The following is a 144,179-nucleotide window of genomic DNA, read 5'->3' as shown; positions in this document are numbered from 1 at the left end:
AAACAGGTACCGAATCATGGTCGATTGTTGGCTTGAGAACCCGGATGATCGTCCTTCCTTTGAACTTCTTCACGAAGAAACAACTGGATTATTGCAAGAAGAGGTAAAATAAAAATATTAATGAGAAGTGTTTCTCGGTTCGCATTCAAATTTTTTGTCAATCTTGTGTTAAAACGTCTGAAAGGTCTATTTTTGGCACTGGGGTGCATATATACACATCTAAACTGAATTTTGGCAAGGTTGTCGTGATATAAATGTTTACCAATTCATAATCGATATCGAAAAAATCAGACAGACGCTTTAGGATTTAGCCTTCATCTTTTGCCTAGGTTAAGGAACTTTGCTGCTGTTATACCATTTAACTGAAGTGCAGCTTTCTATTGGAGGAGAACGCATCACCTGACGCGCAACAAAACGTGTATAACTTCCTGGGGCGAACAAAACTCACTAACTCCTAAGCTTACGACAGCTTGAACTTTGCATTTGCACGTGATCACCACGTGTTGCTCGAAACCACTGTATGAACCCACGTACTACAAATATCAGCAATGTCTACAGCGTACTGTATGGGGATACAGAAGTAAAGATGGTAATTGTAAGCCAAGTGACTAGAGGTTTAGTTGTGGTATACTATTCAAATCTGTTATTAACCGATGTACCAGACAGTCCGATTTGGCTGTCAGTAATTTATTACATGTCGTCATTAGCAACTTTTTTCCCCTAGCATTATCTTGACTTGGACATGTCAAGGTACGAAGCACATCTATACACAGATGTGGAAGAACTCGAAGCTGCTATGGGCCATGAACATTCTTTGGAGACTCTAGGACCCGCTGAGGAAATTGACACCATGCCAGCAGAACGCTAGGACAGCAGACTGTACAACTGGTTTACAGCCATCTTCAAAACTGGTTTGTCGCAGGAATACTGCTGTTAAGAACGATAAGAAAAAAAGAACGAGAAATAATAAGACAGTTTAATTAGTTTTAAGAATAATAATTATTTACTGTGTTATATAGGTTACCTTAGTTTAGGAGCAATTTAAGAAAAAGTGGTATAATTTTAACACACAACTAACACTGGACGACAAATGCCACTTATAGCCGAATTTACTGTTTCGTCCTGAAAGGTGAAAGAAATAATGTTTAAATAATAAAAGTAACTAAACAACAGTTCAGTTAAATATAACATGCATTTCTGACGACCAAGCGACCTTAAGGACGTTCGCGCTAATTGTTTATGCGCATCCCTACTGCGCACGTAATTCATGTTGCCACGCCATACTTTCAGCGCGCGCGCTGAGTAAAATTTCTAAGAACATATAGGGCGAGTTGCCGTTCCATTAGCTTCGCTTGCAGTTTGCTCGCTTAAATGGTCGGTGACCCCTACTTTTTTCTTAACGGATCACTTTTGTTAATAAAAATCTAGGTTTTGCGAGAAAATGAAAAAAATCTATCGAGTGGAAGTTTGATTTTTTTCTCACACTGACGGTTTGAATTCCACTTTTTTGAGCTTTCCTTTTTGCCGTGCGACAGCTTCAAATGCGTTTTTTCAGGGTTAAAATTTACAAAAAGATGGCAAAACTAGGAATTATTTACTCAACAGACGCACTTCTACAAAATGTGACTAAGATCGTTAGCCTCCGTTTACTCATCTTTGATATATTTAACTTTAAACCATGTAAACCATGCTGACTTACGTGCGCCAATTTTTCAAAATCAGGGTAGTTTTCCGCACGCTTTTTCTCTGAAAAGAAGTCGGTGACCCCAATTATTTTTGCATTTCTGACACAAGTAACTCATAATCTGACCGCAGCAAAAAAAAAATAAAGAAATCTATCGAGTAAAATTTTTTGTCGCGAACGTCCTTAATTTAACGTCAGTAAATAACTTTCAGCCTTTTAGGCGCAGTAGCCTAATGGTTAGTTGCGCCGGACTCCGGATCGAGCGGTCCGAGTTCGAGCCCTGGCCGGGGTCACTTGTGTTGTGTTCTAGGGCAAGACAGTTTACTCTCAAAGTGCCTCTCTCAACCCAGAATGGTACCGGAAACATAATGCTGGGGGTACTCTGCGATGGGCTAGCATCCCATTCAGGGAGAGTAGAAATATTCCTTGCCGCTTAATGCTACGGAAACCGGGATAAGCTCCGGCAGTGTGGGCCGCTTGGCTCGTGGCTTCCCTTTTATCTTCAGTTTTCCCTTGCATGTTTGTACCTAAATGTGCCCGAAAAAAATAATTGCTCGAGTGCATTTGTCGATCGCTTGAACATAAGAAAATGTGCTTAGCGAGTTGATGAAGTAGATGATGTTTTGCCGTATCTAATGTTTTTATTTGTATTATTAAAAAAATACAAATAGATGAAAAAGTGTTCATATTACTAATTAGTTTTTCACGTGAACGATACTGATCTAGCGTCGAATTTAAATGAAATAATTAAAAATGTCATATTTCTTTCTTTTTCTCATATCTACTCTAGACAATGAAATAGTACACGTCCTTGCCAATTGCTGCCTTTATTACATGTCTAATATGGTGAGAAAGTAATCTATGTTTAAGCGTTTATTATAATGTACCAAAATACGACCAAAAATATATTTACTAAAACACAACTTTGGCCGATTTCTCCTTTTTGTTTTTGTATTCTGTTCTCGGTTTTTATAGTTTGTGATTCAACCCGGTACACAGTGTTGTGCATAATCACACAACCATTTCTGATAGTTGTGGATTTAATGCTGTCTTAAACAACCGCAGAAAAAAGTCCCAGAATGAATGCAAGAGCAATCGATTATTAATTAAAATAATGCAGGAAAAAGTAATTAAAATAACATGTCAAAACGTTACTGAAAAGAAATGTAAACAACTTGGAAGGTATATAATAAAATTTTAATTTGTTTTCTTTTTTATTATTTTTTTTTCAATGACTCAAAAGGTAGGGGGAAAAAGATTCGAATTTTTATGTATACAACCGAAATGTTATTGGACTTTTTTAATTAAAACAATCCAGTAAATTGGTATTTCAATAGCATTATACCAACCAAAGACATTATTATTCCAGACCACTGAAAAACGGTTAAGCCCGAAACGTATGGAATGGACATAAATATTTTGGCCTTTTCATGAAACTTTTGAGTTGTAACTTTTTCAGTCTTCTTACAAGTGCCATGCAGCCCATGAACACCTTCTCTGTTCAAATTTGTGTTATACTGACCACTATCAGGGAAATCAAATTAATTTCAAAGGCATATTATTAATCTTATATGAATGTCATAACTGAACGCAGAAAGACTACTTCTAAACAAATAAGCATCGAAAGTTATTAACTACACCTCCTTTCATTTTTAAATAAGAATTAACAGGGAACACATTTTTTTTAACTTTTTGGTCACAATCACTGCTTTTTGGTGTCATTTGCATTTGACTTGTAGTGTGATTCGCAGTGCAACGAAAGGGATGAATTTACCGATTCCCAAAACACTTATTTGCCAAGCATGTGACGTTTTTCCCTGCTATTGACAAGGCTCTGCTGGAGGTGTTGAAAAACATAGTTTATTAACTTCAGCTAAGGTAAATAATTGCATTTCTTCAACAGATCAAGGAGATAACAAACACGAAAACGGTCAAACTTATAACACAAAGAAAGTTTAAACCAGCCATGAAAATTAACTTCACTTCGACTTTCAATAGCTGTAGTTTTGTCAAGAATAATTCTGGTAAAGACCTTTTTCAACCCAATGGATATTCTGAGCAAGAACTGAATTGTCGGATCGCAATCTGCCTAATCAATTTTTTTTCTCGCCCTCGTGGCGCTGTTTGGGAACTCTACGATTCTACTAACAATTTGGAAGACGCGTTCTTTGCATTCGGTTGCGAATATCTTGCTGTCGAGTCTCGCTGTATCAGACCTTGCTGTTGGCTTGCTTGTACAACCGTTGTTTATAATTGGCCGGCTGAGCGGAAACATTGTCAGTAGAGAGATATATACTCTCCTCGTACTTGGTGACATTTTGGAAGTTCTTCTGTGCATAGTATCTTCCATGACCATTTCGGCCATTGCAATCGATCGTTTACTTACCCTTCTATTACATTTACGATATCATACAGTGGTGACACAGTTTCGTGTCACTGTGGTCGTTATTTTTATTTGGATCATCTCTGGTATTTCTGCAAGCGTCCGCAGTTGGAATTTAAGCCTGTTTTACAGTATTCCACCAGTTTCGTTTATCAGTCTTGTTGTTGTAAACTTTGTTGTTTACTTCAAAATCTATCTCATTGTTAGACGACATCAGAAGCAGATTCAACAGCAACAACAACAGCGAAATAACATTTTTAGGGTAAAACGATTTAAGAAAACTGCTCTCAATACATTTCTAGTGTGCATTTTACTTCTGTGTTGTTACATGCCTTATTCTATTGTTTGTAAAATGTCTCTTGCAGGCCTAAGCTTTTCGCCAAGTGTATATTTCACAGTCATTACTTTAATTTTTCTTAACTCTTCTCTAAACCCTTTATTGTACTGTTGGCGAGATCGCGCGATTCGAACAGCGATTAAACAAGTACTGTTATACCGTTAATTTTCGTGCATTACTCCGGGGAACTTGATCTTAGATTTTTTTTATAAGCCTATGGAATTACTAGACTGAATCTAAAAGAAAATTCAAAAAGTAAATTCACAACATTGAAAGAATATCTCTTTCATCTTGCTCGGCGTACAGTTTGTGTTTATAATCGAGAAAACTAATTTTATGCTTTCAGCGCCATTAATTGGGCAGGCTTATATATATGTAATGCCTGTATATGAGATTTTAGCTATCTTGAGGCTGGTACAAGTATATAATATGGAAATGAAAATACAATAAAAATGTCAATGTTTCTTTCTTTTTAAGAGATATCTTCTCTAGACAAGAAAAATGTTGCCTTTTTAAGCAAAAGACTGTCAAATCCTAGTGGCCCCCATTGTTTTTCGTAATAGGTCAAGCTGCGTCTGAGGTCTCTTCTTTCGGATAGTCATATGCTACGGACCGTGACATTTTTGTCGTTCCTTCACATTCTAGTTGTGTTTGATATCCACTGCACCATCAGGAAAACCATGCTGTCAACATAGCATTCGAAGAGGTGATTTATGTGATTAAGGACAGTGGGATCGATGGAAATTTTGTTTCGAGGTGAAAGGAAAGTGGAGCCTATAACTCCGTTTAAAACCCAAATTAAGTTCAATGGGTGACACACGACCGAAGTCAACTTAGCGGGAGACAAGGGGAGACCCACAAGGGATACAGGGTTTTTCATGAATATAAACAGTGTATATGAATGGCCCATTGACCCTATACACCCCAAATAATCATATTAAACTGAATAAATGGCTGGAAGAAAATTGACCCTGAGTGGGATTTGAATCGTGGAACCGGGCTCCTTTGTCTTTCGCTATGTTGACTTCGCTCATGCATCTTTAACTTTGATCCGAAATTATTTGCTTTATCACTTTTGTTTTTAACTAGTAGATATGCTAAATTGCTCTGCAACGAGAAAACGAAATAAATTTTATTACAAAGAAGCAAAAAATTGCAAAGTATTATTGAAATCTAGCTGACCACGACACACTTTCAGTTCTGAGCGCGAGCAAGAACGTTATTTGTGACCGGGTATTTGCAGGTGATATCCCTCAATCATTGCTCAAAAGGTAGGAAAAAGAGTCAAATGTTCATGTAAAGAACCAAAATGTAATTGCAACTTTTTAATTAAAATAACCCAATAAATTGATATTTATGTATACTGACCATATTATTCATTAGCCTTATATAGAATGTGAAACTGAACTTATGAAGACAATTGCTGAAAACAGTTTTGCGGAAACAAAAATGATTCCTTTCTGTTCAAGGAAAACAAATCAAAAAGCACTCTTTTTTGTCGCAATCTCTGCCATTTGATGTCGTTTGTATTCAATTTGTAGTGTGATTCTTAATACAAGCCAAAAAGGCAGCTGTAATTTCCAATTCAAACTTATTTACTGAAAGTGTAAAGAGCGCCTCTGCTATTGAAATAACGTTGCTGGCGGTAATAAAGAAATAATTAATTAACTTCAAGTAAGGCAAAAAGTTGCATTTCTAGGGAATGCAAGAAGACAACAAAAGCACGGAAACCTAATACAACGAGGGAAAGCTCGGACCAGCCATGCAAAATAATTTTACCTGGCCTTCGAATAATTTTGCAAAGAACAACCCTAGAAGAGACCTATCTGATCTTTACGGATATTTTGAACCAGAACTTAATTTCAAGATCGCAAACTTCTTAATCAATGTTATTCTTTCCATCACGGCGCTATTCGGAAACTCAGCGATTCTACTTACAATTTGGAAGACATCTTCATTGCATTCGGTGGCGAATATCTTACTGGCAAGTCTTGCTATATCAGACTTTGCTGTAGGCTTGGTTGTCCAGCCCTTGTTTATAGCAAACATGTTTAGCAAAGTACGTACTGTTGATTTAACTACGAACGTTTAAGGTCCTACCCTGGTTATGGTGTCTTTATTAACCATTACAGCAATTGCGGTCGATCGCTTACTTGCTCTGCAATTACATTTAAGGTACAAAGCATTGGTGACACCGTTTCGTGTGGTATGGGCAGTAATTTTCATTTGGGTATCCGCTACTATTTTTGCAAGTATGAAACTTTGGATTGCAAGCCTATCTAACGCTACCATAGCTCTTTTGACAATTTTCATTCTCGGTAGAATCTTTGCTATTTACTTGAAAATCTATCTTGTTGTTAGACGCTATCAGAGACAGATTCAAAATCAACAACGACATGCAAACAATGAAAACATTTTCAGGGTAAAAAGATTCAAGAAATCTGCTATGAACACATTTCTTGTGTATATTTTACTCCTGTGTTGCTACATGCCTTTTCGCTCAGCGCCCAAATGAAATTTGCAGGCGTAATCATTTCACCAAATGTTTATATGACAACTTTTACATTAATTTTTCTTCACTTCTCTCTAAACCCTTTATTAATTATTGCACTGTTGGCGAGATCGATAGATTAGAACAGCAATCAAACAAGTACTGTTTTGTTGTCGACTCTATGGATTTTTGTGTCAAGGAAATCTTTTGCAAGAATTTCCCTTATAGGAATAACGGTACTGTGTGGAAAAGTAATCCAGGCGATATTTCGTCCGATGTTCCTCCGAAATTTCGTCAAAATTGTGTCGGACAGATAATCACAGTTCCCTTAAATGTCACAATGCATGACGTCACGTCACATTTTGTGATGTAGAAATCAGGGAGAAGGCGTAAGATAGAGGATAACAATAAGGTATACACACACCAAAGAAAAAATGAAAAACTATAATGGAACGTGGATGGTTAGAATTGGGAAAGATTCACACGGATTACAAACACCGGAAAACATGATGAAAATGAAAGATCAGTGGAGTTTCCAAGAGGACATCTGACAAGTATAACTCTTATAAGCTTTGGAGTTATGAAGTTTTATGTAACTTCCCTGATCCAGATGTTGTGTTAGTAAAAATGAGGAGGACCCGATACCACTCGCTCATTAGTTCACTCACTTTTCTTCGCCCTTATCCCAAACTAACCAGATACTTGGAACAGGCTTATTAATTTAAGCTCTCTTGGATTAAATTCTTAATATTGCAGAAGTTCACTCTATATAACCCTGAACAAAACAAGTTGCCTTGAAAGGTGTGCTGATTCCAACGTGATCATCAATCCTGAAAGATTGATATTGTTCCTGACTTTTGTAATCAGTCAGTTAGAGTTTCTGCTATATACAGTACCAAATACATTAATATACGTGTTTTTGTGACACTTTTGCCTTGTCCGTACCACATCGCTATGAAATATCAATGTGAACATACTGGATGTAGTAAATATGAAAAAAATACTTTAAAAAAAGATTGATTAAACAGATATTCATTTATTATATAAACATTGACGGAATACTAAGAAATCTTTCGTGCGAAAAAACATATCTTCACACGTGAGAATAACATGTTGTCTTCACATGTGAAGATATCGATTTAAAACCATTTTCTGACGAGTTTGCCATATTTCAATGGTAAATGAACCAAAGTTTTTCGGATCTTCCTCAGCAATCTTCGGTAGTCTTCGGAAATTTTCGGAAAAAGTTCGTAAACATTTGTACGACCTCCTTACAACATTTTGAAAATCCTCGAAAACCCTCGGAAAATGGTCGGAAATATCGATTTGATCACTCGAAGATATATTGCATATCTCCGCGAAACCATGCATTATACTATATCAGAAACCCATAAGGGTTGAAACGTGTAACTCCCTATGATTCGCATTGTAAAAAGCGTTTGCACATTCGTTTCCATTAAGTACCATATTTGGAAAATCAGAAGAAAAAATTAACCAATCAAAATTGCAACATTTTGATTAAATTCACAGCGCGCGCTAGCTCGCACTCGATGGCGTAATCTTGTTTTTGAACAAGCTTGGTTGAATTAAGTTAAATTTGGTTAAATTCTTCTGTTTTGTCGTTGTTAAGTAGAATGGAGAACATCACTTGAAAACACTTGCCGCATAATTCCATCTAAAAATAGTGTTCGCCCCCTTTTTGAAGGCAGGACTGTATGTCTTATGCTTATGCACAAAATGCTCGCTCACAGTACGAAGGCCGAGGAGGGACTTCAGACTTCAAACTTCAGACTTCAGACTTCAGACTTCAGACTTCAGACTTCAGACTTCAGACTTCAGACTTCGGACTTCGGACTTCGGACTTCGGACTTCGGACTTCAGACTTCAGACTTTTTACTTCCAACGTCTCCCGACGACAGGCATCGAAATTCGGATTCTTCTTTATACTTTTTCTCACGCAAAACCAGTGAAATTACACAACAATTCTAATCTTAAATTTTGATCTTAAATAAAGGAGACTTCTTTGTAAACTGAAGCCCTTGAGGCTTTCTTTAGTCTTCCTCCCAAAGTTAATTAATTGTAACACACTGTATGAGTCTGTACTGTATAACATTATGGGAAATAAACATTCATTCGTTCGTTCGTTCGTTCGTTCGTTTTCGTTCGCTCGTTCATTCACTTTCCTTACATTCCAGCTAAGTATTTCGATAAATAAACATTACAAAGGACTTTGTTTACAAATTGTGCAATCTTATGTCACAAAATATATCCAATTCTCGTTACAAGTGTCATAACGTGACCCTAGTCGTACAATCTTTAATTAATATTTAATCATAAAATAATCGAGTCACGCTTGTTGGAGTTCTTCTCCTACAGTGCCACAGTTCAGTTCTTTTGAAAAACTTTATTGAAACCCGTCATTAAAACTGCACTACAAAAAATAATGGTAAAAGCTTTCAAATGCACCTCATTCTTTTACAAAGTTGGCCGAATGTGTACTAGTCCAGATGAATGATCCGTCAGGGACGAACTTGGGCAAAGAACATTAAATGTCTGATAATTCGTCTGTGTATAATACACAATGTTTAATACGGGTAAACCGAATGATTATCCGTCAAAACGAACTTCGTCTTGGCATTAACTAGTGTTGCGTGAGAACTGAAGTGAAAGCTTAAGAAGAATCCAAAGTTCTTAAGCTTATACTTTCTCCAGCAAAAACTAATAAAATTACACAACAATACTGACGGCTCAAAACAGGACTTAGTAGTCGCACAGAACATTTTGGCAGTCGTATGGATTTAGATTTAAAACGACATGGAAAACTACTTACATATTCTTTACCAAATCTTATTTTCAATTCTATAAAAAATAAATTCTCGAGTTCAATTGTCTACTTTAGTCAACAAGTACATCCACTGCTTTTCCCACTGGCTCCATTTACACTACCATCCGTTTAAAATAGGATTACGCGCGAATAATCGGTGTATCTAATAGTTCGTCTGCTTATAAATACAGGCAAACAGATGGCTCCACCCTCTTGCCGAATTATCCACTTTAAATCACTTGCCAAGATTAATACTGTTGTGTAATTTTACTGTTGTTGCGTGAGAAAGTGTTAAGTCTGAAGTCTGAAGTCTGAAGTCTGAAGTCTGAAGTCTGAAGTTTGAAGTCTGAAGTCTGAAGTCCCTCCTCGGCTTTCGTACTCACAGTGCTGTTGGCCAATATATATTTAATTTTTGATTGATTGCCTGACTGATTTTGTTGTTGTTGTTCTTGCTGTTGTTGCTATTGTTCTACATCGTTAACATAAACAAATAACAAAGCTTTATGTAACGACTTTCGCATAAAAAAAAAAAAAAACTTGGGAGCTCTGCTTTTAGGCCTGGCTAAATATATTTAGTACTGGAAAACACCCAAATAGAAATGACCAGCCAAGTGGCACAAAACGGTGTCACTACATTTGCAAGATGTACAATTCTAAAATTCAAAACTGAGAAAGAATAAATGTAAGTTTTCAAAACACGAATAGCATTAAGGTATCAGTGTACCCCAAATGACTATCATGCGTTGGAGCTGCCTTACCGTCTGGTTATTAACGCAAACCCCAATAAAGTATATATTTTCTGAAAGCTTAGGAATTGTAGATTACGGAGATATATTTATTTTAAGTAAAAATAATAATGTTATCCAAGGAGAGCGTGTTATTGCCAAAAGTACCGAGGCTCATAAATCGGGTTCGTTTCCGGACATGTTTGAGTGGGAAAAAGCGATTAACATTGCTATGTGTTCTTCACACATTTCTCTAAGAAACTGTGTCGGGGAATATTGATTACTTGTCTGGTTTGTTTTTGACAGGCAGATAAACTTTAAGAGTGTAAGGAAAAACTATTGTCTGCGTTTAAACAGCCATAACTTTTGAAAGATGAAAAAGGTTAAAATTCGCCGACACAGTTTTGTTGCTCAATTATCGGGCAACATTCTTGCCAAATTTCAGCGAAAATTGTTGAAATCCCATTGAAAACGAACTTAAAATGTGCGCCTCTCTCTTCGAAACTTTGTTTTCGAGATACGAAAGAAAATGTACTTTGGGGCGTGCTTCCGCTTTATGAGATTAATTACACAAGACGTGTGAAAATGATCACGCGTTGAGCGATAGAATGAAGGTTCATTTTACTTTAACAATAGAACTTGTTCAAAGCGGTGTCAAATGTTGCTTCCTGTCGGAAACAGTCTGTTGCATAATTTTATTTCTACCGCTCGCTTTATAACAATTTTCGTCTTAGTGCAACAGTTTTAGAAATGTTTAATCTTAAACAACAAAAACGTGGAGTCGCAAGTAAGCCGAGGAACTGGTTGTGATGCCGAGTAGTGGCGTTACCGTCGTTACCGCTTCAAGCGGCGAAAAATAATTCGCTGTCGCTATCTACTAGTGAATCAGCCAAATCTTTTGTCTTTTTCCGTTGTTGCAGCATTCTTTGAACATGAGAAAGGAATGGAAAAATGTTTCTTCTTTCACGTCTGAAAAACTATGCATTTTGTCAGCGAAAAACACCCAAAGCATCTCGTCGAAAACCAAGAACTGTGATATAAAATCACGCAACGGTAGATCGCCGCGCTTCTTTAGACAACCTGTTGACAGCTAAAATTATCAAATAATTAATGGCAAAAAAAGTTTTTCGTTCATAACTTTGTGTAGAGTCCATCTTTTTCCATGCTCTTTTTTTTTAATGAAAGGTCTTAATGAGATCTACCTGAAAATACCAAAATATATTTTTCTTAAAAATGGTCAATTTTGGGGTACACTGATACCTTAAGTGTGATCAGTGTGATGCTGATTATTTTGGTTATACCACACGACATCTACATCAACGCACAGAGGAGCATAAAACCTCAGTTATTGGCAAGCACATTAAAGAAATCCACGGTGTCGCAAGTCCTGACCTAGCAAAGATGTTTTCTGTGTTAAAGAAATGCCAAGGGAAACTAAATTGTTTAGTTAACGAAATGCTACTAATTCGTGAACTACACCTCTATTTGCATTTAAACTTAAACTCGACCGTTACTTTTATCTACTTGGTAATGAACTCATGATGAATGGCTTAATTTCGCCTCACGGCCTGCGGCCCACGGCCCACCTATAAGCTAAAATAAAATAAAATCTAAAGTCGAGTCTTCAGGAGTCTTCTTCATCGAAAATCGAACGAGAACTTACTTAAAAAATACCTAAGTCTTACCCACAATTTCAGCTCTTTCATATAATGAACACCAACTTTGAAATATGGTTGGTCTTGTTTTGGCATTTCTTGACAGATATTTCTTCATTAAACACGGTTTTACCGTGGATGTTCTGTGTGACAACAAGAACGTGCGTTTGCAGAGCGTTCGTGGCTTAGTAACCAGGCATTCGAAAGGACGTCAATATGAGACTGGGGCGAGAACGAAGAAGCAAAACAAGATGGAGGCGTTCGGGTTTCGTTGCTATCCTATCGATAAAAAGAGATTTGGGAGCCATCCGTTGGAGATAAACATGTTGCTTCAAGAGTTTCATGATCTGTTTGGCGAATTTGCCATCAAAGTGCAAAACGGGGAAGAAACATAGGCCATGATCCTCGTCTATCAAGCGAATACTTATACTTATGGTATTTCTCGCTCGTGTTGAAAATATAGGTCATTGTGGGCACTTCAAACAGCTTTTAGAAGTATATGTATATTTTGGTGGGCCGCAGGCCGTGAGGTGGGCCGCCGGGCCGCGGGCCTGCTTTTAGTAAAACCCGGACCAATAGAACACTGCAAATGCCATGATTAAACTTTCGATCGCGGTTTACATGTTCGACTTTCGCCGCACAAGGCCTGGTCATTAGCCGAGTAAGGCCTGGTCAGTCGCTTACATGACATGTCTGGTTTTCAAACAATAGATGGACAGCTATAGAGAGCAATGAAATGTTTGATGATAGATTAGTGACAGATGAGGCAGCCTCAGTGCGTAAACTCACAGCGTGACATAGCGAAATCATTCTTGTAACTCGAGTCTTCGTTCCTTACTGCGCAGGGAACAAAAACTCTGGGTACAGGGATGTAGCGACTGAAATATGAGCTTAATCCTACTCGATTCATGTAGCAACTGGCTTCTCTGTGAGATTCATGATCACGTAATGGAGTTCAAATATATCCAAGTGATCTTGTTTAGTTGCGTGTCAGCCCTCGCTTCTACACCAGGTGGGTAAATCCTTACTGCTTGGGCAATACGGAGAGGTCAAACTCCGACCGGTCAGGCTAGTATCAGCAGATGATATTTTTACACTCAGCTGATTCTAGCTGTTTGAAAATGGTATGAATCGTTATTTTATCGTCATGAAGTCGATTTCGTTTATAACGTATCCAGATAAAATAATTATGAACCATAAATTGTTTTGTTTTTACGAAATTGGCAAAGAATAATTGATACATGTTTAGATAAACAAGTCAATCTGGACTCTTGTGCTCACGATCGTGATTAAGGCATGTTGCCCTAGGTTCGGACACTTTTTACACTGACCGAAATATCTCACCTCAAAACAGCACGTATGAGCTGAAACTTACCCGCAATGTAGCTTCCACTGCTGGTAAGTAGGTCGTGAAGTTTTATCTTCTAAATCTATTTGGCTTCTCTGTAATCACGGAAAGACTTGGTCAAATTCGGTACTCTAATTCCGGACGAGTTGCCCTATTTCCGGACGATCGTTACGGGGAAACTATTCCCTTTAGTTCGGAAATATTATTCCCGATCATAGCAAAATATAAGAAATTAGGGCTAAATAAAGAATTATTACTTTGGAAAATTATCTTTCAAGCAAACTTTAAAGCAATTTTCTTCCAATTTTAGCGAGATAATCATCAGTGCAATGACATAAACAATGTTTCGGCCACTGAAGAATGCCAAGGGAGATTAATCAATAACAAAACCAGGTATTAAAGCTTAAATAGAGGACAGGCAATTCCAAAAATTCTTCTTTTTCAAAACCTATTTCATAAAATTGTTTTCAAATAGGTAAACAAGTTTGCTGTGGGTATGCGTCCGGAATTAGGCACACCTCGCCATTAATGCAACTAAACTCATTAGTGACCGTGCTCAGAATAAAAAGCGAAAACCGAAAATGTATTATATGCTGAAGAACCTAGTCCTTTTACCTTTACTTTGATATATTATAAATAAAATCTATCGCGCGCTTTGCGAGAGCAGAGCGCTTTATTGGAAAGATGAAGTTAAACGCACTGTAAAATCTCATTTAAAGGGTAGCAAAGAGAATGTCGTGATCCCGTTTCACGTAAAAAGTTTAACCAAATTCACGCGTCAGATATACTTGAAAAAGCAGAATTCGCGAATAACGTGTTTTTTAGCTATTTTCACGCGTCACGGAATAAATTGTGCCCTATTTTCAAGCGTCACGGACTAATTTTTGGCCTTTTTAAGTGTCACGCATAAACCCTTTGGTACCCTCATTTTGGAAGGAACAACATTTAGCTACCGCTACGAAAACTTGTTTTTTTTTTTTTTTTCGTCTAAACCGAGCGCAGCTTAGCCAAGAAAAGAGCAAAGAAAAGCAGACTTATCACTTAATCTTCTGAATGTTTTGTTTAAATTAATTTTGCTGTTATGACGATACACGAAATTGTAAAGTCGAAGTGTCCGGAAATAGGGGTGTCCGGGAAATAGGGCAACATACTGTATATCGCTTTGTACCTAATTTAGTCGTTCCATTGTTCCAATATCCAAAATCGACCTGTATCGATAAATGTGTATGTTTGAGCGTGCTTGTAAATGCTTAGAATATTCATTGTCAGAGTCGATTCAAGGTTCCAGTAGCGGCGAGATTTAAATAAACATTCGAGAGCGCGCTTGCTATAGAGACGCTGTAAACTTTTGCTAATTTGTAACAATTCATCGTTAATCGTTTACTATCATCAATTTTTATTTTTATTTTGGTTCTCAAATTGTAGTGACATTTCGTTTATAACCATCCCAGGCTTCGAAAGAAATAGTTTGCCTACTACGTCAAACAGTAGAGCTTGTGTGATATCTCATAATGCGTTGAGACATGAAATTTTTAATCAAAACAATTGTCTATTATCACCTCTATTGTTGACATAACTGGTCTTATATGTATTACTTAACTATTTCTTTATCCAATTGGCTATTTCAATTTTATTAATTAATTTCTTCTAAAATTGTATCTTATCTTTAATTGTACAATATAATTAACTCTGAATGCGTTATTAAGTTATTAAAACATTTTTAATCTCGATTAAAGTTGCGATGTCGTGTCTTTGGAAGATTTTTTTTTAGAATACAAACCAACCGGAAAAACAACAAGGCGGTAGTAAAGGAAAAACACGGCATCATGTATTCATTGATTGAGCACGTATATATAACTAGTGGTAACCACAGGTTAGAATTCGAAAGTGCGGGCCTAGATGCGCTTAAAGAGGCTCGTGTTAAAAGATTGCAAAATACATTCATGTCAAGGTTTTTGGGAAGTTTGCCATAAGTTATCATAACTGTAGTAGTTGAGATATATTTGTGTTTCGGGTGAGTGAGGAATAAGTCTCATAATTGTTTGATTTATTGAAAAGCAGCAATTTGTAGAAATGAACAGAAAAAATATAACCTAACTCAAGGGTATAATACACTTTTCCAGCATTTTACACTAACAAAACATTCTTCCGTTTAAATGGTTCGTTGTGGAAGAAAAACTTTCTGTTTGAACGACACGTACACATTTTCGGATCCTTTGTTACCCTTCATGATGGAAGAACAAATAACTTAAGTCAACTTATTTCCACGGCAATTATTCCAACAGGTCGCGAAAATGTCTCAGATCTAGACTACTAACTATAGTTAGGACGGCGTTAACTATAGATAGCTATTTCGGTAATGTGACCGCTACTCTGTTCGCCCTAACTATAGTTAGAAAATTTACGCCTCGCTGATCCAAAACAATACACACTAACTATAGTTATACCCAAGCAAGGTTCATGGGTTAGTCTTAAGTTTGCAAACGAAAAGCCAATCAGAATGCGACAATTCTTTTCGCACGTGCCGGATGAACATAAATATGCAAAACAAAGCGTCAAGGGAAGGAAAACAAGAAAAACAACATGCCAAGAAATTACATATCATCAATGTTAGCAAAAATAAAGCTTGAATTCTTCGGTTTCTAGCATCCTTACTTCATTTTATTTTCTTCAACGCGAAATGCCGTGCAAAAATAGAAAAAAATAGAGGAACAACTGGACACAAATAAACAACAAGGGCTGTCATGAACTAATTTAAATACCAAATTATTCACAACCTAATCAGAACTAACTACAGTTAACTGCATTGGTGTGACCGCAAAGACGACAGAAAGCACTAACTGTAGTTAGGTATGACGTCACGTAACTTGAGACTAACTATAGTTAAACTTAAGTTACGTCGTAGATGTGACCGCAGCCAGTGTCGATAACTCACTGGACAAAAGACAATTATTCCGAGTAACGCGTCACGCAAAGAATGCATGATTTTATCGTTTTCTACAGTCGCAAATCAGAGTTTGTTTTTTGATTGTCAGTTTAGCGAAGTGTAATCGAGCACGCGGCGTGAATTGATATGTGATTTTCTTCGGTCCGGGTCGGTGAACGCGCAATGTTGTCAGTGTTGTAACGACATTTTCGATATTGACGGTTGTTGGAATTATTTGTTTTGCCGTGGCTTATCTGTGATACAATAACAGCAAATCATCGCAAAAGCAACGCCTAAACAACGTCTGCGTGTTTGCAATCTTCCATGTGACAGAAGTCTCGATCTTATGCGACAAACTGTTGAGATTGACACATTTTTTGCATTTAAGAACGAGTTTGCCAGAGGACCAGGCAGGGGTGATACATGCCATCTCTCTGATTTGGATTAACTTGGCCAGATTGAAGGGCTCACCCAATAACTCTGAAAGACAAAGTGGGTCGGCTTTGCGATTTTTCCCTTGGGAGTTAAACCACCCCCCCCCCCCCCCCCTCCTGGTTTTTGACCCCAAATCCCCAAAATTCCACTAAAATAAGCAACAAATGTAGACACCGCTCCTGGCTACAGAATATAATGAAATTTATTGTTATTCCACACACATAAAGACTAGCCCATTGTTAGTTTACACTGCAAGTTTCATGTCATTTGGACTGACAGGTGCCAATCAAGAATTGCCAACTTCTACTCATGTCACGCAACATTTATCAGTTATGCAAATTAGCTCAAATTCTGATCCAAATATCGTCAAAGTCCAACTTCCTTTTTCCAAACAGTTCTTACCATGTTACAGGCTTAGCTTTGTTCTATTAAAATCCCAAATAAAATTTTTGGCATCTGTTAAAGTTTGGCGACAACAGCTGTTAAAATAACGTGACCAGAGACTGATTCTAACAAAGAGCCAAGTACCAAATTCAAGAAAATAAAGCACTATAGATCAGTTCAATGAACACAATTTCTAGGTAATTGCGATTAACAGTGTCTGTAAACACAATTTATAGCAGTTAACTCTAGCGGAAGGCAATATTCAGTGCAGTATCTATTTCAGTTATAATAAATATCTCATTCCTCGCGAAGCGAGGCCGAAGGCCGAACGTAGCGGGGTGTATAATTCTGTCCCTCAAAGGGCTCAGGCGGGATGAAATCTCGTGTGGAGTTTACGGTCATATATATATATTTATTTATTTGTGAGCTTGGTGTGTGGCGGAAATGACGTCACCCGGCCGCCGCGCGCTGGTGGCATAATGGTAAGGCGTCGAACTTGAAATCAGATCTTCGGGACTGAGGGCGCGGGTTCGAATCCGGCTAGGGTTTTTTTTTTTTTTTTTTTTTTTTTTTTTTCCTTATTTTTTTTGTGGGTTCGAATCCTGAGCCTTTCATTTTTATCGTTTTTCTTTTCGGATTAAAATAACACTGATTTCCACATAATACTCCCTGAAAAAGGTATTCAGGCTATAAACCTTTCATCGCCATCAGGGGCGCGCGGGCGGAGGGTTCGAATCCTCCTGCCGTTCGTTCTTCTTTTTTTAATGCCCTCAAATAAATGTCCAAAATGCGACTATCCAATAATTTGTCGACGATTTTGAAAATAGCCTGCGCTTCCCAACGCTTTATACCTCTTTACGAACCTGAAAGAGCCGCCATCTTCAAAGCGGAGTAGACCCTGGGAACGAGGGTGTCGCGGCCATGCCCGTTACTAATTTTTAACAAATATATCTTCCTGCCTACTGTGGAAAATTGAATATGTACAATGTTCAACTTCAAATAATCCACTCCTTATTTATAACACCACCCCCCCCCCCCCCCCCCGCCTCCCCAACCCAGAGCTTCGCGAGGCCCTGCGAGTCACGTATTACTAGTAAATTCTGTTCTTATTCATTGAGTGTAAGGAACGGATGCATGGTTTACAGGGTTTATTGCCAACGAGACAGCCGAGCCAAGAGGTGAGGCTGTCGAGGCGGCAAAATCATAGAGCCAAGTGCGTATGAGTGTATAGGCAGAGAAAATCTTAAGTTCTGCGTAAGGGACTTTTTTTTTTACCATATTTGGGTGTAAGTAAACCCCATATTTGGGTTGTATTGTTCTTCCCAACTGGTTCCCAGTCTCTCACTCCTTGCTAGAGAGCAAATGACCAAAATGGCGTCCACGCGGCTCGCTGTTAAAATTTTCATGTGGTCATTCATCCCTTTACCGATAAATACACCTTTAGGGAATTATAAATCGAAAGACAATACCCTACAGAATATTCGACCGCCGAAAAAATGAACATCAAGGTCTTCAAAGCGATGAAATAATCTTTCGACTTTGGAGTCCTTTGATTTACGCTCGAAGAGAGACATGAAAATCAAAAGCGGACTGTTGACTTCAAATAGAGTCTTCCTGACTCATGAGAATGCTGAAGCCGGGTAAATGCTTCCTTTTAGTGTTGATTGTGTTTATAGTAATTGTTTGACCGATGATTTATTCCAAATCAAATACCGTTAATATTTTATTTGGCACGCATTTTCGCTCCGCGTAGGAATAACATCAATTCAAAGCGACGCTCACTAAAATTACTGCATGTCATATACACACAAGAAAGTCAAACATTTTTTGCTTCTAACGGCAAATGTAATGTTAACTTGAATAAAAATTTTGTCTCCAAATAATCCTTGACCGTTCAAGTTTTGTTTTCTGTTCAAATTTTTCAAGTTTTGCGTAACTGAACATGACAATTCCCCGGGGGGGTACTCCCTATAATGGCCTATACGGGGAGGCTCCGCCCGAAAGGGGTACCTTTTTCAGGCTCCAGGTATATAAAAGGGTAGGGATTTCACAAATTTAGGTATATGAAAGGGTAGGGAAATCTTCCATAATGATATTTTAAAAGGCCTTTACATGAAATATTTCGAGCAGACGCACATTTTGGATGCATCGTCTTAATTTATTAAGCGCTACATAAAAATGACAAGAAAACATCCCGTTTTAGGTAAATGTGATGTCGTGTAGGTATATGAAAGGGGTGCCTTTTTGCAATAAAAGGTATACAAAAGGGGTACCTTTTCTATCAAAATGGTATATAAAAGGGTAAGGGGTTGGATCTTCGGGCGGAGCCTCCCCGTACAAAACTTTTTCGAGTACCCCCACCCCCCCCCCCCCGGGGACAATTCGCATGCGAAACTGAAATCTGACCCGTGCATTACTGTCTCTGATTACTGAAAATTATTTTTTAAAAAAGCACCTTAGCAGTTTTGATTTTGGGATTTGATTTATAAGAAGTTCTTGAAATGCAACTATCCCTTTTGTGGACGGAAACATTTTTACCATCGCGTGTTGTATTTAAAAAACAGTGAATAAACCTCATTTATTGCCTACATTTTGTGACATTTTAACGTTGAAAAGAATTTAAAGATTGGTCAAGAGTTATCAATCTGTCAAACCCGTAGCCTGCGTAGCAGACATCTGTGTACGTTTTTTTAGGGTGTTTAAAAGAGTGCGCGATCGCGAGAATACGCGCGCTGGAAACTACGGCGCCTGCTATGCAGGCTATCAAGCCTGTGTCATTTATGAACACCAGAGAAATAGCACTTTTTTCGCATATTACCTAAAATCAGTACAATTTACCATATCAGTGGCCATTTCAAATATAGTTCTATCAAAAACCATTCAATATCTGTTCTTATGAACAAACATGAGTATTTCGCTCGTTGGCACTTACCGATAGGTACAACTAGTTGTTAAAAATATCGAAATGAGTAAAGAGAGGCTAACGATCTTAATCACGTTTTGTAGAAGTGCGTCTGTTGCGTAAATAATTCCTAGTTTTGTCATCTTATTTGTAAAACTTAACCCTGGAAAAACGAGTTTGAAACTGTCCCACGGCAAAACGGAAAGCTCAAAAAGTGGAATTCAAACCGTCAGTGTGACAAAAAAACTATGGATGACATGACGACCGATGCTTTGCGATCGAATTGCACGTGCTTTGTTATGTTACATTGCTTCCTTTTCTCAATGTCACTAGCATTTCACACGCTAAGAAATTAAAGATTATATCTTTCACATCTGAAAATGTGAAAATCCGAAACATTCCTATGACCTTCCGTTCCGCTCCTACTATTTGATCATGCGGAATTTGAAAGTATAACACCTCTCTTCGAAAACAACAATATAATTTCATTCGAAATGCGGGGTTTACAAAGCGACCAGCACTTGGAAAGCAAATGTACCTGACTTTGCGACCGAAATTCTTTAAATCGTATGAAAGGAACACGCTGAAACTCGGCACAAACCTTTGCAATATCCTGTTCTAGCTGCAGCTTTAAAAAAATGCAAAACAAATCGACAAATTTTTCGCAATTTGAAATAACGTCATTTGTTTGATATTTTCAAAAATTCGGCTGAAACCCATCCATCTTTATTGACTGCTAGCATTTGATGTATATACACGATCTTTTTAACTTTAACACACAAGATTAAGGTGACATCAGCCTCAAAACTGGCTGGTACTGGGTAATTATAAGTATCACATTTATGCGACGGTCAAGTCAAACGCATAACACAACAGTTTTCAAAGGCAAAATATAGATGTCGCTCGTTCAGGAAATCTACGGAGTGGATTTTCCTGTAAGTTGTTGTGAGTAAACTTCAACTGTTTGGCAGCATTTTGGGGTAATTACAAAAAAAATCACCGTGGCATTTTAAAAATAATCGCATTTTATTAAAAACGAAGGCTTCTGAAAATCGCTCATAACTTAAACAAATCGCGTTTGATCGCTATAAAACTTATCATTTTTTATAATTTAAGGATTTTTCTTTCAGATTCTCGAAAAATCTAAGCAATCGCTTCACGTTTTCCCGTCTTAAAACGCGCTTAAAAAGGGAACTGTCAGCCTCATAAATACCCGCGGGCCACCTTAAATTATTGATGCCGATGAACTACACAATTAGGCTTCCTTTTTGTCTCGTGACGTCATGACGTTGTCATGACGACACGAGATATATGCTATAGAGGGAGGCCGCGGAATTTTCCCGCCATGTCAACATTTGCTTTGTGATCTGAGGCCGCCGGAATTTCATATCAAAGAACAGATAATGTTTCTTTACAAAGGTCGCAACTAACGCGCTGGTTTATCAAGCTGTAGGTTAGGAGTATTTATTGTAAAGGGCTTATTATGTAAAAATACAGGCACGCTTTACTGTTCTTAAAATTTATTTCTTTTTTTACGTTTATTGCTGTAGTTAGTTCACAGCCCTATACGGGTCTTCTCATCGGTGTCTAAAGCGCAACACATTCGGTGGACTCCCACGATGATATTAAGCGTTGACCTTATCTGTTAATAAAAGCGATCACACGAAATTCCCGCCATATAGTCTAGTCATATTAGTCAATCAGATAATAGCTAACCGTTCGTGACTATATCGGAGCAGAGTGTTTGGGATTTTGGTACAACAAAAGGGAAAAAGCATGTCTTAAACACGAAGGCGCGCTATAAAAGGAAGCTTCCCAGGGAAGCCAAGGGCTCATTTGTCAATCAACCTCGCCAGCGTACGGACGTGAAGGCATCTCACCGTAAGAGATAGCACTCGACAAACAAATTTATATGTACATTTTCTGTAAAGGCTCTTCATATATCCATAAAATTATTTAAGAACAAATTGGAAAATATTTAAGCTTGGTCAGTTCGATCTTTTTATTTGAATTCTACGAATTGTCAAATAAACGGCACGAAGTACGTAACTTGACTACCTCAGGCGAAAGCCATGTTCCACAGATATCGATCACCTTTGAACCTCAAATTCGAGGTAGCATCCGAATTTCAAGGCTAAGTTGTAGCGAATCTTTTATTTTACCCTCAGGAGTAAGCAAATTACTGGGATAAAGACCTAAACAGTATAACATCGTATAAATTGTGGAGCGATTTGCGGCTAGAACCTCCACCAGACATATTTATGAAGACATACAAAAATTTGAGAAACCCTTCAAAATGAAATCGAAGTGGTTTATGTTACTGCACCTTGATCGTGTGCCTAGAAATCCATCAAAATGAAACATCGCCTGTGTAATTCAGACTATAGACGGTCAATGAGGAGTTGCAAATGTTAGCCAAATAAAGTACACACACATAAAGTTCCATTACTTTTATTACGTTGCCACTGTATCGCGTCATGAGAGTCTCATTGTAGACCAAACAAAATAATGTACGAAGGTTTTGCTTGAATAACTGAGTTTAATATTTCCGGTTATCGTCTCTCCATTGGCCATATCACAACCAGGTCCACAAGTCAAATGGTATTCTCGCAAGAACTTCGCCCCGGAGCTTCGCATGGCGTTTATCATGTATACGTATGCGTGATGTACAACAAGGCATTTGTTCGAATCTTTCGGGTTTTTCTTTGAAGAATCAGCCGAAAAAAATATAAAGTATTAAAGCTGAATTGACGATCAACTTGAAAACTAAAAGGTAAGAACCAGCAATGTACGCAAAATGGTTCAATCCAACACAGAAGTGGACTTTCTAATATGGCGCAACATCCGCTATGAAGAAAACAGTCATCCTTTTTTCTGCTGTTATCGGAGTCCTATAACTGTTCAACGGCTACATGCTGGAATGTACTTTGAATTTAAGTCAAGCCTACTTTCGGCTGCTTGGAAAAATCGCTTTTGATAAGGTGTCGGAAACAAGTCGCGTGACAATTATAAGTACAAACATTATCCGCCTGACAGAAATAGCAACGATCAATTAGTATGAATCAAGATGGACGCTTAAATACCGTGATAGTGATCGGAATGGATACCATTAAGGCATCGATTTCAAAACTTTGTTTTTAAGCATGTAACCTTATATATATATATATATATGTCTGAATTTATCAAAACCAGGTCAAGGAAATTTTCACCGTTTAAAGCGATTAAATCTCCAAACTCCATGATATAAAAACTAAAGGGAATGTCAGTCTTTTCTTCTCTTCTCCTCTCTCTTCTCTACCTTTCAGCGCTGTATTTCTTTTTTTTTTTTCCCCTTTCTTGTGGCGTTGTAAGCCAATTCGCGCAGTAACGTACTTGTTCAAGAATACTGACGTCACTTTTCTTTGACCCGGTTTTGATAAATTCAGACATATATATATATATATATATATATTTAGTTGGATTTTGAGCCTTTCGCGTGAGAACCTTTTGTAATTGGAATAAACCTTTGTTTTTATCTTTAACTGTGAAATCGTGAAGTTCAGCGCAAGCATTCACGACAAAGGTTTCTGAATTGACAAGGGAATCAAGAGTTTCGTATATCGTGTTGTGAATGTCACAACTTTTATCGAGCGACAAAAGTAGCTTTAGTTGTAGTTCAAATTTTAGGGGTGAGGAGTCTAAATGTTTCTTTATGTTAGATGCACGCTTTTTAATTTTCAATATCTTTACAAGCAATAAATAGACGTGAAAAGCGGTCTATTTTCAAGAAAATTAAACTCAGAAAAGAGTCACGAGACACTAAGCCCAGAGGGCTTTTGATTTATTGTGCAATGTACGTCACTACATTGTTTGCTGCGGAATTTCTTGTTGTGTGACACCGTTGCATCCTAAAAAAATTCACAAGTTCAAGTCGAATATATTACCTAGCGGAAATAACACATTGTTCGTGGTGACAACACGCAAGCTTATTCCCGGGCTTATAACATTCAAAATGAGCTTACAATAATTTCCAGGGCATAAAGCCTAACAATTCCACGAGTAACAAAATATGGTAATATCAAAGGTTCGAGAAAACAAGTTTTGATCCTTATTCAACCACTCTTTAGATGAAAAAACTGACAGTTTTTTAGCGAAACGAATAACTTTGTAATGCACGACATAATTCACGCTTTTGTTTATTACTCGTCGTAAAATGTATGCAATTTTTCACTTGTTTTCACGACGTTCAGTCGCTGATTAAGATAAGAAACTCTTCGTCCCTGAATGATACGCCTATTATGCTTTCCATGTCATTTTTGGTATCGTTTCAATTTCAGGTACATGTTTTAGCTATTTCTTCAAGCAACAGATGTTTGTTGTGATCACAATGCGACGGCTGTTTTTATACTTTTCGGCACTGACTTCCGTTGCTCCTTAACGAGCGTCCTGGCAATTCTTTGCGAGCATTTGGGCAATCCTTTGCGAGCCGCTTTGATATACAAGACGAAGGACTTTATTGAAAGTCTACAACGATCCCAGAAATTGCATTTTTCTTATTCATTTTAATTTTTATTTCCCTTGACTACAAAACGAACCTCCAATACATCACAAACCTACAGTATGATAAGATAAATACATTAAATCATTATGAACTTCGTCATTTAGCAACAGAAAGGCCCAGGATTGATTTCCACACCTAGTCGATACTGAAGATTGTGTGACATTTCCGTATTGAAATGTTCTGAAATGTAATGAAATCAACACCGCTTACTAGAATCACTTACATGTATTTATGCATTCTTATCAAACAAAACATTTTAGATCAGCTAAATCAGCAATAGGGTAGAAGTTCTGTCTGAACTCTGGCTTCTCGTACAAATAGGAATACGGATACCGTCACTGTGTTATTTTTAATGGCTTGAGATAAATACCCGAATAAATATTATCAAAAGCAGTAAAAGGAAGATGGCGAGTCGCGAAGGGAAAAGAAAAGAAAATTAATTTAAAGTTAAATATTATCGACAACAATGCACGTCAAAGCAAACAATGATTTCAGATAGCTCACCTTTGCAATCTAATCAAGATACTGCTGCCATCTGTCTCCCTTTTGGAAAGGTTTTAAAAGTTATTACACTAACCGGCCTTCACTCGTCAAATTCAACATCAGTCAACTTAGTCTGCCATCACGTATCAGGGTCTTAAAGGGGGGGTCCCTGGAGCCCTGGAGCCCTGAAATTTCTGCTTTGGAGCCCGGAGCCCGATCATTTTACTGACTGGAGCCCTGATCCTTTTTTGGCTGTGGAGCCCGGAACCCATAGAAATTTTCTGCGGATCCCAGAGCCCAGCGTTTTGAAATTTGATCATTCGCGATCCCAGATTGCGGTTCTTGCATTTTGTTTGTTTGTAATTGAACCATTCGTCCTGTGTATTACACAAGAAGATTCCCCCATTCGGAAACTGTGGTCCCTTTGTGTGTCTATGAATTGCGATCGTAGTACTAAATTCCATTACGCCAAAAATTGTAGCCACCTTTTGGAAACCATGATTTAAGGTCAGATACTTCTTGAATTCCGCGATTGATAGCCGTTCGCTCACGTTTTAACATTACACTCCAACAATGGCAGGCCTTGTCTGCCCCCAGTTTATATAAACAGACGGTTGCATCAAGCAGATCAGCTTCTTTTAACCCGCTTGATGCACTCATCTCGGATTTAAACAAAACAACAGCAAGCCGAACTTCATCTTAGCTTTGACCAAAGATCAACGCCACGTGAAAGATGTCAAGATGATACCTCGGTCACATAGAGCATAGAAATCTGATACGTTCCATGGCCTTAGTGATATTCAAGTTTAGTAAATATTTAATCCACTTTTAATAGTTGGAGACATGAGAACAGGCTTCTTGGGTTTAAAAAACCTATGAAAACTGGTCGGAATTGCGGACGTTTTAATTTGCGGACTCGATTTTGCGGTGCAAAATAATTTTTAGTGCATGCATAGTGGAGCCCGGAGCCCGAAAGCAGATGACATGGAGCCCTGGAGCCCTGACAGTTTCGTCTTGGAGCCCTGGAGCCCTGCATTTTTTAGCCCGGAGCCCTGGAGCCCTAAACCCCTTTGAGACCCTGACGTATGCCGACCTCGAATACACGTACAACGGTAAAAAAGTTCTTTAAGCGAGCTCACAATTATCCAGTACATCATTCTCCCCTGACCCCAAGACTCCGTTTAACTGTACGTTAGAAATCAAACGCGTTTTGACGATGGATGCAGAAATGATAAAGATGTAGAAAAAAGCGGTTGAACAACCGTTAAAAGTAGCTTTGAAACATCAATTACCGACTAACGGTGTTTGCTTCTTTATCAGTTTTTGCGTTCAAAAAAGCTCAGACCAGATATTACAAATGTAAAGATAAAAAAAAAATGTAAACACGATTAATTACAAGCCGCATGGTTCTCGTTTTTTGTAATTAAATGTCTAACCCCCTTTGCGTGAGATGCCACAAACATCACGGCGCCGATGCGAGTTAATATAAATGTGAGTACAATTATCCGTTGTCAATATCTTTTAATTATTCCCTAAATATATTGTGATAATAAAAATACAAAGCACTGTGAGAGAAGGCGTGCGGACAGCCAGTTCAAATTAAAAAAATTATTAGTTTTTTTTAGGCTTGAGGGGTTTTCCTAGGGGTTGAGCTAATAAATTTGTCTTTGTGAATCTTTGTTTGGACATTTTTTTTTGAAGTTTGTTTATTTTTAAACAATTTGCAAATGGATGTGTTCATAATCAGCAGGGCATTCAAGGGCTTTCAACCCCACAGTAGAAACAAAATAGCAAAATTCGTCTTCAAATATTCTTGAATTTTTTTCGCGTGGGTTTTATTATCTTTATTTTCGTGTTTAGTTAAAGTTTTCGGAAAATTAGACCCCGCGAAAATTATGATTTTCGCAAATTCCAAATTAAAGTATCTTCTTCAAATTCAAAATTAAAGTATTGTTGTTGTTGTCGAAATGGCGAACGATTTTCCTAAAACACTTCCTTAAACAGCCGATGTTCCTAAAACACTTTCTTAAACAGCCGATGTTCTTAAAACACTTTCTTAAACAGCCGATGTTCCTAAAACACTTTCTGAAACAGCCGATGTTCCTAAAACACTTTCTTAAACAGCCGATGTTCCTAAAACACTTTCTTAAACAGCCGATGTTCCTAAAACACTTTCTTAAACAGCCGATGTTCCTAAAACACTTTCTGAAACAGCCGATGTTCCTAAAACACTTTCGTTACTGAAACGAAAACGTCGCCTATATTCCTTCTATTTCTCTCAGAACACGCTGATGTTGTCTGATCCTCGTGGGTGTTATATTCATTTGTATTTTATTTTTAGACCTCGCGCGCTTCGCTATTGCTTCCATCTTGGTTTCATTTATCGTACAACTGAAATTTGACTTTGATGATCATAATTATCAATTGGTAGAACACGTTCAGAGTTTGAAGCTATAGATCTTAAACAAAATGGTAAACTGTCAAATAAAAAAAATGATTTAAATTCAAATCGCATTTAAAAACAACAACCGTCAATTATTTAGCCACTTTCTGTCCAAATGCGATGTTTTGATCGGTTAACTGTCAAAGCCACACTTAATAAGATCCTCTTCCTTTAGTTAAAATAAGTTATTTTAAGATGCAACTGATCTTTTACAAGAACACACTACCACTAACCGTTCTGATGGTGCTACGTATATTTGAATCAAGTTTGATTCCAAGTTGTCTTTTTTAAGGTCACCAAGTTATTCCTACCATATTCATAAAAATCGTTTGGCAAATATTCAGTATGTCATACCATCTTGGGAATTTTTATTATTCTTCTTCGTAAACTCCTTGCGGTTTACTGTGGACGTTTTTTACCAAAGACGTTTTGTTTAAGATACTTCTGTTTTGGACTAAAAAATGCAGTAGCCTTTTTTAGTACAGGCTGTCTTTATGAAAAACACCCACTCAAAGTTGCGTCAAAAAAAATTTGCCTGAAACTCTGGCAACTGAGAGACTTTACCGATCAGTAGTGGTCATTATATCCTTGATTTCGCATTTCCAGATAAATCGAGGGAAAATTGGCTACTTTCTAAGAAAACTAAAAATGTTTATGAACAAATTGATATAAAAATTGTCGGTGTTCGATGCGAATGAAATATTTGACAGCGGCTCGAAAAATACCTATTTTTCTAATTTTCCAGACGTTGCGGCGGGCCCGAACCGAAGGGGCAAAATATTTAACGGCTCCTAACGCGTCCAGAAAATCATTTTGAATTAAACCAAATCGGTTTTAGCTCTAGCCTCGATAAAGTCTTTCCGTTGCCAGAGTTTCAGGCAAAATTATTTTTTACGCGAATTTGAGTGGGTGTTTTTCAGAAAGACGGCCACTTAAACCCCCCAAGAAGATTTTGCTGAACAGGCAGATCAAACGAGGAGCTCGATTGTCTCAAATAAACAGAGCGAAGTAGCGCAACTGATTTAAAATGTTGAATAGATTGCATTCACTGGAACATTCCTTTAATTTTATTCGTAAAAACTAGAAGGAGCCTTCTAACATTGAACAAATATGGCATTGTTTTCTGTCTTGCGCGCTTTTCATCACAAGGGTTTAAATCTTTTCACAGAAAGCGGAAGGTTGTGCGTTTTTAAAGCTGCCTCGTAAAGGAAACTAGTTTAGCGAGATCGGTAAGAAGAGTTGAGTCGACGTGATTGTATCAATTGTATTGATGGCTCTCTATATAATGAAAGCTTCGAAAATGTCTGACCTGAAGTAAATCAAAGTTCTAGCAGTATCTGAGAATGGAACCCCGATAAACGAACAAAGCTTGTGAAATTGGCCATTTCTGCGTCAAGTTTAATTGTCGCCTTTGAAATAACGCGCAATGGCTATCGAAACAAATACTGCATCTGAACAGTTAAACAGTCAAATCAGACAGCAGTAAGAATTGTGCATCGTTTTATTGTCCTCTTAGAAAATAAAATGCTCTAGATCCACAACGAGAAAGACTACCCGATTAAAAAAATGCTTTTTATAGGGACTATGTTAGGGGGATTTCGCAGATTTTTAGTCTAAACTGTTCCGAAATTAGTGGTAGGCAACTTAACCCTAAACAAACATTATCATTGAACATCTAAAGAAAAATGTAACCTTAATTTGCGGATAGAAATCAAGCTACAGCTATAAATATCGATATTTCGAAGACGCACGGAAAACTTGAAAAGTTTGCCTAACTTTTTCAAATTGCAATCCGTTTCCATTCGAGCCAACCGCAGCCAAATATGCTCGTTAACAGTTTCAGTGCTCTAATATAGCAATTTTTAATAAAAATGGACAATTATTTTTAGGTTTTTTACGACACAAATATAAATTTTGGTAGTTTAAAAATCTGGTAAAATCCGTAACATAGTCCCTTTAGGACAGAGTGAAAACGCTGCGAAATTGATGCATGGAAATTAAACAATTATTTCAGTACTCACCTTTTCGGTAAAAAGCAGACGGAGATCAGTGATTAGCTGAACGCTTAGGGACGGACCATTAGAAAAGTGATGGAGGGGGGGGGGGGGGTTGGGGAATTTTCGACTTGCACGATTTTTTTTTCTGTCCATTTCTTGTGTAGGAATTTTTTTTTCGGGTGAAACCCTCTGCTCGAATTTTTTTTTTAGACAAATGTTTTTTTTTAGATAAATGCCATGTATTGTTACTTTATACCATGTTTTTGACCAATGCTGCTTTTTTGATTATTTGCTTAATAGTTTAAATATTTTAAAAATGCTGTTGTTCATTGATTTCATCCTTTAGGGACTTTTTTAAAGTAAAGCCAGTGAGCAGCACGTCTGTGAACTACTTGAGTTGTAGAACTTTTTTATTTTCTCCTACGCGTTTCGTGTGACTAGCGCACACTTCTTCAGGGAGTTTAACAATACAATCAAGTATACCTGTATATATACCTATATGTGTCATAAAAACTGGAAAGTCGACTTTGCCGATATTTCGCAAAAAACAACACCTGTATATCGTACCATTCATGTTTGCAATCTGTTTGAGAAATGAGTTAACTGGGAAGCAATCTACGCAGGCTGGAGAGAGACGAGCTTAACGAATGTTATGATTACAATCCATCTAGGGGGGTCTGGAGGCATGCTCCCCCAGAAAATTTTGAAAAATCTCGGCTCGGAAATGCTATTTTTAGCGTTCTCGACCATATATTTCGTCGAATAATTGACCTCATCAAGTGTTAAATGATGACAGGTATTTTCAGTGCTTATAATAGGACCTTTCCTTCTGCACGAATTTTTTTCTTTGCCTTCCCCTTTGCACGAATTTTTTTTCTTGCCATTTTGGCTTGCATGATTTTTTTGTTTTTTCCCCACCCCCCCCCCCCCCCCCCCCCCATCACTTTTCTAATGGTCCATCCCTTAGAACTCACCGCACTCTTATAATTTGAACTGTACATCGCGGTGTATACATTGTTCCACCACTGGGAGTTGTATGCTTTTAATAAATGGGTCATATTTCTGCGATAGAAAAACGTTTTCGTGGCAACAGACCTAAATATATTTTAAAATGTTTTCTTACCGGAATGGTAAACAAACTAAACTACACGCTGTGTGGGTCTCGTTTTCGTTAATTAATCCCTTTTCTCTTGGCGCGAGGGAATGTAAATATCACAGAGACAGATCAGAATTGATATTTTGGGGTCAGACTAAATGGCGTGGGTGGGTGGGTCGTGGGTCGTGGGTCGTGGGTCGTGGGTCGTGGGTCGTGGGTCGTGGGTCGTGGGTCGTGGGTCGTGGGTCGTGCGTTTTGGGCCAAGGCAAGTTCGCCCCTGATGCAAAGGAGCATTCTCACCGATTTGTTATTTTTGGATACCGTTTTTCTTATTAACAAAAACATGTTTTTCTTTCATGTCGGGCCCACCGTTTCGCATTTTTTCTTCATGTCTGCCGGACAGTTTTACGGAAGTGGGCCGAAAATTGCAAGTATTTGCTTGACCTTGGCGTGCAGGCTGTTTGCCGACTGAGAATTTTCTGATCGGCAACGTTTTGGTAACAACCAATTTATTGAACGATTTCATGTAGGTAGCTTGGTGGTTCTTCATTCCATATCGACTAAATGATCATGTTATTCATTTATTTGTTTTTCCATTTTTATCAGGGAAGTCACGCTAGCCAATATATTTTATAATTTTTAAAGATTCGTGGCTTTTCTTGGTCATTTCAAGTGAAAAAGTTACAAAAGACTTTAAGGGGTTTCTACAGAACACCTAATGGATTTTTTTTTCCTGTGCATGGCCAACTTTTTATTCCTCTAATTGAAAAAAAAGAGTTTCTTTTCCGTTGATCGCTACTTACCAGTGATCCAATTAGTGGCGTGGGAACGCTCAAGTATGATTGGTTAAAAATAGGTGAAATGTACATGTTTGATGAAAGCATTTGCGGAAGCATTATCAAAACTTGCACTGTCTGGGACTATAGCGAAAGGAATTATTTATATTCTTGAAATGACTTGATAATTGTACGCCGGTTTTAAGTACTAGAGATTTGTTTCACACGACCAAATCGATGTTGCTGTTTCAGAATCCGAACTTGTAGGTTTGTCGTCGACCGCGGTCAAACGACAGAAATATGCCAAAAACAAGACAAGTACTTCAAAGATAAGGTTTTGATTTTCACAATTTAAAGTTTCATACATTACCGGTATCGTGACAATTTACGAAGCTTTTTGGGGCTTTATTAAAAATGTTTGAAAATGGCGATATGTGGACTTCTCTACGCCATTTTTTCAAAGCACTTTGGTTCAGATGTAAAACATTAAAAAGTAAAAACACTCTTATACCTGGAAAAACGGGAATGTTAAGGAAAGCGTGACTCTCGCGTGACTAAGTTATCGTGACGTTATGTTTTAGGTCAAAGTTTAAATGAGTGACAGATGTCAAACGAAAGGTGTCAAGGATTCGCGAGCGGTAGTTGTTGTACACTGTTGTTAACCTGCGATCAGGTAAAAATTGTGCTTATTGAGAAGCCTTTCCACCAACGCAACAGGAAATATGTTTATTTACACTCAGCAGCAATTTTTTGCTCTTACTAACACTGACATTAGATATGAACGAAATTCCCCGAAATAGGAAGAAAAGCTGCCTATAAAGACGTTTGAATGCGGTGAGGGTGCGTCGAGATTTGACCTTACGTTATCAATTGAAGCTTGAGGCTGCAGATGCACTATGGAAGGTTGCGGAAGGGAAATCAAAACTTGCAATGTCAAGCACTGTAGCGAAATGAACGTTTCATTTTGTTGAACTGACTAAAGTTATATTTTAGACCATTATTTTAAAATAAAAATGTTCATATTATTTGTGCATATATCCTGCGAAACCAAGAAACAAGAAACCCAGTGAAAATATTTCGACACTAGTTTGCCACTGATCCACACACTAGTCCCTGATTAAAATTCCGATTTTACACAGATGAAATGGCAGAAATAGAAGTAGCTGATCGGCTTATCAGCCAAACTGAAGGAGCTTGTCCTTGTCGATGCAATCGTTTTAAGGGTGTTCTTGTTTGTTTAAGATTTTTCAGTTTTTCTGCGAACTAGTAGCCTGCGTGGCTAACTGCGTGGCCGGCGTTCAAGGGGAAGGAGAGGGGAAGTTCTAGCGGTAGTCTGATGCAACGTATATTGAAACACCTCCATCCGAGGTCTTTGAATGAGTGAGTTCAAATTTTTGGCCTTGTTAAGCGTCACACATTTTTCGGTAAATTTAAAATCCAGAGATAGCTTGAAACCCGGCTTATACACGCACGACCCACGACCCACGACCCACGACCCACGACCCACGACGCACGCCAATTAGACAATCTCGATATTTTGAAATTTAAAGTTGCAATATAATGTGTTACCAAATTTAGGAAATAAAGTTTATCACACTATCTGCTCATTGTCTGTTATGGGAAGGCCTGCCTATTTTTCAAAAATGTCCGTAAAAAACGGTTCAGCATAAGAACTGAAACTGATATTTCCTAAATACATATTGAAAACTCGTCGTTTTTTTTTTTTTTTTTTTTTTTTTTTTTTTTTTCCCCGAAAAGCCTCCCTGGGGGGAGGACAATAAAATTTGTATTTGTATTTGTATTTGTATTTGTCGTGGGAAAAGGCGCATACAGCGAATTCAAAAGAGAAATTTAGCAAGATTAGGGGTCTCTCTGGGGATTTTTGTAACTCCTTTTGGATATTTTACTTGAAGGTTTTTAATTTTTTTAAACAATTTGTCGCATGGTTCTCGTTTTCTGTTGCAGTGGAATTCTGATTTCTCGACGCCAAACGTCGTTTTCCTTGGATTTGCTTCACTCCCTTCAATTTTGTCCCCGATTTCTCTTAACGAAAAATTGGACTTGCTTCACTCGGTCGAGCACTGCAATTTTACTCCTCCCCTCCCCCCCCCCCCCCGAATTTCCGAACTCCTTATTTCGCAAAACCAATATTCTTTTCCGCTAGCAGGTCAAAAAATCGAGATTCTGCATGTATTGGCAGTTTTAGCGTGAGAGAACTCAGTTAAATTAAACTAGAACGCTTCAAACGAATCACGAATGAAACATGTTTCATTGCGAAAAGTGTTCACATCAGGCAGTGCATTGCGCGAATCATGATTGAAACATGATTAGTCTGATCATGATTGAAACTACCTCACGAGGTAGTTTCAATCATGATCAGACTAAACAAGTTAAAAATGGCGGACATGCGGTGAGGAGGCGAGCGCCCAAAAGCTTCAAATTTGGGCTTTCCATGCGACCAACTGTTTATTTTAAATACTGATGGGCTAATAAAGCGATCCAATATGAATTATCGGTGATGGATAGGAAGCAGAATATTTGGCAGAATATCGCCACGAAAGTTTACGACGGCGGCTACAAGCGCGCAGCATTACAGCATTGCAATGGAAAAACAAATTTCACAAAATAAAAATCTTCTGTTACCGACTGATAGCGAAAATTCTGACAATACTGTCTTCTTGCTAAACGCTTGAAAGCCCTGCTTCATCGAAGGGCTTGAAAGTAGACAGAAAGACAAAGATTTAAGATACAGCACAACTGAAGTCAGGATTTTAGACAGGTTCAACAAACATTGAAGACTATGAATTTGGATTACAAGAAGCTGAAATTGACCGTTACATTTATCATGCCAACATCTTTCATTCATTAATTTTCGTCCGTTATGGCTTCAAAGAATTATCACCGTACATGATGAAGTTTGTAGATGTTGTCCCAAAACATCTGCGTAGCACCCCATTCAAGTCACTCATGCGGTAGCAACTGAGGGTGGAGAACGAACGCACTACATGCATATGTGTTTTTATTATCAGGTGTGTTACGCTAAGAGATTAATTGAATGTCTATGTTTAGAGTTACTAACTATAAACATTCAATTAATATTGTACAGTGGAACCTCAATTAAATGAACCTCTATATAGCGAAGTCCTCAATTTAATGAAACATATTCTTTGCCCCAGTAATAGTAAAATATATGGAAAAGAACCTTGTCATATTTTTCCACTCCCTTGACCCTTCATTATATTGAGGTTCCACTGTATACTGTTACAGGGTTGCAAATAATTTTGTTCACTTGAAATGACATATGTCCTACGAAGAGACCATCTTAGTCAGAGAAAACAAAATAATATTGTGGTCGGATAACACCAAAAACAGAAGGTTGAATTTATTCATTGTTTGTTTTGCAGCACTCAACTCGAGATGGTGGTTTTCAAAAACTCGACACAATCCTTACGCTGCTTTCCTGGTCATACCGGAACTTAAGAGAGAGTATTAATGACTGCCCTGAACAGATTCGAACTGATTACGAGAAGTATGCACAACAGCATGTTGCAGCGTATGCAATTCAGAAATGGTGAGTGTTCATCTTGTTTATCTTCAACTGCTAAGTATACACTGTATACTCTGTAAAGCATATATAAACCCTGCATCAGCCATAGAAGAAAATAATGACCCTCACCCTCCCCTCCCTCCGCCTCCCCCGAAAGGTAAAATTATTACCAGTAAATGTAGCTTGTCCTGCTTTACAGGTGGGAGACTGTCCATACCAGGTCAAATCCGCCGGAACCTGCTGTGCCTGAGGAGAGGGTAGCCCAACTGTTGCCACCAAAAAAGATGGACTTTGTTCTAGCAGGAAGAATGCCTGGTAGGTTCTTGAACCATGAAATGTAAACTTTCTTGAGTGTTAAAATGTATTTTTAAAAAAAAAAAACCAAAAAAACAAACAAAACAAACAAAGTAACACTGATACAAATAGTAAATTTTTAATTTCTAATTTTGTCTTGGAACTTTAAAGATAACACATAGGCTTGAAATATTATGTTTCAACCTCGGTTGTTTTTTTAAATTAAAAAGCTAGAGCAACTGAAATAAAAATTAAATGATTTTGTGTCAATTCATTACTGTGTTCGATTGCAGGAAGTACGCAAAAAAAAATTCACAGAGAAAGTTGAGCAAAATGGAGGAAGGGTGGTTTCGATGCCAAAAGAGCACCTGCCACACGACAGATGCTACCTGGTGTGTACACAGGAAGAGGTGAAACGAGATTCCTCGAAACTGAACAGTGATCTGGTGACAGCATGCAGAAGGGGCTGGATGGTAGTAAAACCAAGTTTTGTCGAGTTTGCTGCGAAGGAGAAACTTGAACCGAACATGGGAGACCGTCTAGTAGACTTGACGCCGCTTGCATCTATGTCTTCTGGTGTTTGTGGAGCAACCCAGCAATCAGTAGAGCAGTTGCAATTCAGGTAATGCTCTTGTTTCAGTGATTTTACAATAGAAACACGCAGCATTTAAGTTTTGTTTCTCTCAAAACCTTAAGCGTGCTCGCAGACTTGAATCCAGAGCGCACACGAAAACTGTGTTCAGCCACCTTAAGTCAGGAAGATTGTTTTATTTTTCAATTATTGAATTAAGGGGAAAGGTTCTTATTTCATTTTTTTATAAATTTCTGTAAACAAAATATAGTTCTTTAATCAAACATCAACGTCAAAACATAAGAAAGCTTGTAAGTAATGAGAATTAAGCAAATGATCAAAATATATTTTGTCATAATATCACTATAAGATTAGTAAATAGTGTCAATATGCTGATATTTGATTGAACATGTACTTAATTTTTTTAGAAAAGAGATATCTGGTTTTGCTGCCCTGAAGAGAACAATAAGAGAAGTTGAAAGGGGTCCAGTCAATGAGCATGGCAACAAATCACAGAAGAGAAATCACATGAAAAAAAGAGATGTAATGGTGTCTCCCAAAAAACCACCAAATGGTTGGACAGCATTTCTCAATGACAAGTTAAAGGAGGTTAGTTAAAATAAAATAAAACTCTTCATGTAAATATACAGACCAGTACATTTAAGTAAGGAGTATTTTGTGACTGAATAAATAGAGTTGGCAGCATTTGGGCTGTATGGACCGGTTAAATAAATCGAGAAGGAAAAATAACATGTCTTGTAAAATAATCTGATTATTTTGTCATTTGCTTCCAGACAGTACAAAATAATCAGAGTCCTGTACGAACAGAAAAGATAGCCTTCCTGAAGTCTATTCAGAACATGTCTGATGAATGGCGGCAACTATCTGACGAAGAGAAAAGAGAATATAAACAGAAAGCCATTGTTTCTTAGCTAACGTACATCTCTAAGCCATGCGTGTCTACGCAGCCCTACATTTCTGACAATTCGTAACTTTCTTCGCGAAATTCGCGAACTGCTCCAAATCTAATTACAAAGTCAAAAAAATACTCGTTCCCTGGGTTTATTGAAAGCAACTTAAGCGCTTTTGTTTTGTTTGTTTACGCGCAGCTGAACACGAAAATAGAAACAATCGATTAATCATCTTGCAAAACCAGTTATTCTCGAGCTCATGCATTTGACTAATTTCTTGTCTTCCGCATCAAAACCTGTTTTTCCTCAATTCCTCAAAATTTAACCCAACCTTGCCAAAACCGGTTTGCCCAACACCCAAGGGACCAATATATGATGCTGTTATTGGTTATTTCGGCTGTTAATCCAATTATCCTGACTCCCAAGGGAAATACACACGCACCCTGAAAACAACTAGGATGCCAAAAATATAGCACAGCACAAGCCACTCTGGGACTTTAATGATATGGAGAGTGAAGAAGAGTTTATTCTTGCTCGAGCTACGATTTTTTACACTCCTCAAAGTGTCGACGTAATGACTGCTAGACAAGATAGGATTATCCTCTCTTAGCTTGCTGCTAGACCCATGGTCTCGGCTGGACAAGAGGAACCTAAAGATGTATGGTCCCTCAAGAGATACCAAAGCATAAAATCGTCAGAGGAAAATGTACGAATGCCGAAGGAAGGGATAATCAAAATCTTCTCCAAGTTAATCATGAAAAGAACGGGACATTTGGTTCCCGTTGGATCAGGTAGAAATCGACGTCTCACTCGCTTCTTGTCTGAATTAATGCAGGTATTTCGACATAAAGTACGTCTGACAGTTTTCCTTCTGTTTCCATAAGGTATGTGCAGATCACGCAGGGAAATTTTATGTTCAACAGTCCGACCTCTATTAAGCGGCCACCTAGCTATTAAGCGGCCACCCTCCATTAAGCGGAAACTTTCCAAAGTCCCAATTTATTTGTCACTGAACTGCTGTATTTGATACCTCTATTCAACGGCCACCTCTATTAAGCGGCCGCGGCCACCTTTTTGCTGTCGCAAGTGTATTTTTTAACGGTTTTTACCTCCATTAAACGGCCTGAAAATTATCGTTCTAAGCAAAATGGTGACAGATGATACATATCGTCTGTGAAATATAATGAGCTTAGCTGCTAATTTTTTTACATACTCTGTTGATGCGAAAAGGCCTAAGAAACTTGTCAATGATGTAAGGCATATTTTTCTGTACATTTTCAACCTGAAGAAATACTGTACATTTCAACTACGTGCCCTCTGTGTAAGACTAGAACTATGCATAGGCTTGAAATACACTTGACGTATTGTTACAATGAATTTTGGATTTATCTCCATATATGTTCACTTTTTAAAAGCATTTTGCGATATTGAGTCAATAAAATCATGTTTACTGCCATTCCCATCAAATTCATATTGTATCTCTATTAAGGTCGCGGGGGATACCTACAGCATGAATAAATTCATGAAGCGAAATTTTGCTTGACCTGCATCTTTTAAAACGCTTATTTCTCGGCTGTTATGGGTGCGATTAAGCTCAAATTTTACAGAGACATAAAGAAATGATAAAAAATTATGTATGTCATTTTTTATTCGGTAGATTGTACTTAACGGCGATGTTATAGCCACGTTAGTGCCAAATTGGGAAGAACATGATTTTGTGGCAGAGTTTGCGGAACGAGTAGGAGACAGCACACTGTGATCTTGTCAAAAACTAATCAGTCAATATCTCTAGAGTGTCATAACAGAAGCGGATTTTTTAATTTAAAATTTGCCAGCAAGTTATGGCGGTTTAAATGCGCAAATTTTAATTTAATGCCTTCTACCTCTTTCTAAATGCGCTCTTTTAAAATTCCGCCTCTGTTATGACACACTACAATATCCATAGTTTACCTATCTGCAGTGGCAAGTCATGAAAGTCTTTATCCGCGCTGTATTCTTTGCCACAAAATTGTCGGAAAAGTCCAAACTTTGAGAGTTCCGAAGGTGTCCCGACCAAAACACGATCAGTTTCCAAAGGAGAGATGTAATTATGGTAATTATATTCCACGCTTTTATGGTGAGAACAATGCGTTTTTATGAAGGACACGATTGTTTATGCCGAATATTATTGTGATTACTCTGAGTTGCAGAAACATTCAAATTTGAATAAAAATTATCTCATAGACCTCCTACAATCTATATAAACGTATAATGCCAAGTGTTGTTTTAAATTGGTTAGAATATCAAAGAAACAGGATTTTTTTTAAATCACGCGCACGCTCCCATATTTTTATCCAGTCATGGATATATCGTAAAGTTGTCGATGCCAGTCGTTGCACTTCGTGCATACGCTTTAAATAAATGCATAATGATGAGCCTAAGGTGTCCCCCGCGACCTTAAGGTTACTGTAGACCTTCAGAGGCCAAATTTTGCGAAAAAATTTTTCTTTGCTCATTCTAAAGCTAAAACACAGATTTATGGTTTGGTGAAAAAAGTAATGTAAAATTGTTAAATGATCGGGAGATATGGAGGAAAAACTTCTATTTACAAAAGTTAATAAATAGCAAAAGGTGTTATAATCCTAATTATTATCAATACATGCGGCCAAATTGAAAACCGCCCTATTAAAAACATGCGCTTTGCGGGCCGCAAATGACTCCTAGCGGGCCGTTAATGCATTAACGGCCCAGCAGCTGATTGGTTCTCGGTTCATCGTCCGATTAACTTTAACCAAAACAAAATTTCAAGCTTAGCCCTTAAAACAGGCTTAGAGCGTTTGGTGACGTTTCACATTGAAAATCACCATCATGCAACTGGAACCGTTATCTATAGGCAGCACTGAGGGGAACAAAAGAGACAGGGCAAAGGAGCGGCGAAAAAGGCGGGCTTTAAAATTTCCTTTCCTATAAGAGGGGTGGGAGGCGAAGTCTATTTGGTACTGCTTAAAAAACAAACAAACAAACAGAAACAAAGAAACTAGAACGTCCTCTCCGCCCTGTCTCCGCTAAATCAACCAGTGAAGGAACATGTCTACAAATAAAATGTGTTTTTTTATTCGAAATACTTATTTTTCAATATCCAGTAATAGCGGCGGCGCTTCCCATGTGACAATAACCCGCAAAAGTCTTCCATGGATAATTATCAGTGAAAACCTGCAAAGAAGTCGTCTGTTCTCCATCCAATATTTGAGCATTGACAAATTCGTTATACCAGCATTTCATGAACTCGCCTGAGAGATCAAGTCTTGCTACAAGCTATAAGCTATTGAAAGGTAAATGGTACAAAAATTGACTAGTCAGTTAAAGCTCATTCTCTTCAATAATGTATATACTAAATACGTGATCCTTAAAATGGTCTAAAGAATATACATGATTGAACCCCCTCCCCTCCCCCCCCCCTCTCCACGTTTACCTCACTGTATAATAGCCGAAGAACACCGGCAAATACCACCGACTGAAATCAACCAATGATAGCACGGTATCGCTATATCACTACCTCGTTAAAGCATCTCAGAATAATCTATTGAAGTTTTTGCAGTTCGTGCTGACGCCGATTAGCAATGGGGTGTAAAACCGTTATGTTCCTTCTCGGCTTCTTCAAACTACTGTAGTTTTCTCCGCCGGAGAAACACACAAATTTATTCGCTCCTCATACTCTAGAACGCTGAAAAATAAGCAGCTAAAGGGATACGTTGTCAAACGGATTGAATCTCCCAGTTTGTTATCGTGCGGCCAACAATGTATGAGAAACGAGTGGTGTACTTCCACAAACTTCAAGATGTCATCCAAGAAGGACGGCAAAGGAACTTGTGAACTGAACAAGCACGACATCTCCCTCGTCAACGAAAACACCAACTTTCATGATCAGCGGGGAATTACTTTCTCGATGTTGCTAAAGGTAATTAACATATTAGTCAATTAGTAAAAATGACACGTGTACCTTTTTGCTAAAAATCGCCTTTTTAACACCTTAAGTTAACACTAGTTTTTTCGTATTTTAAGTGTTTTGTAAATTCGTTTTTACCACAACGGTGTTATTTTATTCGGAAATGGAATTGTGTCATTACAAACTTTTGTTGGGGTGGCTCAGATATTCTCAGGCTACGTGACTGCAAAATTACCACATTTTATATATGTCAATTTGGTATTGACTCATTTGTCAGATAACTCAATACCTAAAGTAGTTTATATTTTTTTAGTTAAGCAAGGTCAACTTGAACAACGAAAAGTTTATTAAACTGGTTCTACGTGAAGAGGACGATCAGCAATGAATAAACAAACTTCGTATAGATGCAAGGTTGATCAAACAAAGCGGAGTACTTGGCCCAGTGTTTCGGTTTGGCAAATGAAAGCTAACTTTCAAAGGGTTTAAAGGAAAGCTTAGCGAAGATAAAAAAAAATAAAAAAAAAAAAAAAAAAAACGGTTAAGCTTTTTTTTAAATTTAAACAAGAGTAATATAATATAATGCATAAACTAAAGAACAAACTAACGCCAGCTTCGGTAGAAAAACAAAAAAAAAACATACATGTAACAATAAATTTAAGGAATATGAGAAAGAATTAATTTCAACCCACCTTTAAATAAACAATATGTGAGTTTTATTTGATATTTTATTCAGGGATGTTTGATCACTAGCTGCCTCAATGGTGGTTCTTGTTTGCCTGACAAGAAAAAACAAACATTTTCATGTTCGTGTAAACCACCTTGGACTGGAAAATCATGCGAAATTAACACGGGTAATCAAGATTTATGCTTTGTCTTTCATTACTATAAACTAAGCGACATGACAACAATTGCAAAACAACATAGCCAGAATTGTCAGGATAGACTTGTCAAGAACTGAATTTGGTAAATACATCAGCATGTACTGAGTAACATAACTTACACACCGTTTTCCATGCTTTGACTTCTGAGCCGGAGAGGCTCCGTCCTGAGGTCCAAGTCCTTACCATTTATGATTAAATTTTCTTCCCAGGTATTTACTTTTCCCTTCAATAAAAAAAACAACATAAACGAAAACATGGGGCAAGTGCCTCGGTTTGCCTTAATGTGGCTTCCACCCTGCTCACCACTTTTATATTCCATTTTTGATAGAAAAAGATAACCTATCGTTTACCCCAGATAAAATATGGTGCCCATTTGGCATATCTGCAGTAGGAATACTACATCTATTTTCTTCTATTTTCTAAACCTTTTACTTATAAATAAACCCCACAGCATGAAATCTTAAATTTACGATTCCGTAACGATGCCGTAAAGAAAGCGTCAAGAACCTCTTTACGTGTCTTTACGAACCTCTTTACAACTTCGTACAGAACGTCTTTACGCACTGAAAACTACAGTGCGTAAAGAGTACATAGGTAAAGTAGTGAATTAGCTTGAATTATATCCATCTGAATCTTTATCCTTTACGAACATGTAATATCCTTCACGCAGTCTTAACGCGTTTTCTGCCGCGAGACTTGTCCGTAAAGAAATGGCCATTTATTTACGAATCTTTACGCGATCGGTAAAAATGCGTAAATTCATGTTTTTATGCTGTGCCCATAAAATACTTCGATGAATCAACCGTTCAGTGGGCTCGTTACGGCAGTTTACGGAAATTTAAAAATCCCTTTTAAATACATACTGTTTACCATGAAATGTTGCTTTACTCAAACACATGAAATCCTTACCCTTATATATACCTCCAGTCTGAAAAGGGCACTCCTTTCGGACGGAGCCTCCCCGGGAGTAGTACACTGTAAGGCGTACCTCCCCCGTGGGATTTTTTACTACTCCGAATGACGTCACTTTCAAACAATACATCGCGAGCATTATTTGTTCTGTTAGATCCCACAGCAGCCTTGAACAGTTCGACGTGCAAGGAAGTTTATGAGAAGAACTTGTAAGTATAATAATTTAACTTGCTCTGACCATGTTGACGAAAACAAATAATACACAGGCCCAGACTATATATTTTCATCCTTGTAGAGAGAGATTTTAAAAATATTGGAAAAAACTTTCCTTAGAATTGGAGTCTAGCAAATGCAAACAATTACAGCAACAAAAGCAAAAAAAAAAAAAAGCAAAAAAACAAGACGTGGTTGAGAATGGAGACGATTGAGGTATGGATTACGAAACGATACTCTTGAAAAGTGACATTTTTACAATGCTGTTGGAAAAAAAAAAAAACAATAAAAGATGTAATTATAACAAAATCAAAAGACAATCAAGTTGCTATTCATAATTTACAATTTGTGTATTAGTAAATTAAATACAACCGCACCAATTCCTGTAAATAATTCACATACGTCCTTAACCTTTTTTTTAACGTAAATTTAAATTCCTATAATTTTACTGTTTTTGAAAATGTTTCCGGGTTCCTTTCCTTTGTCGGCGAAAGACAATTTGTCGACTTGTGAGATAAGACGGCATGATAAGACGGCATACGCAAATGTAGTGCTTTAGAAATTCTTATGAACACTGCAATTATTGGAGTCACGTCAACCAGTAAATCTTGTGCTTGTGTTTGTGCTTACTTCACGCCGGCCCTTACTTGTGTAATAAGCTACCGTATTTATTCGATAAAGGGCCCTGGGCGCTTATTAAATTTTTGGACCTTGAGAGTGGGCACTTATTCGAGGTGGGCGCTTTTTCGAGGCTGGGCGCTTATTGAATTTTCACCATTTTAGCAAGTAGTAAGTTTATTTTTGAAGATGTACTAAGGCAGAATTTTAACTGGTCATTGAAAGTTTCTGTAAAATACTAAGAATGCTCGGTCTTCGAAAAAGTCTTTTAGTAGTACTCAACAGTTAACAACATTCAACCCAATTGTCACTAGGGTCAATACTCTTCTTATAATTCAGATTTTTTGGAGGAGTGGGGCGGGGTGGGCGCTTATAGAGGCTGGGCGCTTATTAACTTTTCCTACCTACAGGGTGGGCGCTTTATCGAATAAATACGGTAACACAAGTGAAATAGTCATAAGCGCAAGCACAAGAAAAAGGAACACCTCGGTGCACACTAGCTTATTCTTGTGTTTATCTCTAAGTGTGGATCAGGCTTTAGTGTATCTGAGGTGTGGTAACTAATATCAACAAGAGTTACTTCAGATAAATAATGTCGTCAACACCCTTTACTTTTGATTTACTGCTTTCTTTAATTTTCAGGTCCAAACAAAACAAAGCCTACTCGCTCAAAGTTGGCTCTGAGACCATTGCTGTGTTTTGTCAGATGACCAGCCTTGGCGCATGCGGCGGAGGTGGATGGACGCTGGTTATAAAAATGAATGGATTTCAAGTATGTGCAGGCTTTTAATGAGGTTATTTTTGGTCATTCACTTGTCAGTTACAAGCTGCATGATGTGGTACACATTATTTTTTTATTAACCGAGTGCGAGGTCCATACTGAGAGAGTATCGAACCTAGGTCTTGACAGCGAGGGCCGATACTTTACTAGTGTATGGTGTATATGGCCAGGAGCAAGCTTGGTTAATATATAAGGGATTTATTGCACGACTGTATTATTGTACATAGAAGAGCTTTAGAAACTTAATCCGGTCTAAAAATGAGAAAATATCAGACTGAGAATCAAGGACTCTTATTGGTTGATATAAGGAATTAGACCTTTAAACTGTCTTTGGTGTGTAACAATGCAGTATATTTTACACACTCGTAGAAATTTACGGCAATCCAGCACGCCAAACTGTTTAATAACATATATTTATTGATACGCAGAGAACCTTTCACTACGAGTCTAATCTCTGGAACAAACAGGAAACCTTTAACCTTGAAGGAGGGAAGACTGGGTTTGACGCACAAGAGACCCAGTTACCGACCTACTGGAACACACCCTTCACAAGAATCTGTCTTGGCATGAAGATTGGCGCGCAGGAAAGATTTATTGCTATCAACATAACCGCCAACTCTCTGTACTCACTGATCGCAGACGGGCAATACCGCGCCACCTATCTGGGTCGTGATGCGTGGAAAACGCTGATTGGTTCACAGGCTTCATTAAAGGCCAGTTGTAACAGAGAAGGGTTTAGTGTTAAGAACGGGTTGGAAAGTAAACATTCATAAAAAAATTGGGAAATTGGTATTGTCGGCATGAAAATTTCTTCTCCATGCCCTGCTCGTCAAAAAAAGGAGTTTGCTGGACATTTTTTGTGTACACAGTCATTTTGCGTGCTCTGGGCATGTTTTTTAAGAGTGTGCCCGTGAGAGAACAGGGCAGAACCATGCAACAGGTGATACAGCTCATATCACCGATTTCGCCCAAACTTAGCATAAATGTTGGGTATGGTGAGCTATTTACTATGGCAAAACATCAACTCAAAATATTTTATTCCCTTCAAGTTATGGCACCTTTTGCAAAAATGGCCATTTTTCACTAATTTATGCATATTTAATTAGCTGACTTTGATTGACCAGTTCCACAAGAAAAAAAGACTTCTGAAAATAAAATTCACTGCACTATATTCTGTGGTTATTAGGCTTTAAGTACAATAATTCACTTTAACCGTCAAATTTGATTTCGTCTCCTCAAACGGTCTTTTGGAACCTCAAACGGTCTTTTGGAAGGTACACATTTCGTACTGTTGGAAATAGCCTTTAACTAGTGCCCAATATCTCCCATGAGCAACAACTTATATACATTATTCTTACATGGGTAATGAAGTCCATCATTAAACTTCACAAAAATGCAACAAAATGTCTGGGGACTTCAATATTTTATTAGTATTGAGGAACTAAACACACGTGACTTAACAATTTTTTGCTATTTCATCAAAATTCACCGAAATACAGAAGCCATTTATTTGCCTCAATTTGGCATAAAATCGGTACGAAATAGCTAATCAAGCATAAATCTATAGATAACAATCAAAATATTGGCGAAGAAAAGGCAGTTAGGACATTTTTCGGAGCGTTTTCAGAGCCATATAATTCGGCAATGTTGTGATATAGCAAATGTAAAAACAGCAGCGAAAGATTTTCTTCACAAGCTCGCTCAATTCAACATTTAGGCACATCAAAGTAAAGAAACAAGAAAGTAATACTACATACATGCCACTTATCGACACACAGATGCTTTCTTTTGAAGAATTTGTAAGAACATGTACTGTTGCTTTGAGGCGCGCTGAACTTAGTCAATCCATCGTGGTTCATCCTTCGTGAAAGGTGTAAACAGGTTGTCAATAAAGTCATTCAAAGAGCTGTTCAAAGTTCACGGAAGGACACTTGTCTCAGCCAGTTTGCATGAAATAAATTTAACTGGAAAATAAACAGCCGCCATGTTGAATTTCTACCTTTGAGCCTGCCATTTCAGTCAGCGGTACGGCTGCTCACTGGGTATCACGCGTCCATCACGCGTGACCACACGCGCGATCATTTGCTTTTCCTCCGCGAGTGTTCGTTGGATGCGTTTGTGATGAAAATGAGAATATTTTCAAATTGTCGTAGGGAAAACAATTTCCTCCGCTACAGCTTGACGTGTTTACCGCAATGTGATGCTGAACGAACTCTAGGGTGCTTACCATTTGTTGGAGAGAACCGGTTGGAATGACCACTGAAAAATGGAACGGCTTCTTTCCAAAATTAGCAAACTAACCGAAATATATGTCGCTTACCATTTGTAGCTCAGTTTCCTGTTATTTCTTTCCGTTGGTGGGAGACCTGAAGGATGGGAGACTAGCCTAAGCTGTTGGGAGTGACGTCGACTTACCCTTTTTGGCAAAATTACTGTTCTAAAAAGTTTAATTGCGTCCCAACTTGTATACATTTTGTCTCCCCTCACAACTAATCACCGTGTCTTAAGGGAAATCAATAGGCTCTTCTATGATTTCTTATGGAACGGCAAAGGCGACAAAGTTAAGAGGGAAGTAATGATTAATGACTATGAAAAAGGCGGCTTAACCCTTAATATGTTGAAATTATTCCTAAGAACGCGTTTTTTATAACCGTTAATCGATTTTCTTGGCCCTACGGTCCAAAAGTTCTCTAAATTCGCTAAAAATGCACTTTCTGACAATGCAGGAAGATTTTGATGAAATTTCCATGGAAAAATGTACAATATTTTTTCTTTGGCGCATGCGCATAAGCCAAAATTTGGACTTTTTTTTTTTTTTTTTTTTGCTGAACCTTTCCGATTTTTTTCCTTGCTCCTTTCCTTTTCGTTTTTCTCTGCTTTCTTATTCTCTCTATCTTTTACTCTGTGCACTTCTTCTACTGGCCTGAAAAGTTTTGATCTGAATCAATGGAAAACCCTGGAAAGGAGATCATGATCAAGTACGGGTATTTTGGCCTGTTTTAGCACCAATTTTACACCAAAAACTGATCGTGTTTTTTTCGATTAACTCTGTCGGAATGCAGTCAATATTGAAGATGGATAGTCCTGTGGAAAGATCTATCCTAGCTCTATAAGATGCAAATCACAAAAATCTGCTGACGTGTAAATTAGTGACGTCATAAGTGGCAGAATGGCCATTCCTCCAAATCCCGGAATAATCCGCGCTTAGCATGTTAAGGGTTAAAAATGATTGATATTGAATCCTTCAATAAAGGAATGAAAACCATCTGGGTCAAAAAAATATACCGATGTAAACAATCACGGAAAATGGAAATATTTTTTTGACTTAGAACTCCGGAACTACGGTGGCAGAGCCTTTTTCAGCGGCAACCTTAGCAAAAGTGACCTGTCAAAGTATGTCAATTTATCCTATCCATTTATTGTGGAAATCTTAAATATCTGGTCTGAAATCACTTACGAGAATAATACGGACCATTTTTGCTCTCAGAGCCTCTGGCACAACTCCCTTATAAGAATCGATAACAGACCAATCTTCTACAAAAAATGGCAGCAAAAAGGGATTTACAGGGTTTCGCATTTGATGAAAGATTCAAATACTTTCCTATCCTTTGCTGAATTCAAAGATCGGTATGGTATCACTGAAACAAATCATCTTGCTTTTTACGGGCTGTTATCCGCTTTAAAAAAAATCAAAGCACCCTTACACAATAATACAAATATACAATACGAAAGCTTTTATACGAAATTTATGAAAGCAAGTAAGGCAAGCAGACAGGCCTATAAAAAGTTAATTAGTCTTAAACAAAGGTGTCCAACCAATAGTCAAGAAAAATGGGCTACGGATTGCGCCTTTGAAGCCCATGAACCAATAGACTGGAATGCAGCTTACCAGCTATCTTTCCAGTGTACCAAATCTACAAAACTAATTGTATTTCAATTCAAATTGCTGCATAGACGACTGGCGACTAATGATTTTCTTAAAAAAGTAGGAATAAAAGATAACGATCTCTGTAGTTTCTGCAAAACTGAGAAGGAAAGCCTAATTCATCTTTTCTGGTCCTGTAGAGTTGTCTCTACCTTCTGGCAAAACTTTAAGCAACTTCTTGTAAGCCAAAATCTTGCGCTGAGAACATACAACCTTTCTTTAAATATAGTTCTAGGCCTAAGGCCAGACACATCCAAAAATAAACAGAAACTTAATTTTAATTTTCTTGTGGCGAGATATTATATATGGTCCTGTAGGACACGCAACTTATCCCCTGAAATGAAAAATTTCTCTGTCTTTCTGGCATGTTACAACAGCCTCAAAACTGGAGCAGCGTCAAATGATAATCGTTAGAAATCTAAGTGGGTGATAATTATAATTAAACGTATTTAGCAACAAGCAACTGTTGAAAAAAAATGAATGAAAACCCTAAGGCTAACACTGTACGGAAATAATTGTATTTGTAGGTCAACCTTAATAAGTGTTGCACTTTGTTAGTATTGTAAGTAACGTGTATTGTATGTAAGTAGTCTCTTTAATTAATTAATTAGTTAAGTAATACAATGTAACTTAATGTAGTGTAAGTAATGTAAGCAATTGTATTGTAAGTAATTATCCAGTAAGTGATGTAGGTAATTGTCCCGTAAGCAATGTAAGTAAGTGAACTGTAAGTTGTTTTTTTTTCTGTGTTTTGCAAAAGGATGGGAGACTAGAACTGGGAAACCTTACAAATGGTAAGAAAATTTCTGACGTTCCGTCAATCTCCGAAGAGATTTTCCAGAAAAAATACTGTTCCATTTGACTTTAACCGAAACAGAGTTCTTGATTTTTCTGTTCAACGGTCGGCATGCTCGGCAACCAAATCAAAATAGTTGTTTATGTTCCAAAATGACGCTAAATGGCGGTATAAAACTGCTCCGACGTCTCGGCAATACTGCCTTTTTGGGGGTGGCACCCTGAAGAAGGCAGTATTGCCGAAACGTCGTCGGAGCAGTTTTATACCGCCATTTAGCGTCATTTTGGAACATAAACAATTATTTTTAGCATAAAAGACACTACACAGTTAAATAAATCAAAATGTCAACGTCTCCCAGTTACTTTCCAGACATTTGTATTTTTTTATTGCTTGTTCAAATTCCCCTCCCCTGGCGGAAATAGTGATTAATACCGCGCATAACGATTACATTTTTTGACCAAATTCCCCTACCCCCGGGGCATAAATGGGAAAAAATGAATAACTCAGCAAAATTGGAGAATAACGTTTACCACGGGATAAATCACTATACGGTGGATAGCGAGGTAGGTTTTGTAATCGTTTCTTGCGCAAGTGCTTTAGTTGGGGGAGCGTCTGTGCTGAACTGAACAAAGTATTCACGTACAAAATGCCTTTAGGGACGCAGTCTATATGGCGCTAGCCTGTTCCAAACTAACCGAACGCCTGGAACAGGCTAATATGGCGCAGCAAATATATACATATATCTATAAAGGTGTGAATGTAGAGAGAGAAAACAACAAAGAATAAAACGGGTTTCCCTCGCGTTGACCTCGAAGAAGACAGAAGACTACCTGTGCTGGTTGAAACATTATATTTTAGCTAATAAGTTTTGCCGTCTTCCGTAGTCCTAGTCTTGCAATAAATTTGTTTAGTTTTAATGCGGGGTTTAAGCTCTCTACAAAAGTCTGCATTCGCTTCTTTGTAACTCACATAGCCACTTAAATTGAGTCGGTGATGAAGAAAATTATCATTTGAAGCCGCAATTCGTCACTTGCAATGTGGGCATTCAGGAGGAAAAATTTGTCCCCATAAAAGCCCTTTTCTAAAACAAATTAATAAAACTGCAGTAATGACGTTTATCGGTAAATGGACAGATGGAGAACTTTGTGGGATCCCGAAAAAGAGAGTGGGTACAAATTCAGTCTCCTAGCTGTCAAAGTGTAATATAATATAGACGATTTGAACAGAAGGAATAGATGTACACAGGCCAGGCTGACAACCTGACAGCCATTTCTTCGAATGTCCATATTCACCCCCTCCCCCACCTCCCAAAAAAGACAGAAACAACAAACAAAAAAAAAACAATAAATATACTAGTTTTAACCTGATATAAGATGGAAAAACTTGCTCTGATTATTTAATGGTTTCCGACATTTCAGAGCTCAATTTCAGAGCATCAAAACCGATTGCATCGCATACATTACACTGCATCCAGTGTATTTCTCTTCAACTGTTTATCAAAAAAATTCAATGGAGAAGTTGAAAAAAATTCTCACTTTTACAAGAAACGCACACTACGTATAAGGCTAAGATCAAGCCCCGGTTGTTCAGAGGGTAGATAACACCATCCGCTACTTATTCCGACGAAAACAAACATTTGCGGAGGAAAAGCAAATGAACACGCGTGTGTATAGCTGTGTATAGCTGTGTTGGGCTATGTATAGGCGTGTGTAGCTGTGTAGGGCTAGGCTATGTATCCCCTCTATGAACATCCCTATATAGGATTTAGTCAAACAACTATATGATGACTACACTACGTACTTGCCCAAGTGTACGGCTTTACCGCTGACTGAAACGGCAGGCTCAAAGATACAAATACAACATGGCGGCTGTTTATTTTCCAGTTAAATTTATTTCATTCAAACTGGCTGAGACAAGTGTCCTTCCGTGAACTTTAAACAGCTCTTTGAATGACTTTATTGACAACCTGTTTACACCTTTCACGAAGAATGACCCACGATGTATTGGCTAAGTTCATCGCGCCTCAAAGCAACAGTACATGTCAATTGAGATCGATCGAAGGATCGAAGTGCAGCGAGGAAGAACAAATTCTTCAAAAGAAAGCATCTGTGTGTCGATAAGTGGCATGTATGTAGTATTACTTTCTTGTTTCTTAACTTTGATGTGCCTAAATGTTGAATTGAGCGAGCTTTTGAAGAAAATCTTTCGCTGCTATTTTTACATTTACTATCACAACATTGCCGAATTATATGGCTCTGAAAACGCTCCGAAAAATGCCCTAACTGCCAATCTTCGCCAATATTTTGATTGTTTATCTATAGATTTATGCTTCATTAGCTATTTCGTACCGATTTTGTGCCAGATTGAGGCAAATAAATGGCTTCTGTGTTTCGGTGAATTTTGATGAAATAGCAAGAAATCGTTAAGTCACGTGTGTTTAGTTCCTCAATACTAATAGACTATTGAAGTCCCCAGACATTTTGTTGCATTTTTGTGAAGTTTAATGATGGACTTCATTACCCATGTAAGAATAATGTATATAAGTTGTTGCTCATGGGAGATATTGGGCACTAGTTAAAGGCTATTTCCAACAGTACGAAATGTGTACCTTCCAAAAGACCGTTTGAGGAGAAGAAATCAAATCAGACGGTTGAAGTGAATTATTGTACTTAAAGCCTAATAACCACAGAATATAATGCAGTGAAATGTATTTTCAGAAGTCTTTTTTTCTTGTGGAACTGGTCAATCAAAGTCAGCTAATTAAATATGCATAAATTAGTGAAAAATGGCCATTTTTGCAAAAGGTGCCATAACTTGAAGGGAATAAAATATTTTGAGTTGATGTTTTGTCACAGTAAATAGCTCACCATACCCAACATTTATGCTAAGTTTGGGCGAAATCGGTGATATGAGCTGTATCACCTTTTGCCTGGTCATCTTATGGATACACTCTTAATGGCAAATATTCAGTAAAAGAAAAACTCATTGTTAGGGCATGAAAAATTTTGCGTCATGCCCTGGGCTTTATTTTTCCTGTCTTGGATTCGGACAACGATTCATTTCTGGTTCATGCTGGGCATGAACCGGAAATGAGCCGTTTTCATGCTCAGCATGAAAAACTCATTTTTCATGCTGGGCATGAAATTGGTTCATTTCCGGTTCATGCCCAGCATGAACCGGAAATGCGCCGTTTTCATGCCCAGCATGAAATCAAGGACTCGGAGATTTTTCCCGTCTTCATGTTTTTTTTTTTTTTCATTATTTACTTCTTTTGTAGTGTAAATTATTTATTGAATTCCTGCAGTATTTTTGCAAGCCTGTGCGGTGCAGAGATATTGCACACGAAAGTGTTTTTCTAGAGGTTTCTAGTCCAAAGTTTTCTTTTTCAAAAGCTTATTTTTTCACCGTTTTTGATACTTTCCCGCGGTCAAGAGGACTATTGAACAAGTATAAGGGCAAATATCGTTAACGGTCTTTTCGAGTAGAAATATCTAACCATATTTGTATTCATGCGTATCCTGCTTTATCTTCTATTGCTGTATGGTACCGATAAAGCATTACAAAACTGATGGAATGAATCCAGAAGATGCGTTTTTTTGTAATGTTAACACAAGTCTGACATTTATTTGTTAGGAATGGGACATTTCGACCGAACTATGATAGACAGAGCACTGATCAACAAACTGTTACACTTTTCTAATTTAGTAAAAACAAAACATCTTAAAAGTGTATTTGAAAGTTCTTTAATTAAATAGAAGCCTTAGTTTGCATTACGTAAAGCCTGAGAAGTTGTCATTTGTTTAGAAAGATGATAATGTAACTTCAATGTTCAACATTTAAATAAATCGACAATTCGGTCCGTGTCTTTATTTCTTGACCGCCGTACAAAAAGCTGCCGATTATTTCGGTCCCGTGTCTATACAAAGAGTTTCAACCAGTAGTGTGCTGCACATGAACCTGTACAAAGCGTCTAAATAGCAGATAAGGCTCATGTTGCGTAGACCCCTGGCCAACGTTTTCATAGTTGTTGCCTGACGACAACTTTTCTTTGTAGACTGGAAGATCCTTCTCCAACGCGATGACGACATGAAACATCTTTTGTGATTTGCACTGCAAAAAAAAAGTAATAATATAATAAGAGATGTATAAAGAACGAAACATCTATTGTTCGTCTCAGGTAAATCCCTCCCCGATTGAGTCAGTTACACTTCTTGTGCAGGGTTAGGCTGCGTGCGTCTGGGTACTATTCTAGACTTAATTCTTCATACCACTGTTCCATATCCTTCACATGCCCCCCCCCCCCTCCCCTCCCTCGCCGCCAGGAGGTGGGGAAACGGTCATTCGTTACATGCGAGAGGCTGGCTCTTATCATGTATACAGTAAAAACCTTAGTAAAAATGGATTTCAACTTAGCCTAAATGGGTTCTTGTAGAAATGGTCATTTTTTATCGCCTGGGGGAGGGGGGGGGGAGGGGGGCGGAGGTTTTTGTGCTAAACATGGTTAAATTTAGGCGATCCCCCTTTTAATGTTATTGCATTGAAGTGATCCCCCCTAATTACTATTGATAAATTTCGTGCTTTCCCCCCCCCCCCCCCCGATTACTTCGCATCAATATTCAGTGTTCAGACATGAAACCCTGGCAATAAATACAAGTTAGCTGGGTTCAGGAACTACCTGCTTGAACAACAGCAAATGTGACGAGCGCTAAAGAATTAGATAGAGGAGCTGTCAAACTAGTACTGAACAAAGCGAATAATTTACTAAAGAGTAAGAAATTTGAAGTGTGCCAAAAAATTTGGAGGCGACGAGTTCGCCTATTTAGAAGAAGCAGAAAGGCGAATCACTACGCTGTACGATGAACTTCAGTCCGCTTCTAACGGCAAGTGACAACAGCGCATATCAACCTGTCGAAGTTTCATTATGCTCGAAAAAATCATCAATGTCAATAAGAAATGAACTAATAAGAGGAAGGTCCGAAAATCCAGGAAGAAACTACTCGAGCAAAGGGCATGTCATCTCTTATAGAACACACGTCATCTCTAGTTCGCGGGACAAATTTTCGGTTCAATCGAAGAGAATGTTAGGGTAACATATATGTTAATGTAGTTAGCATCAATGCTGACTTTGCTAAAAAAAACAACGAGGCGTTTTGAATCTGACCCTTTGCTGTGGCTGCTAGAAAAGCGTATTTTTAGCATGACCATAACAAAAAATCTAGAGCAAGCAGCGCCCTTTTTTAAGGTCGAGGCAGATGAAGCAGTTGAATCGGATTAAGAATAGAGCTGAGACAGGATACCATTCCCTAGAGACGCAATAAATGCTTTATGTTTAAACGAGCATGCTATTTCACAATGTTTCAGTTATTAGAAGAGATGGTTCACGATTTAGAACTCACCTGTCAGATTCAAAGATGAATATTAGCTAAGGCATAAGCATGTTCAAACACAAAATGTTCCCGATATAAATTCAAATGTGCACATTCGCCAGTTTGACAGCTTCCGTTTTCTTTAAATAAAGTTGTGTTAGAACAAATTAAGACTGTAAATGCTTTCATCTCCCAGTAGAATGGCGCATTTATTTTGTATGCTCTCAAACTGGCATTATCCAAGCAGATTTGAGTGGTCCCGCATCTGAATTCTTCCAAAAATTTTAGTGATCCCCCCTTTTGGACTCTTAGTTACGAAAGATCCCCCCTTCTGCTCTCCTTAAAATCATGTTATTCCCCCCATAATCCTCCGCTTCCCCCCCCCCCCCCCCCAGGCGATAAATAATGATCGGTCCCTTAGTGGGATTTGAGGCTACTTAGGTTCTTTAACAACGGTTCTAAATTTGATAGGGCACTAGCGATCAGCACAGATAAATATAACTGGGAATATATGATATGGAATATGTTCCTGTATTACTCATAATGATCTATAAAAGTACTAGCAGGCATGTCTAAACTAAAATTTGTTTTCTGTATCTTCATCAATTCCTTATTTTTTTTTTTAGATAAGAACCTGTTGAAAATTTTAGGCGAAATAGGTTATTAGGAAAAGGGGGTTAAAAATGAAAATTTAAGCCTAACAGGTTCTTAATTTTTAGGTTCTTATACGTGGGTTTTTACAGTACTCTCACGCTGACGTTCAGTTTTGGCTTGTCACGCAATTAGTAATCACTCGATGCGGCTGAGCGCGAATTCAATAACTGTTTTATTAGTTATTCAAAATATTTCCAGAGCACTAAATGCACAAAATGAATTTAAATGGGTCCTCACTTCGGTGTGGATTTTTCGCTAAACAGTGGCCAATTCCTCCGCAGTTGCTAGATTTGAATGTTTCTCTTCTGAAGAATTTTTTTTGTGTGTTTTTTCTATTTTTTCATATTTTTAGTTATTTTATTTGTTTTTTTTTTTCGTCGCTATGTTCAAACCTGGCGACCATCAGTTCGTACTTTCTAGCTCTGCGTTATCAAGGCCGTCGTTGCGTGACGTTAATTGTCTAATATTGACGTCAATCGGCCAATAATTATTACAGTCATTCGGCTAATAAGAAAATCTTCATCCAATTTGGTCGGTGCTAGCAAATAAGCTGAAATTAGCCGGGTATTGTAAACCAATCAGAAACGGCGAATTTTTTTTAAAAAAAATAATAATCATATAATAAGGACTGTCTTCTTCCCCTCCCCCCTCTCCGACGGGCAATTTTTGACGGAATATTTTCACACTGTCACACCGCGCAGCTCGACGCGCAGACCGGCCGTTTGCTTGAAATTGTATTTCAAAGTACAGCTGTAAATTGCTTACAATTTTCACACCTGTGCTGCTAGTTTCCTTGTTGCTGTCTTGTAATGAGCGAGGCCCTCTACACAAGCTACATAAAATTTATCTCGTATGTTTTGTTGGTCGTACTGGCTGAGGACAACTGCACACTTTTCGTAGTACACTTTTTATTACGTCCCAACTCTTTTATTTGCCATGAGGCGCCAAAAGATTTTTTCAGCTCAGTTTTGGACGGATTTTAGCGATCTAAGGTAAGTGAGGTACGCGTACTCTTTGTGCCTTTTGCGTATTGCCGGTTTGCCGTACTTTCGTCTACTGAACTTTTAAGCTTACCTTCTGTTTTTGACAGGTCCCGGTAGAATTTCTCTGTCTGATTGAGGATCAGCAGCCTCCCTCCGGAGCAAACTTTAACCCGGCCATTTTCGTGTTTTAATTTCTGCACTGGAGGCGGACTCCTGCAAATAGATCGATACAACAAAAGTTGTTGAAGGCCATTTTGGACTCACATGAGCATATTGGTAAAGAAATTTGCATCTTTATGCGTGCAGCGAACGATAATTTTCCACTTACCCACTCGTGGAGAACGGTTCTTGCTCATAATAAGCTTTGAATACCACCAGGTGTAATTCCTCCAATATTAAGAGTCTTTCAGCGGAGAGTGAAAATCCGCGAAGATCCCGCAAAAATTTTTCACCAAAGAAAGTGCTCGAGCTTTAACAGGCAACGTGATATTTGCGTCAGCCGGAGAAAACCGAACTTTCTTGCTGCCAATGGATTTGTTTAGAATCGTTCTTCAGGTAAATCGTCCGAAAATTGTTCGGATATAATCGAGATTTCATGTCGTCAGACAAGTGGCGTGTAGTGTGTTAGCGCAATAGATTGGACGACAAAATTTTCTCTCCTTTCGGAAATCAACTGCAGAAAAGGAGGCTCCAGTAGCTGAGTTATTATCACAGTAAGTGGCAGAAAATTAATTATTTTGGTCTGTAGTGATGCTTTATATCTTATATTACTACTGATTCTTGAATGTGTAGACACTTACATGTAAGAAATGTTTTTGAGACATGTTGTGATTACAGACGTTTCATTGTGTTGCTCGGTAAATGTTTTCTTTGTTGAATTATTTGTTAAAGCGACCGTACAAAGGGCATTAAACTTTTAATTAATATGAAGATGAATCCGACCCTTGCTACTTTGAAAGTTGCTCGACGTGAGTAAATTTTTAATACAGGACTACATGTGGTGGACCTCGTGTGACAATGAAGCCATGCAAATTGTTTATTATTTACCTGATACTTTACTCCGAACTGCAGTTAATTATTTATTTATTTATTTATTTATTTATTTATTTATTTATCTAGGGGCAACCGCACAAACAAGATAGTGACAATCATTTTTTTGTGATTTTCGTGGTCGGTTATAACATTTAACATTATTTCACTGTTATTGACTCTCCGAAATCATCCGTTTACATGTAGTTAGAAAATACCATGAACGCCACATCCATGAAAGAGGAAAAGTAGAGCGGTACTACTTATTCGGGGAGTGTCACGGAGACAATACAGAGCGGGATATCCTCTTTGAGACGTGTGCCCGTGTAAATGAAACATCTTCAAACTGATAATGGATACGGAGTGTCCGAAACATGTCTTTGAAATTTAGAAGTGTGTTTATTTTTTCAAATGTTTAATTTCGCTCATACTTTTATGAAATTTTGCTAATATTTATTTGAAAGGTGCGATAGTCTTTAACTTTCTAAACATGCACGATAGTGGCCCTACACCACTTATATATCAAACAACGTAGCTCCTAGCTTCCTAGTCAGCAAAGGAATCAAATTGTGTACAATTTTTGCTGGACGCACATTCTTGGGACATTTGCCCAGCAAAATTAAGATAAAGATATACGAACGAACATTTCCCTCGCATAGCTTGATTTCTCGGTGGTGTTTTTTTTTTTCTACACTACAAGCGTTCCAATTCTATTGACATCAGCGGTTGAAGTCTCACTGAAATAGCCGGCTTTCGATCTCAACATACTGAAATATAAAAAATTACTGTTGCGTTTGTTCAGCCTTTAAACTTTTAAATAAAACGGCATACTGACTTGAAAAAAAGAAAAAAAAGAAAAATAATGGCTTCCATTTGGATTTGAACCAACGACCAAGGCATACACAACTTCTGTAGAAGTGTTTTCTACCAACTGAGCTATCGTAACTTTGTATGGTACAGAATATTTTGTTTTGTATATTTTAACTGATATTATATTTGGACGCGCTTTAAAAAAACCATGTTTAATTACTCGGTTATGAGTAAGCAAAACACTAAAAAATCGCTCTGTTTTATTTTGTCGTACAGAGATAATTTCCACCAAATTTCTCCACTGCATGTTGCAATAATATTCAAGCGTAGTGAATGATTTAAATTTATGCAATTACAGAGCAATGTATGGGCACGTTGCACAGAATTGCTTATTTCTCGAATCTTGAAAGATCCACACCAAAAACAAAAATGTAGGGTTATTAAGAGTCATACAAAGATACTTCATGCCACATTTTAGAATGAAAGGTGTAATATTCGAGCGAGAAATGAATTATTTAATCACAGAGATGATTTACATAATTACAGAGCAATGTATAGGTACATCACAGAATCGCAAATTTCTCAACTCTTGAAAGATTTTTATCAAAAACTAAAACGTAGGGTTATTAAGAGTCAAACAGAGATACTTCATGCCAAATTTTAGACTGAAAGGTGTAATATTTAAGCCGTAGAATTATTTAATGTTACTTATTTCATCATTAATCACAGAGCAATGTATGGGCACGTTGCACAGAATCGCAAATTTCTCAACTCTTGAAAGATTTTTATCAAAAATCAAAACGTAGGGTTATTAAGAGTCAAACAGAGATACTTCGTGCCAAATTTTAGACTGAAAGGTGTAATATTCAAGCCGTAGAATTATTTAATGGTACTTATTTCATTAATCATTACAGAGCAATGTATGGGCACGTTGAACAGAATTGCTAATTTCTCGGCTCTCGAAAGGTTTTCATCAAAAACAAAAATGTAGGGTTATTAAGAGTCACACAGAGATGCTTCATGCCAAATTTTAGACTGAAAGCTGTAATATTCGAGCCGTAGAATTATTTAATCTTACTTAATTATTTAATTATTTAATTTTATTTATTTTATATCTTGTTTGTGTAATTATTTATTTATTTATTTATTTATTTATCTATTTGTTTATTTCATTTTCTCTTTTTAGTAAGCAAAGAGAAGAGATTTTTGCCGTGTTGAGCGACTTTCTAAAGAAGGTCCAGAGGCAAAATCAATTGTTTTGAATTTGATTAAGCATTTTGGGGGGCAGTTTGGCAGAGGCAGAGGAAGGCATGGAACATATCCAATTCTCAAATCTTGGAAACCGGTAAGTAAAACATGCCTTTGATGCGAGAAAGTGGCATTACAAGAAGATGATGCCGATCAGATTAATATTGTGTATTAGTGAATAACAATGTAAACTTAATTAATACTACTGGTAATTGCTTGAAGATGACTTTTTGCCTCTTGGTTGATACAGCATGAGTTTGTTAACCACCACTGTTATTAGTGTATGTGGAAGGGGAAAAACTAGTCAAAAATCACTCTTTTGTATACCTGCCAACTTTTTCTGGGTCAAAGGCGTGAGATTTTTTTCCTGAGAGTGCCAGGATTTCCGAAGGAGACACGACCATCCCTGAAGATTTCCGAAGCCTTTCAAAGTATTCCGAAGATGTTCTGAAAGAGTCCTGGTTCCAGTCCCAGGATGGTTTGGCTAAACATGACGTTGTTTTCAATGCATTTCTTGTCAAAACTCTGAGATTTTCAGAAAAAGTATACTCATTTTAAATTAAACAGAGTTGTTTTTGTTTCTCGCATTGATTTGAGTTGACATTTTTCTGGAACATGTGTAAGTTATGGTTGTAATAACTCACATTTTTCGACTAGGCATGAGAAATTGCTTCATAAGCCTCACTGAGTTGGCATGAGATCAAAGTTTTCAACTTGCAGGCGTGCGTGAGAGTTGGCCGGCAGGTATACTTTCGGGCTATATTTTTCATGGCTCGGTAAATATCCACCACTAGCCACCTCCACTTTGGTGAATAGTTGTTAATTATTATTCAGCAAATGCATGCACTACCAATATGTGGTCAAAATATTAACATTATCTGTCATCCCGATTCATCCATACATAACAGATATTTACTGGTAACAATTATCCTGCGAAATCGTGCTGAATATCGCCTGCATACATCATCCACATACAGTAAACAAATGGATGACTCATGGATTTCTATACTTTTAATGAATGATTTTTTAAAGGTGCAATGCATGACATTTGAAAAAAAATGTGATTAAAATGCCATATTGCTCAATTTATTTTAGGTTTATTCTGGTCATGCATTATCAGAGAGGTAGCTGTTAGAGAACAAGTCAAGAAGTAACCTAGGAGAAGATTAATTCAAGAATGGTAAGCCACTAAATTCGAATTTTTTAAACTGTTTTCATGTATGGAGAAATCAATTGATACAAATATTTAAAACACCCAGTCCATCTGAGTAGTTGAATTATTGCAACATCTGGTTTGCCTTGAACTGCTTCTGACCTGTCCTGAAAATAATATTCCTGCTCTTTTTTGACTACTCTTATTTTTAATTTATTTACGGGTAATGCTTGGCTGTGAATTAGTACTAGTAATTCATATCCAATTCCAATTCAGTTGGTAATCTTCCCAGATCTTCTTAACCCTTGGGAGTTCCTGCAGATTGTTTCCTATGAAGTGAGTAAACAACTGGGTACAAGATTAGAAATCTTGATGTATAACCAACATCTTACATTTCAACAATTTGGGCACAACTATGACATTATAGTCAGTGATCTAGCAGTCTAGGTTTAATCCCCATCTGCCCTTTAGGATATATTAACAGCATTTACATGCATTATGAAAACTACTTTTATATGTAACAACTCTCAATTTAATTTTCAGCACACTTGTAAAAGAATATCTGGTTGAGTGGAAGCCCTTCTGGGTTGCCAAGGAAGACCTTTCACAAAAATGCAAAGAAGTGTGGAATGGAAAAAAACTAGTAGAATTTTAAATATGTAAACTGTAGCTTTGTACTTCTGGTTTGTAAACAGTAATGAACTTGAAGGGAAGTTCCACAAGCTATCCAAAAATTCATTATTAACTTATATATGGTGACAGTGAAATAGTAAGGGATATAATCTTGTTTTATGATTAGTGAGCTTGATGATGACCACTCATCCCTAACATATCCGTGGATGGCGATGAGAAATTTATTTGTAGATGTCACTAGAGTTCATACAGTTTGTTTAATGGGTTGCAGAGTGTATTGATTGTACATGTATATTACCTCTCTCTTCCCTTGGCACACAGTACAAAGATGCAGAGTTTTGATCACACTTAACATTTTGTAATTAACGTTTTATCTCAGACCGATTTGCTAGGTCAAAATGCTAACTTTTATATGGGCTAGCTTTTCACTGGCTAGCTGTAATATCTGCAGGTTTGACAGTGTGTCAGTGGATGAACTAACATTAGTCATGGGATAAATGCATGCAAGTGCTACACATGTAGTTAATTGACATACATTGGTTCATAACATGGACTCAATGTTTAAAGACCATAATGACATGTTTGGAAAACCTTATGGTTGCCCTTAGCAATCAACATATTTATAGATAGGATAAGATCAGAAGGGGGCGGGGTTAATCCCATGCTTAGGCTATAAGGATATTTGCTACTGTGAAGGGTAGGGTTTTCAAGCAGTTAAGTCTAGGATAGGGAAAAACGTCTGAGAGTTTTGGTCTAGAAAAGCCTACAATTTCCCAATAAATTGACCAGAGCATAAAAAATCAGTCTACAATAGGAAAAGAAACTGATAAAATATTGTTTCAGTTAGTATTAGTGTAAACCATGACAGTAATAGAGTTTTTGAAAAATATTTAGTCTGGGTAAGGGTGGAAAATTTTGCTCTACTCTTGATTATGGTTACAAAACCAGCTGAACTTGGTCTGAAATAGGATAAGGGCATCAGAGTCCTAGCGGCACTGACCACCACCTAGGCGAGATAGTGAGCATTGGTCATGTGATGGGTGTGGCCAATGGACCAGTACTGTGTAGAATACTTCTAAAACACTTTGTTTTTGTGGGCCAGCTGCTTATTGGTCCGTTTACAAGAAATAAAATATAGAGGTGGGTAGTTAGGAGCTTGTATAGTACTAAGTGGGGTCGCAGTTGTAGGGTCTCCATAGTTTTAAGGCATCTACCAAGATATTTTTCAACTGTTAAGATTGTTATATTTGGCATTTTTATGCCAATTGTAAAATGTATTGTACAGTGATCGAATGATGACATGAATGTCGACTGATCCCTTGGATTTGGGTTTTCAATAAAAATCTTTTCAATTCATTTTGTGTTTCATTCCCCCTTTTTATCTTTACATCAATATAACACCAAGCAGTCTAGAAAAACGTTTCAACTTGTCTAGTATTAAGCGTTCTATTCGAGGACATTGGGCAGTATGTTAAGCTAGGATTGGTAAATTTGCAGAGGCCAGGCCCTATTTATCATTGCCTTTATTTCTGTGTTCAGTCCAATCTGCATGCAAAATGAGCCGTTTTACATGAACACGGCTCATCATCTCATTTGAAAAACTCCTTTTTCATGCTGGGCATGAAAACGGCTCATTTCCGGTTCATGCTGGGCATGAACCGGAAATGGGCCATTTTATTTTCATGCCCAGCATGAAAAAGGAGTTTTTCATGCCCAGCATGAAAACGGCTCATTTCCGGTTCATGCTGGGCATGAACCGGAAATGGGCCTTTTTCATGCCCAGCATGAAAAAGGAGTTTTTCATGCCCAGCATGAAAACGGCTCATTTCCGGTTCATGCTGGGCATGAACAGGAAATGAGCCGTTTTCATGCTGGGCATGACAGATTTTCTAAGCGCCTGACAATCGTACCCAGGCTTTCCTCGGTCGCTAGATAAAGGGGGCCGCGCAAAAAACGTGCAAGAATGGCATGAGAATTTTACACGCATGCTGAAAGAGACGTTTTTATCAGTAACCCGGATAAAAAACTATCTTGGAACGTTTTCTTGAACAACTGGCATGAAATAAAACGCTCCATGCCCAAGTAGAAGGAATCATCGGTTATAAGTAGTGTATTTCCAGTGGAATGCCAAGAGGTCGTAAAAACTTGCTTCAGTTTTTCAAAATAAACAGGAATTACTCTTCACGTGGCATGTAATCATGCCCTCAACACCTCAAAAGAGCTTTTGGTCACTAAGTTCACGACTTGGGCAAAGAAATGGCATGAAATCGGTCAAAAATCATGCCCATTTCTTTAAAAGTGTCAAAAAATGACTAAATGTTTACTTTCTAACCCGTTTAAGACCGATTACAGTAGTTATTGGCCTAAAGCTAGAATTGGTATTCTTGGTAACGGTAACAGATACGGTGGTTGCTATACTATGGACTCCAGAATTGGATTTGGAACAGCAGGTTTTCCCGATGACAGCAACACTTGTGGAAACGAGGTAAATGGATATTACCAGGATGCAGAAGAAAGACAGATCAAAGCAATGGGATATATCCTGGTGCAATGAAAGCAGAAACTAGCACTGGAAACAGAACTAAGAGCGGTTTTCAATGGCATGTCGTAAAATTACTTTCAACAATCAAGTGAAAATTGCTCTTGACTTGAACGGACGCTACCAGAAAATACGTTTAGGTGGTTGTAAGGTGATGATTATAAGGTGGTGATTATCTTTTCCGCTATCCAAAAAATAATATTATATCTTCCATTTTTCAAGCAAATTTATATGTAATATAAATGCCAATTTACATGTAATATAAATTAAAGTTAATGTGACAACCATGAAAAGAATTCAGAGAAGTTATAAGATTTACTCTATTCAAATATGCAGATCTGTCACGCAATATGCTGCAAGACTATCACTCTTGCGTTACATTCAAAAGTCAAATTCACTTCTAGAGTGTGACGCGCTTTTCGGGCTGGCCAATCACATCGCCCCCTTTTCTATTATGTCAATCAAGGCCATGCGGTTTTATCTAGACTTGAGTAGTTTTACTTCAAATTCTCTGAGCTCCCTAGAAGAGTTTTCACAATAATCCCCACCCACCCAACCCTCTTTGGTTCTCTTCTAGCTTAGTATTTGTAAAAATGTAGGCAATGTTCTAGTTCTACGCACATATCCGGCTATGTTGAGGGTGTTTATTTTATTATTATTATTATTATTATTATTATTATTATTATTTACAACGTAAGCCATAGCTGATGGACTAAAGAAGCAAGCCCGTATTTATAGACATTGTTATAATTATTATTTCTATTTTGTATGCTAACTTACGTTTAGAGCTGATGGACTTAAGCAGCATGCCTGCTTACAGAATTGTTTTTTATATTGTTACCATTTTGTATGCTAGCTCAGGCTTAGAGCTGTTAGACTTGAGCAATGTGTCTGCTTTTGAGATATTGATATACATGTAACCGTTAGCTTAAGTGTCGAGCTGGCATACACTAACTCGACCATTCTGTTATTCGATTACTGTCTCTTCTGAACTTCTTCAATAGCTTTAGACCATCCTAATTAAGAATTGTCTTTCCTTATAGTTAATAAACCAAGGGAGGGGATGAAGTGCTCTATACCATTCGCCCTTTTGCCCCATAGCCTCACAGGGTCAGCTTTCCCCTTATAGTGGGGACCCCCAGTGTTGCTGTTGTTGGTTGTTGTGATTGTTCCCAAGGGTCCTAGAGATTAGGACCCCAGGTTCTTGGGAACGTTCCCAAGGGTCCTAGGGATTAGGACCCCAGGTTCTTGGGAACCAGGGCATGTGGTTGTGTTTGTTCCCAAGGGTCCTAGAGATTAGGACCCCAGGTTCTTGGGAACTAGGGCTTCCAGTCCTGAAAGGAAGGAGAGGATTCCAGTCTCTCGTTGCCAACCAACTGACCTGGGATACATGTACCCTGCATGATTCCTATTGATGATTCTGATTGGCAACTCGAGCACTTCATCCCTTACCCCTTTTCTCCCACTGAACTTGTTGTCTTGTTTTGACTTCATGGGTTGGGAACATTAAGTCTCGTATGCATTGTCTAATTTACTTCCAACTGATATCAAATAAAAAACATTTTATTGAGATGTCCAAGTAAGCTTACACTGCTTACTGTTAAAACACTAATACTGAGCGGTTTCTAATCACTCTGGCCAATTATGATCACCAAGGACACAGTGAATCCAGTGAACCAATCATCAAAACTCAAAGTAAATACGTGTAGCTTGCACGAAGCGTGGGAAAACGTGCAAACAGAAAGCAAAATCTTTAACACTACCGGCGTTGAATCGGCGTTTATTTATAACCGAAGGGAGCTTACAAAACTCGGCAGAAAGGCGCAAAATTACTAAAAACAGTCTTTGCTCTCAAGTTCTATTTAATAGGTAAATCCATAATTTTATAGACAGGAAAAAATAGTAGTAGTCATTTAGAAGTGTTAAAATTATCTGTGCAGTTAACTGAACTGCATGGGAGTTTGGCATATATAATGCCTGAAATGAGCGACTTTCGCTCGACAAAGTTACATTCACTTTGCCGCTTTGTTTCTCCTCGAGTTTCTGTAATTTCTCTTCATCTAGCTGAGAAAAGTGGGAATATGCTTCCCCATTAGGTTTTTCAGCCATTTTGTCCATAAACAGCTCCAAAGTAGTTTGTAGTTGCAGATGAAAGCTTCTCGACTCAAATCAAACAGTGCTTGAAGTGCTGCCAGCCAGCAAGAAAACGGCGCGAACGGTTGAATGGGTATTCAGTTTTGATTGGCTGGCTTCGTTACTTTCTTGTTTTTGATTGGTTCAGGGCAGCGGGCTAAAGTAAATGAAAGACCGCTGAATTCCACATTTTAGCCCGTAAAATACGACACAATGCCCGTTGAAGTATAAAATAATAACTACATTTTTTACACAATAAAACTACCAATCTAAAAAAAAAAAAACTCACCACAATAGCCGAAGAACACCGACCAATTTCTCCGACTGAAATCGACCAATTATGGCGCCTTATCACTGTATTATTACTTCGGAATAAATTAAGAAAGCTCAACGTTAATATTTTTCAAAGCTTCTCAAAATCTATTTAAGTATTCGCAGTTTCTGCTGACATCGATTAGCAATGCGGTGTAACATCGTTTTGCTCTTTCTCGGCCTTCTTCAGGCTACTGCAGTTTTCCCTGCCGAACGGATACCCACATTCTCTCGTTCATCATACTTCAGAACGCTGGAAAATAAGCAGCTTAAGGGATACGTTGTCAAACGATTTGATTCTCCCAGTTTGTTATCGTGCGGCCAACAATGTATGAAAAACGAGTGGTGTACTTCGACAAACTACAAGATGTCATCCAAGAAGGAAGGCAAAGGAACTTGCGAACTGAACAAGCACGACATCTCCCTCGTCAATGAAAACACCAACTTTCATGATCAGCAGGGAGTTACTTTCTCGATGCTGCTTTCGGTAATTACTAAAGTAGTTAATAAGTAAAAAAGTGGCACGTATATTCCTTTGGCTAAAATTCGAATTTTTACCAGCTAGTTTTCACACTATTCTAAAATCGTAAAATCGTTTTACCGCAACCGTATTATTTTATTCGGGTCAAGGTTTGTTTCATTACAAGTTTTTTATTCTCCATGCTTTACCAGCCTCAGGTTACAAACTGTACATAACCACATTTTACACATGCCAATTTTGTACTGAGTTATTTGTCAGGTAACTCAATACCCAATGTACTTAGTTAAGCAACGACAACTTGAACAGCCAAAAGTTTATTAAAGCCGGATCTTCTTGAAGATCAGGATCAGCGATGAATAAACAAACTTCGTAAAGATCTAAACTTGATCAAACAGCAGAGAATGTTTCTTTTTAATTCTATTATTTTGCCCGGTGTTTCGGTTTGGCAAATGAAAGCTAACTGTAAAGGGGTTGGGAAAGCTAAGCTGAAAAGAAACGGTGAAGCTTATTTAAACACGAGTAAGGTGATATGCTGTTAAGAATAAACGAAAGTAACCTACGGTGTAAAAACAAAATTACATGCATGTAACTAGAAATTTAAGAAATCTGTGAAAGAGTAGATCCCAACTCGCCTTTTCATACCATTTGGCTCAAGTGTATTTGCTCTCAAAAGAAACAAAAAAAAAGTTAAAATAAATATGTGTCCGGCAAAAGAACAAAGATCTGTAACAACTGTAAATTGGTTAAGTTTTTTTTTGTTGTTCAAGGCGTTCGCCACTATACGTCTGTGCTCTCCAGATCGGTCGCTGATTCGTCGTTTGTTTCAACGAATTGTATAAATTGTTATATTTTATTATTTTATTCAGGGATGTTTGATCACCAGCTGCCTCAATGGTGGTTCTTGTTTGCCTGACAAGGAAAAACAAACCTTTTCATGTTCGTGCCAACCACCTTGGACGGGAGAGTCATGTGAAATAAAAACGGGTAACTAATCAAGATGTATGCTTGCGTATCCAATAAATAAATAAATAAATAAATAAATAAAGTGTCTTTATTTCATTTGATAAAATACATATCAAAAGGTACATTGGTAAAAATATTTAAAAAGAGCTAAATACAGGAATAAGAATAAAAATTAAAAATTAGTTACAATATTATGACAATTATATTAAAAACTATGTAAAAACTAAGAATTAACAGCTAAATTATATCTAAAAGCTAACCTATTACTAAAACTATTCTTAAAACGCTCAGTATTTAGTCGAGGTAATACAATACTTGCTGACCGTAACTGATCCCTTTAATATAAAGCGACTAGGCAGCAAGGTCGGGCATTTTTGGAGACCTGACATAAACAGTATGTAGTAGATAAAACATAAGCGGGAGATCTGTATGGGCGTTTACAATAGCGAGCCGATAGGCGAAACATTGTAAACGGCCATTCAGATCGGACGCGAATATTTTATTATACTTGTAAAATGAAAACAATAAATTGAATGCAAAGTTTTGTTATGCGAATCAGTAGAGATCTGTATCAAAAGTTAATGAATACTAATTAGCTGAGCAGGAGTCTGTATCAAAAGTTAATTCTATTGTTTGATTTGTATTGGGGTTTATAGTTGTGTACATGTGATCTGAATACAGTTCTGGGATTGGTTTGCACCCTCATGAATACTTAATGAATTTTACAAGGTCTGGATAGACTTGTCGAGTACTGATTTCTATAGTAGGGATACTTCTTCTACATTCTGCTATTTATACAATATTATAATTAAAATTATAATAATTTAAAATAACCCATAAAATACTTTTGAATCAACCGTTCGGTTGATCTGTTCAAGATATTTTGAAAGACCGTTTAAATACTTTCAACGACAGTTTTACCTATACTTTCTGTACTCCAATACATGAAATCCCAACCCTTTAATATACCTCAACCCTGAAAAAGACATCTCTCTACCCGTATGGTCTACTTTAGCCAATAATATGGTGTCCCTCCCCCCTCTCGGGGTATTTTTCGGCTCCGAATGACGTCGCCTTAAAACAACACATTACAATTTATAAGTATTATTTGTTTCTTTTAAGAAAAAAGTTAATCAAAGTTAGTGCCATAAAATAAAAGATAAAAATCCCAAACGTTTCGGGCTTAGGCCTTCATCAGTGGAAAAATCAAGTACCACATAGCTCACAGAAATTATTCCGTTTATCTCTTTGTTTCTTTTAGAAATAGCAACCTTGAACAGTTCGACGTGCAAGGAAGTTTATGATAAGAACTTGTAAGTACAATGCACCTCGCTTTGGCCATGTTGATAAAAATAATAATATACCCGCCCAGCTTATATTATCCTTGTAGAGAGAGAAAGAATCTTTTAAGACCTTGAAAAATAGCTTTTCCTTCGAATTGGAGACAAGCAAATGCAAACAATAACAACAACAGTAACAGGAATAGTACAAAAAAATACCAAAGAGGTTCTACTGAATTTAAAAGAAAAAAATAAGACCTGAGATATGGATTACGATCGATATCAACGACACCCTTAAAAAAATGGAATTTTACAATGCAGTTAAAAACTAAAAGAAGTAATTATAACAAAATCGAAAGACAGTCAGTGGTTATTCATTATTTTCAATTTGTATCTTATAAGCTTTGGAAATGGGTCAAGAGGCAACCCACCGTTTTCTGTAAATAATTCGCATACGTTCTAACGTTGAAATCCCTTCATTCGACAGGCATTAAAAAGCGTTTCTAAACAGATTGTTTTCGGGTCAGTTGGTTTTCCTTTGTATGGTAAACAGTTTCAACAACAGGTGCTCTAGGTTCTTTTGCTGTCATCACTTTAACTGTTTTTTTTTTTTTCAGGTCCAAACAGAACGGAGCCTACTCGCTCAATGTTGGCTCTGAGACAATTGACGTGTTTTGTCACATGACCAGCCTTGGCGCATGCGGCGGAAATGGATGGACGCTGGTTATAAAAATGAATGGCGCGCTAGTATGTGCCCGTTTTATAATACGGTTATTTTCTGTTTGGTCATTTACGTCAGTAACGAGCTTAGTGGGTGGTATATATTACTTTTTATTAACTAAATGCGAGGTCCATACTGGGAGAATTTGGAATCTAGGTTTCGACAACGTGGGCCGATATTCTTCCTGTGTCGGTCACGAGCAAGCTTAGTCAATAAGAGATTTATATTACACTACTGTATTATTGTAAACGGGCTTTAAAAACTTAACCTGGTCTGATACTTAGAAAAATTTAATACTGGACCGGCAATAACAGACTCTTATTGATTGATTTTAGTTATCGGCCCTTTCAGTGAACTGCTTGTGGCATATAATAACACAGTTTATCTTACATACCATTTGTACCTTGACTCTCCAGTAAGGCCTACAGAATACAGAAAGACTCGAAGAAATATACGGGAGTCCTTCACGCTAAACTGCCTCATAACATATATTTATTGATTACGCAGAAAACCTTTCGCTATGACTCTAATCGCTGGAGCAACAAGAAAACCTTCAACTCTGAAGGAGGGAAGACTGGGTTTGACACACAAGAGACCAAGTTACCGACCTACTGGAACACGCCCTTCACCAGGATCTGCCTCGGTATGAAGATTGGTGAGCAGAGCAGGTTCATTGCTATCAACATGACCGCCAACTCTCTGTACTCACTGATCGCGGACGGGAAATACCGCGCCACTTCACTGGGCCGTGACACGTGGAAGACGCTATTAGGTTCACAGGCTTTCTTATACACCAGTTGTAACAGTGAAGGATTTAATGTTAAGACCGATGACAGCGGTTTTTTGCATAAAGCAAGGATTGGCATTCTTGGTACTGACAGATACGGCGGTTGCTTCACTTCTGACTCCAGAATTGGATTTGGCACAGCAGGTTTCCCCTATGACAGCAACACTTGTGGAAACGAAGTCGAGTTTTCATTCAATGTAAACGAAAGACACATCAAGGCAATGGGATATATCCTGGTGCAATGAAGCAGGAACTAGAACTGGAAACAGATCGTAGAGCGGTTTTCAAATTGAGTGTTGTAAAACCAAAACCAGCAGTAATCACTCTGGCCAATCACAAAAGAAACAGACAATCCAGTAGAGTGAACTGTCAGGCGTCTTCTCGTTGATAATTCAGTGAAACAATCTAAACTCGAAGTAGGTATATTTAGCTGCTTGAATCTCAGGAAAAAATATGTAAGTAACCCGTGAATACTTCCGATTGGTTGAAAATAAGTCGCGCAAGTTTTTCAAAGCCAATCACTTAGCGTAGTAATGCAAAACCAAGGTAAAGGAGAATTACTTTCAACACTCAAATGAAAATCGCTCTTGACTTGAACATCCGGTTACAAAAAAAACGTTTACAACTCAAGGTGTTGATTACCTTTTCCGCTTTCCGCTATTCAAAACAATATATCCTCCGTTTTTGTCTAGCATAGAATTTTGTACTTCCAGCTGATATCTAGGGTTGGCGGGAACTGAATAATTATACCTTTGCTTTAGTTTAATTGTTACATGTGAATGTGCAAGAAATTTTAATGTTTCGCACCATTCGATTGCCATAGCCATAGATTGTTTAGTGCTAAGCTTTATGGAGAAGGCAGTAACGAGCGTCTTTTTATGTAGCCATGGCACTTGAAGCTCTGTGTTTAATGGGAATTTTCAAGCGTAAGTTAAAAAAATAATTCTTAAGTTAACAGATGAACTGGCAGCTAGTGTTATCAATTCTCAAGCCTTGATGAAATAAAAATTTGTAATTATTCACCAAATTTGCCAAGCGCCGTCTCTAAAACATGCCAAGTGTAAGCCAGCCTTTAGCGATATAATCACAGCGTGTGGTAGCGATGGTAACCGAAAATCCCGACCACCCTCGAACTGTATTACGCCGACTAAAATCAGCCAATCATAGCGTCGTATCACCACTATGACAACGGGCTCAAATGAAAAGACGTCGGCGCTAAATAACTGATTTAATATTTCATTAAAAGCTTCATTTTCTACTGATTCCGATTATCGATGGCGTATATAATCCTTTTGATATTTTTGCTGTTTCAATTTGCCGCCGTTCCCACCGCTGAGGAAAAACCGACATTTTCGCGTTCATCATACTTCACAACGCTGGAAAATAAGCAGCTTAATGGATACGTTGTCAAACGGTTTGATTCTTCCAGTTTGTTATCGTGCGGTCAACAATGTATGAGAAACGAGTGGTGTACTTCCACAAACTACAAGATGTCATCCAAAAAGGACGGAAAAGGAACTTGTGAACTGAACAAGCACGACGTCTCCTTTATCGACGAAAACATCAACTTTCATGATCAGCAGGGAGTTACTTTCTCGATGTTCCTAAAGGTAGCTATCAGTAATTAATTTTAGATTTATTATAAGCAAGTTGAAATGGCGTCTTCGTCCGTGAGTTCAATTTTCTTATCGCTCTTTAGTACTTTTGTGTGAGCTCTTTCTAGTTCACTTATGCATCAGTCAATTGAGACCCCGGCCCCCCGACCCCCGGGACTTACCGGGGAATTTAACATTTACCACCGGGCTTATTACCCCGCCATAGGGGCCAAGACGTCGGTTAAAAGCCCCGCATAGCGCGGGCATCCGGACCAAATAAATAGACAACTCAAGAGCGACTTTCAGCAAAAACTGGGCAAAAATCTTGATTTCGTTCGTTGCGGAAGTTGAAAAATCTATTCCTTTCATTTATTGTCAATATATAGCTAAGAAAGGAAAGAAACCAAAAGCCTTTTACTTTGAGAAAACTAAGAAAATCGTTTTTCGTAGTCAGAGTCACAAATTTGCCAAATCTCAGACCCGAGATTTCCTATCATGAACACACCTGTCGGAAGAACGTATTTCAGCTTTTGTTGACCATCAACTTCAGCCGGTAGCACAGAAAAAAAGCTTTGTTACACATCTCTTGTTATCGGTGGAAAACTCAGCTTTTTCAAGGAGCATATTTTGTTTATGATAAAATGAATAGATAAAAAATAAAACATCTGACATTTTCCGGATCTCCGTTTTCACTATTTTCAAGAGTCTCCGCCATTCTCAGCGTTTTTGTTTTGCTAAAAATTTATTTTGGTCATCAGCTGCCTTTATGGTTCAAATGGGAAGTCGTGCCGACCTTTGATAGACAACTTTTCAAATTTGCATTACAGAAGCGAGGCCATTTTGACCGCAAGCTGTCAAAATCTCCTGAGCTTTCATTAAACTGTCGAAGATAAAAACATGTATAGAATGAAAATTAGAAGAATACCATCTACAACCTTTAGTTTGCGTTGTTAAAAAGAAAAATTGAAAACGGGTCCTCGCTGTACTAGTAACAAAAGTTTCCAAGAAAATCAAGATATTTTACAGCTTGTCCTCAAATAACTATTGTTATGCAAACGTGACAACTATACATTACCACGCTATCCAAAATCAAATATATTATCTAATGCAAGCTGGTTGGCACGATCACGAAAAGGCTTGATTTTCCTTAGAACCACCATTGAGGCAGCTGGTGATCAAACATTCATGAATTGATTTTACAGAATGAAACTATCTGGGCCTCGTAAGACGACCCCGGGTTGGTTGCTAATCCGGGTTGAATCACTGCAACGGGACCGGTAACCCTTTTTCAGTTAACCTTCTGTAAGCGTTTACACGAAAAAACCTTCCGACCCAGTTTAACTCTCCTTGCCCGTCAGCCCTTTTCGCGACTCAGGTTAACATGAATCAGAAACAAATATGAGGTTGTTCTTGTCTTATAACGCAGGAATTACACATAAAGTATTTTTTATTGTTAGATCTGCATTCTCAGCGTTTTTAATTTGTTATTTTATTCAGGGATGTTTGATCACCAGCTGCCTCAATGGTGGCTCTTGTTTGCCCGACAAGGAAAAACAAACCTTTTCATGTTCGTGCCAACCACCTTGGACTGGAGAAACATGTGAAGTTAAAATAGGTATTTAAGAATGTTTACCTCACATAAAAGCAGAAACAAAAATTCATTAGAAAGCTTTTTTTTTCATGTAGTGCAATGTTTATTACGGTTGAATCATGGCACAGAGATAAAGCATAAAGCGAACAAGTGACATTTTTTAATTGAGATTTTTATAGATGAGATCTGAGATGTGCAAAATTTACTAATAACTGAAAAGTAAACCTGTTTTTTCATTCGCCCATTGTTAACACTACCTCTATTGTTTTCTTGGATAAGGGACAAGGGGCAGGTTAGAGAATGGTTGCTTCTATTGCTTTTTACCACAGAAGCATCTACCTCTTTTCATATTTATCCCAATTAGATTGTCCACAAGCTTGGGTTCGTCATAGAAATTCATGTTACCACGTCATCGACACACCAACCCTTAAATGGGGCGACGCTCGAACGACTTGTCAAAATCTGGGAGGAGACCTCGCAATAATCAGATCAGAAGATGAAAATATCTTCATACGTGACTTGGTAAGGAATCAACAAACAGTCCAAGATTGGGGAGCGTGGATTGGACTTTATAGAAAAAATGACACTAAGTTCTACTGGATTGATGACACGCCACTAGAGGGACAGTATGATGCATGGGCACAAGGAAAACCAGATAACCTAGATGAGAAATGTGTCCACACAATTAACGAATTGCACGGGGTAGGAAAGTGGAATGACAATAAATGCGATTTGCCTAAATGGAAACGGTGGAGAGCTCCAGTTTTTCTTTGCCAGAAAAATTGAGACGGCCATTTGTTTGGGTACTTTGTCGTTTTGTTATGGCTGGACTGCTGCGTGTTACTTTAGTTACTTTTTAACAAACGCCAACATGATACACAGTAAAATGCTTGTCATACCCCTTCCATCCCCCCCGAAAATAGCCCCCTCTGACGTGCTACAGGAAATAACATTAACCTTTTTTTTCAATTTCTCCACATTAGGTATACGATGTAATGTTAGGATAAATTTTAGCTTTTGTTTTTATTGTAAATATTGCAAATACTCTTAATCCGTTGAAGTAATTTTAGGTATTAGAAGACGAAGAGCCACTCTGTGGAAGCACTTATAATAAAGTTATTATTAATATCATCATCATCATCATCATTACTATTATTATTATTATTATTATTATTATTATTGTTATTATTATTACATTAATTTACTTAACGTCTTAACAAAATAGTGTACAATGAACGTCAAGTAGAAATCGGCAACAAAATGTTTGCAAGAAAAATCGCAGATTATAACAGTTTGATAAGAGTGGCGTTCCTCCAATTAAATATATCCCTCGTCAGTCTTGAAGTTGTCTCTTGTGAGCTCATTTGCACAAGCAGCCTAGACGTTGTTTGTGATTCGTGACAATATTGCATTAGGTTTTGAGCCATTAAAGAGAATGTATGAGAATGATTTGAAAAATGCTCTAAATTCAACTTGAAGTCGATAAGAGTAGTTTATGTCTCTGGGGTGACTGAGTCGTTCTAAAGCCATTTAGACGATTTAAACTTTCCCTGGTTTGCTTTCCACTAAAGAGAAACAAAAGGCTCGGGACGGCCTGGTCGGTCAACCAATCGCACTCGAAGCTCCAAATATTCCACAAAAGTGCTCAAAACTTGCAAAATTGCCTCACGGCAGCCGTCGATAAATCTTCTTTTTATTTACTTCTCCTCGGATTCCAAGGCTAATCTTATGCGCCTGAAAAACGCTCCTTTTCGAGCGCTAGCTTTCCATTTCTGCATCTCCATCCGATTGCCTTAGTGACCGCTCCATCGCGACAAAGTAGCCCTTGACCGTAGGGCGGCACAGGTCAATTTGCTCTATGCAAAGTGACCGCACAAGGGACCCTGGGGAGAATTCACCCGAAACGACGGGAAACTCACCGCTTGGGTTAAACATTGTTGTAGCTTTCTAGTGGAGGCAATTTTGAAATATTTTTTTATTTAAAATCAATGTTTTACTGCTTAAAAGCAACGGTTACTTTGCATAGAGCAAATTGACGTGTGCCTCCCTACGGCTGAGGGCTACTTTGTCACGATGGAGCGGTCACTAAACCAATGATTTTGAATCCCGTGCTGAAGATCACTCGCAACGGATCGAGACGAAGCAGAAATGGAAAGCTAGCGCTCGAAAAGGAGCGTTTCTCGGGTGAATAAGATAACCGTCCCGCAAGCCACTGCAAGGTGACGCTCATCCCAGATTTTTTTTTCGTTTCCAAAGTGGCGATCGAGAGCGGCACATTTTCCTGTGCTGTACAGAACTGGCCTCGTTTAGATGTACAAAAGCTAGCAAGAGTAGACTGGGACATAAACACTGACATAAGCATAAGCATATAGTCGTCACTAAGAAGAGGGAGACGTTCTTATGGGCTTATCCTTGTGCTTGAGCTGGTGCTTTTACCAACTGCACGTAAACCAAACTGCAGAAAATTACCGACCATTTCGGGACAGTATTACGCCGACTAAAATCAACCAATCATAGCGTCGCATCACCACTAGGACAACGGGCTCAAGTAAAAAGACGTCGCCGTTAAATAACTGATTTAATGCTTCGTTAATTAAAAGCTTCTCAGTTCCTACTGATTCCGATTATCGATGGCGTATATATTTCTTTTGATATTTTTGCTGTTTCAAACTGCCGTCGTTTCCACCGTTGAGGAAAAACCGAAATTTTCGCGTTCATCATACTCCACAACGCTGGAAAATAAGTGGCTTAAGGGATACGTTGTCAAACGGTTTGATTCTCTCAGTTTGTTATCATGTGGTCAACAATGTATGAGAAACGAGTGGTGTACTTCCACAAACTACAAGATGTCATCCAAAAAGGACGGAAAAGGAACGTGTGAACTGAACAAGAAGGACATCTCCCTCGTCAATGGAAACACCAACTTTCATGAACAGCAAGGAGTTACTTTCTCGATGTTTCTGAAGGTAACTATTAGAAATTAATTTTAGATTTATAATAAGCAAGTTGAAATGGTGTCTTCGTCCGTGAGTTCAATCTTCGTATCGCTCTTTGTACTTTGCACTTTTGTGAGCTCTTTCTTGTTCACCTAGTCGGAGTGAATTTATTACGAAAATGGTGTTGTATCTACATTTCTGGTTGCGTTCATGGTTTTTAAGATCGCAATACAATTTATAAATTTCATATTTTGCACATTTCTTGTTATCGGTGGGAAAACCAAGCATAGAATAGATAAAAAAGAAAAGATATGACATTTCCGGATCTCCGTTTTCACTATTTTCAACAGTCTCCGCCATTCTCGGCGTTTTTGTTGTGTATATAATTTATTCTGGGATGTTTGCATTAGTCAACAGCTACATTAATGGTTCAAATAGAAAGTCAAAATGAGCAATTAATCAGAGTGTTACCTTTGATAAATAACTTTTCACATTTGCATTACAGAAGGGAGGCCATTTTGGCCGCAAGCTGTCAAAATCTCCTGAGCACCTTAGCTTTCATGCATTTCAGTTCAGTACAAAACCATTTACAGTATGGAAATGTAGGAGAAAGCCATGTACAACCTTTAGTTTGCGTTGCTAAAAAAAAATTGAAAACGGGTCCTTGCTGTTAACTAGTAACAAAAGTTTCCAAGAAATCAAGATATTTTACAGATTGTGTCAAAATAACTATTGTTATGCAAACGTGACAAGTTAAAGAAACTATACATTACCACGCTAAAATCACATATATTATTCAATGCAAGCTGGTTGGCACGAACATGAAAAGACTTGATTTTTCTTAGAACCACCATTGAGGCAGGTGGTGATCAAACATTCATGAATTGATTTTACAAAAATGAATTTATCAGCGCCTTTTGAGACGACCCCGGGTTGGTTGCTAACCCGGGTTGAATCACTGCAACGGGTAACCCTTTTTCAGTTAACCTTCTGTAAAGTCGACGCAAGCACAAGCGCAAGCACGCAAAAAGGACAAATTTTGATCCTTGTGTTTGTGCTGTCGCAAGCACAAACACAAGCATCAAAATGCAATTCGTTTGTGCTTTTGCTTGCGTTGAAGCTTTTTTCACGGTGAAATACGACCTGTTATCCTTGCGCTTGTGTTTGCATCGCTGGTGAAAACCAGGCTTAAAGCGTTTACACGAAAAAACCTTCCGACCCAGTTTAACCCTCCTTGCCCGTCAACCCTTTTCGCGACTCGAGTTAGCATGAATTAGAAACAAATATGAGGTTATTCTTGCCCTTAAAGCGGGAATTACACATAAAGTATTTTTTTTATTTTTAGATCTGCATTCTCAGCGTTTTTAATTTGTTATTTTATTCAGGGGTGTTTGATCACCAGCTGCCTCAATGGTGGTTCTTGTTTGCCTAACAATGAAAAACAAACTTTTTCATGTTCGTGCAAACCACCTTGGACTGGAGAAACATGTGAAGTCAGTAAAATGGGTAATTAAGAATGTTTACTTTACATAGAAGCAGAAACAAAAATTCATTAGAAAGCTTTATTTTCATGTAGTGCAATGTTTATAACGGTTGAATCACGCCACAGAGATAAAGCATAAAACAAACAAGTGACCTTTTTTCATTGAGATTTTAATAGATGAGACCTGAGATTTGCAAAATTTACTAATAACTGAAAAGTAAGCTATTTCTTTTTTGGAATTTCTTTTTTCATTCGCCCATTGTTAACACTACCTCTATTGTTTTCTCGGATAAGGGGCAAGGGGCAGGTTAGAGAATGATTGCTTCTCTTGCTTTTTTCCGCAGTAGCATCTAACACTTATCATGTTTATCATCATTAGATTGTCCGCAAGATTGGGTTCGTCATGGAAATTCATGTTATCACGTCATCGACACTCCAACCCTTAAATGGAACGACGCTCGAACGACTTGTCAGAATCTGGAAGGAGACCTCGCTATAATCAGATCAGAAGATGAAAATAACTTCATACGTGATCTGGTAAGGAATCAGCAAACAGTCCAAAACTGGGGAGCGTGGATTGGACTTAACAGAAAGGCTGACACTAGGTTCTACTGGATCGATGACACTCCACTAGAGGGACAGTATTCTGCATGGGCGAGTGGAGAACCGAACTACCTACATGAGAAATGTGTCCACACATTTAACGAATTGCACAGGGTAGGAAAGTGGAATGACAACAGATGCGACTTGTCTGAGGCGCAGCGGTGGACAGCGCCAGTTATCCTTTGCCAGAAAAATCCCATTTGAGACGGCCATTTGTGTGGGTACTTTGTCGTTTTGTTACGGCTGGACTGCTGCATGTTACTTTAGTTACTTTTTAACAAACGCCAACATGATACACCGTAAAATGCTAGTTATACCCCCATCCCCCCCAAAAAATAAGCATCTCCGGTTATAGGCCCATCTGATCGGCTAAAGAAAATAATATTACCGGTTTTTCAAATTTCTCCACATTAGGTATATGATGTAATGTTAAGATAAATTTTAGCTTTTAATTGTTTTTATTGTAAATGTTGTAAGTACTCTTAATCCGTTAAAGTCATTTTAGGTATTTAAAGACGAAGGGCCACTCTGTTGAAGCACTTCTAATAAAGTCATCATCATCATCATCATCATCATCATCATCATCATCATCATCATCATCATCATCGTCATCATTATCATTACATTAACTTACTTAACGTTTCACAAAATACTGTACTTCAAATAGAAATCGGCAACAAAATATTTGCAAGAAAAGTTGCAGATCAAAACAGTTTGATAAAAGTGGCGTTCCTGAAATTAAATAAAATAATATATCCCTCAAAGGGGTCTTGAAGCTGTCTCTTGTGAGCTCATTTCCACAAGCGGCTTAGCCGCTGTTTATGGTTCGTGACAATATTGCATTACGTTTTGAGCCATTTAAGAGAATGTATGAGAATAATATGAAAATTGCTCTAAACTCAACTTGAAGTCTTATAGTAAAGGATTCAAATAAGAGTAACTTATCTTACCCTGCACTTGTGTTATTTTGATGTCTCTGTCTTTGATGTCTCTGTCTAAGATTGCTGAGTTGTTCTAAAGCCATTTAGACGATTTAAACTTTCCCTGGTTTGCTTTCCACTAAAGAGAAACGAAAGCCTCGGGACGGCCTGGTCGGTCAAGCAATCGCATTTGAAGCTCCAAAAATTTCACAAAAATGCTGAAAACCCGCCAAAATTGCCTCACGGCAGCCGTTGATAATTCTTTTTTTTATTTGCTTCTCCTCGGATTCCAAGGTTATCTTATCTGCCTGAAAAACGCTCCTTTCCGAACCGCTTTGCTTTTCATTTCTGCTTCGTCTCGATCCGATTGGCTTAGTGTCCGCTCCATCGTGACAAAGTAGCCCTCGACCGTAGGGCGGCACAGGTCAATTTGCTCTATGCAAAGTGACCGCACAAGGGACTCTGGGGAGATTTGAGCCAAAACGACGGAAAACTCACCGCTTGGGTTAAACATTATTGTCGCTTTCTAGTGGAAGCAATTTTGAAATATTTTAACGCATAAAATCAATGTTTTACTGCTTAAAAGCTACGGTTACTTTGCATAGAGCAAATTGACCTGTGCTTCCCTACGGCTGAGGGCTACTTTGTCACGATGGAGCGGCCACTAAGCCAATGATTTTGAATCCCGTGCTGAAGATCACTCGCAACGGATCGAGACGAAGCAAAAATGGAGGGTTGTCCAATACACCCGAACTGTGTCAGGTCGCCAACTCCGCATCGATCCGACACGGGTCGAATCGTCCCGTCAACCGGAAATCATTTCGCGATCGATGAGAGACTTAGGAAAAGTTCGGCGGATCGACTCGATCCGGTCGATCCGACACCGGTCGAGTCGACCTGTCAATCACACGGATGTCATTTCGCGAGAGACTTAGAAAAAGTTCACCTTAGCGTATGAAGGGGGGATGAAATGTCGGCGGATCGACACGGTCCGGTCGATCCGACACGGGTCGAGTCGACCCGTCAACCGGATGTCATTTCGCGAGAGATTAGAAAACGTTCACCTTCGTGTATGAAGGGGGGATGAAATGTCGGCGGATCGACACGGTCCGGTCGATCCGACACGGGTCGAGTCGACCCGTCAACCGGATGTCATTTCGCGAGAGATTAGAAAAAGTTTACCATAACGTGATGAAAGGGGGGATGAAATGTCGGCGGATCGACACGGTCCGGTCGATCCGACACGGGTCGAGTCGACCCGTCAACCGGATGTCATTTCGCGATAGACTTAGAAAAAGTTCACCATAACGTGATGAAAGGGGGGTAGAAATGTCGGCGGATCGACTGGATCCGGTCGATCCGACACGGGTCGGGTCTAGCGTATTAAGGGGGTTGGAAGTAAGGATGACAAACCAGGTTTGTGAATGTTAACTTTTAAACATAATTGATAAATTTCGGAAAGCTTTCGTTGGCATTTTAGTTTTTAGGATACATAACGTGACTGTAAAAAATGTACTCTTTGATGGTAAGTGAGGAAAACACTTAAGTGCTACCGACTGGAATTTTCGAGAAAAAAATTTCAAAACTCCTAATTCGCATTTCTTCACATTCAGTCAAAAGAAACCCTTTGGTGAACTATTTACGAAAATGACATTTAAAATTTTCAAAGGGTTTTTATATTTGAGAAAATCGGCAAAAGGTTAAAAGGCCGTTTTCGCGTCCCCGCCGCCATAAAATTTTGTCGAATTTTTGTGGGTATTCAAAACACTCGTACGGAAAGAAGGTTGCACGTATGAAATTTATCTTGGGCAGGTATGCGGGGCATCCAATATACTACACAGAAACCTAAAAATATTGCAAAACGATGCAATTAAACAGATCTTTTTTAAAGCCCGAAAATTGGTATTTTGAGCACTTTGGTAAACACTTGAAACAAGGGTAACTTTGGTGGCAAAAATCGTGTCCTGGTACATCGAAATTTGGAATAAAAAATAGATCGGCGTCAAGTAGTATTATGGTACTGTAACATATAAAAAATCCAGCCCGGGCAATTGAAAAACCACCCGTTGAGAGAAGTAAACGCATAGTGAATATTTCATGTATTGACTACAAAAATTGGTGACGGTCACACAACACTAGTAAACACATTTCGATCTGATTTATTCAATGTGTTTTAGTTTTGCTCACTTTGGCTACAGTTTATGCTCGAAAAAATCTACCTATCTTATGTATTATTTACTGTTTTGTATTCATATAAAAATTAATTTTAGAGGATGGGATAATTGATCTGAACGCAAAAATACAAAGGTCACGTTTCGTGCCATATTTACCGGCTTTGCCTCTCACACTGTGTAACTCGCACTGTGAAAGAAATAAAACAATTCAAAGCGAAATGTCTTCACAAAGTAGTCTCGAAGCGTGTCATATTTTATCCTGGTGGTTCTGTTTCATTAAATTACTAACTATTTAACACTGGTAAAAGTTATTTTTAGTTCCGGCTGTATCGATTCTGTAAAGTTTTTCGAATACCTCAGTCTGTGTGTCAACAACATGAATTTTGCAAATACAGTATGTGTTCATAAACAAGATGATGATCTTATCGACAAGCGTATCTATAGGAGAACATCGAAAAATGAAGTAACTGTGTTCAACTGCTTGTATATTTTCCTTTTAAGAGTGCGGGTCCTCGACTTGATATTATACGCCAGAACTGATACATGTACATGTTTACCAAGAACTGCAAGAACTGGAATTAGATGTCTGTCTGAATTTCTGTTGATTTCCTGTTTAACAATAACAATAAAAAAAAAACACTCTTGGCTATAAAGCAAAAGATACTATACCACCAGCAGCAGCTTACCATACATGTCCAAACATAACAAGTAACGATTCTCGGCTAGTTGAGCAAATACCAAACACATTCGAAAAGGCGATCTCCACAGCCGTTGTCAGCTGTCGTCACGCTCTCCACTTCGCTCCACTGTTCCCAAGCTGTCTGCCTTTCTCCCGTTTGCAATTTTTACACAGGCTCTCTGACTTTTTACCGCATTCACAACCAATCTCGACTCACTCTTTGTACCTCCAGACTCTTAAAACCAAATTCCATCCTTTGGATAGCGGGGAAAGGGAAGGGTTTATACGGGTTTTGGGTGGGGGGGGGGGGGGGTAGGGGTCAAGGTTTATTTTGTCATTGATCTTATTGTCCCACGAAGTGACTGACCAGATTACCTGGTGTAATCAGTTACCTTAAGGTTTAAGATGGTAGTAATTTTAGCGATTTTTTTGAGGAGAATTTAGCGACAATGTAATTTAGCGATTTTCAGATTTTTTAAAAAAAAATCAGCAGGCCCTAGAAAAAAAATACCCAGTGTAAACCAGTATTTCATAAAGTAATAGCTAAGATGGAAATAAATGTTCAGTAAAAGAACAGAATCACTAGACGGCATTGTCAGAAAGAACAAAGTTTCGATATCCATTTCTTAAAAGAATTTTTGATGTCGACTATGATTAATTTATTTTCTTTTGGGGAGGGGGGAGGGAGGTACTAAAATTTAACGAGTATTAAATTTGACGAAGACTAATTTTAGCGAGTACTTAATTTAGCGATTTTCGTGCTACTCGCTCAAATCACTAAACTTAGAAGCCGTTAAAAATTGCACCCTTGAGGTATGTTGTACTGACAGCAGCCTGGGAACTAGCTAAGGGTTGGCCCTCAGCCCTCAGATACTGAGGTGGACAGAAATTCAGGAAGAGAGGTTTAACTTAAAAAAACAACAGCGACAAAAAACCTTGTAGTAGTTCTATTTCAGGGTAATGACCTTAATGGCTGAACGAGCGCAATCTGAACGTTGTTTGAAACGACCTGCAATTTTTGATGACAAGCAAGGACAATTAGAACTCCATTTGCCCACTGACATACCGATTGAATATTTGACACACTCCATTTGGCAATATTGCTTTTATTTTTCACTTTGTCTTGTGATACACACAAAGTTTTATTAAACTACCTCGCACTGCCGTGTGGCAATATTGCTTGCTGACTGCTGATCGGCCACATTAATTATCATAGGTGCTGTAGAAACAAAAAGAGAACTGTTTGATTAACTTATTAATACTAAGTTTGAGTGCTGTTTCTATGAAATTTTTTAACCTTTAGAAAAAATCTTTTTAAAGGTATCACAGACTGTTTGTGACTTAGAGCTAAGGTTGTGCCTCATTTGTGTCACTCAAGTTCCATTGGCAATTAGTAAATATCTATCTATTCAGAATTAATCAACAATTATATTATTATTATTATTATTATTATTATTATTATTATTAATTATTATTATTATTATTATTATTATTATTATTATTATTATTTTGTAGGGTTTTTTAATTATTGTTTTTCTATTTCTGTTTTTATTTCTATTCAATTGCCACCAAGAAACTTTATTAACAGTATAATTCCATAATTGCTAGACTTCTGCAGTCATGTACAACCAGTTAATATTGCTTCGTAACTTACCAGCCATTATAAAAGCCGGCGTGACACATGCAGCACTTGTCACCTCCGGAGCACCTGTTGTCAAAAATTGATACGTGGTCTTCTTTATATCTGCAGGACGAACGACACTTTCGGGAAAAACAGCCTTCATATTCGCAGCCACTGCCGCAGTCAGCTTGAAAAAACAAAAAAATGGTAAAAAAGGTAGATGAGATGAATAGTCTCTTAGAGGAATAATCCATTTTAAAAATCTTGTTAAACCACGAGGGAATTTAACGAGGGAGAACGCAAAGGGGATGAGTGGTGATTAATATCTATTCTCTTGATGTATGGTTATGTCAACATAATTTTCCTGAAACATTTATACCTGTTTATACGTATTGTAATGCAAATACTGTATTGATTTTCCTGAATTTCCCATTTTTTCCAATGTTTCGGACTACCTTTGGAATAATTGGCCATTTGTTAATGCAGCAAACTTATATAACAGATTGATCTATCGATGCTCTTGCATCACATGTGAGTCTTTTTGTCTCCCTTCCCCCGACAATTTCTTTTCTCGACGTCTGCATAAAGTTTTCCGTGTCTAGTATAAGGTTTTTCTGAAAACATAAACTAAGGAAAGTCATATTCGAGCGAATAATTTGGTTCTTTTTCATTTTTGAAAAGTTTCTCGCAAAATCGAAACTGAGCTGAATGAAACAAAAAAAAAATGGTGCGCGCTGCCGTTGATACTTTCGCTGGGAAAACTTAGAGGCCGTGCTAAAGGCCAGGAGACCGTTTTCGTGGAAGACGGACCTTGAAATACCACAGCATATGTAACGGACAGTATTTTTTATGGCTCCTGACTGGCTGTATTTTTCAAGGGATGGTAGAATTAATATTTCACAGTTAGACTACTATTTTACTACTATTTTTCTATGAGCGAGTGGGCTGATTGTCTAATAGAAATCCTAAAGGATTGCAGTCCAAAACTTACAATTTTATGCACTTTTAAGCCAACAATTAAGAACAGTTGTCTGATTGTCTTCTATCGGCGAATAGAAAACCAATGGGAGAAGAAACCAGATTGGTGGATTTCTAATAGAACGCGGATGAGTTTCTACTAATTGAACAGAAAGCAAAGTTAGCAATTAAAGATGAGTCTCACCTGCTCGTTTGTAAACAGAGTTGTCCATATCGTCACTGAACTGATTCAGCGCATCGTCATTTTCAGGCTCGTACGGTTTGGCCAGAACCACTGCCACTTGGACAATGACAAACGCGAAAACAATCTTATGAATGTAAGACATTTTGGCTGAAATGGAAAAAAAATGAGCTTATAAAGAGAAGAAACGCTAAGGCGAATGAGTTCTATGTGACATTTTATAATTATAGTCACTAGCTATTTAGGTCTGCTTGCTTGGTTTCTTTTCGTATCAAGAAATGGTCTGTTGTTCTGGCTCAACTTCTCACATTTTGCATTAAACAATAGTCCTTTTTTCTTGGTAGCGCTGAGGGACTTTGGCCGAAACTAAGCGGAAAAGCACGTGAGTAATCGAAAAATTTTCAGCATGACTATTTTGCTCCAGTGGGGAAGTGGGTAGCGTAAATTTGCCATGTCAGGTAATAGGCTCGTGGCCATGTGTCTCATTCAGACCACCAAAGTCTAAATAATAAACGCCTGGTATTACTTGAAGCACGAAAATAACCATGCCAAACTTTTTATTCATATTCACGCATTGAACTTGAAATCTCCCCTGTTATTCCTCATACTTGTGAAGACGCGAAACAACGCTTTAAACATGAAATCTTGCTTAACTTTTTATTGATTCTTGTGAGGACCCGAACCCACGCTTTGAACACGTAACTTTGCTTAACTTCTAATTCATACTAGTGAAGACGCGAAATGAAACCTCTCTTAAATGTTTATTGATTCTTGTGAAGAACCGAAGCCGCGCTTTGAACACAAAAAGTTTTATTCATGCTTGTGAAAACGCGAAAGAACGCTTTCAGCATGAAACCTCGCTTAACTTTTTATTGATTCTTGTGAGGACGCGAAACAACGCTTTGAGGGTCCTTTTGAAATTGCGGTCGTTTCGCCTACGAGTAGATTCACTAACGAGCAGTTCGCTTACGTCTTCGGTCGATTCACCTACGTCTAAAGTCGTTTCGTTAACGAGCTGTAGGTGGTTTGACTAAAGAATAAAGTTAAAACACTAACGTCTTTATACAGTACCTTAATGGGAGCGTTCTCTGATAGTTTAACTTTACTTGCAAATCACGCAAATACGTGAAAAAGAATATTTTGGGGCTTAAAAAAATCTTACAAGCAAACAAACTGCTAAAACTTAGATTTCAATGAACTGAAATGGTCTCACCTTCCTTGTACCGTCTAAAACTTTGAAATGAACTCCGAGCTTAAAGCCTTTCTTCTTGGAAATGACTAGAGCTTATCTCTAGTACACGCTATAACCCTGTTAGTATAATTTATGGCTGAGTTGGCAAGCGCTGGAGAAATTCGTTGTCGGTCATGCAAATTAAAAAACTGAAAAATAATTATAAATAAAACAATTGCTGTACATACATTGATAATCTTTATTTTTTAATGTGCAGCCAGTTTGTCGTTATTCGATTTGGCTTTTGTCTTTTGTATGTCTTCTTTTTTCAATTCTTGCGAAAAAGAAACGATTATATTCCACTCATGGTTGTTGCACACGTGAATCAAGTGACTTCAGTAGAGTTTTCAGTTTTTATTGATTCGTAACGGAGCTACACGCTCATGGAATATTCGTGAATGCATTGGCTATGACCTCCATCAAGAAGACAAAATGTTTTCGCTCAGTTTCCAGTTTGTCGACATATTAACTTTCATATAACACAAACATAGGAACAAAATTCGGTTTAACAGTGTTCTATTAATGTAAACAGATAAAAAATAGTTATTCTACTGTTCTAAAGCATTCCGTGCCCTACCGGCCTGTCTCAAGTACACGCTATACATATTGTAGTATGATTTATGGGTGAACTGGCAATCCCCGTTAGAATAGTATTTCATTTATTTGTATGACAATAAATACAATGGCTTTAAATTTAGCTTCACTTTGTTTGATCGAAAGAAGTTGTTATTATGCAAAAAAGCGAATATGAAACAAACTGTTTACAAGTTTTGACGCCAGGGGCTAGTTGCATATGATTGTCGTTAGTTTCAGCCGTTAATTTCAGTCCCTTTTTTGGCCTCTGAAAGTCCAGCGTACGGTTCTTTTATACATATGCGACAATGGTGAGAGGAGAACTCTTTTTCCCATGGATATATAAGACCAAATCTTTGAAGAGCAAAAAGAAGGCAAAACGGCACATGGATTTCCGCATCCTTGACAACGGAAATAATTTTTACAAGCACGTTAAAAGGCCACAAATTCTACAATATATCTTTATAATTCTGCATATTATATCCCGTTTTAAATTTAATAAATTTTACTTTCTTTAAAGAGATCTCTTGTAAAAGTATAAGAATGTACCATCTGGTGTCGTTGTATATTGCAAATCCGTTATAATACATGGTTTCAACAATGGTTTTGCTTTGTATATTGTTGCCAAACCATCTTAACATATTATATTATATATTATATATATCTAGAGGCCCTGTTAGGGTAAATTCCGACAAGCGACACGGCGTTTAAAAAGCAACATAGGAGAAATGAAATGGCGAGGAACGACAAGATCTTTATCGATATAGCGACAGCGAGGAAAGAATTAAATGAGAGTACTACGGCGAATCTTTCGGTTTCATAAATGTTCGACGGCGAACCTGATGTAGTCACAAATCTCCTGCGTCATCAGCATGCAGGGCATGCTTTTAGGTGGATAAATAAAAACAGTCGAAAACTTTCTGTGCTTGACCTACTCACGAGAATTTTGCTTTAAAGGGTACAAGGTTACAGATCCTTATTCGTTATGGCTGTGGCTGATCATACGTTATATATTCAATAAAAAAAGTTAAAAGGAACAAACTAAACTAACGAGTGTTTGCATTAATGCGGAAATGTTGCTGCTTTGTTTGCTGGCAACCAACTAAAGTACTACATCCTGATTAAGCATAGTAAACTATAAGGAAATACGACAAATAAGCTCCGCTGTCATTTCAGCCGAGCGAGATAAACCCACCTTTGAAAAATTGTTAGTGAACGCTTGAAACAGTGGACAGCAGTCCAAAAATAATCGCCCGTCGAGGTCGAGAAATCGGTTGAGAAATTTATAGCGATCGACAAATTTTGATCAGTTGAAAACACGTCGATTTTTATTTAAACTTCTGCTCTGTGTACTAATTAATCTTAACGGCTCTTTCAAATTGCACGAAACTCCTGCTCCGTTTACTTAGTTCAGAGTCTCGTCGAAACTTCTGCTCGTTTTTAATTGGTCGAGACATTAAAAAAAATACTGACTTTTTAAAATACCAGGGAAACTCCTGCTCTGTGTAGCTAGGTTACTCAATTTTCTTTTAATTAGTAGAGATATTAAAATATCTGAGAAACTTCTGCTCTGTTACTCGCGTTCGTCGTTAGATGAAATAACGAAATTCTGAGAGCGACTTGCGGACCATTCTCAGTTGCGACATGACAAGCTTTGAAATTGAGACGGCAGACATGTATACCCAACCTAAGAGGGCCTCTATCTAGGTATATTTTTGGTGTAAGAGAAGAAAGTAAATTGCTTCTGAAATAATCAGACAACTCGCTGTCGTTTTCTCTCGAGGAAAATAAGTCACATTCTGTTAGCCTGCGAATATACAGCCGCCTCTCATCGCTCCTGGCCGGTTTGGTGTTTAATTAATTGTTTTAGAGTGACCTTAAAAAGGGGATTCTAACATTAAACGGACCGTGTCACGGATTTTAGCCAAACTTAGGCAGGGAAATGACCATCAAATTCGTTTAAATATATGAGATTTCCTCTTAACACAGTAAAGGGATATTTATATAACACACCAAAATAATGCAAAAGGAGGTATGGATGGCCAAAAGTGTCGAAGATTGAAATAGATTGCTATATGGGTATTTGAAATATGGTCCGGCGGAAATAAAAAAAAAAAAATCTTGTCTGCTTGTATCTTTTAACTATAACGCCCGGAGACACATCTGCCTGCTTATGAAGCTATGGTTTTGTCATTTAGAATCATAGAATAAATTTCTTTGCAAACATTAAGTTTCATAGCGAATATTTGGCAAGATTTAATAACATAAAATTAATTTAGCCGTGACACAGTCCCTTTAACACCTCTCCCCTTCTTCTAAATTATGTGTGAATCGCCTATCTGTCAAGCAGTTTAAAAGTAGCCTTCTTTAAATTTGCGAATCGAAGAGGAACAGGTTTTCAAAAATATAATATTTTCTGCCACTCGCTTGACGTTCGTACACCAAGTCGACAGAAGCGACATTACGTACCTAGCTGTTGGTGTTTTAATTCATTGTTACAAACGTGACTTAATTTAATACTGCATAAGAGGCTTGTCTTTCAATATTTACCTTTAAAGTCAGCCAAAGCTTCGTTTCAAGTTATCTCTCTGTTTAGAACTAGAGGTGACGTGCGGCTTCCTGTCCTTTCAATGATTAATGGCCGAGTAAAGACGTTTTCACCTTTTTTGGGGATGTATTTCATTAGCGTGCATCGGGAGGGATACATAACGGCGTGACGTTATAGAGCATTGTTGTATCTCATGAATAAAATGACTGACAGTAATTTTAGCGTTTTACAGCTTAACTAAGGTCTCCACAAGCAGAAAAATCTAGTACATGTATTTCTTAATTTATAAAATTATTTCAATGACAATACATACAATGGCGTTACTTGCAGCTTTTAAATCACTTTTTTTACTTTGTTTGATCAAAAGAAGTTTTTACCGATACATGAATAGAATATAAAACAAACAGTTTACAAATTTTGACCCCAGGGGTTTCAGTTAGTTTCAGCAATTAATTTCAATCCCTTTTTTCGCCTCTGAAAGTCCAGCGTACGGTTCTTTTATACATATGTGACCCTCCACGGGAAAACAGTGAAAAAGGTGAACGCACGTGCACGCCAAAATGGCACGCTAAACAATAGACAGTGTGCAAAATGACACGCCGGCTTCTGAGCAGCGTGTCAGAAGGCACGCCTAATTAAAAATTTTCTTTTGTTAGTATCGCACGATAAAAACAAAGGCGCGTGTCTTTTCGAACAATGTTCCGTGTCGAGCACTGTACTGTGCGAAATGGCACGCCAGCGTGTCAAATAGCACGCAATTCAAGTGTGCAAAATGACACGCTAGCCGTGTCAAAGAGAAACGTTTAACTTACCGTTCTCTCGTCATGTAAAAGTATCACACGTACAAGCTTTGCAAGGTCGGTGCTCAATAAGCGTAGTTGTAGCGGCAGCCGTATAAGCCGACTTTCGAAACAAACAAACATTGAATCGCAGATTTTCGACGAACCGAGCCTATTAATTGAGTATCAATTTCAAAGTAAACGACAGATAATCGGAGATAAAACCAGCGAAAGCTTACGTTAGAAACTAAAGCTAAATTTATTGTCACAAACGTTGTCGCTACGTTTCACCCGCCGACTGACCCGCCATGTTGACAAAATAGTCCTTGGTCCCAGTCTTTCGAGGCCGCGCATGGGCTGGTCAGGAAACGGGAAAATGACTTCTCTTCCCGCCCAAGGCAGATAATCGGGACGGGATTAATAGACTGCGAGCATTCTCTCTCATTTTTCTTTTAAATCCGTGGAACGAACGCAAAAAAAGCGAACAATCGAGCGTGTAGTTCGGGCGGCGAGCTACTAGAAATAGCAAGCGATCGAGCGCGAAGTTTGAGCAGCGAGCTTCGCGATCGATTGTTCTTTAATTTTGCGTTCGTTTCAAAGATTAAAATTTATAACGTTTCACATTAACCTTTCTCGCCCGCGGATTCTTTTCCCCCCGTCCACTAGCCCCAGAGTTTCCTAGATTAATATAATTTTCAACCGTCACATTTCGTAACTAATTTGAACGATTTTGGTCAAAGTTCCGTTTGAAAATAGGGTCAATTTCATGAGCAAATTAGGATTTATAGAAAAGGAAAGCAGGTTTCAAATATTTCACCCTTTCAAAATCGGCACGTGTTTATTGCGTCCCCACTTTGAGTCCCCCCAATCAAGCAGCAACTATACATGCTTACATTTCAACAGTACTTTATTGCCTACGTTACACGTTGTTACGACTCTTAGCTCTCAACAAGGCTTTCGGCTAAATTTTGACATAACTTTTTAGGAAACCTATTGACTTTGACAAAACAACTAAGTTAAAGTTCTTGTTCGACAATAAAAGTTTGAGTTCTGTAAGACAGAATTTGAGCTATTTTTTAAAGGGGCAAAATATCACATTTCCCAATTTTTCGAAAAATCTGTCTTACAGATTTTTATTTTATTTTGCATGAATGTTGAATCAAAGCCCATTTATAATTTCTGAAATTTTGAGGTGGGGGTCATACGGGTAGATTTTGGGAAAAACGCTGTTAAAACGACTAGTGCCCAGTCCCCTCCTAAGCACTCGGCCATTCATTTTGGCTCTTTATTGATTGTTTATTAGCATTTTTATTGGTCAAATGTCGCATATGATGGCTATATGCGACAGAATATCAGAATATCAGAATATCAGTATCATGATACTGTCTCCATGAAACTGGGCTCTAGCCGCAAAACATGGCGGACACGAAGCGAACGAGCTCCTGATGCTATTCAACCTTGCAGCCGCGGTCATGGTTGTTTTCTCTTAATAGTGATAAAATGAACGACGAACAAGCTAATTATCACGACACGAAAGAAAGAGGGAGGAAAAGAACACGAAAAGGAAGTTCACAAACGGACGACGAAGACACGAACATCACAGTTGCAGACAGTCCTGTGAACTATGCAAGGATACAATGAACGCAAGACTAGGCAGTATCGAAGAGAAGCTCAACATGCTGTTAGGTGTGTTTCCGGAATTTGCAAATCATAAAAGTAGAATCACCCAGCTAGAAGAAGAAAATAAATCCCTTCAAACAAGCCTGCAAAATGCGCAAGCAGAGATCGAAGATTTAAAAACGCTGACAAGCACTGTAGAGTCTCAACAACGAAACATCGACACTGCTAAAGAGGAAATGGTGAAAGATATTAATGAATTACGTCGTCGGCACGTCAAACTTGAATGCCATAGCCGCAGGGGAAACCTAAAATTCTATGGCGTTAAAGAGCGAGTAAACGAATCGAACAGCGACACCGAGACGGTTCTGAGAGAATTTATGCGCACAAAGCTGAAAATTCCACCCGGCGACGAAGAGCAGATACACTTCGATCGAGTTCATAGGATTTCTACTCGTAAACGCGATGGCCGAAGCTTTGGACCACGTCCAATAATAGTCAAACTCTCCGTTTATCAATACAAGAACTTCATCAAGTCGTTTATAAAGAACCTGCCCAATGGCACCAACATTGGAAAATACGACGATTTTCCCAAGGAAGTAGACGAGATAAGGAAGAGCTTATACCCCATTCTCAAAGCATCGAAACGTGATAAGAAAGAAGCTTATTTCAAAGTTGAAAAGCTTATCATTGTTGGCTCACTTTACAGAGGACCCAAAACAGCTAATTTCCCCATTTACGGACGTTTAATGGACACTTAAGTGTAATATGACTAGTTAGCTCTCCTGCTTCGTCGTTCAGCTCAACCATTGCTTGGCGGCTGCTGTATCTTTTTTTTTTGTCCCAGTCAATGGAGGTCTTCAATAAGAGGGAGTTGACTCTACAACTGTTTTGCCTTAGCCTAATCAAGAGTTTGAACAAGGGTAAGAACTGGATAAAAAATATGAAACAAAGCCAAGCAATGCAACAGAAGAATTTCGACCCGGAAGTTAAAAGCGCTTTCATGCAACCATTTAACAACTCTCGCGAGCGGTGGCTTACTGAAGTGAACCTTAATTACAAGTTCAGCCCAAACGTTTTTCATTCAGAGCTTATATTAAAATAATAAAAATAGTGTATCAACCAATATACCAAAAAGCAGGGTGCTATCTGGTCACGGTGGTTGTCGATTTCATGTGCTGGAAGTTACTCAAGTGTGAATTAATTATCTGCATACCGCAGGGCAAAGGGTCAACACATCTCAAATGGCGGTTTTCGAAACGAAGATTCGCCGGCCGTATCGATTTATCTACCACTGCTGCTAAGCTTTAGTTGATTTAAAGCAAAATACTTCGTATTCCTGTTTACACTGATCAGTTAAGACTGGACTGTTTTCAAGAATGCATGGAAAAGAATGAACTTTCACTTCAAGACGTGGAAATCAGTTACAAATGGCGCGTCAAGAAAATTGAATAACCAGCTTCGCCGAGGGCTTAGGTTTTGTCTTAACCCTCGGATGTACAAGGGGGGGGGGGGGGGGGGGTGGATGCCACCTCCCCCCGATAAGGTTTTTTCCAAATTTTGAAAAGAGGATTTAATCTACAATGCTGAAACTTTCAGTAGCTGTTCATTCATTCTTTGCGGAAATTTTGATATGTCAACCATGTGTCCATGATATTTGACGTTGCCATAGCTAGCAACGTCATAAATACAGGCAGGTCTTGCCAAAAATCGTCATTTTTAACATTTTTCTTTATTTTTCGAGTTTTTTGAAACAGAAGTGCAAGATTTGTTTATTTTTACATTCCATAAGCATTCTGGCTTGATTTTGCATCAATTTCCGTTATTTTGTGACTTTCTAAGAAAATGTTGAAATCCAAGATGGCGGATCCAAGATGGCGGCTCAAATGACGTCACGTGACGTCATATGACGTCACAGCCAATTACAATTATGTCATCTTGTAGAGTAAGCTAAGGGCTTTCTTATCAGAGTAAAATAAACTCGCTACGCCTTAATATAACGAAAACTCCGGGGAGGGGTTCCATCTACCCCCCCCCCCCCCCTTGTACGATGGTGGGGGTGTGAGTTTGCTTGTACGTCCGAGGGTTAAATGAGGAAAACAGGATTTAGAAAGTATCAGCGAACACCACGGTAAGCAAGTCTATGTTTTTATTTTACTCAGTTGAAGTTCACATGGGGAAAATTAACCTTTGCGTGGAATGTTTACATAAAGTTGATAAGATCAACAATGTCACGGTCGGTTAAATTAACGAATTTAAAGCAACTTTGAGATCTAAAAGCATCGCACTAGATCATTTCCCAAGGAAATCCTTTTAGTATAGAAAAGAACAATCATTTATCTGTCTAAAACCAAATTTTCGGCCATTTATTTCGCTTTGCTCATACTTAAATAAAGCGATAAGTTTGACCTATTTTGAATTAAATCAAAAGTGTGTCGAATAAATTTAATTATATTTTGTAAATAAAAGGACTTCAAGAGCCGAAATTGCTTTCGACGTACTAATTTGATGTTATTCTTCGATATTTATTAGGTATTTTTCTTCCAGAGTGCTTTATTTTTCGACGCGAAGCTAACAAACTCGGCATAAATTTTGAGCTCCCAAAGCGTCAATTTTGCTGGATTTTAGAATTATCGATTTTCTCGAAAACAAATCGATATTTAGCCAAACAAAGTATACTGTGATTTATTTCATATTAAGGCCTACCGATGGTAAGAGAATGAGCGAAATCCATTAAAATGACTCTTGCCAAGAATTTTCATTTTTGTGTGAAATTTGTGCACATGTCCTCTTAAGAAGTGTGGTGCAGTAACTAAATGAGGCACTAATGGAAACATGAGTGCAATAACCTTTAAAGACTTTCCTTAGCCTGATGACAAAAAAGGAGGTAGTTATTTTTGGAATTCTGTCAGTGTGATCGTGCATATCCCTCGTTAGCGGGGAGATGTTTTATAATAAGCGGGACTTATCCCAGGGGGTTACGTCCTTAATGAAGGCGCGAGCCTTGCTCCTTGAAATTTCTACCCTATCATATTTCAGGACCAAAACGATATCGTATTTCAGACCAGGTCTAGAGTTGTTTCGGTTTGCCAAAAAATTAAAATAGGCTTCAAATTACCGATGTTACTTTCGTCGCACTTCTCAGAAGATGAATGATAACAATGGTAAGAAAGTTCTTTTTCTAATTTGAGTGCGCACACCGAACTCCATTTCAGACCAAAATGGTCATAATCTAAAACCATAAATTTCAGATCAAAACGGCTGAAAAACAATACCCATTAGGTCATATCGCTAATATAGCTTATATACGGGGATACCACCCCAACCCTCCCCCCATAGTCCATTCTGAGTTTACTGTATGCTTTATAATAGGTATTGTTAGGATTACGCATGTGCAGATACAGGTGTTTTCTGGGTGATGGTTCAAAGAAAGAAGCTAAGTGAGTTGTGTTTAGGTTTGTTCAGACTCGTATTTTCGATAATTGTCCGGTTACAACACTGCTCAATAAAGTAAGCGTAATATTCCTTGGCCTGTAGGTATTTTAAAGCAAATATTGGCAAGGAAGTAGCAAAGACATTTTTTGTTCTAGTATAATATGAAACAGGGAAATCAAAATTGAAAAAAAAATCTAAATGCTTCCAATCGACAAGCATCTTCCACACTGGAGGCAAAGTTCTCATTTAATAAAAATACGTCTCGTTATTTTTCATGAAAGACATTTAATTTTATTTATTTACAGATTAAAACAGGTGCATTATAGCACCTTTCATTCAAACAAAAGGCAAAGCCAACATAACGAAAATTGGAAAGAGAAAGGTATTAAATTTGTTTTAAAAACCACTTTCATTAGAAGATTAAAAGGGAAATTGAATATACTACAGAAGAACTACCTAAAAGGAACATACAATGGTCCTTAAGTAATTCATTAAAACTACTCTAGCTGCCCTCTCGTTGTTTACATAATAGCTGATGAACTACATTTTTGTCTATGTTTTTCAATATTCTATTTGCATTACATATAATTAAGTCTCTGCAGGTTTACCAAGCCTGACAATGCACTGAGCTACATTAGCATGCATATAGGAAAAAAGTGGCCTGAAGGTTCATTAAGCAAAACACTGCGATTCCGTTTAAGTCGCAAAAATGCATTGGTCCCTTTTCTTGCAACTATGTATTTTTGCAGCAAGATTTTCTTCCAGAGATTCTCTATTACCCACGACGATTGCTACCACAGTAGGTATAAATACATAACACTTCTTCTTGAATTTATGTAACATCAAATACGCCACTGCACGTATCTTCGTCATTACATGTTTTTTCTTTCTCTCAAGGATAACGATGTTGCTTTACATTTCTAAAGTTTTCTATATTTTTAAAAAAATAATCTAGCTTCACCTATAGTTTTACTAGATATAGTGCTACGAGTTTAACAACCATCAATTACCCCAACTGGCCTTTAAAAAAAGGCACCGAGCCTGCAATCTCGACATCCGTACCTCACCCATACAGGCTCGACAAACAGCCAATTTTGAGTATTACAATAAAAAAGCTGAATATTAAGACGAAAATAAATTACGGGGAAAGCCAAAAAATAGTTTAAAAATCGCATTTTCGTTCCAAAAAACGAAAGTGCAGTTACAAGATTTATAGGCAGCTTGTTGTGAGTCAGACATTATTATTGTTTTATTTTACTATTTTCTTTCGCTTTATTTCTTTTCTTTCTTATTTTATAAATTTATAAGTTACTATTTATTGTGAGGCCCAGTTATTCGCCAAGAAAGAGACAAGCAGAGTATTTTTCACTACAGAGGGAAACGTCTTCGCATATTTCTATTTTCCTGCCCTCAAACACAGAAAAGCAACAGTCAATTCTCCAATGTCATTTCATTTCTCAGCTAATTATCTTAGCGTACGTATTATAGCACAATTCCATATATTTTATGGTTCTTGGAAGAAATGTCAACGCTGTAAGAAAAAATTAATGACCATCCCCATTATCAACCAATTAAATGGGAGAATCTTGTAAATAAAATAATATTTATTCAAAATCATTTTTAACTGTAAATGCATTATTTATTTCATTTCTAGTAGAGTATATTTCTTTCCATGTTGGGTGCTACAGTTATAATTTATTAATTATTGATAATACAAGTACATGAAAAGAGAAAGAAACAGATGTTTCAATGATGGGCGAAAGTTATTTATGTCGTAAATACTGTTTGCGCTTATTACTAAAATATTCATGTGTTTCATTGAGGTTACTCCTCAAGAGCCAGTCTATGAAATCGCCTGACCGGACGGTCGGAGGCTCCAGTCGGCGGCGTATGACATGTCGACATTTGTAGTGGTGGGGTCGCGCCTCTCATCTCGGCACCCGCCTGTGGGGGGGATCGTGACACCATATTTGCGCGCTCATGGAAAACGCATCACGTGGATGGAGGGTTGCGCCACCGGTCGCCGGTCAAAAAAAGGCACCTTCTGTTACGCAATACTCATTCACAGTACGCTGGGATTCAGCGTCCACTGGCGATGTGCGGTAATCGGAGTGTATCCCCCTGGTTGACGGCTGAAGACCTCCTTCGCTCTCGGCCAACTGTTCATGTGACATCTTCCTCGGGCATTCTCCACCCCGATGAGGGGTTTATTTACTAAATATCTTACAATAAATGAGCATCGTGTAAAGTTTTTGAATAATAAAAAAATAAATTTGAATATTCATGTCATCCGCACGCTGGCATCTAATTTCAATTTTAAAAAGCTACCATCTAAAAAAAACAATTGTTTTTTATTCCTACATTGTAGGCTCTGCGAGTACTATTTTTTCTACTCAGATGCTTAGTCATTTAGTTGTGTATTTACTTTATATACTATTGAAATGTAATACTTCATGTGCACGATCTCTTTATTCCCGGAACATACCACATGCAAAAGTTTAAGCTGGTTACATACGATCTTAATTATTTAGTGCCACTTAAACAGAGAGAGTGAAATATTTTTCGCGCACATGCGAGGCTAAACCTTCACATTGCAGTTTTTGTTATCTTTTTTTTTTTTTGGGAACGAATTAATACAAGCTCTTGACATTCATAGGTTTTAGCGGCCACTGTTCAATAAATCATTGCCAGCATGGAGGAAACTGTTCTGCCGACTCAAATGGCAGCGTTCACTGCAGTTGCCCCAAAGACTTCACTGGGTACTTTTGCGAAAACGCAATACCAACAGGTAATGATGTCGCGCCACAAAATAAACTCAGTATGCGAAATTAGAGAGTCTATTATACTCTGGCGGAACTTTTGCAATTTAAGCCAATTTTAAGTGTCGGTTTGCAGGTTGATTCGTACTCTTCCTTTTTTGCGTGTTTATGGACTACCAGTGGTCTATTAACACGCAAAAAAAGTACACCCGTTTTTAGTAATCTTGCGGTTTATGGTCAAGAAATTATGGCAGTATTGGTCCTTAGGAGAAAACGGAAGCAATTTGCGGTCAAGGAAGAAAATATATCGGTTTGCAAACTGTAAGACCCCCCGCTATAATAGACCCTCAAATTACTTCACCTGCATTTGATATAAGCCATCAGATAATCTTATGTAATACTAAATGGAGAAATGTTTAAATAATTCAAGCTAAACAGTTAAAAAAAAGTTTTAGTTGTAGACACTATTTTCATAGCAGGCAGGGAACGTTGGGAGAAAGTAAATATATTTTAAACTAATACAATTCATTACAGCAACTCAAGCGCCTCCTCAGTGGACAAATTGGACAAAGTGTTTCGGTAGATGTAATGCTAAGATTCAAATGAGGAGTCTAGATCATAACAAGTTGGAGACTCGACAGTGCTCGACAGCTCAGAATTGCACAGGTCAGTAGACATGATGATGATAATGATGATAATGATGATGATGATGATGAATGATGATGATGATGATGATGATGATGATGATGATGATGATGATGATGATGATGATGATAATAATGAGCTCCAGTTATTTACCTTGCCCTTTTTAAATCTCAATTTTCTGACCTAAGACAGAAAAAATAGGGCATGGACCAGCGGTCCAATGACCTAGTCCGCAGTCACCATAAAAAACACGTGACCTCGATGACCTCTGCACCTGAGCCCAAGATATGGTCACGTGATACTGGTCAGCAGATACCTTGTATAGACAGCTGTCAAATGAAAATGTAGCACGATTCTTCTATTTCTATGGTTGTGGGGCTTAGCTCTGCGGACCTCAGTGCCGCTGGGGAGCTGCGCTGTTACGAGCAATTATGCGGTGAATTCTTTCCACCTTAATTTAATGCTGTACCTCGTTGCTTGGCCGATATATTGTTTTTAAGATGGGAACTGATCGTTTAGGGTAGAAGTACCTTAAGTGGAATATAATTTAGTCGACGCTCCTGCTCCCTACGCAAAGACATAGTAGAAATGTTGTCACAACGTGCCGTCCAGTGAGTACCAATGTTGTCGATACCGTTCAGTTGGTGGCTGCATAAGTGCACAATTTTTGTTAGCTGTAGTAAAGCTAGAATGACCAAAATGAATAGAAGTTAACTTCTTTCATTCCTCCTTTTTCTACTGTTGTAGCTTACAAGATACGCATTGTACATGTTGGTGATTTCTAGACCAAAATCAAGCTCGAAATCAACGTCAACCAAACCTGGAAGCCATTTCGCCATCCAGCATGGGACATTGCCATGGCCAATGAAGTCTGCCGTACTCAAGGCTTTCTTTCAGCCGAAGCTGCTCTTAAAGGTGACAAAAATGTTGACAACGATTCCTGTAACTCCAATCAGGAGAATAACAAGACATGCGATGATTTCGAAAGAGAGTTACTGACGAGCTGCAATAACACGAACGAAGCTATTACTGTTTGCAAAGGTAACTAAAAAGAGTACGTTACAAACTTACGTTCTGAAGATTTTGTCAAAAATGCAATGTGTACCCTAACGTAATGTTCTCATGGTCTTTTGTGAAAGTATTGGCCCCGATGCTTATAAGAAAAGCCTATAAAATCGCTAGGAGTCAAGCATTAATAAAACGTTTCAAAAAAATTGCGTTTATGCAGAAAGACAAATAAAAAAGTCTGTTTAACTGGATTCCAAGTAATTCATATGGTATTGCACCTTCTTGTATACAGCCGTTTCGAGGAAGCTTGTCCTACTGAAACGTACAACCGTGCGTAACAATGCCAATTAACAAATGGTAAACGTAATAGCGTACACTATTGAGTTACAGATGTACGCGGGAGGTTGCTAAGCATGAAAAAAGCGTAAGAGTCGCCCGAGGCGATAGCCGAGGGCGACTCTAGTTTCTTGAGTGCTAAGCAAACCTCCCAAGTGCACCTGTAACTCAATAGTGCACGCTTTGACGTTTGCCATTTGTTTCATAGCACGACTTTTAGGCGATTTATTGCAGTTTTAGTAAGCTTATAAAGAGATATGAAAGAGATGTCCGTGTTGTAGCTGAAAGAATGGCGATAGGAGTTGTTCTGATCTGTTGCTATGATCTCTACAAATGCTGAGAAATCTCAGGCTGTGGAAAAAGCAAAAAGCAACAGGAAACGAGATAGAGAACCATCTCGAATTTCTGTTCGTAGAGATACTAAATTGCTTAGAAGAAAGAAATACAGAAGTAGACTTAAAAAACTACTGAAACATAATTTCCCAAGCTCCTCACTTATTAGAAATTTTTGTAGCAATTACAAGAAATGGTTTATTTTGTGTAACTCTGAACATTTTTACAGTAAATATGTTTTTTCATAAACAAACAGAAAGAGAAAAAAAGATACAAGTATTGCACTGGTAAACAGAAAGAGTTATCAATTGACATGCTTCAAACAAAGTCTGACTTCAGTCACAATAGCGCTTTTGGTCATATTTTCCAAAGTTCAAATTTAAAAGGAGGTATGCTTCCTGCAAATGACAGTTGTAATTTGCCTTGGGTATCTCTTAATGAGAGACCTTCATTAATAAGTTTAATGCCTTATAATGTTGGTGGGAATCGATATTTGCCTTAGGTCGGTTTCACACCAACTGTATGGAACTGCAGAGTTGCATTTTTAAATTCGTGCTGCTGGTATTAGGCACTTAAATAATCATCCAGAATTTTATGTTGAGAGCGTTTCTGACAATAGTTGGCAAGACTACATTCAGCAAATGTCAACACCAGGATCTTGGTGTGACAATGTAATTATCCAGGCAATAAGTATTTTTAGTTGAAAGCAAATTCTGCAATATTAATTCATACTTCAATATATTGCTGTTTCAAATATAAAATAATGTTGCCTGTAACCTTAAAGGAACAGTGCCGCAGCTGAGTTTAAGTTTGAACTTTGAACTGTGTCGTTACTTTCATACTTGTGTGTTACACATAACACACATTCAAAGACAAGCAATTGTCATTCATTCTTGGAATTAATAAAGTTATTGTTCACAGTTTATTCGCAATCGATGTTGTTAAATTATTCTTACAAACATTTCACCTTCCTCTTTTGTCCCATCACCAACACATTGTACAAGAAAAAGGGGAAATCTCAGTCGACACCAAAAACTACCCCTCCTTTCAAGCCTTACTCGAACGCATTCCCTTAATCGCTGATTACTACTAGTTTTAGAATTTAATCGGCAAATTGAAAGTGACAACCTCTGTAAATCTTGTGTCATTTGAGCTGAACATACACCAGACATCTTGAATTTTCTCAGCAGGAAGCGTTTCGAGTTCGACCTTGCAACTTGGCATGGCGAATGTTTAATAATTATACTTTGAGGTTGTAATTCAAATTTTCGAAAAATTAGGTACCAGGGGTATTTTTGTGCTGTTGAAAATGGCCTATATTTCGCAGCCATTTTGGGTGCTCGTCAGAGCGGTTTATAAAATGGCTTGTCAAATCATATTATCAACGTATTTCTAAATTTTAACAGTTGAAGAATGTAAAGTAATGTTTGTTCCGCTTTTTTGTCAAGTTTGACGGCAATTGAAGTTTTTTTGAGACTTTGCCGAGACTTCGTTGTCGCAACTTATTTTGGGCATTCGATTGAAAGGAAAACCGCACTTTGACCCCGTTTTCCAATTTTCGTAATTTTCTGAAAAATAAAAAATCGCTGGAACTTTTTAATATGATTTTTACAAATGTCTTACCAAAGGGTATCTTTGGGCCAAATATGAGCGATTAGCCAAACGGGTCGCTGACGAAAAGATCTCGCTCCTTACAGGCGGCCGTTCTTAAAATTGCCACGTAAAAATAGCTCGTGTAAACCAGACTTAAGCATATCACCGCGATATAGGCTAGTGGTTTCGAGAGAGGCGCGCAAAAGATCATCCAAGAAATTTTCCAATTCTTCGCGAAGGAATTGAACTTGTGGGTAATCTTTTTTTTTAAAAAAAAAAACGGCTTTGTTCGCAATTGTTACATTTCCCGACTTGCATGACAACACTTCTTTGGCCCCGGCCATACCACATTTCTCATCGACATCAAGAACGCTCATGTGTTAACATGTTATGGCAACATTGAAAAATCAGAGGGTATCTAGTACATTTGAAAAAACGTTTACCAAAAATGAAGCTCACAGGCGTTCTTTTGCCCTGTCTCCCGGCAACTAACGCTTTTAATTCATTCACTCGTTGTTCTGCTTAGTGCTTGACCAATTGACCAAACGCCTAGAACAGAGCAACGTGCAGAAGTCGTGTAGGTCTGTAAACCTCATACACTAAGGGGTTGCCAACAACGTCCGCAATCTCTTTTAAAATAACAACGGAAGCATTTCAGAACATCATTTTGGTTGAATGACCTGTCTAAACTTTATCCTTCTTGTTGCCACTTCCCACTCTCTAGCAACAACAAAAGAACAAACGAGAAAATCAAACGAGTTATGTCTAAAATTTTTGCCGAGCACTTTTTCACTCGGAGCCTTCTTAGACAAAAATCGTTTCAGGGCAAACTATCATTTATCTGTGCCGACAAATCCTTTTTTTGATGCGATTGCAAACGCCATTATCGTATTCTCCTTTGTATTATTGGCACATCTTGTGGTTGCCACTTATATCACTATGTGATTTAGGAGGAGGCGCCAGCAACTGTTCAGACAATCCTTGTAACAATGGAAAAGTCTGTACTCACGGACCCAACGGCTATGATTGCGTCTGCCCCTCAGGATATGTAGAACTTGGCAACTTCTGTGAGTTTAACAATTTACGATATTACTCATTAATCATTTTGGAAAACTTAAGGCCATTTGCTGAAGGAAATAAGGAAAAATTCATAAGCATGTCGATATCTTTCTCCCGGGGGAGGGTATTTCCTATGGTGGACGATACGGTACGCACCCGACTACCTTTTTTATGCTGAAGGTATATAAAAGAGTAGGGATTTCACGAGTTGAAGTGAAGAAATAAAGTGTAGGTAAATCTTTCATTTAGGTATTTAAAAGGACATTTTAAAATGTCTCGAGCCAACAGAACCAAAGAATGGCTGATTCTTTAAAGGTGTTATTCAAGTGAAAAACTTAGTAAAGAGATGCAGTTTCCCTTTTGTAGTGATTGAAATAGGGTACCACTTTTTTATCGAAGGTGCACGAAGGGGTGACCTTTTCTGTGGAATATGGAATATGAAAGGGAAAGGGGCCTTAGACCTCAGGCGGAACTCCCCCCTCCCCGTATAAAACGTTTTCGAGTACTATACCCAATGGGATCTTTCTTGATTTTATCGAATTAACATCAGTAATCAGGAAATGTATGACCGCCTTGTTTCCTATAAGAATTGACAGTTTTTGTCTCTTGTTGTTGGTAAACATGGTGATGTGGTCGTCGTAGAAGGAACTTGTAATCAACTATTACGCATGGAAAGCTGAGCTTTCTGAAAAAAAAATAAAACAAAATTTTGAACGAACTCTCAAGGACGTGCCCACCCAAGAACAAAACCAATGCCACAAAGAATATTCTTAGACGTTCTCTTTACATATACCCGAATGAAAGTCTACGACCAAACGAGCGTCTGCGAAAAAGGCTACTTGGCACACGAATACCAAAAACCTGCATTTCGATGCAAAACATGACTTTTGGCCTTTAAAGACAAAATGTCATTGTTAAGCAAGCTTCTGGACGGTTTTACTAATATAAAAATCGATAGTACCGAGAATGTACTGACTTTGATAAATGTTTTTTTTTTTTTTTTTTTTTTTTTTTTGTATTTGTCTTCCTTTTTCACCTAGGCGCAGAGATACCAAATGTTTACATTACAACAGAAAACGTGACGTTCGGCATTGGCGACCCAGTGTCTTTAACATGCAAGATTGAAAACACCAAGCTGTTCGTCACTGCAAATTGGACGAGAGAAAAGACTAAAGAGATCCTGCAAGTTGCCAATTTCTCGTATGATACAGATGAAAAACGTACCCACCATAAACTGTACTATACAATCAAGAATGTTTCTACTGCTGACGAAGGGATGTATACATGCTTTGTTAATTACTATTATGGTATACGACGAGCGTCGTACAGGCTGAAAGTGAGAGGTAAATAATGATATAATAACATCTTTATCGATACCAACCCTAGAGTTCAAGGTTACCATTCTCTAATACACCCCCCCCCCCCACCCCCCCCAACTTCCTTCTCAAGATGGTAGGCCGAAAAAGTTAAGCCTCGGACGTACAAGTGGCGGCGGGGTGGGTAGGAGAGCGTGGGGGTTGGAGTGGATGCCACCACCTTGAGAAACGTCATAATTACAGGCAGCTCTAGCCAAGGTCACCATTGTTGACATTTTTTCTTTTTTTTCCCGTTTTTAAAGCAAAATTGAACGATTCGTTTTATTTTACATTCCATAAGCATTCAGGCTTATTTTTCTATCATGTTCCGTTATTTTGATTTCAAAAAAATGTATCCAAGAAGGCGGTTCCAAAATGACGGCTCTAACGACGTAATGTGACGTAAAAAAGATTATGTCATCTTGTAGAGTAAGCTAAGGGTTTTCTACACAATACACGATAATTTATCTTACAGGGGGTTCCAAGTTTGAATTTGCTTGTCCGTCCGAGGGTTAGCAAAGAGAGAACGACAATTATTTGGAGACAACTTCTGATTCTTTGATATGCAATTGCTCGTTGTCGATTAAAATAAGCACCCCCTTCCCCTTTCAATCTCACTATCTTTTCAATAACAATCTTTATCACCACGCCTCTGGCCCCCGTCTCCCTTCGAATGAGCACCCCAGGGGGGATACTCCGGCTTGTAAATGACGGGGATGATCGAATGGAGGCAAAAGTCAGGACCCAAAAAAAATCCCTAAGTCTTCCGACATTACCCAAAAAAATCCCTGAACCAAAAATAACCCCCCAAAAAATCCCTTGTCAAATTACCCCTAAATTGCCAGGAGGTGCAATAACATAACACAAAGAACGCTTGTTTTGTTTATTCATCATACCATAAGGCACTTTAGTTCATTTTAATACCCAAAAAATCCCCTATCTAAATCAAGATACCCCAAAAAATACTTGCCAAATTTTCCAACCCAAAAAAATCTCGGAATCAAAAATTTCAAACCCAAAAAAATCCTTCGATCATCCCCGTCATTAATAAGCCGGAGTACCCCCCCTGGGATGAGCACCCCCTTCCCCTGTTACTCCATGATTTCACTATCGGTTCACTTACTCTATTTATCACTTTGAAGAGAATTTAAACTCCCATCAGGGGAAGGCCATTGGTGAGACTAACACTACGGCAACTTACTAACTTAAAGTCCAGTTCACTACCTGGGGGCGTACTCGCACATTAACATAAGTCATTTTGTTTTATTGCAACACTCCTATTTTCCTTGCAATAGACTTTCATGGTGATGAACCTGAAGGAAAAAGCAACAACTCTGTAGTGATCACTTTGAGCGTCCTATCTGGCTTCCTCTGCCTAAGTATCGTCGTCTGTTTATTTTACCACAGGAGGCGAGTTTCAGGTATCACATCAAATCCTTTGAAGTTAATTATAACATCTTATAGTTCAACACTAAACGTTCTTCGATTCTCATTGGTTAAATTGATCACATGACGCTATGATGTTCATTCGCGGAGAAGCATTATCAGCCCATAGTGCCAACCGCGGGAATTGTACTCGTCGACGATTTTTTTTCCATAAACGGGCGAGCCAACAGACAAAAGTCTACTACATTCACTGCAATTAGTGGGTTTCTTGTCTGGTTTTGTTTCGTTTGGTAAATTCCGGCTGTCAATTACAGCTTTCATCGTAAAAAGTGAAAATTAATTCAAAATGCTTGTTTTTGAATAGGCGCGCAGAAGAAAATTTAGTGGTCACCTTAAAAAAGACAGAGTGTTCTTTGCCTCGGAACTGTTGGTCTGAGATTGGCCCCTTGGAAAATGGACGTTTTTGAAACTTCACTTTTTGAGCTAATGTTTATTTTGAGAACATGAAATTTCCGCGGGGCGACTATTAGCCGACAGTTTTTGACAGAAACACTCTATTGTTTAAATATGTTACCTTTAATTAGTTAAATCTTATTGTAGCATCTTAACAGTTCTTTCATTGTCAGTTGTCTGCAACAGACAACGATCACGTGTGCCGGTTGGAAAACGTTTAATTCAACACCTAGAATTGTAGGTTTTCTTTAAAGATATAAACTACCCACTTTTTTCAGGGGGGGGGGGGAGGGAGGCTGAAACGAAGTTGAAGAAAACATCGAAAGCGTGCAAGCAACAAGAAATAGACCTTTGTACAGTGTAACGCCCTTTAACGGTGGCAAACTAATTCGTATTCGAGTCCTTGCGGACGAACGTTTAAGAAAGAAACTATTTTTGGGGGGAACAGGGAATGTTTCAAAGTTAATGTAACAGACTTGTTGATCAATACACTTCAATCTGCACTGGTAATGGTTTGAATTTATTTTTCAGCTCTTAGAAACGATCCTTCGCGTCGTGGAAATGCAGAAATTCTTGCACTTGAAAGGTAAGCTTTTGTGTTAGTCGGGTAACATCTACTGTCTTCATCCATACTTGTTATCGTGTCAGAGAATGCTTTTCTCAAATGCTTAAGTTGAGTACATTACTGCGATGATCTTTCATTTACTTAAAATGTTTAGTTATAGTTAACTGACTGAAAAGCCAGTGTGGGAAGCTTAAGTGAGTCATCGATAATTTGTAATTTTAAAAAATACATCAGTTTGCGACAAGTTTAGTTTAGTTGTCGATACGAAACAACACAGTTTTTCTGTGGACAAATCTGTTATTACAATTTGATCAGAAGACATATCGAGTGCCAGCTCCAATATGAAAGAAAACGAACCACAAAATAGCAAAGGTTGATTAATTCTCTTTCTCTTTGTTTTTTTTTTAAGCGATTTAGACACGCGATATCTCTCATTGACCGCTTCACGTTGGGAAATTTCGCGGAAACAGATTGATCTCCAAACCATCCTGGGGAGTGGTGCATTTGGTGAAGTGTGGAAAGCTGTGGCTTCTGGATTAAAAGGGTATCCTGAAGAAACAACAGTAGCTGTTAAAAAGCTAAAGCGTAAGTCCTTACAAATCAAGACTTTACCATGTGGAGTAAAATTTAATTATATAAATTTTAATTTAACAATTTGTAGAGTGTTCAGTTGTAAAGTGATAGTTCCCATCACTGAATTGTAGCCATTCTGCATCATTTTTCATGCACCTGAAGTTGAAGTTCAAGGAAAGAAATGAGAAAAGCTACAATCCTGGACAAAACTGTTGCAGTCTAACCTTTGTCAAGACACATTTAAGGTTAAAAAGGTCTCCGCACACGTGGGGACAAGACGCAGGGACATGCAGCAGCGAACAAATCATGTGTTGTTCACACTGAAGGGACGTGGAGCAGGGACGTGTATTGGGGACATGTAGCAGCAACAAAATCAAAATATGCACGCACACACACACATACACACACACAAGTAACTGCAGCGGGGACATGTCCCAGGGACATGTCGCAGCGACACATCCCCTCGTGTGTGCAGATAATTTTTTGCGCGTGCAACAAGAATTCCTGCAACATTTTTTCTCTGGGACATGTTGCATGAAGTTCAATTCCAAGCAACATGTCGCAGGGACAAAACAGCTTCAAATGTCGTGCTGCGCGTGCCAAAAACAATTAGCACACACGAGCGGACGTGTCGCTGCGACATGTCCCTGGAACATGTCCCCGCTATATTTCCTTGCGTGTGTCAAAATTATGATTTTGTTGCTGCAACATGTCCCCGCTCCACGTCTCCTCAGTGTGAACAACACATGACATTGTCGCTGCTATATGTTGCTGCAATGTGTCCCTGAGACATGTCCCCACATGTGCGGACACTTTAAATGGGACATTTTTTTTTCTTTCCCCCACCTACCATTCCTCGATGCTGTTTACAACCAAAGCGGAATCGACCACGTTTATAGAAGCAACCTTCCAGAACACAATAAACGGGAAAAGGGGAAAATGACAAAATTTGAAGGATTTTAGTAGTGAGATAAATAGAAAATTACATTGCACTTAACTTGCGTTTCGCTCAACTTGTTCTGCCTATGATTGTAGTTAGAAAATGAACGTGAAACAAACCGTTTGAAAATTTTTTGTCGATTTTGATGAGTTTCAAAAAGTGTTCAGAAATGGACTGACGTCTTACATGGCAACTCACTGTTTGAGCTGACTGCGCAAAGCAAATGAACAGTAAGCTAAATAACAGAATAACATTTAAACTAGCGCTTCTTAGGAAATTAAGCTTGGTGATTGTGGTAAACAAGTATTGACTGGGAATTTCGTGTCGTGCAACGTCTTCGTGCTCAAGAATCGCAAAACATTCGACCATTCGATGTCGAGGGATCTCTTTCATTTTTCTTAAAAAGTTCACTTTTTCAACATAACATAATAGAATTAAATCTAGCGTTTTCTTATGTTCAGTATATATATACCATTTGGGCGTAGATAACAGTTGCGATCCCGAGAAAGAATCTCTAGCACAGGAAATCGAGTTGGGGAAATCACTGGATGGAGACCGACATCCAAACATTGTCAACTTTCTGGCATGTGTGTCAACATCTGGTAAGAGTGGACACGTACACCGCCTGTAACTACGTTACTCCGTATCTGCCTGAAATAATGAGCATATAATTTCGCCTCAGCAACATGCTTCAACGGACTAATCGCACGACCACTAGAGACAATATTTACATTACTGCGACGACATTAAACCTGACTGGTTTGCTGATTTTGTTTTAAAAATTAAAATTGTTCAAAGTTTAATAGGGAGGCATAAATATTTATTGATGTTGGTTAACACCTCTATCTATCATTTTTTCAACTAAACGTCGAAGTCTTGAAAGTCCCTAAATATTTCAATTTCACCCAATTCTTTCAAAGGGATTTCCACTATAAACCTTTAATAGCATTATGCTTGCACAAAACTGTAAATAAAGTAGAGGAAACGAGATAATTGATGTAACAGTTAGGTCTAGCAGCGCCCTAAGTTTATATCTTTTAACTTCAACTTATGTGTATACAGCTCCTATGATGTTGATTTTGGAATATGCACCATACGGGGACTTGCTTGGCTACCTGCGGAAAAGCCGAGGATTGGAAGACAACTACTACAGTTCACCAGAGAGTTGTGAACAGGACGTGACGTCATACGATCTGCTCTCGTTTGCCCAGCAGATTTCTTCTGGCATGAGTTTTCTGGCATCCAAGAAAGTATGTGTTTCATTTCCTACGCTACGCAAGAATAGATTGATAAATATCTTCATCTATAAAAGCAACAACCAACGCCTCCACAACAACAAATAGAACAACTGAAAATACAACAACTACTACTGTTGCTGTTACTGCAATTGCTACTTTTGCTTCTGCTGATGCTGCTGTGGCTACTGCTACTGCTTTTGCTATCCGGCTACTGCCACTGCTACTTCTACTGCTACTGCTACTGCTACTGCTACTGCTACTGCTACTGCTACTGCTACTGCTACTGCTACTCCCCCTCTCTACTCTACTACTCTGCTACTCTCTGCTACTGCTACTGCTACTGCTACTGCTACTGCTACTGCTACTGCTACTGCTACTGCTACTACTGCTGCTACTGCTACTGCTACTGCTACTACTACTACTACTACTACTACTACTACTACTACTACTACTACTACTGCTACTGCTACTGCTACTGCTACTGCTACTGCTACTACTGCTGCTACTATTGTTGCTACTGCTACTGCTACTGCTCTCTACTGCTGCTGCTACTACTCTGCTCACTGCTGCTGCTGCTACTTCTACTTCTGCTGCTACTGCTACCACTGCTGCTACTACTGCTACTATTGCTGCTACTGCTACTGCTACTGCTGCTACTGCTTCTGCTGTTAATACCAGCTATATTATTATAAAATATTCTCGGTGATGTTATTAAGGTTAGACAAAGTAACCAATTAACAATGTGACAATTACTGAGTTGTTATTGTAATATACATACATTCTTGTGCGTGCAAAAGCAATGTGAGGTTACTGGCATAACTATATCCTCGATTACAATATGGTGGCTTGTGCTATCAGCAAGCCCCTCAGCTCGCATAAATAGCTTGAAGTTGTTTGTGATTATGCGCATTGTTTAATTTACGTTGTGTTTATCTCTTGCCTCTCTTAGATCCTCCATCGTGATTTGGCCGCCAGAAATATACTTGTGGGGGTGGAAAAGACATGCAAAATCACAGACTTCGGACTGGCGCTGATAAGAGATAAATTTCAGTATCTTTACTGCACCGCCATCAGGAAAGTGAGCATTAAAACTAACAACAAAAGCCAGACATTTTATCAACTGCTGTACAGTTTGAACAGAACTAGCTCTACATTGCGCTTTAATCACTTAGGTTATCAAATGGCTGGCTTATTTGTAATATGAGAGAATTAACCGATCGGAAAAGAGTAAAGATAACACAATTCTAATTATTGAGTAGAAAGAGGCACTGCCTGTCTTGCCACACACAGGTGTTTCGGCCAGGGACTCAACCTGGTTTTTCTCAGTCCTGCGTCTAGAGAACTAACCATTAAGTCACCGTGCCTAAATAAGTATAAGGAAGCCATTGTAGAAGTATTATTTTTCTTAATGTGACAGGGCCGCCTGCCAATCAAATGGACTGCTCCTGAACATCTGTTTAATGACATGGAAGACAAAGACGTAAGAGTGTCGGAGAAGAGCGATGTGTAAGTATTGCTAGTGTATGAAGTAATTATAAGAGTGCGTAATTTATGTTTTGTCACAGAACAAATACATTATTAATCCAAAATCTAAACTATTGCAGTTTTGTTGTTCAATTCTTATCCTTGAAATCGGAAGTCCCAAGTCCGTTCCTTTTACATTGCCTAGACCTGAGTTTAAGAGTCAAAGAGCTGGTTAGATTTTCTGACATTTGGCATTCTTTAACTATGCTGTTAAAAAGTTAATTATCTTTTTGTTCGAATGGGTTTAAAGTGGATGTCATGTAGGTGGGTTTTGGTTGAACAAAAGTCATTAATAGAAAAACGCTGTACTCGTAAAGGTGAATTTTCTATGTCTTATTGCACAAACAGGTGGTCTTATGGAGTTGTCTTGTATGAGATATTTACTTTAGGTGAGTTTTATCCTAACTATCTCTTACTACACAATGTAACCTGGACTTTTTTTCATTGATAATTCTTAGTGAGTATGAGTTATGTTTGCTTGTGTTTTTGTTTTTGTTTGTTTGTTTTTTTTTTTGCTCGTTTCCGTGTTATGTTTTATGTTCTGTGAAAAACGGTTAGTTTCGGAAAAGGTTAAAAGAGGTTCCATTAAACTGCTGAGGTTTTTATCGATGAAATTCACCGACTTTCGCGGGGGTTGGGCTAACGAATCCTATCAACTTATGCACGGTCTTACCTTTAGCCATCTCTTTAACGGCACTGTAATCTTACCTTATCTCTTAAGCATTTTCAAGGCTCGGATCGAGTAAAGCAAGCGACAGTTATTTTCTTCTGTGCCCTCTGTCATAATATACAAGCTGCTATTTTCCCAGCAGATATCTTCTGTGACATGGCTGATAATAAAAAAAATATCTCTTTTTAACTTTTTTGCAGGGGGTGTGCCTTATCCAGGATGGAATGAGTGGAAAGTCGTGTATGAACTGAAAGTGAACAAATACCGGATGCCTCAACCAGAACACGTTAGCGACGAGCTGTAAGTGGGAAAAAAAATCTTGGTCTTGATATTAATAGATCCTTCCACGGTTTCTGACGCCATCTTGGTTGGGGGGCAAACACGGCAAAATTTACAGTAAATGTATGGGGAAAATCGGGAGTTTGACGCTCGATAATTCGAGGACCGTTGACATTCTGGAACTTTTGTGAATTGCAAACTTAAGATACTAGCTAAAAGAGTTAACCAATTAAATTTGAAGGGGGTCGGTTTACTTAGAAGCGAGAAATCGTACTTTTAGGTTTTCATACAAATGCTTCAAAATTTTCCCGCGAACGGCGGCTCCATTTTACAGACAAATATATGAAAAAAGGAAAATCTTAATTTGCGGCTTTCTTAGTGAGAGTAAAATTCTCAAATTTGATCGGTTAATTTTTTTCAGCTAGTATTTTAAAATTGTAATTCATAGAAATTGCAGAATGTCGACCTTTCTCGAATTATCGAGCGTCAAACTCCCTATTTTTCCCATACATTTACTGTAAATTTTGTCGCGTTTGCCCCCCAACCAAGATGGCGTCAGAAACCGTGGAAGGATCTATTAATTCTTCATTCTGTCCGGATGGTCCTTGCTGACAATTACTATCAAAAAAGAATAAAATAACTTCATATTCGTAATCCAAATATTTTTAATCGGCAGCTTCCAACTGATGACGGATTGTTGGAATGAAGATCCTAACAGCCGTCCGTCCTTTGACCATCTTTACGAAATAACAACCAGATTTGTGAAGGACGAGGTAATTTTTGTGTATAATTTCAAATGTACTTGCTTCATGGCCCGTCCGTGGTTGATACTGGGAATAAAAGCGTTAGGTATTACACGTCAAGGGATATCAACTAACCTACCACTACTACCGCAATCAGTTAGTTCATGGCTCATTATTCAAAGTAGCATGCTCAGCTGACCTAGGCTTCTGCAAAAGTTTTATTCAGTCTTTATATCGCTATAACTAAGGAAAAAATATACCAGCCTTTATAATTATTATTATTCAACTGCTTATAATAAGTTGTTCTGCCCATACAAAAAAAAAACTTTAACTTTGATACAAAGCACACATTGTAACCACTTTATAGGTTAAAAAGAAACTGAGTTACGTTTTCACTTTAGATTTGATCGTCGTTTCTTCGCCGACGGTAGATGTCTTAAATTAGTGAATTTTGTTATTTGATTTTTCGCTTTGTCATAATGTGAAGCTCATACTATACCGAACTACATTCAAAGACATAATTCACTGGACACGCTACGTATGCTATTTTCCCCCTTGAAACAGGAATATATGTAGGGATACCCCCACCCACCTTACAATATGGTGTAGCATCTGCCTAATTTCCAACATTCTGTAACTGTCAAGTTACTGTTGTTAAGTTAGGTATCCCAAGGAATTACGACTAGGGGTGCGTTTCTTTGGGAAAATCCAAAATTGGATCATTGATCTCAGATCACACGGATACTTTGCTCCCAAAGAAACGAAGAATCCGAAAACGGATTTTTTGCCATGACAACCCCGTAAACACATTTCGCACAGAACATAAAATATCAGCACAAATTTATTTTTCGTCGAATGTATCCTAGCTAAAATAATTTAAGCATACAAAATCTTTACAAAAACCACACGTCGAAGTAGATCTCTTTAGCGTTAAGCACAATGTGGCGAGAGAAAGCATCTGAGAGCGAAAATGATTGCGAAATGATCAGTGCAAATTTCACTAGTGACAATTTCAAAAGGATACAACTTCCGTAGGCACACAGTGGCTGTTCTAGAAAATCTGTATCCCGTTTAAAATAATACTACATACCTATCTGAAGCTACCGTTTCCTTTTATCGTGAAATATTTTTGTATTTTGATCGAAATAACCGCCTAAAACTTTCTGTATGGCAGTGTTTACAAAGAGCGAACCTGTATTTTCACAGCAAAGACCGCTGGGCCAAGGTACTTTTTTCGAATCCTTTCCCAAAGAAACGCACGGATCATGAATCCTAAAAATCCGGATTCAGATATGATCTGATGTATCCACTCGAAGTGTGGATTCTTCAGATCATTGATCCAAGATTAATCCATTTTCGGATATAGGTAAAGAAACGCAAAATCCGTTTTTGGATCAAGAATCCGGATTTGGATTTTTCCCAAAGAAACGCACCCTAGGCTTATAGGTAAAAAAGTTTTGAAGTCTATAAATTATAGATTTGATTTCATACACAGGGCCGTACCTAGGATAGTTTGTCTGCGGGGCAAGTTTTACTGGTGGGGTCTACTGGTTTTTTTTTAGTTTAGTTTTTTTTCCTTTAGTTTTCTTAGTTTTTTTCTTGGCGGGGGCAACTGCACCCCTCCCCAACCCCCCTTCTTCCCTCCCTCTGCCCCCCGCTAGGTACGGCCCTGATATAGTACAGAATGAAATTTTTTTCCATTTTTCCTTTAGTTTTATGTCGATTTGGACTTGTCTAAGTACGAACCAAGCCTATACACAAATGTTGAGGAAATGGCTGCTTCTATGGGTCAGACTACAGCCTTTGAGAATTGGGACACATCATTGGAAGATGAGACGACAAAGGATTCAGAAGTTCCAAACCGAGACAGCAGGCTGTAGTCACATATATGTTATTACAAATGTGTTACAAATATGTAATCTTCTTTATTAAACTTTGTCATGAAACGCTAAAAAAAATTGAATGACAACTTGCATTAGCTGCGCCATATATAAATATTAAAACTTGATATCTTATAGGATTGAAACTATCACACAAAAAAATTTATATCAACTACTCGAACTACTATTAATTTTTCTAGCAATATTGTGCAAATGTACAGCACATGATTGATAATTTTCCCTGTATAACTATAACACGTTCTTAAGACGCTTTTACGCGGTGCTACGAGTTATGATATAAAAGTTCTCAAAATTGCACAAGCTCTTGGGTGAGTGTAATTTGAGTTTTTTGTTGTTTTTTTTTCCAATACATCCTCGTAAAACATCGGGTCGACTTTGGAAATCTTTGGAAGTCTTCGGGTCAACTTTCAAGATCTTCGGTAGTCCAGTCCCAGAACTCTCTCTTCCTCGCACAGGGGCTGAACCCAGGCGCGCGAAGAGAGAGTCCAAGATATCTTGCATGCGCATGCACCAGTCCCCCCCCCCCCCCCCCAAAAAAAAAAAAAAAAAAATCCATATTTGGCAGCCCTTTTGAAACGCGCGCGCACAGATGACGAGTTCAACTACGCGACCGCGTACTAAAGCAGGATCACCGGAATAACTTTAAAAAGCCTAGCTTTGCAGTCAGTGTCTGCTAAAAGCTAACGCCCAAAACAAAATCGCTATTCCTCAAATATTCCTAGTATTTTGTAGCTGTTTATTGAATTGGTTTTGGATGCAGTTTTTTTCTTGCATTTATTCGCGCGCTCGGTCGCGTAGTAAATTTGTCATTTGAGCGAGCCAGTTTTAACCTAGAGCGCGCGTCCCAAGCAAGTGACGCCAGTCTCCTCGCTTCTGATTGGTTCGTTCTGAGCATGCGCATGCAAGTTATCCAGGACTTCCTCTTCTCGCAGCTGGGTTCAACCAAAGGGCGCGTGGAAGAGAGAGTTCAGGAACTGGACTAGATCTTCGAAAAACTTTGCGAAAGCTTTGAAAGTTTTTGGACGACTTTGTGTCAGCGTAGAAAAGAAAAGTAATTGGTACTCCTACGGGTTCATGCAGTTAATGATTTAAATTCTCTTAGCCAGATTATACGAGACTCTGACAATGTAAATATTTTTAAGCGGCAGGTTTTTAATCTCTTAATTTAAGTGTTTGTTAAATGCTTATTTGTAGTCCTCTTTACTTTTTTTAATGTAGTTAATTTTAGTTTCTTTTTGTTTTAATCTTGGACCACTTTTGTGCGAAGAAGTCTCCTCATTAAAGATTATTATTTTTATTATTATTTCGGGATGCAATTTGGGAATTAATATACTGCCCTCAACCAATCAAACACTTTTGCCTTTCTTGATTCTTTGTATCCTAGTTTTTCTGTTGAGTTAAGAAGTATTTTTACGAAAACTCTTCCTAAATTAGTAGAGTACGAAATTCTAGTAGTAGTACTCAATATTTGAGCCAACAACGAGGTGAACTTAATATTTTGGGTTAATTCGAAACCATTCTCAAACGATGGACTAATTAGTAAATAAACCGAAAAATTACGTTCGCTTCTAATTTTATATCTCCACGTTGTTGATTGAAATATCGAGTACTACAGGATGATGTTCTTTTGAGTCATTTTCATACTCTATTACTTACAATTGTCGCATGTGGATGGCTTCCTAAATTAGATTTTTTTTCTTCTTTTTTTTTTTTTTTTTGCTAGCATTTTCTTTATCACCCGACTGAAGCCATGGCAACCCCAGGTTTAAATTAAATAACTTTTACATGGTAATTTTAACGTTTCGTGAAAAAAAGTTGGAACAGAGCAGTTAAGCTCTATGCATATGGGTGTTGAAATATTCTGTGTATTTCAGTTTCTTTAAAGGAACTCTTACATTATTCAAATAGAGAAGTAAAAAAAAGTTATATAATAACGAGTAAGTAAAATAGGTATTTAAAGCTTATGCCCCCAAAAATGTATGATACTTGATCAATAAAGATAATTTAAAATAGTTGGGGTTCGAAGTGAAAAGGAGCAATGCTCTCATTGACTGATAACTGACGTGACACAAGTTTGACTATCTAAGTTTTCGATATCATCTTGATCGAATCACTGTTTGCAATGGAAAAAAACTTGACTATCTAATGGTGTTTGTTTCCTGTTGCTGTACTTTTTACTGTCATTAGCATAATCGATAAACTTCCACTCGCGCGCAGATTAATTATGAGGAAAATTGTTGCTTATTTTACAGAACCTTGCCTTTGCAACAAAAAGGGGTCACCAAATTTATTATCTTTGTAATACTTTTCGTTTATTTTATTTTAATTTTCTAAGTATAACGATTTAATTTTATCTTGGCGACGTTCTCACTAAATCCCGTTTCTAAGTTCGTCTTTACCATTGATAAAAACTTGAATATACATCCTTGCAAAACAACTGTTCTGTCAATTTCAATTTCGTCAAATCCGTGTGTAAAAAAGCGAAGATAAGTTAGAGGTCTATAAAATTCCCAACTCATCCCCAGCACGGAGAATAAAAAACACGGAGAAAGAGGCAAGTGTTAATCGCTCAGCAAATGTCTGTATGGAATAATAGGCTGGTGGCGGGTTACATTGGCACAGAACGACCGCGACTCCATGGTAAGGAAGTCCTTTGGAGACTTGTGCAACTGGTCGAACAGCGCATTATTTCTTAGCTTTGAAGGGGCCTGTTGCTTGATGCTCTCGATAAATTCACGTGATATTTCCAGCATGTTTCTTGGAATTCTATTATATTCACGATGAAGCGGATTGCCCGCAGTGACGGGAGCAAACAGAAGTGCTTGGCCGCCAAATTTGACCTCGACAACAATTGTTGTGTGTCTATTACTGGAAAACATGTACTCGGGCTCATACTGTGTCTGATAGGGAAGAATATGTTGTACAGCTTTGTGATGAAAAGCGTTAAAGATGGCGTCGAAGAAAACAGTAGGAAGAACTAGAGAATTGTCCTTTATACCACACAAGTCCCTCCTTCTTTGAAGCACAATTCCTGCTCCATCATGAGGCACATAGTTCAACACTCCAACCGCTGGCTCGTAATCTAACAACCACTTCTCCACAGCTCGAAACGGCGACAGCTTTTTCATGGCGATAGGTGTAAATCTGTTGTACTTGAGAACCGTGTCGTCGTTTATAAATATGTAATAATGGTAGCCGGGTCTTCTCTCCATTGCGGCAAAGTAAAGCACATTTCGTCCTGATGCAAAATAAGTATTTGGATCAAACAAATAGCTGACGTGTGATTGCTTGTCTTCTGTACACTTGGCTCGGAAACTCAGCACTATCACATCACAGTTGCAGTTCTCGGGATCGCCAATCTGAGAGGAATCGGCCAAGTTTGGAGGAAGACATTGCTCGGTTTCTGTGAGATAAATAAATGGCTTTCGAGTTGCTAATCCTGTTTTCCTTGATGCTTTATATCTGGTAAGTTCTGAGTTGAAGTCGGCAAATTGAGCAAATAAATCAGCGTCGATCTCTTTACTAAACCTGGTCGTCTTTTGTTCGTTTTCTTTCATAAAAACAATGACGCTTACAATAATGACTGAATTTATCGCCACCATAAGTAATAAAATACGTCTTAACTGCATTTTGAACGGTACGTTTCACTGTAAAACTTGGAAATGTGGAAGTGTGAATGTACAAGTGGGCAACCCATCAGTTTAAAATGTTGAACGGCTTTGTTGAAAAGGAGAAATAAAATAGCCACCGAATATCAGCGATTGCTTGGAAACAATTTTGAGATAAAAAGGTCCTTTCTATACACTACATAGGGGGCCCTCACATCAGCTATGAGAATTAACAAAAAAAAAAAACTCACAAAAATAAATATCTACAAAAAAAATCTAACATCTTTAAAAAAAGTAACTTGCGGAAGAGTCAAAATGGCCTAATATCTTCCCGAGTTGTTAAAAATAGAGTAGTAGTAGGCTTTGTCGATTGTGCAAGCATAATTTATGGCATAATTAAGCAATCCGAGCATAATTTGAGCTTTAATCTAAATTGGCACAAGTACTGTTTGCATAATCTGGCCTTTTTGACTTTCAGAAAACGAAAAAGCAATGTTATTTCATTTTAAAATGTTTTTTTTTTTTTTACTTATTCTGTTTCTAAAACTGTTTTTACTGTTGGCTCCGGAAACCTGTGGTCGGTGTGATTTATTTTGGTCTCAATAACCTGTGCGTACGGCTTATAGTAAGCTAATTTAGCTCTAAGGTCTAAAATGGCAAAGAAGACATTAACATACAAAGAAAATTAATGTTAAAAAGTTGTTGGCTTCTTAAAATAACTAAGCAGTTATAACAAGTCTAGGAAGCCAAATTACATAGAATAAATTGCATTTAACATTAGAGTCGGAAAATACAAAACACAAAACAAAACACAAACATGCACTCATCTCTAACTGAAAAAAAGAAATAAATCAAATACATTTAACAATCGATAGGAAAAGAAATACAATTTTACCAGGAATGAATGAATAAAGCTAAAGGCAGCAAATAAATTATATTATTGAAAAGGCCAAAAAATCGTTACCTTAGAGAAATCAGAAATCACAGTAGACATTAGTATTTGTACAAAAATTCTTCAAAATTTCTAAAAGAGGTTGACTATATATCTTTCTCAAGGGAGTTCCATACCTTTGGTCCTTGAAAGCGAATATTAAAAAATTCCATAATTTAGTACAGTTCTAACTCGAGGCAAATAGTAAGATTCATTTGCTTCACTTTGTTGTAGTTGTGAATGTTAAGAGCTGAATTAAAAAAAAAAAGGATTTAAATAAGAAGGCAGTAACTTGTTATGGAATTTATCCATGAAGAGCAAAGGTTTTGTCTTCGAAACGGTAAGCTGCTCTGCGATGCTTGCAAGGAGCCATTAGGCTCCACACAGAGAAAACTCAAAAATCGCATTGCATACAAAAAGCACATCTCAGACAAGGAGAAGTTAAAAATAAAATGGAAGAAACGAGATCAAACTATCATTAAAGGGTTTGTTCCTTGTTTTGTCTTTATTAGTCCCCAGGGTTCTGTCGTTATTTTGCTTTAAAACCAGGTAGCACAATTTTTGATGGTAGAAAGCATAATTTAAACGCACGAGCATAATTTTAGCATAATTTCCAAAATGTATGCTGAGCACTACTAGAAGCAAAGTATGCCATTTTTACCATGACAATCTACAAAAGTGACAAAATATCATCGATTACTTGCAAACAATTTTCAGATGATAAGGGCCTTTCTGGACACTATACAACTTACATGTGTAGTTAAACAATAAATAAATATTATTTCATAAAAAGTGTGACGTACGAGTTTTTATTCACGAGTTGCAAAACTTTGGAAATAAAAGAACGAGTGAGCGCATCACTGTGGTACTTCTTTTCACTGTAAAACTTGGAAATGTGGATGTGTGAAAGTGTCTTCAGATGATGAGGTTCGCGTTATAAAGTTTTCAGCACATCTCTCCAAATTTATTATGGCAATCGAATAACAAACGAGAAGAAAAACAGAAGTGTGTAATGTAGTCTTGTTACCCCTGGGTTATGTAAATATTTTCAAAACAAAACAATTATGACCAACGACTTATCGAACGAAGCTTTATAGATAAATATATATGGATATGCTTTTTTTCCCAAAAAATATAATAAAAAATCTTTCGCAGTAGGAATTCGTAAAAAATGCCACCAAAAATGAATTTTGCATAAGAAACACATAACGCCTGTTTAGAGTTTTAGGGCTAGCATGGGCTCCTGTCCCAGTTTAAATCTTTCCTTTGACAGACTTAGATGCAAAGAAAACCAGACCAGATATGTAACGTCCCAAATAATCTAGTAATCGCTACCATATGACCGTCAGGAGAGATTCTGAGATGATCTCAGTGGTGTGCTATTACACTGGTCCTCTAGTGTAGCAATTTTTTTAGTTTTTGGAGATGCTAGGGGCATATTTCCTGTTGTTTGCTCTGTCTCTAGAAAGATAGCGACAGGGCCATAACCAGACCTTTGCCAAAGACGAGGCAAGATCTTGCTAGGCGGTTCTGGGGGCATGTCCTCCAGAAAATTTTAAAATCTAGAAGCTCTCATTTTTCATGACGTATTTTTTTGGGAAAAATCAATGACCTTGTTCAACTGGAGATTATTTTCCCAAAAATATACATATATATATTTTTTTAATTTTTGGTAAAAATCTAGGCGAGACAAGTACCTCGACTTGCCTCTTGCTAGCTAGTTACGGCCCTGGAAGCGAGCCATTCACGTAAACCTTGCGTGATCCTTAGTGATTACATCAAATGAAAATTGATGTAATCACTAAGGATGGCTGCGCAGTCTTTAATTAGCCATTATGGTTTCGGGCAGTAATGCACTCATTTTAGTTTTATTTTAACTGATATTTGTAACATTTAATTTAAATTTGGCACGAATAAATTTGTTGGCGTTGCTTCTCCTTCTTCCTGTTTGTTTGTTTGTTTGTTTTTTTTTCGAGCTGTTTTCTTTCCTTTAGGACTAACATTGGCTTTCTTACCATATGTGGGCATCGTGACAATTGGTTGAAAAAATAATATCTGTAAAACTGTTTTCATATCGCTAATTTTAATTCTTAAGATAAAATGTTTTTCAAAACGTTTTATATTTCCATACATTTTATTTATGTTTTGACCAAAAAACACATGTACAGTTTTTTTTTTTACTGCTTACGCTGTGGCGAATATGAGAAGTCCAACAAGAAGCATAATTGATTTGTCTCTACATAAGGTATAGAATGCGTCCGCCGCTGACCAGCTTTATTTCAGCCTCTCTTTTTCTATATCATGGAATCATCCCGGAAGTGTCCCGGAAGAAGTTTGTAGCTGAAAGTTGGTGAGTTTTGAGGCTTTGCTTGCTCCTCTGTTCTTTTTTAACCCTTCTTAAGCTGCTACGTACGTAGTTTTACCGAGTTCAGTTGCTTTTATGTTGTCGTGTTATCAACAATGTTTTGCTTAACACAGTATAACTATATGGTGTTCAGAAGCTGTGTAATTATTTTGATCTGATTTGTATGTACGTTTAGAAAATAGCACAAAGTAAATACGTGCGCTGATTGGTTAAATATTGTGTTTCTATAACTCGATGGAGACACAGACAGTTGTCGTAGACACGGCAATCAATATTCACATATTCACGGCGCTGAAATAAGCAATGCAAAAAATACAACTACGAATTGTGCCAAATTTTAATGTCACAGCTGACAAAAACCAGGTTAAGACTAATAAACAAATATTTGCACACCTGAAAACAAGCGAGTAAGATGTTTACAGAGCCCACTACACATTTAAAAATTGTCTGTGAAAGAAATTATCGAAGCGGCTGACCTTTCAAAGAAGTTTATGAATTGGCGCAACTTCACTCCATTCTAGGCTTTGTAGCACTTTAGAACTATTCACAGCTCTTCAACAGGACAAGTTATTCGTCCAGAATGCCGAGTCAAACTTCTTTTAACAGAAAAATAATGCACTTTCACCTCCAAGGTTCGAGTCGCTCGATCGGCAGTGTCGGTCGTCAAACCATTCGGTTAGTTCGATGAAGCGAAATAAAACCACAATTCTTGACTCCTTCCAGTGCTGGACTTCAGTTAAACCATCGGCTAAGTTATTTCTCATAATTACGTTAACTTTGGGGCCTGTTTTCTTTGTTTGTTTGGCAAAAAAAACGGTGAATTTTAGCCTTGAAGCAAATGTTGAACACTCGCAGTTGATTTATTTCTGTTCATCGACTCCCTTACTATGATTGGTTGAATTATGTTCATGACGTAAAACCGCGAGGTGAAGAGAATCTACGTTTTGATGTTAAATAAAGCGCTTAATATTACTTTGATGTGCGTTATTTTCTTTGTGCTGTTTTCTAAAAGAAATAGAAAACATGTTTTCCGTGTTTCTATCGAGTTATAGAAACACTTGTGAAAGTTTGGGAGAACTCGAAAAAGCTGTGGAAACACTCGTCTATCGACTCGTGTTCCCACAGCATTTCTCGTTCTCCCAAACTTCCACTCGTGTTTCTATAACTCGATAGAAACACGGAAAATGTTTTCTATTTCTTAAATATTTGCCAAATTTTCACTAGCAGAGACATACCGGTAAGCAATGTTTTCTATTTATACATTTTTTTTTTCTACAGAAAGCCTACTTAAGCCTTAAAGATCAAATGAACAGAAATTTCGATTTTTGTTATTTTTTGCCCATGTGTTTATTAAGAGCCAAATAAACATATCCCAAAGTTTCAAAGTAATCGACCATTACATCGAAGAGATATTGCAAGTTGAAAAATGCTCGGAAAAGTTGTCGGAAAATTGTCGGAAATAAAAACTTGTGACGTGATAATTGGTGTTTTTGAAGACGACCGCAGACCGATTCCGCAGCCGGCACCTTAAAATCTAAATAATTGTGTTTAGTGACATTTCAAGCAGTTATTTCGTTCTGTTCGGCCGTTTTTCAGTGGATTGATTGTTGGTTGTTGTTAAGAGAGGCTCTTTTTTTTTAATAGAATAGCTAAAGCACAAAAATAGCTTAAAGTTTTGTTTGCTGTCGTTTTGCATGTCATGTGAGACAAAGGTTGAATGCACGCTGGTATGAAAACAAAATAATCAGGAATCTCTATTGTTTTTTTCTCATTAGCATTTAACGTTAATGAGCAGAATTATCTGCACGCCCGTTAACTATGCACGTGCGTTTTGAATTTTGGTACACTTCAAAGCCGTTCTCTGCCGAACAACAACGTGAAATGACGAAATTCTGCGTATTTTGGACAACGTCAGCCACGACGGCTAATTTTTGGTTTCTCTAATTTTTGCTTTCTTTAAATATTCAGCGGGAGCTTGTTCTTAAAGCGATAAATAAGCAGAATGCGTCCGGAAAGCTGCGAGATTCTCAAGTAAAATATAAATTCATTTTGCACCAGACGTTGTCATTGACAATGGCGTCGGTGCGGTCTGCGGAATCGGTCTGCGGTCGTCTTCAAAAATACCAATTATGACGTCACAAACTCGTTCCATTCCTTCTATTTCAGTGCGCAGTCATTCAAAAACGTTTTCGTGAAGTCTTCGGAAATCTTCGTATTTTTTGCTGTAATTCACGCTTCAAGGCTCGAAAAGCAAAAATTGTTCTTTATTTTACTCTATAATGGATAGTTTTAGCGTAGTTTTTTTCCGTTCATTTGACCTTTAAGGAGCCATGATCAGTTAATGTTAGATCTGGAGTCGAATTCCCCCCATTCTAAAGAACACGATCGAGGTAAGAGCTTTAAATATCCCTTTACTGTAAGAAGTAGGTTTGACCGTTTCCTGTTTGAATGGATACCTTTCTAAAAGTGGTAAATTTATTGCATGAATATATCATGCCGTGGTTTGCATAAGCCAGTTGATGTTTTGTTTTTTACCCCTGGTCTGCAGTCTGCAGTCTGCATTTTACACTGACCGCTTAGGAAGTCCATATGACAAAAATGTATGCTTACATGTATTTGGTTTTCTTATTAACAATGTTAAAACGTCCTTGAATTTTTGCCATCATTGTCATACTATTGCAGTCCATTTTAGGAAAGTTGTCTATACACTGTAGTCCCCTCACCCCCTCTCCCCTCTTCGTTGTTGAGGTAATAGGTTCATAGTTTTATTTGTTTATTGGTACTGAAATTTTATACTTGGCATGATTATAATTAAAACGAACATGGTCAGTAGAAACAAGCATTTCTTTGTTCATTAACTTCAAAGTGTGCACATTTTCATGAAGTCGGTGGCTGCCCATCAAACTCTGTGCGTTTATTCATCAGGGGTGAAATTTCCTTCTTTGGAATTGGGTGTACCATCAGATGTTCCTTCATAAGTGAAATTTTATTTACTGGTTGGCTAACTGAGTTTTAAATTGGAATGATAGTTGCTCACAAAGTTTGTGTGAGTTAATTAAAAGTACCTGTGAATTAAAAAGTAATGTATGCATGTATGGCTGCATGTACACGCACACATGTCACAAGCTTATAGGCCATACTCTTGAAGGGGTGTCGAATGGTAAATGCGAGACTTTGCGAGATGGCGAGACTGATATCTTTTCTGCGAGCCCAAGACCTTTTGAGAGCTTTTTAGCCTTGCAAAAGAAATCGAGACTCTGAGAAGGTGTCAAAGAAAAATTCGAGACGACGAGACCCTTGAAATTTGGCTAAAATTTTGGGAGACGTGCATTTTTTGAAGGACCATTCACCACCCCTTCATGATACCCGCCATGTTTGTTTTAGCATAATGATACAAATAAGGCATGTGATAAATTTCTGAGGGGACAAACAAGCTTAAATTGACAAATTTCTGCTGATTTCTAATTATGTCTGTAATTTTTTCCATACCATGCTTTGGTTTCAGTAATAACTATGTGGTAAAAATAGTCCAAGCTTTATGCAATTTCAGCACTTTCATAAAAAGAAAACGGCTTGCGTAGTCAAGAAGTCAAGTTATTGTGTATGTTATTTAAACTAACCTTAGCTTGATAGTGAAATCATTATTCCATAAACTTGGCTCTCAAATGTGACACCATCGACCCCGGCTAAACAACTTCAGGAATGTTGCTAAGAAAACACTAAGCTGGCTCATCAACAAGCCCAGCTGGCTTTTCTGGCCTTGGCAGCTCTTAAAGTTTACCCAAGCCTTTCTTTTCATGTGAAATTTCAGCTGGATCTAGGTTCTATTTCAGCTGGTTAAATTAGCTGGCAGCCCGCCCTTAGCGACATCCCTGCAACTTGAACATCTCATTCTATTTCCTTAGATCTGACCATTTTAATTTTCATGTGGCCTTGAATTGCAAAGGCACTGCTCCATTCCTACTTGGTTGGTTTGTCCCTGTTTGTAACAATAAACATACTGAGTTGTTGTTGCTTTTTTTCAGGGAGGGGGGGGGAGGAGGGGAGGGGGTCCATGTAACCACATATGTAGCTAGATATTGTGCATAGCAGGGGCGTTGCCAGCTTTTTGATGAGTTGTAGGCCTGGCCAACTGCTTTTTGAGGAATGGGGGGGGGGGGGGGAGCAAGGGGGAAGGTTTTGAGATCAATACCCTGGGAAATACTTTCTCCTTCTGACATTTTGGTGATTCTTCGTGTATTCCGACAGTTCCTAAATTCTAACATTTAATTACAAAGAATTGCACCAATTTTCGCTTGTCCTTAAATAAACGCACTTTTCTTTAACAGCACATGCCGTTGTGCGCTTGCCAGTCACCTGGCTAACCCAGAAGGCTACACAGTTTGTACTTGCTAGATGAGCCTTGATCTCATCAGGGAGGGGAGTTGCGAGATATTTAATGCTGAGATATGTTAAAAATTGCTTTCTAAGAGCAACATGGAAAATTTGTAGGCTCAGGCCTTCGGGTCTATAGGCTAGCTATGCCCCTGCATAGTATTGTATAATGTAGTATTGTGTAATCCCCTCCTAAAATAAGCTCCCTGCATATCTGAGCCATTCTCCAAACGGTACACAGAACTCATAGCTTTTCTCACTTGTTATGGGTTATTCACAGCTATAAACTCACTTAAACCTCACAGTAAACTCGCTGTTTTCCGTCCCTTCTGTTTGTGATGATCTTCACACATGTTCATTACCTTATTTGGTAATAATCTCAAATGTCACAAAACCTATGGGGGTGGGTGTTAGTTAAAACTCTTGTACATCTCTATAACCTCCAAATTTACATGTTAGCCTGTGGGCTTATAATTTTAATTATTAGATTTCACTATTTAAGAAAGATATAGCTGCTTCTGATCATAAGCCTCCTATCAGGAAGCTTATTTTACATTTTATGTCGATTTGTGATTTTATTAAGTAACGACTGTTAACATTGTTTTGACATCATGCAATCAATGCCTAGCGAGTTTCAAAATGCAGCATTATTAACAGTTGTACGCACTCCATATTTTTTAGTCGTGAAAGCTTTTCTAAATGAAAACCCTGCTAAAGCCTCCTCATCGCCCATACCCCTTCCCCACCCCTGAAAGTGGGATCACCAAATATTATGAATGTTAGACAAAAATTACCCAAGGACTTTTCATCAGAATTCAACTTTATTTTGCAGGTAGGGCACCTCCAGTATTACCTCTACACCCAAATCACTGCTAACCGTCATGCAGCCCTCCTCAGACACACAAAGAGCATCTTGTTTAAAGAATGATGTTGAAAGGCATCAGTATTTAGCTCGACTTCTGATTAACGGAGGCACAAGGCATTTAAGAGAAAAATTTGATTCCATTCACAAACCGGAAAATCTGCAATTGACATTGAATGATCCTGCCATCAAAACAAAGCTGATAGGAATAGCTACTGTCCATGAATGGCATCGCCTGTACCCACAGGACCCTGCAAAACAAGTCAGTTCTGGTGATTTTGACCTGTGGTTAATTTTGAAGCTGTTTAGGATAATTTGTGGCCTATCTCCTCCTGTTGCTGGTTGGTACACTATGCCACATGGTATACGTTTTGAAGATGACTTAGGCCGAATAGAACATTATTGTACATCTGTCTATAATGAGAAAATGACAGATGCTAGATTTAAATACCTTTGGAGAGCAATCAGTGAGCTTTTCTTGAGAATTGCCAGAAGCATAAGTACATAAAACGCAGGCTAGATTTGCTCATCATCTTGGTCAAATACTATATCTATTCTTCAAAATATCTTCAGAAAGAAATGTCTCTAGATGAACTTGCCAATAAACTAATGGTACAATGGAAACTAGAAAGATGTGCTCAAACGTAAAGCTGTTTTAAATAATAATAATACAAGGTCACTGTAGCGAATTATTTAAAAAAAATTGCTCTCAATAATGAAGTGAATTTTTTTTTTTTTTTTAAATTGTAATACTATAAGTTAATGCATGGACTCTTTTTTGTACTTTTGTCGTGTTTTTTTTTTTTTAATCATGTAAAAGAAAAGTAACTGTATAACATTGTATAATCTCCAATAGTGTATGTAATTGTAAGTAATGTACGTGTTTTTAAGTATATCAATAAAGTGTGTTTATCTTCAAAAAAAAAAAAAAAAAAAAAAAAAAAAAGTACTGAAAAGAAAAATGAGTGGGATATTACCATTGGTGAGCTCCTCCAAGACCCACTAAGATATCCAGAGGTGGAAGATTATGTCAAGAACCTCCGCATTTGGAGAGCTAGACGAGTAAGTGAGATGCTATGGGAAATTGGTGAAAGAATAGGTAAGTAAAAAAAACTAATGAAATAATACATATTCATAGGTGAGAGGGTTTGAACTTTTCCTCATGAAATTCCTTGACTTTTCTTACAGGGAAGGCCTGAAATGTTCCGCCATTTCTCCGGGAAAGTTACAGAAATTTTGTTATTGGATAATTACAGTTGTTAAGAGTTTCATTGCAATGACAATTTGGGGGCTACAGTGGCTCAGAAGAAAATATATTTCCATTGATACCCAGATCAGAGTGATTGGGTTAATTCAGCTTGAAACAGATACAAAAATGCTTAGAAATTTGGATGAAAAAACTTGAAGGAAAATTTGCCGTAACCACCCTTGGCTATCCCATGGCAAGAATTTCCTGTTTGGATGATGCTTTCTCTGGAATTCTTTAAGTGAAACAAGCCCAGTGGAAGGCCAACAACTGCAGCAAAAAGATAAGAAAATAAGAAAAAGGAAAAGCGACAAAATAAAAATAAAACCGAACGAAAAACATTAGCGATTTGAACCCATGCCCCAACATAAATGTCCTAAAATGCCATATTGGTGAAAAGACAGGCATGCCTTTAGCTGCAAATTGCGTTGTGAGAAGTTTGGAGTAGATATAGCTCAAAATTGTCAAAAATGACGCGTTTTTAAAAAAAAATCTCCAGGCGCTAATGGATAAGTTCGTAGGCTTCAAGACTTACTACGACCACGTTTGCACAAAATCGGTTGCATAAAAATTGCTACACAGCCGATTGCTGAAACTATCCTCATAATATTTTCCCTGTTTTGATGTTTGTGCCTCAGCTGTCGCGAGGACGCTTTAATAATCCTAATATCGCAGCTACATGTCCATGTTTTTCTCGATTAAACCCCGGGTTCCGAATGATCACCGGGTCTCCAAGGTGGAGTTGAAAATGCATGTAGGCCCCTCAGGTGTGAATTTGAGGTATAACAGGCTGTAGGTATATTACCAAGTTAACTGTTTGTCAAAAATAATAATAAAAAACCCTTGCTCAATGAACGCTGGACTTGAATAAACTCCAGCTAGGATCGAAGCTAGGAGTCAGATAAACGCCGGGTCCACCGGGCTAAGTTTGAAACAAACGCCCGGAGCGTTAAATTGAGAAATAAAATATTACGTAAGTAGTTAAAACATTTTTATTGTCCCAACCTATAGATGTTTCATTTTCTTTCTGTCAACAGATAAAGAGATTAGTTCCACGACTCGTTGGTATCGTGTGTGCAAGTACTGTGGCAAGTGCTGTGGCATGTGCTGTTATAGCAGGTACTGTGGGAGATCCGGCTGCGGGTGCACTGGCAGGTTATGTGGCAGGTGCTGCTGCAGATGAGCTTTTCACTAGAATAACAGGTGTTTGTTTATTTGCTTGTTGCTTTTGCACTGCTTTGGCTCACTTACCTCGTTGGCCTTATTATATGATCTTTAAAACCCAGAAAGGTATTGACAGACTGTCTCTATTCAAATTCGAAAACTATTAGATAAGGGGAAAAAGTTGCAAAAGTCACTACAAATAATAAAAGGTAGTTCTTCCTTTATTTATCTCTTCACATTTTAAGCTTTAATTCATCATTCACCAGTTCGTACTGGCTTTCGTTTTACCATTCACGCAAACGCCATGGGTTCAAATCTCATTGAAGCCTGTTTTTTTTTTTAGGATTTTTCATTTGCTTATACTAATTTCCAGTCACTGCAGTTCCTCTGATGGAACTGAGATAAGTTTTTTTCTGATACCTGGATAGAATCACGAAGACGTGCACTTTTTTCCGTGTTTGAGAAAGGCTATATTGCATGGTCTTCCCGAGGTTAATTTAGCTGTTTCAGTAAAGTTTCTTATTTGGTGTTAATTTAGATGTCACTAAAGCCCCTCAAGAGATTCTTGCTCGTGGTCCCCTGGCCTTGGAAATCTATAACAAAGCTCTTAAAGAGGGAAAGACAATTGTAAGGAGGTTGCCAATCATGATGGTTGGACAGGAACGAGTGGGAAAAACCACTTTAAAAAAGTCACTGAAGGGAGAACGGTTTCATGCTAATGAAGAGAGTACCAGAGGAATAGAGGTGGACCCTTCCCACTGTAAAGTGACAACCGAAATTTGGAGACCGGGAAAACCTAATCAAACGTGTCCTGATTCAGCCAATTCATTTGATCATCATGCAGCACAACTGATTGCACGTAGCTTGACGAAAGAAAGTTTGAAAGGCTCAAAGTCCAAGGCTAAAACTGGTGAGTTCACTCCAAGTGCAAAAAATACACAAAAGAGATCTCCTGGTACATACCTCCGACCGCTGTGCGACAGACCAACCAGGAACATTCGCGTGTGAACACCCGCGCTGCCGCACATGCCAGTACACCACATCCGATGTACATTTACCCGGACCGAAATGCTCAACTACCATCCGCGAGCACTTCAACTGCAAATCGGAGAATATTGTCTACTGCATCTCATGCCGTCGATGTTCAAGGCTTTACATTGGGGAAACTAGACGTTCTCTCCGCGAGCGTTTCGGAGAACACCTACGAAGCGTTGAAAAGAACACACCCGGTTTGCCTGTAGCGGAACATTTCAACTCCCCCGGCCACACTAGCCCTCTATCAGACATTGAAGTTAGAGGACTAAGAATGTGTTCTGGTTCCGGAGCGCGACGGAAGCAAATTGAAATGAAAAGCATTTATAACTCGGTTCAATGCAACCGCTTGGCCTTAACAATGCTTTTCATTTCATTTAAACTGGGCGCGCGCGCTCAGGTTTCCGCGCGCCCTTGGGACTTTTAAATCCAACATGCGATCGCGTACACACATTGGAAAACGGTTTTCACACTGATGAAGGGCTATGCCCGAAACGTTTGTGTTAATTACACAAAATGACACTGTTGACATTTTTTTAGTTTTTTTGTTTTTTTTGTTTTGTTTATAGTACTAGTTTCAAAGTGTCACGCATCTACTGGGAATTTTTTAACCCGCATTTGTCTTTGTGCTCTGAACGGGAAAACGAAGTGCAATTTTCACAAAGAAGCAAAAACTTGCAAACTATTATTGAAATCTAGCTGACCGCGACACACATCCAGTTTATTATATGCGCGCGAGCAAGAACGTTATTTGTGACCGGGTATTTGCAGGTGATGTCCCTCAATCATTGCTCAAAAGGTAGGAAAAAGAGTCAACTGATCATGTAAAGAACCTAAATGTAATTGCAACTTTTTAATTAAGATAACCCATACTGACCATTATCATGGAAATCAACTGATTTCGAAGGCGTGTTATTAGCTATATATAGAATGTGAAACTGAACTTATGAAGACAATTTCTAAAATTAGTTTGGCGGAAACAAAAACGATTCCCGATTGGTATAAACGAATAGTCGTTTCTGTTTTGGATGATAATTAACAAGGAAAACTCTTTTTGTCGCAATCTCTACCTTTTGATGTCGTTTGTATTCAATTTGTAGTGTGATTCTCAATACAAACCAAAAACGCAGCTGTAATTTTCAATTCCAAAAGAAAACTTATTTACTGACAGTGTAAAGAGCGCCTCTGTTATTGATATAACGTTACTGTCGGTGGTAATAAAGAAATAATTAATAAACTTCAGTTAAGTAAGGCAAAGAGTAGCATTGCTTGAACAATACAAGAAGCACTGAAACCTAATAGAAAAGGATATTGCTCAAACCAGCCATGGAAATTAATTTTACTTGGCCTTCTTATAATTTTGCCAAGAACAACCCTAGTAGAGACCTATTTGATTTTCACGGACATTCTGAACAAGAATGAATTTCAAAGATCGCAAACACCGTAATCGATGTTATTCTCTCCTTCACGGCGCTATTCAGGAACTCTGCGATTCTACTCACAATTTGAAAGTGGCTAATATCTTACTGGCAAGTCTTGCTGTATCAGACCTTGCTGTTGGCTTGCCCGGGGGGGGGGGGGAGGGGTACTCCCATATAAGGGCTATACGGGTATGTGCCGCTCAACAGGGTATGCTTTTTGCCTCTCTGACTCTGGAACAGGGTATTAAAATCACCCATTTGACTCTGGAACAGGGTCGATTTTTCCCCCTTATGTCCTTATGAGCGCTACTGCCCGTGGCCCCGACTGACTGCCCCTGGGTATCCGAGGATGAGGCAGTCATTCGAAGAACTGCATATCATGCAAATGTCAATGAACAAAAACATTCCCAGGTACAAATTACCTATGGGAAAACTTAAATAGTTTTGCGTTGTTAACTTTTTTCCTGCTGTATTACCTTAGGAAGCTTTGGCATATAGACTGTAGAGTCTTTTCAGTAAATATTTTATTTTATAGTCGTTTATTTTAAGCATTTCAGGCAAAGGATTTGTTTTCTTAGCATCTATTGTGTTTCACTCAAGCGATTATTCGACACGTATGACTAAGAAGTTTTAATTAAATTTAATGTTGTTTTGCAGTATCACGCCCCGCTGACCGTAAAAATCGTGGTTTCGCATGAAGATAGAATCGGAACAACACAAGACAGTGACCCTTTCTACGGTGTGTCAGACGGAATAAGCTTTGTCGGGGTTCTCACAAGAGATAAAAACAATTACAACGACTACGCCGCATGTCATGGGTTCGAGGGTATCTCTCGTACGACTCTGACTGGAAGAAGATACATCAGCCATATTTCGCCCAGACCAAGCGAGCGACACTTACTACCCCGGTCAGTTTATCGTCACCCTCAAGCACTGGGGCTCGTGCTACACTGCGCACGACGGAGGCTTCGTAAAGACCGCTGTGTACAAAAACCGACTTATGCTATAGTGTCTCTAATTTTTCTTAAATTCTGTACCTTGATGAGTTTCATGACATGCAGAACTGAATACATAACCTCTTTGTTTCATTCCTCTGTTCTATCTTTTGCAACAAGACAGTAAACAACAATGTTTTTCAATCTTAAAATGTCGGTTGCCTTAATTTCAAGCGCCAGCAGTATCAAGGTCAAATCAACAAATTTCGACCCGTCTACAGTCCACTGGACCTTTGTCGCATCAAATTTGACTAAGACAAAAATACGACAAAAAAAAAAAAAAAAACTCTCGCACTACCGTGAAATTAGGGCCTCGGACAAGCGACGAAGCATTTCCTAATAATATAGTGGTTATTAAAACAAATGACGCATATATGAAATTTAAAAAACAAAGCAGTTACTGATAAAAAGAGAAAACGTTGATCTCCCTCCATTATTTTTCTTCCTCGCACAATGCACACTGCGGTACCAGCGTACTTCTTCATGCATTCCTCGTGCGGTTAACGTAGGTTTTCTTGTTCTTTTTCTCATGCACAACACTGCGTTCCCTGTGGGTTTTCAATCGCTATTTGGTGCGGTCTCCATGCATCCTCTGTTCTATTCTCCTTCCTTTTTCCGTGAGTGTAGCGCTGCATTTTTTCGTCTGTAATAAGGGTGCTTCGTCCATGCTTTCTAAGTGTGTTAGGCCCTCTAAAAGGCTTCAATTTGTTGCGCATTCTTAAGAATATTTCCTTCTTCCCTGTTTTGCCGCTGTATTGGTCTTGCGTTACCCGTGCGTTCTATCACACCTTTCCCGTACATTGTACCGTGGGTACCCTGTCCTACTTGTTGTACTGGGCGTTCGCACATGCGTTATATTTCGCTTGCGTCCCTTTTATGTCCTTGCATATTTTTTTTCCGTGCGTTACAAGTTGAGACGCCTAAACAATGCCTCGTCGTTTTCTAGCGCGCCCCGACTTAAGCATGGTAAGGTATGGCTCATTTAATAATATACCAGAAGGAATTTAATGTCTAATGAAAGTGCGTGAACGTTTTATTATGAACGTCACCTGCCTCCGAAATTAATTTTTACCTTCTCTCTTCTAAACACAATTTCTTATAGAAATTGTTCAGTTTTTGTACCACTTTACAAGCACGTGTTTCATAAACTCACGTTTGGAAAAATCCTATCCACCTTCAATGTTTATAGCGGAGCTCCCAGCGGCCCGAAGGGCCGCAGAGCAGAGCCCCAGAGCAGAGTAGAGCCCCATACCCATACCCATGCTTTTGGTCTTTCATGGTCATCATGGCTAGCGGCATGGTTACGCGGGCGCGTGCGCCCTAGCGACGACGACACAGGTGGCCCTCGCATCAGCTATGAGAATAAATAAATAAAAAAATCTTGGTTTTCATTGTCGCGTTTATAGCTTAATAACGACGATTTTGAATTTTTAATACTCAGTCTAGCAGGTTGGAGGTCTGAAATCGAAAATTGTGTGGGGTCTGGGACGGTCGAAGACATTCGGAAATATTAATTCTCGGGACGACATCCGATCACTATACGAGTGCTATTTAGTGACAAGGGGTGAAACTCTCAGCTTTCATGGTCGAACCTTTCTGCCATAGTCATAGTTTGCGTAAAGTTGTAAAAACAACTTCGGCGACCAATGTATTTCATCGCCAACGAGAACGTCGCCCAGCAAAAGGTTTTACTAACAACCACCGTGCTACACGTGCACTTTGTTTTTTAAATCTTTGCATATTTTACAAATCTTATCTGAGAACAAAATAAAATATTTAGTCGATCATTCTATTTCCGAAACAAAAACCAAAAAACTTCCGGAATTGAAAAGAACCAATCAGAACAAACAATGCCATTTACTCATCGTCCAATTTAAACATAACGACATAGCACGAGGTCAATAAACTGCCGTCAGATAACGTGAGTTCCATAAGGAACTAACCGTCTAAGTAAGAGATAATAACCTAGCACGAGGTCGATAAACTGCCCTCAGATAACATGAGTTCCATAATGAACTTACCGTCCAAGTAAGACCTAACAACCTAGCACGAGGTCAATTAACTACCTTTAGATAACATAAGTTCCATAAGGAATTCACCGTGTTAGTAAGACATATAACCTAGCACGAGGTCAATGAACTTTTCTCAGATAACACGAGTTCCATCAGGAACTAACCACCCAAGTAAGTCATAATAACCTAAAACGAGGCCAATAAACTGCACTCAGATAACATGAGTTCTATAAGAAACTTACCGTCCAATTTAGACATAATAACATAGCACGGGGTCAATAAACTGCCATCAGATAATATGACTTCCATAAGGAACTCACCACTCAAGTAAATCATAATCACCTATCACGAGGTCAATAAACTTCCCTCAGATAACATAAGTTCTATAAGGAACTCACCACTCAAGTAAGTCATAATTGTGTAGCACGAGGTCAATAAACTGCCCTCATATAACCAGATTTCCATAAGAAACACACCGTCCCAGTATGGCATAATAACCTAGCACGAGGGTACTAAACTGCCATCAGATTTCATAAGTTCTATAAGGAATTCACCGTCCAAGTAAGATATAATAACCTACCACTCGGTCAAGGTCATGAGCGAGGCTATCACTCATTGGGGGATTTGGGGGAATTCGCGCGTTGGTCATTGCAATAAAGACCCGGAAACCCGCAATGAGTTGTTGTGTATTTAGTGTATGATAGACTTGTTTATCATGATTAAATACAATAGGCGGAAATGTTAGCCAAGCCCAACAGATATATGTACCGACACAACCGCAAGTAACTGGCATATTGCGATATCTATTGAGCGAGCAACAACAGTAAGAGCGTAGTTAGCATCTGTAATTTTTTTTTTTAGAATTCGCGCATTGGTCATTGCAATAAAGACCCGGTAACCCTCAATGAGTTGTTGTGTAAGACAGAATAACCTTGCACGAGGTCAATAAATTACCGTCATATAACATGAGTTCCATAGGAAACTCGCCGTCCAATTATGACATAATAACCTAGCTTGAGGTCAAAAAACTACCCCAAGATAACATGAGTTCCATGTTCCATAAGGAATTCACCACCCAAGTAAGTCATAATAACCAGCACAAGGTCAATAAACTGCCCTCACACGTTTGGCAATTATGTGCCCTGATTAGGCCACGAAAAACTGCTCTTCTATTTTTGGTCCGTTTAAGCTCAAACGTAGCAAGGTGGTAAAACTCAGAATTCCAAATGTTTGTATCGTTTTTCTTTGTCGATTTTAAGGATTTTTGGCGGGAAACGGACGCCATACATCACACGTCGAAATTTCACTTTGAAGTTGTGGAAAAACTAATGTATCATTTTGAAAAAATATGTGAAGACAAATTCAAACGTGAAAAAGCGATTGAAAAATGTCAATTGGTTCAGAAAATATTAAAGTTTAAGATTCGTCAATTTTTTAAAAATAGTAACAAAATGACTTTCATATCATTTGAACCAAATGACCTTTTTGAATACTTTGTTGCGCAATTGAATTTGTCTCGACGGGTGCTTTCAAAATCAGGCATTAGAATTGAATCAGGCATTAGAATTGTCAAAACGTCAAATTGTAATTTTGACGAAGGACGTCATTTTCACGTCAAAAATCCTTAAAATCGAAAAACAGAAACAATACGACAATTTTAATTCCGAGTTCTAAAACCTTGCCAAGTTTGAGCTTAAACGGGCAAAAACCAAAAGAGTAGGTTTTCGTGGCCTGTCAGGGCCGATAATTGAAAACGTGTCAGATAACATGAGTTCCGTAAGGAACTCGCCACCCCAGTAAGTCATAATAACCTAGCACGAGATCAATAAATTGCCCCCAGAAAACATGAGTTCCATGAGGAAGTCATTGTCCAAGTTAGACATGATAATTTTGCACGAGGTCAATTAACTGCCTTTAGATAACATGAGTTCCATAAGGAACTCACCACCCAAGTTAGTCATAATATTCTAGCACGAAGTCAATAAACTTCCCTCAGATAACATGCGTTCCATAAGGAACTCAATACCCAAGTAAGTCGTGATAACCTAGCACGTGGTCAATAAACTGCCCTCGGATAACATGAGTTCCATGAAGAACTCACCGTCCGAGTTAGACAAAATAATTTGGCACGAGGTCAATAAATTGCTCTCAGATAACATGAGCTCCATAAGGAACTCACCGTCCAAGTAAGACATAATAGGGACTTTAAGATACCTGGACGGCTGACCTCGAGGACGGCTGACCGGAAGTAATTTTTCACGTGTAGCCTATATTGCACATGCCCGCTCCACGCACATTGCCGTCCAGCTCCGTCCAGCTGTTGTCAAGGACGTGAGAAGTAGAGTTTTGCCGTCCACCAGTGAACGGGAGTGCTTTTTGTATGATTTCGTTTAACCCTTAGAATCCTAAGGTTCTGGTATTTTTTAAGCAGTTTTCTGGGCTCAAACTAATCTGTCGAATTTCGTGATTGCATATAAGAAGCTCAAGTAAAAATGTGTGCTGTTTCAAAACACTGAGGGCTCAAAGTTTCATTGTGACGTCAGCATTAAACCGTTTCTTTCTTGTTGAGCGAGCATACGGGCTCGAATCTGGCGAATATTTCGTTTATAAGTGTTTTTTTCGAGTCATTTTTCACTGCAGAAGCCCCGAGGCTGGCATCATTAAGCTAGAATGGTGGGTAGAGGCCAGCATCTGAAAGAAACCAGAGGTGAGAGATGATTTTGTCTTGATTGGAACGCCAGAAATATTCGAATAGAAAGATGGCGGTTCATTGGTAAAGTTGTCTCTCTGGCCGTTCTGTGGGTGGATTCCAAGACCTGCCAAGGCATTTTGGACGAGTTCTGACTTCCAAAGAATGCAATCGGTGCAACATTTTGCCGGCAGGGTTGGGTGGCTCGACACTTATAAAAAATATATGGAATAAAGGTAGGAAGCCTTTCATGCCGCCGCCATGACTGTTTTTCCCAAGCATCCCTTTCGGTCAGCAACGAGGAAATTACAGGTTTGCAAGCATAGCTCTAATCGAATAGTAATTGCTGAGTCTGCTGAATGATTGATGGGAAATTTCCTTGGTGAACGGAAGGGAATAGGGTCAAAGTTTGCTGCAAATGTATATTTTTGAAGTCAGAATTATTTTTTCATTAAAAAAATGGAGGCAAAGATGTGTGTTTTTTGTTGTTGTCCTGTTACGTAGAAAACGGGCATTTTCAGATTTGCTGCTGAACAAACAACCATATGCAACAGAAATAAAGAGTTTTAGTCAGTTAGTTGGCTTTTAAAGCTATGAAAATTATCACTTTGCCATAAAAAGCAGTCATTACTATCATGTGCCCAGATATGTAAAAGCTAGAACTTTTTCAATCACTGCTGGTATTTTCCACGCACATATGCGTTGTTAGGACTTAAAGGGTTAAACATCTCATTATTTTTCAATTCTGTTACTTTGTTAGGTGGTCCTTTATAGTATTCTTGGTTTGGTACTGATAAAAAGTTAAGAAGTCAAGTTTTATTTGCGGTTGCGAATATATTTGCTGTGCTTTGCATAAACGCTGATGACGAAGCCACGTGCGTGAAATTATGAACTTTCTTGCATGTGTTTCTACATAAATTTCACTTGGAATTTGTACCCTGTGAATGAAAATAGTGCTTTCTGGTCCCAGACTTTGGGCTAGAAGCGCCAAATGTTTTTCTTTGCATGTTTTGTGCTAAGGAATTATTGATCCACTAACGAAGCCGTCCTCCGTTCACACACGCCGGCTCTTAAAGTTGGAAGTTCCTGCCAAGAACGTCGACATCGGCCTAGTCCTCCTCACGAAATTCTACCGTCCTCGAGGTCAGCCGTCCAGGTATCTTAAAGTCCCTAATAACCTAGAACGAGGTCAGTAAACTGCCCTCAGTTAACAAGAGATCCATAAGGAATAAGCCTCCCAAGTTAGATATAATAACCTACGCACGAAGTCAATAAACTGCCCTCAGATAACATGAGTTCCATAAGGAACTCAGCACCCAAGTTAGTCATAATAACCTAGGACGAGGTCAATAAACTGCCCTCAGATAGCACGAGTTCTAGCGCTATAGGGAACTACCACCCAAGTCAGTCATAATAACCTAGCGCGAGGTCAATAAACTGCCCTCAGATAACATGAGTTCCATGAGGATCTCAACGTGCAAAAACTACAGAATACGATGCAACTAAAGCTGTTCCGCGTGGCAACCAAAGAATGGCTACACCGTCCGAGCAAACACTGGAAAACGCTGTTTAGTTCCAGGCTAATATTCTTGCCCTTTAGGAATACATTTACGTGTGCGAGAAGAGTGGACAGAGCTACCTTTGTGCTTGATTCGCTCTACCACAAAATTTTGCAGCCTACAAACTACTTACATGATTTCAGGGTAGCCTGGCCTGCAGGTTACCCCGTTTCCGGCTGTATGGTAAATATTATGTAATAAGAGAAATCGGCAGTTTCACACCGACTGACCTCGCCAAATAAGTATCACGTTTTTCGCAATCGAACTGCATTCTAGGGCGAAGAAACGGGGCCGAGCATTAGTACCCAAATCATCGTTAACCCTGATCGTAAGGCCACTTTTTCAAGTGTCAGCAGCGATCGACACGATTGGGACGATTACATGAGAACCAACGTTTATTATAGCATAGCTAGCAGAGCCGCGCAATCAAATTCAGTATACGTAGGCGTGCTCAAAATCCCGATAGTGCACGCTGGTGACGTAATCGACAAGTAAAAATCTCACTGAGAAAAGCTCAGACGATGTGTTTTGCGAAAGCGATGAAATCTTATCTTTGGTTTATGGAAAGCGAATCCTTTCAATATTTTTTCAAGGATACGAGCTTCAAGGTAAGCTGTTTCTTATTATAAAACGGAGAGTGAAAGGGAAAATATATTCGATTTCGCCTTCAATCTTGTGAGTTGTGTGTTTGCTTTTCTTCATTCAAACTGACAAACAAAAACTAACGCGCTAGTCTCGAAGGAAGAAAAACATATTTTCACGTCCCTAACGTGTAAGAATCGGCCAACCGTGAATTACCACATTTCGATGGAAATAAACTAGCAACCAAACGAAAGTTCTCGCGTTTTAGCCGAACATCAAAGTGTCAACGGCTCTGTTGTGATTTCGACCGCTCGGAAAAAATATAATTCAACAAACGACATCCAACCACCGTTTTCAAAAAAAAAAAAGTTTATTTCCATAACGGCCCTTCTAAAAGGCAACTACGAATGAAATCGGTCAAGAAAATATTAAAACATAAGCATGAAACCGAACTTTTTGACTCTTAACCCTAAACGAATCTCCTCTCTTGATTTTCTACCGCTCGGGAGTAAAAATTTAATTCAGCGAAAACTAACCTCAGAATTAACAGAAGCATTTGCTGTTCGTCCGGGTTTTTTCTTCGCTCGGCTACCAAATAAACTAATACTTCTCAGTTAATTTATTCGCATTTGATACAATCTGCACCATTCGTGTAAAATTATAAATCGCTCGCTGTGTTTGTTTTCTCACACGGTCATGAAGCCAGTTAGTTTATTTTTTCCGCGTCGGTTTTGATACACAATTCAACCGTCAATGTTATAAAACAATTGGTTCATACTTTTAGCTGTGCACTATCGAGTTTTATAGTTCACCACTAAATTTTCTCCGATTCTGATTGGTTTAAATTGAACACGTGACGCGATAGTGCCCGTCCGCCGGAGGGCACTATCAGCCCATAGTGCCCTCCCGTGAAAAAATGCCCGGATCGATAGTGCCCGCCCGTGACTGTTTTTGGTAAACAGGACGCCTGCAGACAAAAAAACCCAACCGAATTCACTGCATTTAGTGGGTTTCTCGTCTGGTTTTGTTTCGTTTGTTAAATTTCGGCTTTCAATTGAGTTTTTTATCCTCAAAAGTAAAAATAATTTACGATGCTTGTTTTTGTATGCGCGCGCGGAAGAAAATTTAGTGGTGAACAATAAAGACAATAGAGTGTTTCTGTCTCGGAACTATCGGTCTGATAGTTGCCCCTTGGAAATTTGATGTTCTTAAAACTAGCATATTAGCCCTCGAAGCTTCGCTTCTCGGGCTAATATTTGTTTTAAGAACATCAAATTTCCGCGGGGCAACTATCAGCCGATAGTTCCTCGACAGAAATACTCTATTGTTTAAATAGTGCACGCTAAAGCATGAACCAAAATATTCCAGTCAGTTCTCGGTTATTAATACGAAATAGTCGGACATGTAAATTAAACTTAGAGTTGTTTCATCGGTTTGTTTTGGTTATTTTAGTCGATCGGCTTCGTCATAAACTCTATTTGAGCTATTTATTTTCTTTTTTGCTTTTTTTTTTTCGAGGTTTCTAAATTTTTCCCGTTCAGTTCCGAGTTTGTTAAGTACGTTTTTTCTGGCCTTCGAGTGTCTTAGGACGCGTTCTCAATTCCCCACCTATCACATTTGACTTTTTGTCATTTAGCTTTTATTATTGTAAGACTGCCCTCGCCTACTACGGAATACGTGTGCAATAAACTCAGTGTAACGGCCTGCTACGGCACATTACACCGTGATTTAAATTATTCGTTGTCATAAGGGGTGGTAGATGTAGCGTGTTGTTAAGACCAGAACAATAATTTCTTCCGCTTCCTTAGTTGGAACCACAAAAGCGATGATGCAGTTTATTTTCCTGTTACCAGCGGAAAAATGTCTGAAAGGAATTATTTTGGGACAAAGCAAAAAACAAAATCATTGTGCTATACGAAACTATATCCAAAATCCATTTAGCCCCTCATGAAAGCATTTACGTGTAAACTGTGAACTTTCTTTTCGAAGTGATCAAAGACAAATAATTGTACCGCTTTTCAGACATGTTATAATGAGTATCTGTATACTGAACGAAATTTAGAGAAAATTATGAATTATGAATTTATAGAGAGTTTAATTGTTTGTCAGCTAATCAGATGGTACGATGTTTGAAAAACATCACATATACTGTGAATTTTAATTTCTAATTTCAGTAGACAAAACAGTAAATTTCAAGACGTAATATGCTGGTTTTCCATGAGTAAACTATAGCAAGTGACAAACACGACGTAACTATATCGAAAAAAGACGGGAGATAGTTATTCAATCTTAAATAATTTCTAACAAACAGATAGAAAATTGAATCATTGTTTTAAGGTTAAAAGCAAAACGCACTATATTGAATAACTGTTGGGGTTTGCTCTTTTGTTCAATCTGACGTAGTTATTTGTGAGCAATTTTAATTGCGGCTTTATATTTTAATAAATCAAGAAAGCGAGTTGCGATGTAATTTTATTTTGTGACTTTATCGCGAGTTCTAGCTATTCGCGAGGCTTTGTGTTTTTCAATTGAATAAACTGGGGTTCACCTCTTGCATGACGCTATCGGCTAAGTCTCGCAGCGACTTCTCCAAACTTCGTTTTCGCTATTTTAGTGGCGCTATTTTACGCTCTTATGCCTCTTCTTGTCCGATCCAGCACGTGCCGGCGGAGTCGGCTCGTAGTGCTGGAGAGATAAGTAAGGCTTGACAACTTTCTACACTCTAGCACGATGCTGACCGGAGGTCAGCTCGTAGTGCCGTTTAGAGTTAGACTTCTAGGGCGCGTAAGCTTTTGGCCTTGCCGACTTGTCCGATCCAGCCCGGGTTTTGCCGCTGGGGAGATAAGTTTGGCTTTTGGTCACGCAACGGAAGTTCGTCTGTCACGCCGATTGCGGAGCGGTGTTTCCCCCCCTTTACGCCATCTACGGTGTGGTTTTGTGTCTGATTATTTTAAGTATTTTAAAGTAAAACTTCGTAGGAACTGTGACATTAACAGTGTAAAACAATTCTAGACAAGATACTTCTAGTGTAAAATCCGAAAGACCCTCCCCTCGCCCAGGAAAACCCCTACCTCCAAAAAAATAAGTCCCCTAAAAACCTGACGCAAGAATCATTCAGATAATAAGCGCTCTCGATTTAAGCCAAGAAAGTACAACTTTTCGGATATAGGCTGCTGCTGTGGAGGTTGTTTTGTTAGTTATAACAAAAATCCCCCCCCCCCCCCCCTATCACGTCCCAATAGAAACGCAAATGTATTGCAAACGTCCATTTAAAAATAACCTCCCCCTCCCCTCCCCCCATCGTATGTAAGCCCTCCCCGAAAAAAAAAAGCCCATTTGAAAAAGAAAAACCACTGCTCGCAGAATTTCAATAAAAACTCTGTCTATTGGTTGTTTACTTACAGGAAAATAAGATTTTGAGATAAAAAGGCGTGGCACCATACTTACGAGGGCGTCCCGGGTATTCCACTTTTCCCTGAAAATATTTTGTCGTTTTTTGGTGATCTCTGTACCCTTAAATATCAGAAACACAACTGTTGTTCCCTTTTGACGTTCCCAGCTTTATTTTCGTTTTGTTCCTTTGTTCCAAATTATTTTGAACTGCCCATAGATTTGCAATCACCCTTTGCATTTGTGTTGTTTACCTTGAGGGAACGTAAATTTAAAAATCATTCTCGTTCTTCCGTACAGATTAAATCCAATCAGACGTCAACGGAAAGCTGTTCTCGGCTTCTGATTGGATAAAAACTGCACGAACGAATGTTAACTTATTAACTTAAGTGGTCACACTCTTGGGCTATCTGCTCTAATGTATGTTTCATGATAAATTTACGCACCTAAAATCGACAGTGAATAAATGCGTGCAGTGTTCAAGAGGCCACAATTATCTTTTACGAGTACTTGGGCGGGTGGATTACCATCGGTTAACGTTACCGTTTCAGGACCCCCTGAGCCCGAGACGTTCCCAGCTATCATGTTGGAAGGTGTCAGCGCTGTTTCAAACATAGAGTACACTGACGAAGGGCTGATTATATGGAGGGCCTATAAAATTGGTCCTGGAAAAGTGATTCAGTGGGAGAAACTCGACGTCCTTCAAATATGGAAGTTCCAGTGCTATCAGCAGTTGACAGCGTCACTAACGGACAAAAGGCGAACTTTACAACAATTCAATCTAAGAAACCAAAGATCCCTTCGAAACAGGCTGACACGTCGGCCCCAAGCGATTCACCAAGCTCTGACGAATCCTCTTCTGATGAATCAAATGTAAGCCTCTGTTCCTGTCCTGAAGAAGGATGTATTAAGCGTTATCAGCGTTTCTCCTCACTTCAGCAGCACCTTGATTGCGGCAAACATCACCGCGCTATTGAAAACGAGAGTCTTCTTGGCAAAGCCATTACTGGTTATTCAGAAATACTTGAATTGCAATCTGGTATCGTCCGAAAACATTCCAACAGAAGTACCTAAACCACGACCGACAGGAAGCGTGTCTCTTCCTATGGGCTGGGCATTGCGGCCCTCACAAGTTAAAAGAACTATATATATATATGTCTGAATTTATCAAAACCAGGTCAAGGAAATCTTCACCGTTTAAAGCGAAAATCGCTGTAAACGCGTCTTTTTCTTCTTCTCCAAACTCCATGATATCAAAACTAAAGGGAATGTCAGTCTTTTTTTCTCTTCTCCTCTCTCTTCTCTACCTTTCGGCGCTGTATTTCTTTTTTTCTTTTTTTTCCCCTTTCTTGTGGCGTTGTAAGCCAATTCGCGCAGTAACGTACTTGTCCAAGAATACTGACGTCACTTTTCTTTGACCCGGTTTTGATAAATTCAGACATATATATATATATATATATATATATATATATATATATATATATATATATATACTTCTTGAGCTTGAATTGAATAAATTTGTAGAGCGCTCAACTCTGAGAGGAGCAGTGATAATAATAATTGTCAAAAGTAGGAAGATTTCAATTCATCGTTTTATTGCGACAACGCTGTTTCGTGTGATCAAAGTATGACCACACTCATCAGGCAACATCAACGAATGACCGTTAAAATACATAAACTGGCAATAAAAGGCTAACTTAAGGTTGCTATGCGATATAAAAACAGTTGCTATGATATATAAAAACTATAG

General features: G+C 38.2%; 7 protein-coding genes, 1 long non-coding RNA gene and 2 pseudogenes across 14 annotated transcripts in view; 8 read left to right on the top strand and 2 right to left on the bottom strand.

Moving 5' to 3' along the window:
• Window positions 1-2,899, top strand: part of LOC144663565 (uncharacterized) — a 108,718-nt gene extending 105,819 nt beyond the window's left edge. The window contains exon 15 of the transcript XR_013572625.1: window positions 1,429-2,899. The gene's annotated coding sequence lies outside the window, so the exon portion shown is untranslated. The remainder of the gene's footprint in view (window positions 1-1,428) is intronic.
• LOC144663566 (proto-oncogene tyrosine-protein kinase receptor Ret-like) overlaps window positions 1-2,899 on the top strand; it is a 25,035-nt gene extending 22,136 nt beyond the window's left edge. For all 3 annotated transcript variants that reach the window (XM_078524562.1, XM_078524561.1, XM_078524563.1), the window contains 2 exons: window positions 7-103; window positions 725-2,899. In XM_078524562.1, the coding sequence (XP_078380688.1) occupies window positions 7-103; window positions 725-868 (241 nt within the window). In that variant the 3' untranslated portion in view covers window positions 869-2,899. The remainder of the gene's footprint in view (window positions 1-6; window positions 104-724) is intronic.
• Window positions 2,900-3,650: 751 nt separating this feature from the next.
• Window positions 3,651-4,742, top strand: LOC144664234 (melanocyte-stimulating hormone receptor-like; annotated as a pseudogene).
• A 27,831-nt stretch (window positions 4,743-32,573) lies between these two features.
• LOC144664233 (uncharacterized) lies at window positions 32,574-70,922 on the top strand (annotated as a pseudogene). Its single transcript, XR_013572761.1, has 10 exons — window positions 32,574-32,660; window positions 33,253-33,342; window positions 34,834-35,000; window positions 35,176-35,291; window positions 35,564-35,892; window positions 36,270-36,450; window positions 67,011-67,128; window positions 68,369-68,420; window positions 69,005-69,134; window positions 69,616-70,922. The product of XR_013572761.1 is annotated as an uncharacterized LOC144664233 (transcript).
• On the top strand, window positions 39,188-44,974 carry LOC144663591 (putative skeletal organic matrix protein 5). Its single transcript, XM_078524607.1, has 5 exons — window positions 39,188-40,689; window positions 41,411-41,528; window positions 42,625-42,679; window positions 43,944-44,073; window positions 44,511-44,974. The coding sequence occupies exons 1-5, from the start codon at window positions 40,534-40,536 to the stop codon at window positions 44,853-44,855; spliced, it is 804 nt and encodes a 267-aa protein (XP_078380733.1). The 5' UTR covers window positions 39,188-40,533; the 3' UTR covers window positions 44,856-44,974.
• Window positions 55,323-62,061, top strand: LOC144663608 (uncharacterized). Of its 2 annotated transcripts, none has more exons than XR_013572633.1 (5): window positions 55,323-55,824; window positions 55,914-56,519; window positions 58,832-58,990; window positions 59,989-60,073; window positions 60,590-62,061. It is a non-coding gene; the product is annotated as an uncharacterized LOC144663608 (long non-coding RNA). The 2 variants fall into 2 exon arrangements; XR_013572632.1 differs by having other exon boundaries at window positions 55,324-55,815.
• A 247-nt stretch (window positions 70,923-71,169) lies between the features above and the next one.
• On the top strand, window positions 71,170-78,307 carry LOC144664232 (C-type lectin domain family 6 member A-like). Its single transcript, XM_078525339.1, has 3 exons — window positions 71,170-71,505; window positions 72,988-73,105; window positions 77,880-78,307. The coding sequence occupies exons 1-3, from the start codon at window positions 71,170-71,172 to the stop codon at window positions 78,305-78,307; spliced, it is 882 nt and encodes a 293-aa protein (XP_078381465.1).
• A 4,659-nt stretch (window positions 78,308-82,966) lies between these two features.
• LOC144663601 (uncharacterized) lies at window positions 82,967-89,144 on the bottom strand. Of its 3 annotated transcripts, none has more exons than XM_078524619.1 (4): window positions 89,011-89,144; window positions 84,660-84,806; window positions 83,531-83,684; window positions 82,967-83,095 (listed from the first exon to the last, which is right to left on the bottom strand). In XM_078524619.1, exons 2-4 carry the CDS (start codon window positions 84,799-84,801, stop codon window positions 83,080-83,082), a joined length of 312 nt encoding a protein of 103 aa, XP_078380745.1. In that variant the 5' UTR covers window positions 84,802-84,806; window positions 89,011-89,144; the 3' UTR covers window positions 82,967-83,079. The 3 variants fall into 3 exon arrangements, with proteins under 3 accessions (XP_078380745.1, XP_078380746.1, XP_078380744.1); XM_078524620.1 differs by lacking the exon at window positions 89,011-89,144 and adding an exon at window positions 87,656-87,852; XM_078524618.1 differs by lacking the exon at window positions 89,011-89,144 and adding an exon at window positions 85,870-85,987.
• Window positions 89,145-95,456: 6,312 nt separating this feature from the next.
• On the top strand, window positions 95,457-114,725 carry LOC144663570 (fibroblast growth factor receptor 1-like). The gene is made up of 17 exons (XM_078524571.1): window positions 95,457-95,642; window positions 97,496-97,627; window positions 98,133-98,264; window positions 98,991-99,284; window positions 102,464-102,580; window positions 103,613-103,915; window positions 105,223-105,348; window positions 106,298-106,352; window positions 106,741-106,916; window positions 108,330-108,446; window positions 108,907-109,094; window positions 110,032-110,160; window positions 110,500-110,588; window positions 110,955-110,995; window positions 111,477-111,576; window positions 112,232-112,328; window positions 114,011-114,725. The coding sequence occupies exons 4-17, from the start codon at window positions 99,101-99,103 to the stop codon at window positions 114,176-114,178; spliced, it is 1,890 nt and encodes a 629-aa protein (XP_078380697.1). The 5' UTR covers window positions 95,457-95,642; window positions 97,496-97,627; window positions 98,133-98,264; window positions 98,991-99,100; the 3' UTR covers window positions 114,179-114,725.
• Window positions 114,726-115,806: 1,081 nt separating this feature from the next.
• LOC144663582 (uncharacterized) lies at window positions 115,807-117,841 on the bottom strand. The gene has a single exon (XM_078524594.1). It carries the CDS (start codon window positions 117,826-117,828, stop codon window positions 116,761-116,763), a length of 1,068 nt encoding a protein of 355 aa, XP_078380720.1. The 5' UTR covers window positions 117,829-117,841; the 3' UTR covers window positions 115,807-116,760.
• Window positions 117,842-144,179: the final 26,338 nt, after the last annotated feature.

This window comes from Oculina patagonica, chromosome 8 (genome assembly GCF_052425735.1).
Source record: "Oculina patagonica isolate OP01 chromosome 8, crgOcupat, whole genome shotgun sequence".
Taxonomy (NCBI): domain Eukaryota; kingdom Metazoa; phylum Cnidaria; class Anthozoa; order Scleractinia; family Oculinidae; genus Oculina; species Oculina patagonica.
The sequence above is the reverse complement of the archived record's forward strand: the minus strand, read 5'-3'. Positions and strand labels throughout refer to the sequence as shown.

Coding starts and splice junctions, on each gene's coding strand:
- LOC144663591 (XM_078524607.1), top strand. CDS start 40,534: ATGAGAAACGAGTGGTGTACTTCCACAAACTTCAAGATGTCATCCAAG. Junction 41,529..42,624: donor ATCATGCGAAATTAACACGG/GTAATCAAGATT, acceptor TTGTTCTGTTAG/ATCCCACAGCAGCCTTGAAC. Junction 42,680..43,943: donor GAAGTTTATGAGAAGAACTT/GTAAGTATAATA, acceptor TTTAATTTTCAG/GTCCAAACAAAACAAAGCCT.
- LOC144664232 (XM_078525339.1), top strand. CDS start 71,170: ATGGCGTATATAATCCTTTTGATATTTTTGCTGTTTCAATTTGCCGCC. Junction 71,506..72,987: donor CTTTCTCGATGTTCCTAAAG/GTAGCTATCAGT, acceptor TATTTTATTCAG/GGATGTTTGATCACCAGCTG. Junction 73,106..77,879: donor AACATGTGAAGTTAAAATAG/GTATTTAAGAAT, acceptor TATCATCATTAG/ATTGTCCGCAAGATTGGGTT.
- LOC144663601 (XM_078524619.1), bottom strand. CDS start 84,801: ATGTCTTACATTCATAAGATTGTTTTCGCGTTTGTCATTGTCCAAGTG. Junction 83,685..84,659: donor CTCTGTTTACAAACGAGCAG/GTGAGACTCATC, acceptor TGTTTTTTCAAG/CTGACTGCGGCAGTGGCTGC.
- LOC144663570 (XM_078524571.1), top strand. CDS start 99,101: ATGGCCAATGAAGTCTGCCGTACTCAAGGCTTTCTTTCAGCCGAAGCT. Junction 105,349..106,297: donor CCACAGGAGGCGAGTTTCAG/GTATCACATCAA, acceptor TTTATTTTTCAG/CTCTTAGAAACGATCCTTCG. Junction 106,353..106,740: donor GAAATTCTTGCACTTGAAAG/GTAAGCTTTTGT, acceptor TTTTTTTTTAAG/CGATTTAGACACGCGATATC.
- LOC144663582 (XM_078524594.1), bottom strand. CDS start 117,828: ATGCAGTTAAGACGTATTTTATTACTTATGGTGGCGATAAATTCAGTC.